Raw genomic sequence first — 122,013 nt, 5'->3', positions numbered from 1 at the left:
GGAGTATGTTTTACAATGTCCTGTTCGTTTTTGTTCTCACCTCGGGCAAGTAGACCACAATGTCACGCGACTTCTAGTGACTTACCCTGTCACGTGAGCTTTAATAACTTGTGCTGTTTTTTTTATTGTATTTTTGGGCTACTGTTTCAACAAAAAAAAAATCAAAACAAAAACAAAATGAACTTTCTGATTATGCTTTCTCCTTAAACCAATGCATTTATTTCTGGACGATTTTCATTACCTTCTACCATCTTCTTGGTATATCTATTCTAAAGTTTAATTGAAGCCTGAAATCTTAGACACGGTATACCTAGAAAGTCGTAGTAAACAAATGTCTGTGCTGCAGAGTTCGAAAGTTTGACTTTTGTTTTTTAATTGTTGAGTGCCCGACTTGAGTTCAGTGTGCACGCGCTGTGTCCACGTTCCAGTCACGACCATCGTGATGTCCTCATAGCATTGCCCACTATCTATGTGGGTCTGATGGCTGCCACACAGTCAAGCCCTTCTTGCTGTAAGGCCGTTGACTTGTTAATACCACTACTGTAGTCTTGTAGTGATTGTGTTTACATCCTTCTGGTTCATTCTTGCTTTCGTGTAGAAGAAGTACGAGAACGGTTTATCTTCCAGAGAAGTAATTCAAATAATTCAAAAACCTGTGCACAGATTTGGATCTTTGCCCATGATAGAAACTTTGCTTCTTTGCAATCAAATTAAATAATTCAAGTTTTGAGTTGGAGACTAAATGTACATTTACATTGACACGCATACATACATACAAACACGTATGAAATAAAAATTCATTTCACAGGTGCGCCAGTGGGCGCGGACACACGTTGATGTCCAAGATGGCAGTCGATTTTTCCATCGTTGTCTTCCATCAAGATTTTCATCTGCGGTCGTTCTTGACACTAGCTAGAGTCAGCGTTTACATTGCCATACCTGTCCTGTATCACGATGTCGGTCAGTGAGCTGTGTTCACAGGTGAAGGACGCCATTTATCGTCAAGACAAAGACGTAAGCAGGCAGGTGAGACTGAGATAAGCAGAAAGAGAACACTTCGAGATCGGGGTCAACAATGGACTCGGGGTTATGGGCTTCTGTCACATGTGAAATCTGCTATCACACTTTTTGGTCTTTCGCTTTTTACGAGCAGTCTAGACACTAAATAAAACAAAAATCTCTCTTTCAAAAGTTTTCGTATAGTTTGTATTTAAAATCCTTTGTTTAAAAAAGTCAGCTGTGATATTTCTTTGGGGGTAACTGAACTCAAAATATCAAAGACAGTTTGGTTCCTCTAAGGATCCACACAGCATGTGCCAGACTTTCTCGAAAACACTTGAATACCCTTTTTCTCTTGCCAGCAATTTCATTTCGGGATGGGGATGCTTGTAGAACCACTCAGCCAGAGACATGTGATGTACAAATACCTGGCTTACACTCAGATCCCACTCTGTTCATACCTTGCAGAGGAATCTTTCGAATATAACCAGGTTCGGGGCCATCTCCATCTAAACAGGTGTAATGGCTTGGGGCAAGATGTAGAAGGCGTATAGTGGTAAACGCATGGCGTACGCGCGCACACACACTTACATATCAACGCGCATGCATGCAATAGTTTGGTTTGTTTTGAGATCACAGAAGTCGTCTGCCATCGTGACACACAACTGAAATTCCCGCTCATGTATATAGCAACAAGTGTATGCGAACTGTTCGTTCTTCTGTACCTTCTCTCATTCAAATGCATCACTTTCATGCCCCACCATTGGGCCACGTGTGATGGATGAGATTAATTATCACACATTATAGTTTTGTAAGATGTGACAGGTGAGATTTACTGCTCTCGTTGATTCCAATTAGTCATTTAGCGAAATAAATAAATATATTTGTTAAAAACAACTCAACAAGCTGAACCCGCCCTCTAATTTTTCATCTGAGCACACACACACCTGTGCGCGTGAGAAGCAAGTTCGACATCCATCAAGCAAGAACCAAAAAGGACAGTACATCAAAATGGATTTATTTCATGGGTGAGTTCTGGAATAGATGACAGGGTTGAGGACCAGTCGACCTGTGGCGTATTTCAATCAACTGATGGTCGAGTCGACCGGCCCCCGTGGAGAGGTGTGATCAAGCCGCTGATGGTCATCACACTTGGCTGCGTGACAACCACGTTGACAGCAAACACAACCACCGAGGTTCCCTGTGGTAGTGGCCTATATTCCCAGAAATTCTCCACCATTGTTGTTTTGTGACTTGTTAGGAAACAGTGTTGTGTTTATTTACATCACTTACATGACCTGCAGACGCCGGTTGACTGCCGCTAGAAAGACTCCCACTGCCTTCCGCCAACTCGTTTACCCGGTAAATAGCATCCACCCGGTTAAACGGGTGGGAAGGGGGCGAGGCACAAGGCAGGGAAGGTTAGGGTTGGCACTATATGTATGGGGAGCATAACTGAGGCGATTCTAGAGCTAAACTTTCCAACTATTCTGACCCCGTGTCACAGCCGCTTTTATTAGTTCTGAACCAGTCGGGTCTCGGCCCCGTAACTTTTGGTGACTATGGATGATTTTGTGCCTCCTCCTGAATATGTAAAGAAACTTTATGCTCCGGAGGCTGCGATACACTCCGCGGTGTCAAAGCCGTGGCAATGGTAAAGCCACAGGACCAGGTCAATAGTCGCTCACGCCTGGTGCAGGGGGAGGGTCAGGTGCGCGGAGGGCCTGGTGCTTTGGGAGGGTCAGGTGCTTAGGGAGGATCAGGTTCCTAGGGAGGGTCAGGTGCCCGGAGGGCCTGGTGCAATGGGAGGCGTGGCACAAGGCAGGGATGGTCAAGGTCGGCGCTATATATATGGGGAGCAGGCGTCCCGAAAGGTGCTCGAAAGGAACCGTGTCAAGAATGAAGGTTTCCTAGATATGAAATGCTCACCCAGTTGTGTTTTTTTCATCGGCAAATGAGCGCTCAGGGTTGAAAACACACTTCCACTCATTAGTACCTCGTTTCCTTCAAGGATACAGAACAGGAGGGTCTGGTGCGGAGGGTCTGGTGCCAAACTTTGAAAATGTTTGTTCGAGGGGAGGGTGTGGTGCAACACTTTGAAAACACACTTCCACTCACTAGTAACTTCTATTTGATAGTCGAAGCTTAGGGGTACGTCGTTTTCTTCAAGTATACTGAAAGGGAGGGTCGGGTGCGGAGGGTCTGGTGCCAAACTTGGAAAATGGTTCGATCGGAGGGTCTGGTGCATAGAGGAGGGTCTGGTGCAACACTTTGAAAACACACTTCTAGCTATTAGTAACTTCAATTTAATGCTAGAAGCTTAGGGGAACCTCGTTTCGTTCAAGTATACCGAACAGGAGGGTCTGGTGCGGAGGGTCTGGTGCGGAGGGTCTGGTGCGGAGGGTCTAGATCGGAGGGTCTGGTGCGGAGGGCCTGGTGCTAGGGGAGGCGTGGCACAAGGCAGGGAAGGTAAAAGTCGGCGCTATATATATGGGGAGCAGGTGTGCCGAAAGGCGCGAGAAAGTGAACATGGCAATAGAGAAAGGTTACTATTAGCCATGTAGTGCTCACCCAGTTGGCAAATGAGCGCTCGCTCGGCGTGCGACGCTCTCGGTCGAAAATGATCGTTGTCTGCGTCCCGTCCTACCGCGAGCCGGTTTCGAAGCGGACCGAAGAAGGTGTGGTACGGGTTGGCTCGCTGGCGATTCGCGCGGCTCTCGTTGTCGCGTTTCCCACAGCTCAGGCGTGAGCTGGTTGAGCAGAGAGAGGGGTTGGTCCTCCTGCTCCTCTCGGCCAGCCGCGTCGGCGTATCGAATAACGCTTGACTGTGTCTCGAGTGAAAGAGCTCGCCCGTGTCGATCGGGTGAACGCTCAGCAAGTGGAAATGTTGAACCGATGATTCGGTTGCAAGAGCGAAAAGCAAGCGCCCTTCGGCGCTACCGAACGAAATGCACGCACGGACGCAGAACCCGCGGCCTCGCGGCGACTGCTTCGTGGGAATCGGTTCCGTGAAGCCATTGAGCATTGTTGTTGATCCTGCCAGTAGTCATATGCTTGTCTCAAAGATTAAGCCATGCATGTCTAAGTACACACCCTCGTACGGTGAACCCGCGAATGGCTCATTAAATCAGTCGAGGTTCCTTAGATGATCCATTTCTACTTGGCTAACTGTGGAATTCTAGAGCTAATACATGCAAACCAGCTCCGAAGCGGGGTCAAAGCCGGGAAAGAGCGCTTTTATTAGTTCAAAACCAGTCTGGGTTTCGGCCCAGTCCCTTTTGGTGACTCTGGATAACTTTGTGCCGATCGCATGGCCTCGAGCCGGCGACTCATCTTTCAAATGTCGATGGTACGTGATAGGCCTACCATGTTGACTACGGGTAACGGGGAATCAGGGTTCGATTCCGGAGAGGGAGCATGAGTCAGCAGGCGCGCAACTTTCCCAGCGTTGGGAGGTAGTGACGAAAAATAACAATACGGAACTCTTTTGAGGTTCCGCAATTGGAATGAGTACACTTTAAACCCTTTAACGAGGATCAGTTGGAGGGCAAGTCTGGTGCCAGCAGCCGCGGTAATTCCAGCTCCAATAGCATATATTAAAGTTATTGCGAATAAAAAGCTCGTAGTTGGATGTCAGGCATACTTTGAAGAAATTAGAGTGTTCAAAGCAGGCTCGTCAGCCTGAATAATGGTGCATGGAATAATGGAATAGCACCTCGCTTCTATTTTGCTGGTTTTGGGAACACGAGGCAATGATTAAGAGGGACAGACGGGGACATCCGTATTGCGGTGTTAGAGGTGAAATTCTTCGATCATCGCAAGACGAACAACTGCGAAAGCATTTGCCAGTAGTCAAGAATGAGAGTCAGAGGTTCGAAGACGATCAGCTACCGTCGTAGTTCTGACCATAAACGATGCCAACTAGCGCTCCGGAGGTGTTGTATCATCACCTCTGCGGGCAGCTTATATGGTTGCAATCTGAAATTACAGGATTTGACGGGGATAGCCTCAGGCAACCACCGGCAGAAACCGGATGGAAGTCGGAGGTTTATTCGGGAGATGAGGCATTAGTTAAGAAACATTCAATGCCCACGGGGGGGTCCCTTATGGCCCTACCCAATAACACTGGGGAAATATCAAACCGAAGGAAAGGATGTAATGGGAATGATATTCCTCTAGCCCTCGGATGCTCGAACTGCCAACGAATGGTACGCGGCGGTACCACGGCCGCGACTATGAGCAAAACCAAGCACAGTGTCGGCAGCCGTTAACAATACTTGCAGGCTGAGAGGGCAGCCGTGAACTTGAAACGAAGGTCCGGGTGGGATGCGTCTCTACCCATGTACCGCTGGCCTGTCGCTTGTGAAAAAGCTTATTACCTACAGACTTAGTCAGGCTAGGGGAGAAGACCCAGAATAACAAACCGGGAACAGCCCGCTAAACAATCATTCTTAATCTAGCTCAAGCTAATTCACTTTTACACCTAAACCTTACCTGATTTTCACCATGTCACGGAAAAGTCTGTTGCAAAACTTAAACATAATTTTCGCCAAACCAGTTGAACAAGAGGTTCTGGAGCAAAGAAGAGGCTCTAGTACAAAACACTTAAATTCTGCCCATGAACTTAAATCGATGTTTGGCATTGAAGTAGCTTGGGTACCTGATTTTCGCCAAGTCGCGGAAGAGGGAGGGTGTGGTGTAAAACTTAGAAATAATTTCCCCCAAACCAATCGAATGGGAGGGTCTGGTGGGTTAGGGTGGCAGGACCAGGCCATTAGCCGCTCAGGCCGTAGCACTTCCCCCCCTTTTTTTTTTAACGAAAGAGGGGAGGGTCTGGTGCAAAAATTCTTAATCTAGCTCAAGCTACTTCACTTTTGCATTTAAAGCTTAGGTTACCTGGTGTTCGCCAAGTCGCGGAAGAGGGAGAGTCTGGTGTAAAACTTTGAAATAATTTTCCCCAAACCATTTGAATGGGAGGGTCTGGTGCAATGAAGAGGGTCTGGTGCCCGGAGGGCCTGGTGCCTTGGGAGGGTCAGGTGCGTGGAGGGCCTGGTGTAATGGGAGGCGTGGCACAAGGCAGGGATGGTCAAGGTCGGCGCTATATATATTGGGAGCAGGCGTCCCGAAAGGTGCTCGAAAGCGACCGTGTCAAGAAAGAATGTTTCTAGATATGAAATGCTCACCCAGTTGTGTATCTTTTTTGGGCAGTCTAGTTTGTTGTTGTTTTTTTTTTTTTTTTTTTTTTTTTTTTCTTTCCTAATTAAAAAAATAATGGATAAGTTAACTATATGTCTACTGAATTTGTCGAGGTTGGGACCCGAATACAAAGAGATGATATTCTCCATTTCTTAAAGAAAAAATACAGACGTATACTGTATTCAAGAAACTCATTTTACTAAAAAATAGAAACTATGTCAAAGCAAAATGGGATATGATGTTTACTTTAATTCTCACAGTTCAAACGCTAAGGGTCTGCATTTAATCAATAATAACTTCGAATACAAATACAAAGATCTATACAATGATCCCAGCTGGAAACTTTATGATTTTAAAAGTGTGCATTGATGACTCTGATTATCTGCTAGTTAACCTTCATGGCCCATAATACTGATAGTCCAGCTTTATTACAGTAACTTAAAGAAAAGCTCGCATAATCGAGGAAAAAGTCTATTCATCATGACTGGTGATTGAACCTTTTGGTTTAAACCCAACTCTTGATTATTTGCAACTATAAAAGAATAAATAATCCCAATTCGAGAAAATAGTAAAAAAACATTATGAAGAGTTTAATCTAGTTTGATATTTGGAGAAGAGATGCATTCTGAGACTAAAGGTTTCACTTGGCGCAAGAGACACCCACTACAAACAGGCTAGGTTAGAACTTCTTTCTGATATCAGACAACATTTACCGGAAGTTACTTTCAGCAAAATAGAACCATCTTATAGATCTGACCATTCCCCTATAATGATATCACTTCAGCTAGGAAAAAATCATGGAAAATGCAGAGACATTCTGGAAGTTTAATAAACCCTTCTTAAAGATGAGGAGTCCATACAATTAGCCAAGAAGGTCATTGCGAGACTAGAGAACAATATGCAGCTTTACCATATTGTCGTGAATCACTGGACTCCATTTCTCCTTCTGATCTTCACCTCCAAATAAGTGATCAACTTTTTTTTTTGAAATGTTACTTTACAGATTAGGGGAGCCAGATAGCTTATGCATCTGCCAAAAAAGAAGAAGCAGATTACAAGAAGAAAGAGCTAAAACAACAAATAAGTAACATAGAAGAAAAACATGACTGAAGACTCCACCATTACAGCTTGTAGGCACTGCAAAATGAACTACAGAAATATTAGGCGAACATAGAGTTGAAGGATTGAGGATACGATCGAAAGCAAAATGGATTTTCGAAGGAGAAAAAATTCTAAAATACTTCGTAATTTAGAGAAAAAAAGACATTTTGTAAGTAATTAATGAAGACAATAGAGAAAGAAAATGGGGAAATCCTTTGCGATCAAAAACTGATTACAGAAGAATGTTGAAGCATATTATAGAGAATTGTATAGAAGTAAGGAGTCTGAATTAATGGAGTTAAGCCAAACTGTCTGGAGAAAAAATAACTTCCCAATACTAACTGAAGATGAAAAGAATGAATTAGAAGGTTTAATAACAGAAAAGAAGCATGCAGAGCTCTTAGAGAAATGAGAATGATAAAAGCCCTGGAAATGATGGTTTCCCAGTAGAGTTCTTCAAATTCTTTTGGAAAGATTTAGGAATATTCTCTAATAAGATCATTAAATGAGGGGTTCAAATGGGCAGTTTATCTGTTAAAACAGGAGACAGGGGGTTTATAACACTAATACAAAAAGGAGACAAACCCAAACATCTGTTAAAAAATTGGCGCCCAATCTCTTTATTAAATGTGTCATATAAAATGCCTCACCTGTATAGCTCAGAGATTATAAAGCGAGTTATGCCATTTATTATTCACGAGGATCAGAGAGGTTTTATGGCAAGGAAGATCGACTGCAGATAATATTAGACTAGTATATGATATATATTATACTATACTCAGTTACAGCGGAAGCCAGGTTTGCTACTGCTAGTGGACTTTGAGAAAGCTTTCGATTCCATTGCACACTCATTTATTCAGAAAGCCCTTAGACTGTTTAATTTTGGACCAGATCTTTTACGGTGGGTAAATGTATTTTATAAAGATGCAGAATCTTGCCTTATTGTAAATGGCTGTGTCTCTCGACGTTTTCGTATAGAACGAGGTTGCAGACAGGGCGATCCTCTTTCCGCCATATATCTTCCTTATATGTGCGGAAATTCTCTCCATTCTACTTAGAGATAATGCTGATATTAAAGGTATAGTTGTGGAAGCAAATCATTCCTAGTGTCACAATTTGCTGATGACATGTCATTGTTTCTTGATGGATCTAAAGAATCTTTTGAAGCAACTGTTTGGAATTGGAGAAGTTTTGCTGTTTTCAGGTCTCAATATTAACTTTGATAAAACTGCTGCAATTTGGATTGGTATTAATCGAGGCTGCTTGAACACGCTATATGACTCAATAAAAATTCAATGGAATCCCGAAACATTTACAGTTCTTGTATTACTTTTTCTCTAGACCTTGAAGCTGTGATAAATATTAACTACCAAAAGAATTTTACTAAAATGCACAGGATTATGATGGAATGGAAGGCGAGAGATCTCACACCAATAGGGAGAAACGCTGTATTCAAATCCCTTATACTGTCTTTATTTACTCATCTATTTATTACTCTTCCCTGTCCTGGTAAGAATATTCTTAAGAAAATTAGTCAGTCAGCCTTTGAGTTCATTTGGAAGAAGAAAATTCACAAAATTAAAAAACCACTGTTATCAGGAAATACTCAGAAGGGGACTAAAGGTAGTGGATATCAATGCTTTCATAATGCACTCAAGCTGACATGGATAAGGAAGATTTGTACATCAAATGCAGGCTGGAAGTACCTTTTGAATTCAATTCATCCACAGATTTTAAATTTTCAACAGTATGGAGGATACTTTCTGGAAAATATTGCTGAAACAAATGTGTTTTGGAAAGATGTATTCGCTATTTTTTCTGACTTTTGCACTAGATTTACCCCTTGTCACTTACAGAATTTCTGCATGAACCGTTATTTTTTAATACTTTTCTGTCCAAAAATGATACACAAAAAACAGTAGAAAAATGGTTAAACTGTAATATTATGAAAATTGGGATTTACTTGATAATAATGGAAATACCTATGAAATTTGAAATATTCCAACAAATACATGGCAAAATATAAACTTTCTCGAGTATTACAGTAGAATCATGGCCATTGTCAGATATAAAAGAAAGATTGGTCACTTATGGAAACAATCAGATAGAAATACTACATGCTATGCACCACTGTTAGCCATAAACAAGCATAAAAAGGCACAAAAGGTATATATAATAAACTGTTGTGTCCACAGACGCCTCCTACATGCATTAGAAAATGGGAAAAAGTTTTTCCAGACCTCAGTGGGGACAAATATTTGCTCACCCTTTATTGTTACAATGGATACAAAACTTCAGTGGTTTCAATATCGTATTCTGCATCGTGTTTTAGCTACAAACACACTATTATATCAAATAAAACTTAGAGATTCAGATCTTTGCACCTTCTGCAATCAGTCAAGGGAATCTATAGAACCACTTGTTTTTTGATTGTATTATTGTTAAAAAATTTTGGAATGATCTCTTTACTAAGTTAAAAGAAAAATGTGCTCATTGTGAGCAGATAGAAGTAAAGAAACAGTTAATACTATTTGGAGTCCAAAATGAGCTTATGACAGATAAGATATTCAGCCTTATTCTAATTATGGCAAGTTTTATATTTACCGGTGCAAATGTTTCAATATTCATCTAAATGTGAACTCATTTGTATTGGAAATAAAAAAAAGATATCATGTAGAAAAATATTATTACACAATAAATAGTAAGCCAGAATGTTTTGCACTAAAATGGATACCATATGAGCAGCTTTTCTTCACACATTGAATGTTTCTGTCTTTTTTTTTTTTTTTTTTTTTTTTTTTTTTAAGTGAGAATGCATTTACATTGTGGTCTAATGAAAAGCCTGCGAATCCTGTTTGTTTTCCACATTCCTCTTCCTCCCTCTTTTGTGTTTGTGTTTTGTGACATCCATAGTTTTGTTTGTTTTTTTTGTAAATTATGTGTTTTTTTTTTTTTTTTTTTTTTGTTTTGTTTGTTTTTGTTGTTTTTTTTTTTTTGTTTGTTTATTTATGTTTCTCAGGTGTAGAACAAATGTACAGTCTTGCTTACTGTTACTTCCATTGGCAACGTCATCAAACCATGTGTTTAACTGCTAAAACTGTGTTAAGCCTCAGGTGTCCTTTATCTGTTTTCATTTACATTTTTGGTGCAATTTTTATCCATTCTGTCTTAATTCGTGCTTTACTGCCAACATTTGGCAGTCTCCACAACACTTTCTTTAATAGTCTAGTTAGTCTTTCTTTTCACATTCTTATCTGTCTTGCTTCCCTGTTAAAATATGTAAATACTTGTTTCATTATCAGCCATTTGTATAAATGCGCTTAGGGCTTGGGAGAAATAAGTTTTTTGTGAGAACAATATGGCTGCAGTTTTTGTGTCATTCAAATTTTGATTTATGCTGGAACAAACTGCACATTTCTGGAAAGTGTTTTGCAGTCGGTGGTATGCAACCAATGAAGATGGAAGTTCTGTTAAAATATGTAAATACTTGTTTGATTATCAGCCATTTGTATAAATGCGCTTTTTTTTTTTTTTTTTTTTTTTTTTGGTTTGTTTGTTTGTTTGTGAGATTGCATGGGGAAGATTTGCATTTCACTCAGGTTGGAAAATTTTCCTCGTAGCATCTGTAGTCATAATGTCTGAAGGCAAGTGTAAAAGACTTCTGCTTTGAGAGAGACTGTACTTTGTGCTGAACCAAATTACTTTGGCCTGTACAGTTTCACAAGTTTTAGTATAACTGAACAATTTGCGTGATATTTCATGGTTTAAAAAAAAAAAAAAAATTTGCTGTTTTATATAGAAAATATTTTGATTCTTCATTGTTAGCTGATGTGAATAAAAATGGGTCTGCTATTATTGCTCTGAATAACAGTTTGTTGGCTGTTGCCTCGAGATTAAATAAATTTGTGAATTTCTATTATGCAAACATTCCTACATAGTGAGGGTGTAGGTACTGTCGTGCAATTTTTTTTTTTTTTTTTTTTGTACAAAGGAGAAATAAGTTTTTGTGAGAACAATATGGTTGCAGTTTTTTTGTGTCATTCAAATTTTGATTTATGCTAGAACAAACTGCACATTTCTGGAAAGTGTTTTTAATATGTGTGCTGTGTGGAGGTATTAGGTCACATGATTGTTGGATGTAATTTCTTGTTACTGTCGTGCTTTGCTTCAGGGCTTGAGAGAAGTGCTTAACTTACATTCATATGGGGTTGACATGGAAGTGTGCGCATATTTGTTGCATGATTTGTTTTTTGACTGTGCCTTGTGCGTTTGTGGTTGTTTTTCCTACGATGTTAAATATTGTATATTTATTGTATCTGTTTGGTGTATTTAAGTATTATGAAAAATAAAAAAAAAAAAAAAAAAAAAAAAAAAAAAAAAAAAAGAGGTTCTGGAGCAAAGGAAGAGGCTCTAGTACAAAACACTTAAATTCTGGCCATGAACTTAAACTCGATGTTTGGCATTGAAGTAAGCTTGGGTACCTGATTTTCGCCAAGTCGCGGAAGAGGGAGGGTGTGGTGTAAACTTAGAAATAATTTCCCCAAACCAATCGAATGGGAGGGTCTGGTGGGTTAGGGTGGCAGGACCAGGCCATTAGCCGCTCAGGCCGTAGCACTTTCCCCCCCCCCTTTTTTTTTTTAACGAAAGAGGGGAGGGTCTGGTGCAAAAATTCTTAATCTAGCTCAAGCTACTTCACTTTTGCATTTAAAGCTTAGGTTACCTGGTGTTCGCCAAGTCGCGGAAGAGGGAGAGTCTGGTGTAAAACTTTGAAATAATTTTCCCCAAACCATTTGAATGGGAGGGTCTGGTGCAATGAAGAGGGTCTGGTGCCCGGAGGGCCTGGTGCCTTGGGAGGGTCAGGTGCGTGGAGGGCCTGGTGCAATGGGAGGCGTGGCACAAGGCAGGGATGGTCAAGGTCGGCGCTATATATATTGGGAGCAGGCGTCCCGAAAGGTGCTCGAAAGCATCGTGTCAAGAAAGAATGTTTCTAGATATGAAATGCTCACCCAGTTGTGTATCTTTCACCGGCAAGTCGCGGAAAAGGGAGGGTCTGGAGTAAAACGGAGAAATACATTTCCCCAAACCATTTGAAAGGGAGGGTCTGGTGCAGAGAGGAGGGTCTGGTGCAAAAAAAAAGAAAAAACTTTTCGCCAAACCATTTGAATGGGAGGGTCATCTGCTTAGGGAGGGTCAGGTGCCCGGAGGTCCTGGTGCAGGGGGAGGGTCAGGTGCTTAGGGAGGGTCAGGTGCGCGGAGGGCCTGGTGCCTTGGAAGGGTCAGGTGCTTAGGGAGGGTCAGGTGCCCGGAGGGCCTGGTGCAATGGGAGGCGTGGCACAAGGCAGGGATGGTCAAGGTCGGCGCTATATATATGGGGAGCAGGCGTCCCGAAAGGTGCTCGAAAGGAACCGTGTCAAGAATGAAAGTTTCCTAGATATAAAATGCTCACCCAGTTGTGTTTTTTTCATCGGCAAATGAGCGCTCAGGGTTGAAAACACACTTCCACTCATTAGTACCTCGTTTCCTTCAAGGATACAAAACAGGAGGTCTGTGTGCGGGGGTCTGGTGCCAAACTTTGAAAATGTTTGTTCGAGGGGAGGGTGTGGTGCAACACTTTGAAAAACACACTTCCACTCACTAGTAATTCTATTTGATAGTCGAAAAAAACTTAGGGGTACGTCGTTTTCTTCAAGTATACTGAAAGGGAGGGTCGGGTGCGGAGGTCTGGTGCCAACTGAATGGTTCGATCGAGGTCTGGTGCATAGAGGAGGGTCTGGTGGCAACACTTTGAAAACACACTTCTAGCTATAGTAACTTCAATTTAATGCTAGAAACTTATGGGAACCTCGTTTCGTTCAAGTATAAACCGAACGGAGGGTCTGGTGCGGAGGTCTGTGCGGAGGGTCTGGTGCGGAGGGTCTAGATCGGAGGTCTGGCTCGGGGCGTTGCCTGGTGCTAGGGGAGGCGTGCACAAGGCAGGGGAAGGTAAAATCGCGCTATATATATGGGGAGCAGTGTGTGCGAAAGGCGCGAAGAAAGTGAACATGGCAATAGAGAAAGGTTACTATAGCCATGTAGTGCTCACCCAGTTGGCAAATGAGCGCTCGCTCGGCGGGTGCGACGCCCTCGGTCGAAAGTGATCGTTGTCTGCGTCCCGTCTACCCGCGAGCCGGTTTCGAAGCGGACCGAAGAAGCGTGTGGTACGGGTTGGCTCGCTGGCGATTCGCGCGGCTTTCGCTGTCGCGTTTCCCACGAGGCTCAGGCGCGAGCTGGTTTGAGCAAGAGAGGGTTGGTCCTCCTGCTCATCTCGGCCAGCCGCGTCGGCGTATCGAATAACGCTTGACTGTGTCTCGAGTGAAGAGCTCGCGCCGTGTCGATCGGGTGAACGCTCAGCAGGTGGAAATGTTGAACCGATGATAATCGGTTGCAAAGAGCGAAAAGCAAGCGCCCTTCGCGCTACCGAACGAAATGCACGCACGGACGCAGAACCGCGGCCTCGCGGCGACTGCCTTCGTGGAATCGGTTCCGTGAAGCCATTGAGCATTGTTGTTGATCCTGCCAGTTAGTCATATGCTTGTCTCAAAGATTAAGCCATGCTATGCATGTCTAAGTACACACCCTTGTACGGTGAAACCGCAAAGCTCATCTAAATCAGTCGAGGTCCTTAGATTGATCCATTTCTACTTGGCTAACTGTGGAATTCTAGAGCTAATACAATGCAAACCAGCTCCGAAGCGGTCAAAGCCGGGAAAAGAGCGCTTTTATTAGTTCAAAACCAGTCTGTTTCGGCCCAGTCCCTTTTGGTGACTCTGGAATAACTTTGTGCCGATCGCATGGCTCGAGCCGGCGACTCATCTTTCAAATGTCCGATGTACGTGATAGGCCTACCATGTTGACTACGGGTAACGGGAATCAGGTTCGATTCCGGAGAGGGGAGCATGAGTCAGCAGGCGCGCAACATTTCCCAAGCGTTTGGGAGGTAGTGACGAAAAAATAACAATACGGAACTCTTTTGAGGTTCGCAATGGAATGAGTGAACACTTTTAAACCCTTTAACGAGATCAGTTGGAGGGCAAGTCTGGTGCCAGCAGCCGCGGTAATTCCAGCTCAATAGCATATATTAAAGTTATTGCGAATAAAAAGCTCGTAGTTGGATGTCAGCATACTTGAAGAAATTAGAGTGTTCAAAGCAGCTCGTCAGCCTGAATAATGGTGCATGGAATAATGGAATAACACCTCGCTTCTATTTTGCTGGTTTTGGGAACACGAGGCAATGATTAAGAGGACAGACGGGGTGTTACGAAATTGAGTATTTTTAGTTTTGAGGGGCCTTGGCAGGAAAGTGGCGATGTCAAGGCCAGAGGCGTACTGCGTCTTAATTTTTAATATTTTTTTTTATTTTGCATTTTTAGCATTTTTGAAGGGATCTATTTAAAAGCTGGGTAGACCTAGGTGGTCGTTATTCGATTTTCTGAGTTGTTAGTAGTACTCTGTGTGAGTTGTTAGTAGCACTCTGTGTGAGTTGGAAATAAGAGATGCGAGTAGCCTGTGTGGCAGTCCGCTGATTATGTGATTATAACGTGAGTGTTGAAACATTGAAATAAACTGAGAAATACGTTACAGGTGAGCCGCGTATAGTCGCGTGTTCTATCTTCTGTTCAACGGATGACTGAAAGTGAAACTTGTACGGGAAAGTGTGACACAGCAGATTTCCAGATCTTTAACGAGCCAAGTTACCGCTACGGTCGTCTAACATTGGGGGCTCGTCCGGATCTGCACCGTCATCGTTTCCGTTGCAAAGAAGCTTCTGTAGAAAGGACAAGAGAACTGTTGAGTGAATCTTTTGATTTGAGTGACAGCATGGAAGTTACGAAGGAGCTCGTGAATTAGGCAAAGAATTAGGCCTGGAGAAAGAAGAGAAAAGAGTTTGTAGAACAGAAAGGAGAGGGAAAGAGAGCAGAAAGAAAGAGAACAAAGAAGAGAGGAGAAAAGAAGAAAGAGCTGCAGAGCGAGAACTACGGAAATTACAACTGGAAACATGAAAGAGAGAAAGACAACGCGTGCAATGGAATTAGAGATGGCGCGTCTGAGGCCAGCAGTCACCAATGTCGAGGTGTCCTGTGAAGTGTGAGAGCCAAAGTTGCCGAAAAAATTTTTGTTGACGGAAAAACCAGTATGGACAGTTATTTACAACGGTTCGAGCGCCATGCCTGAGCTGTCTAGTTGGCCACGATGTGAAGTGGGCGGTGTCGCTCAGTGCGTTACTGTCGGGGCATGCCACTGGACATTTATTCACGCATGCCGACAGAGCAGTTCAAGACTATTATCATTAAAGCAAGCGTGTGAGTGGATACTGACTTCACGGAGAACGGCTTTAGGCGACGTTTCCGTGCAAGTAAACCAGAGAAAGGGGAGAGCCCCGGAGCAGTTTACAGAAAGTTAAGAGCATACCTTTATAGATGGAGAGCAGCGGGGCAGAAGACGGACTTCGACGGTCTGTTGTATATATTACTCAAAGAGCAGTTCTCGAAGCCTGCCCCAAAGACTTGGCAGTCTTCTTACAGCAGCAAGAAGAACCAAGCCTAAAAGCATGTCAATGCTGCGACAGAGATACCTGCAGTCGCAAGGCAGAGAGTTCACAGCCAGGTTAAGAGGGTCCCTGTCTGCAGCCGACACGGCCAGAACATCACATCTGCCCAGCGCAGCCAAGGTTACGATCGGCATCAAGGCAACGAGCTGCGGTGTTATTCCTGCCGGTGGAAAGGGTCACAAAAGCCATGGCGTGCCCGACAAACTTCGATGACGACATTCAACCAGCCGCCAAAACATTGGAGGGAGAAACACACGACGGACTCCGCAACCTCGAATCGTCGTCCTGTTGATGTCAGTGCAAACGTAGCCCATTTGGTTAAGGGAGATCCAAAGGCCAAGCTATGAGGGCCGACGACAACACACGATCGCTACTGACAGCACGACCCAGAACGAGCGTCACACTCCAGTGGTAGACTGCGCGTTTACCATGAGAACGACCGGCGACATTGGTAAGTATGCCGGTGTCACGCGGACAGGTGGGAGGTAACAACGTCACCAGTGCTGAGGGACACTGGGTGTTCTGGAGTTGTCATCCGGAAAGACCTTGTGTTAGAAGGCCAGTTCACGGTTAATCAGCTCGAGGCTCAGATGCTGCCACGGGCATACTCAGGATGTGCCGACTGCTGATTTGAAATATCATCGCCGTATTTCAGTGCCAGTGAATGCGGTATGCCTCGATAACCCGCCATATATCTGATCATCGGCAACATTGAAGGCGCTAGAGCCGCTGATGACCCCGACCCCAGAGTGGGAAACACACATGTGCTGTAATGACTAGAGCAACAGGCGGCCCAAGAAAAAGTAAAAACCCAAGCTTTAGCTGTCATACCGAACGTGAGAATGCCTGACATTGATAAAGAAGAACTCATTCGGATGCAGCGAGATGACCCGACACTGGATCAATGTCGCAAGCAGGTCGCCAAGTACACAGAAGATGACGAAAGATCAGGTTTGAGAGAAAGGAGGGTGTTGTACCGCATATTCCGCCAGCGAAACTTCCATAAGGCAGCCGGTCCGCCAAGTGCTAGTCCCAGCTCCCTTACGGCGTCAGTGATGGACGTCGCACATTCATCCATCATGGGTGGTCATTTAGGTGTCAGGAAGACTTTGGACAACGTCACGCAGCTTTTTACTGGCTGGCATCTCCGGAGATGTAACCCGCTTTTGCCAGTCTTGCGATGCCTGTCAGAAACGTAGCATAAAAGGCAAGGTGGCTAAGGTAACCTTTACAGAAATGCCGCTGATCGATGGTGCCTTTTAAGCGGTAGCGGTAGACCTCATAGGTGAGATTAAGCCTGCCAGCGAGTCAGGACATAGTTATATCCTGACGCTAGTTGAACTACGCAACCAGGTACCCAGAAGCGGTCCTCTGAAGAAGATCGATACTGAGACCGTCGCTGAAGCCTTGATTGGAATATTCAGCCGCGCTTGGAGTGCCAGAAGAAATACTTACGATTTTGGACCGCAGTTGTGTCTGAATGCATGAAAGAGGTCTCCAGGCTCCTCACATTCGCCAGATTACCACACACCCCATACCACCGATGTGTAATGGACTTGTCGAGAGATTCAACCGTACCACTTAAGGCCATGCTAAGAAACTATGCCGCGACCAGCCTACGACAGTGGGACCGATACGTCAACGCATGCTGTTCGCTTATCGGGAGGTCACCCAAGAGGCTACGGGTTTTCACCTTTTGAACACTGTTATTTTGGGACGAACCATTGGTGGTACGAGGTCCCAATGCACATTTTAAGGAGCTATGGACCAAGAGGTCAACGAACCCGAAATTCGGAACAGCTATCAGTATGTATTCGAGCTGCGGAAAGGTTGGAAGAAACCTTACAGCGCTTGCAATGACTGAACTAGAGAAGGCTCAAGAAAGGCCCAAGCATTTCTATGATCGGAAGACGAAACAGCCCATTTTTAACGTTCAAGCCCGGCGACAGTTATTCTTCTTATTTAAGTCCTAGTGTTAAACAACACCTTCTCTTTTCCTGTACCTCTCAGAACAGAACCCAATAAACTGATTATGCAATGGAAAGTCCGTTTTACAGTACCCCGGCGCATAGCGAGACGTCAAGGGCCTGAAATGACTTATGTCGTGTTCTTGCTTTAAAAGAAAGAGAAGGTGTTACACGCCCAATTGCCATACATGCGTTGTTGGTGATCTCAAGTTTGCCGTATCATAGTAGAGATGTGATCCAGATAGAGCGGGCGTGAAAACGTATATACCCAGAGATACGCAATCGCTTCGATTGCTAATGGGCCGCCAAGCTTGAGCACACTCAGAATGGGCATCATGCTCAAGTGGCCACCATTTCACGAGCGATGAAGATGGTCGGTGTGTCGCTAGGACGTTGGGGTGATGGACCTCCTCGAACTGGAGACATACACCATGGTGAGTCGGTGGACAACCTGGTTTACGGGCTCAATCTGTCCAGCCAACAAGGGCGTGAGAGCTACAAAGGAACACTGTGAGACAAAATCAGCTGTATCTTTTACGGATCACGTACCGGGGCCGAAAAACTGGTAAGTTTTAACCTCTCATCCAGCAACGAGATACGATTTAACTTCATTGGACCGTCCCGGTCAGATGTAAGCCTTACCCGATACCATATTGCTACCAGGGAGTCTTTGAAGAAGGCATATCGAGGAAATGCTGCGTCTGCGGGGAATTAATCGGGAGTCCCAAGTCACTTCGTATTGCTATGCGCGTCGCAGATTGTAGGTAGTGAGAAAGAAAGATGGAGAAGCAACAGTGTGCGTCGACTTCAGGAAACTTAATAAACTTACCCACTTGGACCCCCAGTCCGCCCGGTTTTTTGACGGAGCCACTGCGGACGCCGGCTGATCTGTTCCGACAGCTAGATTTCTTACGCAGGTGAGCCAGATTCTTTACGAAGATCGAATTTAAGCAAGGGTTATTGTGCAAGTGGACATACCCGAAGAGGACATCCAGAAAAACAGCGTCGTTACACCCTCGATGAGTGTGAGAATACGAATTTTGAGGAATGCCGTTTGAATGAAAAATCAGGTGCAACATTCGAGGATAGGGTTTAAAACAAAAGAGATATATAGATTACATAACGACTTGGAGTTCCAGGTATCGTGCACTACTCACCGACACATATACTCGGGTTCACACTCAGACTTCTCTGGGAAATCATCTCGCGTGATTCCCGCGTTGCTGCTTGATCGCATCGTCGAGAACAACCTGACTGCCAGAATAGCCTAGTAAGGTATCTCGGCACTGATGACGTAGACTTCATAGGGCATCGTCTTAACCTTGGTCCGTCTGAGCGGAGTCATCCACTATTGAAAGGAGTGCACGAGGACAATGTCAAGAAGGTGAGAGATGCACCAAGGCCACAAAATAAGAAGCAGTGATATTACGTTCTATATGGTTTCCTTGGCCTGGCATGTCCTTGTTTACTATCGGGGAGTGGCATATGCTAATCTCACTTCGCAGCCGTGACGGCACCGCACTCTTCACGACCTTCTAAAGAAAGGACAGCCAAAATTCACTCGAGTGGGTGAATCGCGCAAGAGCGGGCATTTGTTACGTCAAAACATTCCTGACCAGCTTTTATTGACCCCGTGCTGCAGCTCCCAGATCCTTCTTAAAATCGTACGTTTTAAGCACAGATGCATACATCAAAGATACAGGGATTAGGGCGTTCTGATGGCAGGAAACACGAAGGAAAGTTATTCCCTGTTTGCTACGCAAGCAGAAAGCTGAATGGAGCTGAGAGATAACAAGATACTCCACTATCGAAATATTAGGAGATTGTTTAGCCATCGTATGGGCGGTGAGGATTGCGCGGTTATACCTAGAAGAGTTAGGTTTACCATACGGACAGACCACAACCCTCGCTATCACCTATTTGAAACACTGCACGATTTGAGAACATCCAATAGGCGTGATGAGGTGGACCCTGTTTTTGCAGAACTTTGACGTGCATTTTGACTCTGTAAAGGGATCCGGACAACGTTGGTGCTTTGATTTCTTGAGCCGGGTTGGCTCAAAGAACTGAACTGAGCTGAATATAACTACAATCCGATGAAAGTATACTGTGATTAACAATTACATGTTTGTGAAGTTTTGTTAAGTAGCTTTATTGTTAAGAGACTGGTTAGTTTTGATGTGAGGAGAGATCATGCTTTTACTTTGGTTTTTGGTTGGGAAGATGGATGATACCTTAAAATGTTTGTTTTATTTCGTATGTTTGTAGAAGAAAGTCCTGCGGAGTTTCTTCTTGAAGTGGGAGGGTATGTTACGAAATTGAGTATTTTTAGTTTGACGGGGCCTTGGCAGGAAGTGGCGATTGTCAAAGGCCAGGGCGTACTGCGTCTTAATTTTTTTAATATTTTTTTTTTTAGAACAATTTGCATTTTTAGCATTTTTGAAGGGATCTATAAAAAGCTGGGTAAGACCTAGGTGGTCCCGTTATTCGATTTTTCTGAGTTGTTAGTAGTACTCTGTGTGAGTTTGTTAGTAGCACTCTGTGTGAGTTGGAAATAAGAGGATGGAGTAGCCTGTGTGGCAGTCCGCTGAATTATGTGATTATAACGTTGAGTTGTTGAACATTTGAAATAATACTGAGAAATATTTACAGTGTGAGCCGCTGTATACGTGTTCTATCTTCTGTTCAACGGATGACTGAAGTGACTTTGTACGGGAAAGTGTGACACAGCAGATTTCCAGATCTTTAAACGAGCCAAGTTACCGCTACGGTCGTAACACGGGGACATCCGTATTGTGGTGTTAGAGGTGAAATTCTTCGATCATCGCAAGACGAACAACTGCGAAAGCATTTGCCAGTAGTCAAGAATGAGAGTCAGAGGTTCGAAGACGATCAGCTACCGTTCGTAGTTCTGACCATAAACGAATGCCAACTAGCGCTCCGGAGGTGTTGTATCATCACCTCTGCGGGCAGCTTATATGGTTGCAATCTGAAATTACAGGATTTGACGGGGATCAGCCTCAGGCAACCACCGGCAGAAACCGGATGGAAAGTCGGAGGTTTATTCGGGAGATGAGGCATTTAGTTAAGAAACATTCAATGCCCACGGGGTCCCTTATGGCCCTACCCAATACACTGGGGAAATATCAAACCGAACTGGGAAAGATGAATGATTGAGGCAAATGAATGATATTTCTCTAGCCTCGGATGCTCGAACTGCCAACGAATGGTACGCCGGTACACGGTCCGACTATGAGCACAAAAACCTAAAAAGCACAGTGTCGGCAGCCGTTAACAATATCTGTGCCGCCTGTGCTCTTGCAGGCTTGAGGTGAGGGCAGCCGTGAACTTTGAAAGCGGGCTCGCGCGAAGCGGTCGGTCAAATTGTATTGGCGATGAAGTAGTGTGATTTGGTATCTAGGTGGGGTGGATGCTATTCACCGCCACTTCTCCACCTACCATGTACCGCTGCCTGTCGCTATTGTGAGTCGCAAAACAGCTTATTATCGCCCCCTACAGATTTTTTTTTTCAATATTACCTACAGACTTTCACTAGTCAGGCTAGGGAGAAGACTCCCCAGAATACCGCGTGACAACCGGGAAACAGCCCGCTCTAAACAATCATTCTTAAATCTAGCTCAAGCTAATTCACTTTTACACCTACAACCTTACCTGATTTTCACCAGGGCATCTTCCTCACGGACAAAGTCTGTTGCAAAAACTTAAACATAATTTTCGCCAAAACCAGTTGAACAAGAGGTTCACACACAGTCAAAGAAGAGGCTCTAGTAACAAAACACTTAAATCGAGCCCTCTGCCATGAAACTTAAATCGATGTTTGGCATTGAAGTAGCTTGGGTACCTGATTTTCGCCAATCTTTCGGTCCGCGGAAGAGGGAGGGTGTGGTGTAAACTTAGTCTTTCTAGACAATAATTTAGAGCACCCAAGTCTTTTGCGCGAAATCCAATCGATTAATGGGAGGGGTCTGGTGGCTCTTTGTTAGGGTGGCAGGACCAGCCAGGCCCCTTAGCCGCTCAGGCCGTAGCACTTCCCCCCTGTTTTTTTTTTAAAACGAAAGAGGGGAGGTCTGGTGCCAAAAATTCTTAATCTAGCTCAGCTACTTCACTTTTGCATTTAAAGCTTAGGTTACCTGGTGTTCGCCAAGTCGCAAGAGGGAGAGTCTGGTGTCAAACTTTGAAATAATTTTCCCCAAACCATTTGAATGGGAGGGTCTGGTGCCCGGAGGGCCTTGTGCTCTTGGAGGAGGTCAGTGCGTGGAGGCCTGGTGCAATGGGACGGGCGTGGCACAAGGCAGGGATGGTCAAGGTCGCCGCTATATATATTGGGAGCAGGCGTCCCGAAAGGTGCTCGAAAGCAGTTGAACGGGAGGGTCTGGTGCAAAGAAGAGTGCAAAGCATTAAATTTTCTCCATGAAGTCAAATCGATGTTTGCCATTGAAGCTTAGGGTACTTGGGTTTCGTACAGTGACGCAAGGAGAGGGTCTAATTCAGAACTGAGAAAAAAGTTTATGTTCGAGTTGAAGGGGAGGGTCTGGTGCAAAGAGGAGCCAAGTCGCGGAAGAGGGAGGGTCTGGTGTAATTTTCCCCAAACTATTTGAAAGGGAGGGTCTGGTGCAAAACATTTAAATCCCCATGAACTCAAATCGATATTTGACATTGAAGCTTAGAGTACTTGGCTTTGTGTAAAAAGATGGTCCTATTCAGAACATTGAAAACACTTTCCGCTTCGAAGAGGGTCTGGTGAAAAGAGGAGCAACACTTGGTGTAGAACTACTGTCGTAATCTTTTCTCAAAGTGTCGGCAATAATCGGCGAGTGATGGACTCAGGCCGGCTTCACTACATTATCACTCAATCTTCCAATACCTTTTTCTTTTACTCTTTCACTCCTACTCTATTCATTTCTTCACCCAATCACTTCTCTTACTATGTATCTTTCTCCCGTTCAGAATACTCACTTTCACTTGCTACGAAAACAGATTGATACAGAAAGCGGGGAAATGGAGTTGAAGCTGGACTAGTAATTCTTTCATTACAAAATGCTGTTTGTCCACACTGAACCTTGACCCCAACACGAGAGGGTCACAAGCGACGCTCAGGGAGGCTCTCGGAGACTTGAGGAGGGCAGACGGGCCTGTGAATGAATCCTCCAGATAGCAAAGCATAGTTCTGTACTACACATTCATCACACATAATACAGCCAAGCACATTTAGCACGGAGTATAGCATGATTATAGCACGTTCTTCACAGATAACTTAGCACAGTACATTCATTATAGATACAGAGAACCAAAAGCTACAAGATAGTGGTGTAGGATAGCAATATAGGAGCAGCGCCTAGACAGACAGACGGACGGACGGACGGACGGACGGACGGACGGACGGACGGACGGACGGACGGACGATCAAAGACATAGAAGGAAAAAGAACTTTTGCTTTGCTATCATGTCTATTTTGAGGGACTAAGAGTTTAAGGGTTTTTCAAAGAGATAACGATTTGCCTGCAGTTGTTTCCCTTGACTGTCAAGTGTCACATCAAAGTGGTGAGCATCTGAAAACATTGGACATCCGTCATCTCGTGTGAGGGCGTTGAAGTGCGAACACAGAACTTAGCATTCAAACTAAAAATGTCTTTCGGAATGATTTACCGATTTACGGACTTTGACATCAGGTTACTCAGTGTGGGAAACCGTTCTGGTTGAATCCTGTCACTGAAACTGTAGAAGAAGGCTTAAACAAAGAGTGCCTATCAGTGTTTAGTCACTGTGGAAAAAGTTTAACTAAATTTTCTACCCCGAAACGTCAAATCTCGGTTTTCTAGAAGAAATAATTATAGACAGGCAATGATGTCTTCCATAAATATCAGCCATCGCCCAAGGTTTTCATCAGAATAATCATGGAAGAAACACCACTTGGTCTAAGCTCACCTTTAAAGTTGATGGCACATTGCAAACTCTCATCGCCTCCAACACCAAACTCAACGATGTCAGCCTCACGTGGACCCGGCGGCTCGTCTGACGTCCATGTTGACGTCGCTGACGTCGTCAAGAAAGGAAAGAAGACTCAAAGCCTCTCCTCCTGCCTCACTGCTCTCAGCTGTTTCCACAAAAAGACAACATCTTGGGAGGAGGAGGAGCACCACGACATGGAGCCAGAACTTCTGGTCGGTGGACACCTCCACCTGAGACCGCCCTACCACCTGACAGACAACCGTGAAGAAGCGAAGATAACTCGCGTCGGTGCTGAAAGTTGTGCCAGCGGGGCTGATGACGCGCCGGTTCCCGTTACAAACAGCCCACGACTGGTTTTACTCAGAAAATCAAAGCCGTTTGAGAAGGAATTTATGGCTGTCACTGTAACTGGCTTTCTCACGATGAAGTCCATCAGCAGTCTACACGACACAGGTAAACAGTGTCCTCCATACCTCCCACCTCACCTGTCCTATAGAAATACTGAACATCATGACAATGGTCCGCAAAGCATTCCTCACGGCAAACATGAGTTCGTGGAACAGAAAAGAGATGACGTTGATGACAGGGACATTAGTGACGACAATGACAAAAAGCTTTGTGTTGATGACTGAACTGACTCAACAATGAAGACAGATGAGAAAGACAACTTTTCACTCCGCAGACGATGCAGTATCTGAGTTGTGTTTCATTGTTATCAGATGATAGTCAGGAAGTTGTCTTTCACTGTTATCAGACACAGCCCAGAAAATCTCAATGAACAACAAAAAAAAAAACAACAAACAAACAAAACAAACAAAAAACAACAAACAAACATAAAAAAAACAAAAACAAAAACAAAAAAAAACCACACCAACCAACCAACAAACAAAAAATCAGTGCGTGCCAACTTCGGGTCCACGGCATCGTTGGTCATGCACTCACCTGTTAGTGTAGTCAGGTAGATGTGTTAGGTTGCTGTCTGTGTGTGTGAGTGTGTACATTCACCTGCCAAGGATGCACATTTCTGCTCTTGCAGCTGCGAGTTTCCTGAAGAGGGACTACATCCTGGAGGATGGTCAGTACGCGGCTACTTAGTGTGGTATTGTTAGAGTGGGGGTAATCACAGGATAAAAACGAGATTGCAGATTTTTTCATAACATTTGACTCGTGTGTGTGGACACTATTTATATATACAAACTTTGTTTATGACTTGATGACATCCTAAATATAAAAAAAAAAATTCTGATATAAAAAGAGGATCATTTCGTTTGTTTGACATAATGTTATCTCTATAATCATTTTCATCTTGTGTCATGTAATAAACAGAATCGCAACAGGACTGAATTGAGATCGTGAACAGACATTACGATGTTATTTCAGTGAACGCTCAAATAATATCATTTCATTCGGCATCACATTCGGTCGCTTGTCCTTCAGACTTACAAGAGATTACCTGTCATGAAAGCGCTTGCCATCATAAAACTGACAGTGGTTTCAAGTGTAAACGATGTGCTGGGAATTTGAACAGTGGAAAGCATTTCATGCTTGTAATGCGATATGTAGTCATTGCTGTGTGGTGCGAGTAAGTTGTGTTGTGTATATAGTTAGTGGTGTGACTGTTCACAGTGTCGTGTAATGCGATGTGCACAGTGTAAGGTAGTAAGTGTTGTGTTGTGTAGTATCACAAACTTGTATTACTTGACTGCTTGCAGACGATTTTTTTCCCGGTTAACTACTAAAAATAGCTGATGTATACAAAGTTTCCGGTTTAGTAACATTCATCAACACTTAACCTCTTGCGAAGTTCTCCGTTGTTAGTCTCGGTAAGCCTAAACAATGAATGTGAATAAACCGGAAGCTTTGTACACACCTGCCTCGTTTGAGCAGTTAACTGGAAAAAATCGCCTGCCAGCAATACAAGTTCGTGCATTCATGTGGAGAACTAGGCAAGAGGCTAAGCATTTGTCGCGGCAGACAGACAGCAGTCCACCTATACACGTTAGTACGTGGTAGTATGACGTAGTAATGTGTCATTTGTAATGTGTCATTTCACGTCGTGTTGTGTAGTGCCACGTACTCGCGGTCTAAACAAGCCTCCATGTTAAATTTCGCAGTGTAAACAACCATGCCGCAAGAAAAAACTCTTTCAATTAACATTTCTCTTCTTTTATTTTTAGTTGACCAACAGCTCGATCGTGACGAGTGTTCACCTCGCTGTACTGCTCCAGACATTACTGGTCAGCTTAGCCAATCAAACCGGCCAAAGAGCCTGGAACATCAACACAGCAGCACACACTTACACAACTAATGGATTATTAGTGTAATAATTGTATATAGCGTGTCGAGCGAATGGCGTGCGTGCGTGCGTGTGTGTGTGTGTGCCTGTGTGTGCGCCTGTGTGCTTGAGTGTGTGTGCTTGTGTGTGCGTGCTTGTGTGTGTGTGTGTGTGCGCGCGCCTGTGTGTATGTGCGTGAAAAACGCACCCAAGACGTTGGTCAAGCCCAGCTTGCTGGCAGCTTCAGTCAGGAGGGACAGTAAGTTGCCAGGGTTAGCCAAAGCTTGGATCTCTTGAAGCACCTGGCCAAAGACCTGCACACACAATTTCACTGTCAATTTTTTTCCACTGAATGCGGGGTGTGACTGGTGATGAGATGAAGACAAGGCCAACAAAGCATGTGCAGTCAGCGAAGATGTGTAGACCATAAAGTTCTGTACACCGTGACTAGTCAACACAGAAGAATTTGAACTAAATCACGTTATAGCTTACACACATTATTACACGCAAGAGCTGTAAAACAAACATACACACAGTAGAAATTTTAAGAGACATTTTAACAGAATATAAAGCCAGCTTTCGTATTCGATCACACAGGAGTCAGTATTGTTATTTCTGTACAGAATTCAAAATAATAATTTTAAAAAATGAAGATCTGCCGCAATGTTTACTCCATTAAACGGAGCTTCATCGAGGGCGAGGTAGAGAGACGATAGGGAGGGGGCCATGAAATAGGGTGGATGAAGGAACTCGTTGACTCACCGCCTGGCCCTGAGTCTCCAGACCTTGCAGCAGGTGGGTTAGAAGGCTGAGGTCCAGTAACTCCCTCTTGTTGCCTGCCAACTTGTGTACCTCCGTCAGCACTCCCTCTCTCAGCTTGGATAGCAGCTCGTTAGCTATCTCTGTGACAACAGTCGTACACTCAGCATCATCTACGTTCTTATTGTCTAAGATATTAAATCAGTAATCATTAGCGTGCAGGTAAAAGAGACAACGAAGGGGACATTTGATGGAGTGCAGCAGTGCCTGAGAAGATCCCCAGAGCACTGCCATCAGAGCTCTCCTACGACTGGTAACGCGAACACCTCGCCAGTTTCGAGATGAATGAATATGAAGACACAATTGTATTGCTCATATTCAAAAGAGCAGACTTATTCAGTACTTTAAAAGTTTAACATCGGAATAAAATGACTTTTGCCAGTAATAGTCGTGAACTGGTCGGTTAATTGACATTTTTCTACTTTCCTTCTTTATTTATTCAAACAAGTAATTTAATTATTTATTTGAAAATATTTTTATTGTTCTTTTTTATTTGTTTTTATGTCTGTTTGATTGTTTGTTCTCTGGCTTGTGGCTAAACTAGCAGAGCTGTACCAACAAACAACTGAGCACAAAAATTGTTGTGGAGAAGATCGCCACCTTGGAACTTGGGGACCAACTGCTGGAACTCGGTGAGCGACAGCTGGCCGGTCAGCACTTTGCCCACCAGACTCTGAAGAGCATGCTTGATGTCCTCCGCTTCAGCCTCCGCCTGGTGAAGCACCAGCTGCACACTTTGCTTCAGACTCTCCAGATCCCTGTTAATCATCATTATTATCATCATCATGTCATTTTGCTCATCATCATCATCATCACCTTCGTCATCATCGTCAAAACAGTTGTCTTTACCGTCGCATTGTTGCTTTGTTTTTAACAACAAACACGAAAAACCTTTTCATGGTGACTTCAAGCTACAATTATCATCTCTCAGTGTTTATAAATAACAGCTTATAATGTGTGCACGCATATATATATATAAGAGAGGTGCAAATGAATGTGTGTGCATGGACGCCAGACCTGTGGGTTAGTTGCGTGTTCTTGAGCTCGGGTCCCTCATGCATGTGCACGTGCATGCAGATGATGATGTGAGCAGTACGTTCTACTTACTCAGCAATGTTGCGCTTGCCAGTAGCGGGTGTCCCTCCCGGGTGTATGGCTGCATCTACCAAACTCCACAGGCCACCTGTCAACACATCGCCATGATCGTCAGTAGAGACTGGGGCTTCACACTGTTATCATCAACATCGTATTTAGTATGATAATAAGCTGAGCCTAGTCAGAGACCAAATGAAGAACCTCAAAGGAAGGATGAGGACTTTACTAATGATCTATTTTTTCCTTTAAATAAAAGTTTTCTCTTTTCACGGACGTACGCAAGCACGCACACATACACAGGGGAGGCAAATATCTCTACAGAAGCTTACTCTGAAGGAACTCTCCTGCCAGACTGGGAAGCAGATTATGCAGGAGATTTGTGCCCTGGCTTTTCAAGTAGTCTCCAAGAGCATCCTGAGAAAGATATATATCCATTATAGAGAACACCAATACTATATAAGTGTACACCTTCACATATAAACACGTGCGCGCGCGCACACACACATATTTCAAATATCTGTAAGAACAGAAACCGTCAGTTGACACAAGACAGGTGAGAACAGAGACCGTCAGTTGACACAAGACAGATGAGAACAGAGACCGTCAGTTGACACAAGACAGGTGAGAACAGAGACCGTCAGTTGGCACAAGACAGGTGAGAACAGAGATCGTCAGTTGACACAAGACAGGTGAGAACAGAGACCGTCAGTTGACACAAGACAGGTGAGAACAGAGACCGTCAGTTGACACAAGACAGGTGAGAACAGAGATCGTCAGTTGACACAAGACAGGTGAGAACAGAGACCGTCAGTTGACACAAGACAGGTGAGAACAGAGACCGTCAGTTGACACAAGACAGATGAGAACAGAGACCGTCAGTTGACACAAGACAGAGTGAGAACAGAGACCGTCAGTTGACACAAGACAGATGAGAACAGAGACCGTCAGTTGACACAAGACAGGTGAGAACAGAGACCGTCAGTTGACACAAGACAGATGAGAACAGAGACCGTCAGTTGACACAAGACAGGTGAGAACAGAGACCGTCAGTTGACACAAGACAGGTGAGAACAGAGACCGTCAGTTGACACAAGACAGGTGAGAACAGAGACCGTCAGTTGACACAAGACAGGTGAGAACAGAGACCGTCAGAGAATCGAAGGTGGTTGAGAAGACACTGCCCAGGCTCTGGAAGATGTTGGGCTTGTGGGTGGTCGTCTGCGTGAGGGCGGAGCCCACCAGCATCAGCAGCAGCAGAGTTCGCATCTTGTGGTCTGCACAGAAATCACGTGACCCTTTCTGAGACCTCGCAGACATCACCCTACATAGTGCTATTGCTACTATCTGCAGCTACGACACGAATGATAACCACGACAAGCACTATAACGGGCTATGACTACCATCTTTGCCGGTTTAACTTTTGCTGTCATCTCCAACTAAATTTTATTTACTGCTCTTGTTAACTTTTAACCGTAACAAATAGACCTATAACGGAACCTAAAAGAATCGTTATTCGGATCGTGGTCAAAAATAGTTAATAAATCTTCTGTTTAGGCAACACTAGATACAAAATATTGGGTTAGAAATGACCGGAAAAAATGAAATAAAAATCTTCGGCGACACGTGTCGCTTATCACAGAATGAGCATTATTTGCGTTTTTTCAATTTCCAGATTATTTTTGCCATTTCCTGTGAGCCAATCAATCAAACACCAATTTCCCGTCTTCGACCTTCTTTACTTCCTTTTCTTCATTCCGTCATTCAAGCCTTTCTTTTGTAGTTATCGATCAGCAGAAGAAGAAGAAGAATTAAAACATTAAATGAATTAATTAGAATAAATATATCAAGCAAAATACTGGGTAGAGAGGGACTTGGTTTCTGCCAGATCCTTCATTATCCAAACGTATCGAGACTTGCAAAAGTTTGTTCTCAGAACATCCTATCTATAGTGGTCACCCACCTGTTGCAGCCCAGTTGATTATCAGCAAGCGCTGGTCAGCCCACCTGTGGAATCTCTTTTATAGCCTGTCCCGGTCCTCGGGTGGCAGCCGACTGGCACTGACTAAAACTCTGGTGGCATCGGTTTTGAGAGCTCCTTCTGGGCTTTTGTCCCTCAAAGAAAGATGTGAATAAATGGTAGGCAGCAGATTCTTTTGATAATACGAAGTGACATGGTCCGGTGCGCAGCAGGACTGTGACGGTGGTTGGCTGTAGGGAGCGTGGTACAAAAATAATGACTGTTGGAAGCAAAGAGTGAAGAAACAAGTTGATAATTAAAGAAAAGTGTATCGAAGTCGATCCAGCACTAGCATTTCTTTTGATTTATGATGACATGAATAATGTTCTGCAATTTGATAACATGAACAAACCTCTTCCATAATATGATGACGTGAGCAATGATGATCTGTAATATATGATGAGATAACCAGTACTGTCTTGTTTGATGATGTGAACAATGCTGTTTTGTAATATAGGATGACATAACACTGTTATGTAATGTACGATGACATGAATATTGTTTTGAAATTTATGACATGAACAATGATGACGCGTAATTTCGTGACGACATGAACAAAGTTGTTCTGTAACGCATGATGACGTAAACAAGGCTGCCATGTGAAGGCGATGACATGAACAATGCCCTCCTGTAATTATGATGACGGTAAACCAATACTGTCGTGTATTACAGTGAACAACACTGTGTAATGTTAGTGAACAAACGGTGCAATGTGTGAGACGACAGTGAACAACAGTAATGTAATAGGAGATAGATATCAACATCTAAGTTTGTAGCGCACCTTCTGACAATGAATGCTTTTGAAAGAGGTTGGATGTGCTTGAGTGAGCGTACGTGCACACAAACACATTGTACGCATGTACGTAATCAGTTGATCTGACCGACATTGCCTGGACATTTTTTTTAAGGGAAGGAGGGAAATAAATACTAAATCAAGACGTCCGATAGCTGTTCGTGACTTGCAAGCGTTGTATTTTAATGGCGTCATCAACAGAGCTCGCCAGATGTTGTCCAGTAATCAGTGAGAAGGTTGGGTCCCTAGTTACTATCTCTTATTCGAACCCACCCTTCCATGTGCTTGCAATGCTCTTCAGTTTTCTTGGTACTGCTAAAAGTTTTCCACGTTCTTGTGTGTGTGCGAGAGACAGTCATACATATAGCTCGTGCTGGCATTAGAAGTTAATACTGTCATACAGACTGGTAGCCTCACCCCATCATCTCCCCACCCATCCTCGTATGTTACATTTTGTGATGACGCTTAGTAAAATGGTGGTATTTCCTCAAAGTTGTTAAATGGTTGCTCTTCAACATTTCCACCCAGATGACTGTAAACGAAATGTAATAGTCGGTTCATCGGTTCTGTGAGTGACCACGCCGCTATCCCCTACTGTCAGGCTCACAAACGCACACAAGTATCTTGTAAACCCTATGATGTAATCTGCCAATTCCTCCTGCGACATACCCTTTTCCTTTCATGGCAAATGAGGACAGTCGAGGTCATTTTGTCTACCTAAAGATAAACACTTGTAACAGATATTGCTCTTATGATTGTGTTTTGCGCAAGTATTTGAGGTCAGAAGACCTGTGGCCGTTTTGGGAACATTATTAATCTGATTTTTGGCAGTGATGTGCGAGCATAATTATAGTTCTTTTTCTCTTATAACTCTTCTGAACATTATTATTGTTGTTAATCTTTGTCTTATAACTGTTCTGTGAGCCTTATTATGGTTAATCTTGCTTCGTGCGGAGATACGGGGTGTCTGTAACGGTTCGGTGAGCATTGACCGTGTGCTAATTTACACGCACGTGTGACTTTGCCAGTTACATCCATAAAACAAATCCCAACGGTAAGACATCTCTGTAAAGATTCACATGACTGTTTCTAAAGTGAGGTCAAAGTGAAGTAGGGTATAGTTTTTGGTCATGGTCGCCCATTTGTAGTTTTTTGTTCGGGTCCAATGATGAGATATATTTTTAATTCTGATTGAAAATTTAGCTCAATTTCTTCTCCAGATTATTGGTACTGTGCTGAAGAAAAAGGTTAAATCTCACCAGGTTACCCTCATCTTGAGTAGGCTCAAAATAAATAATTTGTGCACGTGCAAGCACGTCTGTGTATGCAACATGTGTGAAGATTGTAAATGCCATGAACTCCTCCATCAGGAGGTATATATGCACTAGTCACACCCTGTGCAAATCAGCTGACACCATTGCCAAACAGGAACTTAGAATCCTCAGAGGTAGTGGAGAGTTGGAAGACCAAAGCAGACTTGGAAAAGAACAGTAGAAAGCGAGGCAAAGGACGTAGGGACTACATGGGCCTAACTAAAGGGCTGCCCAAAACTGGGTCCACTGGCGAGTTGTTGTTGCGGCCCTATGCTTCTCAAGAAGTAACAAGGAATAAACTAAGTAACATACCTATTATGGGTTTATTATGACAGTGAATACTTCTGCTAAATGGGTAGTAGTGGATTGTACCAATGTTGTTCTAAGTATATGCTGCAAAATGATATGATGTAGATTTAAAACAAGTATGTTCTTCCCATTTGAAGTTTCCATGATGGTTGATGAGAAAGATTTTTTGACAATTTCAGGATAAAATAAGTTACTAAAAGCAAGAAATGTCATTTACAATATGGTGTTACTAGACAAAGCAGATGTCAGGAAAACTCATGTCAATCTCAACTGTCAAGAACAGTAAAGTATGGCTACAACAATGCAAAGATTACTGAACAAAACTGAAAATTTCAAACAGCATTACACACACGAGTATTGGGGGTAGGGGAGGGGGCGGGAGAGAAAGGTGTGAAGGACCTACTGTTATAAAAGGTATTTATGCCTACTAGGACCAATGAACCATACGATCTTGTCAGTGGATGTTTTCTTAATCATACTTTCAAGATTAAAATCTAGTCAAAAGCTAATTTATATTTCATTATACTTTATTTGCATAAGGCCATGAGAAAAGCAGACAGAATACTGAAAGCTAACCTTAACTTGAACTTCTGCAAGAAAAAAAGCTTCTTGGAGATGGCAGCAAAAAAAGTACATCAAATAATACAGTCAATAAAATTTTGCCAGAATTCCTACAACAAAAAATACATTTTTTACAGCATTACTGCACATTTATAGACATGTATAAACACAATTCATCTCTATTAAATTTTGCTTCTATGTACATTTGATGCTCTACTTCAGTGACGAGACATAAAAATATATGCAAATTTAAGAATAAAAAATGCTCTCAACACACCAATATATTCTGACTGAAAGACTAGATAATTCAATGAAGTAAGATTTGTACCCTTCTAACTGGAAGTCACAGGTTAAACTTCAAAATGGTGCCTTCTTGTCACCAGATTAAAACAGAAAGATTGCACAAAAATTTATTTCAAAATAAACTTGTATGTATTTTTAACGTTGAAAAAAACAAATAAAGTGAACATACATGAATGTGTGGATGTGGAAATGCATACAGGTACACAAAATACTGAAGTACATGTCACAAAGATGAGAAGATGCTTTTTGACAATTTGAAGACAAAACAAGCTAGTTTATCAGGACAACATTAACTTTTCTGATGTTTGTGTGTTTGCAAGCGTTATAATTCAAGCAGAAAAATCTTGGAAACTAGCCACACATTAAAAAATATAGAAGGAAAAATGTAGTCTACAGTCTGAAGCTACTAGATGAAGCAGATGCCTGAAAACACCATGGTACCAACACAGTACCAACAACTAACATTATCACATTTTGTACTTGAAAAGTTCATTGGCCACATTTATAGTATTACACCTGGTGATTGCCTGATCAAGTCTTTGGGACTGGTGTTCATGTACCCAGATCACCACAACCACAGAGGCCACATAAGTGCTGAGCCAACCACTGCCCCTGTCAAGAGTCCTGCACCATAGTCATAGCCACGGTATGGGTAGTCATCAACATACACCACCTGCGTAGGAGGGCCAGAATTGATCACTGTTGTGCCATTTGGGGTTTGCACCACTGCAAAAATAGGTTCATCATCATCATCATCACAGTTGTGTTCATCATTGCCAACATTTTCTCAAAGATGATAATCATTTCAGTAAATGCTGTCTCAGCTACTACCTACAACTTCCAGCAATAAAGTGGTATTAATACATCATAAACATCATTTTGCCATAATTTGTAAGTTTAGTCCTTGCTGCTCCTCGAGGAGCATACGGCCACAACACCTCGCCAGTGGACCTGGTTTTGGGCAGCCCTCTTCAGTTAGGCCCATGTGGTTTCAACGTCCTTTGCCTCGCTTTCTACTGTTCTTTTCCAAGTCTGCTTTGGTCTCCCAACTCTCCTCTTCCCCTGAGGATTCCAGCCAAGTACCTGCTTGGCAATGGAGTCAGCTGCTTTGTACAGGGTGTGTCCTATTCATCCCCATTTGCGCTTTTTGATGTCTTGGCTAGTGACATTCTGGTGGTTCTTTTCCACTGGCTGATCTTGGAGATCTTTTCAGGCCATCTTATTCCCAGAATATGGTATAGGCATAGGTTGGTAAAGGTCTGTAGCTTATTGTAGATGGTGTTTGTCACTCTCCAAGTTTTAGAACCATTATTTGTAACCAGACTATAGAATCTTGATATATCAATTGTGCGTGAGCAATGTCATTTGCACATATTCTAAACAAACATTCATCAAAAGCCTCAATGTTGATTATATTCAAACAGGTCAACAAATCTTAATTTTTAAAAAGAGCAAGGATCTATTTGAAGATTTTCAATACTTTTTTTTTCAGGCATTTTCAAGCTTACCATGAGCTGTAGGTGGTCTTGCAATGACCTGTCCTGGATATCCAGAATATCCATATGGGTAACCATATTCATACCGGATGGGCACCGTTCGAGTATATGGTGGCATCATGTTCACTGGTGCCTGCATTGTTCGGGCTTCTTCTAGTGATATCTGCCACGCCCTGTAGACATAAACTCTTTACATTATAAATGATATCCCAAAACCCAACAAGACCTCAGTGTAGTCACCTGTGCACAACAAATAAATAAATGTTTTGAAACTTTACTATAGCAAAGAGCATAACAGCAGTAACTATAATTTTGACTCAACATTACATAAATATTAAGCATATGCCTATAATTGTGGAGTTACACATAATTCTTCCCCCCTCCTCTTTTGATACTTAAAATGCATTTATACAATAAGGGGCACTTTATTTGATTATTTCACAAAAATTAATTACTTAAGTGCTTTTCTGACTCACCCTCTGAAGTTAGGGGTGGGAGAGAGATTATGTGTATGTAGAAATGCATTTACATTAAAATTGCAACAAAAGAACTTCAAGCATTTTTAAAAATAGTCATCAAGCATATCATTTGTGAAAGTGAATGCACTGTTATACATTTTTTAATAAAAAGCTTTGTCTATCCACATACACAAGAATGCACATGTAGATGCAGTTATGCATGCACTCATAAATATATAGTGACTAACTTCATGTCATCGTAGCTCTCAGCACACAATAGAAGGTTGCTCCCATCATGCATCTTCAGCTCCAGCATGCATGCCTTTGCACTGCTGATGCCGTCAGGTGGTGTCACAGGTGATATCTTTACATAAAATATTAGTGGTGACTTTTCCTTGCCACTGTAGTAGTTGTGAAGACTAATTTACTGCTGTTATATACAAGCGCATGTAGCATATATACATATATATACAAGCAATATGCAAGCAAAATGTTTATAAATCAAACAAATGGGGCTCTGAGAACTGCATGAGCAAAACAAAAGGCACATATTTCACTTCTTTCAGTGCATGGACTCGGCTGTAGATAAAAGAAACCCTTACCCCTTTTTAAACAATTTTGCCCCGAATCCAGTAACTTTGATTATCAACCTAAGAGACAGCCATTCTATTTTGATGATAAGGACTAACCATTTAATGCGTATCCTGTATACAGAGAGTGAGCCAAACAAAGTATAACAGACATGCAAAAGGGAGACAAACCACCACATTAGCTTCATACTCCATGTTTATCTTCTTCCCTCTCTCTCTCTCTGACCTTTCCCTTAACCCTCACATTTTAAAGCGTTGGGTGCTTAGCAGAGATATATTTTTAACAGTTGAGGGTTCAAGGTGGTGGAGGAATGGGAAAATCGGACCTTTACACCAAACCAGCCACTAAGGCTGAAGGTGGTGACAGCTGCTAACTGTTGCACATAACAACATAGATTGGTTGGGAAATTAACATGAGAAAAAGGGATGGGTAAAAACAGGGTGGGCACGCATGCACGTCTGTGCATTGCATGTGTGTACCTTTCCATAATCACCTATATACATATATGTATTTTATATAAAGATATATATATACTATGAAAAAATAAAGATACCGCACATTTGCTTGCTTACCTCATCTCCTGTTTTGATGCATTTGCAAACAGAGCGTATCACAAAGACCTCCTCAGCACGGGGACTCTCTGGTGACTCGAAATAGCGGAGTACCCCATCTCGGTACAGCACAAACCAGTTTTTCTTCCATCTGCGCAGCACTGAACCTGAACATGATTATTATAACTACTATAGCAATTCATTACCTCAAAAATCATTACGCATTCTTTTATAGTAAATATTTACTATATTTTAATATTTCTTATCAAATGTTTAACAACAGACATTATAAATAATAGAAAATGTGATGCAGATATGAAGTTTCCGGTTGAAACACTTACTCTGACGATACAGCCAGCCTGCTTTAGCAATGTCCAGACTTGCACTCATGTTGAATGAATAACAGCGACTCTAGCTTGCTTCTGATCTGTTATTGACAAACAGTCAAATGTAATGAGCGAAACAAATGCACATAAATATGACCTTTTTCACCTTTAGCACATAAAGACAAGAAAAGCCTAAAAGTTGTGAATGTTCCTTAATCTAGTACATTGTTATAGGACAATTTATGATATTCATATGCAGGTAAGCAAATGTTAATCTCTACTTATGCCTTTGCTATAAAATGTAAATAAATACTTGCTTAAGTTCAACACACAAATGCAAGTAGAAGCACATTTCACATCTATATAGATATATATGAGGTCTGTCTGAAAAGTAACAGGACTGTGGTCACAAACAACTTACTTCAATTCCAAACAACAAACTACATTTTTTCCCATTCAAAGCAATCCCCCTCAAGTCTAATGCACTTCTCCATCATTCTCTGACATGCTTCTATGCACTACTAAAAGGATTCTTCTAGGATGCCCCTCATTATGGCCCTCTTGATGGCTTCCAAGCCTTCAAAACAGAAAAACATCACATTGAGAAAGACCATGGGAATAGTGAGACTGTTCCAGTATAGCAAAGTTCTTCTCAGCCAGGAACTGCTAGATGCTCAGGGCATTGTGAGTAGATGCACTGTCATGGTGAAGCAGTCACAATTTGTCCTACCACAACTCTTGTCCAGCAAAGCATAAAAGCATGGCAGAAAAAGATGGAAATGTGCACTAGACATGTAGCGGATTACTTGGAAGAGGTTGTTGTCTGGAATTGAAAAAAAATGTTTGTGACCCAGTGCCATTACTTTTCAGAGAGACCTTTATATATATATATACAAACACACATGCACATGTATGTATACACGGCACACAATATCTTGCTTTCTCTTTGTATGGCTCATATTTATAAGGCATACTGTTCTGCAGTGATGTAGCCATTGCCTCTGGCTGTTAGCATTGTCCTGTCACTCTTTGCATATATATTGGTATAACATTTATCTCATTAATAACATTACTGTATTTTTACTGCTTACTCCAAAAATTAGCAAAATCTAAATGTACTTCTTGACAATGTAACACATAGTATTGATAGTCACTACAATATTACACTGGAAGATTTTCTCTGGTGGAATTATTGTGCTTTTCGTATGTGTGAGTGTTATATGTTGTTTGTAGCTTGTTAAGCTAACCATTTACATAAAATGCATTTGTGCTCGGCCAAATGCTTTAAATCACATTTTATTCCTTTCCAGATAGGGATGATTTTTTTTCTTTACCTTAACTATTTGCCACCGCAGGGCTTTCAGGTCTGTCTGGTACTGTTTAGTTTAATGAGACAGATACATTATGCACATAGTTTTGGTCCAAATGTTTTGTTTCCGAAAGATTTTGGGAGTAATCTAATTCGATCTTGCTTGATATAAATTTTACTGTCAAGATCACAGGTGATTATATGTGTATCATACTATGTAAACGTTACTTAAATCACGCAGCACTACTAAATAGCACTCAATACTAGATGATACTCATATCACATTGTGCGACTTACTACAATATTGCGAGAATCGTCTGCGTCAAGGCCACTGGGGTAGGGTTGTAATCAAAGAAAAACAAGTTGAAGTGAGAAACAAATAAATCAATGGAATAAATGTGGCATCAAAAACTACAACTCTAATAATCGTAGTAAATGCTTAACAGCTTTGACAGAAAGCTGTGAAAGTTGTTACCTTAAGGAGTAGCGTTCGCTAGAAAATTCTCTTGCGTTGTTTACTTCCTCGTAGAGCTTGGCGGAACTCTGGTCATATGACCGTGATGTCTTGGCTAGCCTACCTTTGCGTTTGATCACGTGGTAGTGTCGGTGTTATGTAGGGACCTAACCCGAGCCGTGTGATTGGCCACTTGCTCACGTGACTTAATCTCCACCCCACATGGCTTTGTACACAAACATCGCCTTAATTGTTCCATGGACGTGTGTTTACCTTCGTGATTGTTCTAGATTAAAGGTCAAAGTCGGTTATTTTGATGAGCGTTTATTGCGCTTCAGTAAAGATGAAATTGCTCATTCGCTGGGGTGTAGCTTCGTATGAAACACTCAGGCTAATTCTCATGCTGTTTAGATTGTTGTAGTTAACGATAAACAGCGATGTTTTAATGTCAGTCGATTGTTTTCAAGCTGTTTCCATATCCACTATATTAATTCGCATACATACGGATACGCAAGCGATTTTGTTGGATCGCAGTCGTTCTTCGTAATTAAACATGAACATTTAAATTTTAGTCATTGAATGCAGAAATACAAAGATTGTACTTTTACAATGCAACATGAGCAACCAGTTATTGTTCTTCACCTGCTAATCCTTGTACTTCACAGTTTTTGATAACTCTGTGTTGTTAAATAACATCCCAATCTTCGCAGGAAATATTAATTAGCAATATGTACCTCAACATTTAAGAGTTTCTCTCCACCCAAACCTTCCTCCCGAAAAAAGTTTTCAAGTTCTAGGATGGTCAATTGTGACTTGTTCTGATGAACAATGCGACAGTTAATGGCTGCCATGAGCTATTTTGTTTTTGAATCTTTTCAAAAGAAACAGCTGTTCTGGTAGTTTATATTCAAGTATTCCTACTCTTCTTGCAGAACTTGCAACATTATGATAAACTCTTTAAACAGAGACTCACAAAATAAATAACTGCTGCCTTAAGTTTTATTTACATGTTTTGTGGTGACCACTGGCTCTGTCTACACAGAATATAGGGTACTCTATGTAAGTTATGAACATAATTTCTTAGCAATAAAAATGGAAATATTTTTTAAACTGATTAATTATTTTAAAGCATACACTAATCTCAGCCCAAATTTGCAAAGCCAACAGTTCATTTAGATAAGTCATACATAAATGGTTTCTGCATACAAAATCTACGTCTGGACATAACACTAATGAGATGTACATACTTTAAAATGGACAACTTAAAAAATAAACTAGCTTGTAAACTTAAAATGTCAGGATAGGAAAAAGACAATTCTAAAAATTCTTTGTATTTTTTTATCAAACATTAAGCATAGTCATGAACAAGTTCAGGCAACTTGCAGTTCCATGCAAACAACTACATAATCATTCCATATTTGGTGCATATCTTGTGGTGTAGTCTCTTAACAAACAAGTCCATTCATGCTTTTAGCATTCTTTATTTCAGTGTCATGTTGTGTTTTCTATTATTTTGGGCATTTTTTTTTTTTTTGCATGGTATTTGATAGTAACTAGTGTTTTTTTCTTTTAGCAATGTAAGCATTATGCTGAAAACCATCTGAATGGTAACATGCACAGAAGAAACAATGCAGTGGTACCTCGACATACGAGTTTAATTCGTTCCGTAACCTTGCTCGTATGTCAAATTGCTCGTATCTCAAAGCAATTTTCCCCATTGAAATTCATTGAAATGCCATTAATCCGTTCCAGCTCCCAAAATACCACCTCAGTTGTTTTTGTTAAGTGTTTTTGAATAAGAAAAAGTGTATTTACAAGAAGAAACATTTATTTATGAATAACAAATACATATTCTATAAAAACATTAAATTCTTCGTTTGTGGAAGTGTGTGGGTTCTGCTTCAGCAAATCACCGTAAATCGCTCGTGCCTTCTCACACATGGTGCTTAAGGTTCCTCCTTATAGCTGCTTCTCTGTCACCCACACAGTCAATAGTTTCTCCATCTTTTTCATGGAGAGAAGTCCGGAGCTTAGAAATTATTGTAACGCCCCTAGCTGGCGTTGTACCCTTTATCAACTCCTGTTTAAGCACAGTTCACATCATTGATGTGCTACACCCGTACATCCTCGCCAAGTCAATTACTCGCACACCTTGCTCATGCTTTTCTACGATTTCGCGCTTTAATTCAATAGACATCATCTTCTTCTTCGGACCCATGGTTACAAAAATAAATGTGATAATGTTTTGTAAATGTACAAAAAGCACAAAAAACGCGAACCCAACTTATCAAAAATGCTTCGAAAACGAGGGAAACAAGCACACAGACTGAGGTCTAGTCTGAGGTGGGAGAAACTGTTAGACGCTGCACACGACACCAATATCCGCCCCGCATGTTGGGGTCGTGTGCAGCGGTGTAGTGTGCGATTCCTCGTATCTCAAATCTTGCTCTTATCTCGAAGCAAAATATCGCTCGCTCGGCGGCTCGTATCTCAAAACACTCGTATGTCAGGGCACTCGTATGTCGAGGTACCACTGTATAAAGATTTATAAGAGTTCCATGCTATGTCCTGACCTGATATTATTTTCCACTTTCACTGGTTACTGCTTATTTTCGTGCCACAAACTGTTATATGCGGAGTCTTCACATCGAGCAGATGACAACCTAAAGCCATGTGGGCTGGAGATTAAGTCACGAGTGACTAATCACATGGCTCATTGGCCCATAATTTTTAGAAAATTTCCAGATTTTTTAAAGAATTTCTTTAAACACTGACTTTTCCGGGGACTGAAATGCTGTAACTTTCCACATTTTTCCTTACCTATACTAACTCTTATATGTTATATAATACAGTATGGCTGGGTAATTTATTTTACTGCTACTTCCCCTGTCTGTTTTGATTGCACAAGTCCAGCACATATCAGTTGACAAAGAGTTTATTCATTTTTTTCTTTTAAACTGGCACAGCAGTAGGCATGTGAAATGATACCCAAGGTGTGGCGATGCTGTGAAAACAACGCACAGCTTTCTTGTATCGTCCCTCTTTCATGGCGATGACTGATGATCAAACCTGGCTTCTTTCAGCAATGTTTGTACATCATGGGGAGGCAAGTCAAAATTACTGCCGTCATCAAATAGCTTCATCTTGGGTGCTGGACTTCTCTGGTTTCTAAACACAGGAAAACACTTTTTCTCACTTACTATTGTGAACACAAAGTTTATACAATCTTCAAATATCATACCACGTGCAGCAGCACACCAATACACTTTTATTTACTGTCAGTGTGCAACAGCACACCAGTGCACTTTTATTTACTGTCAGCTGTGCAACAGCACACCAGTGTACTTTTATTTACTGTCAGCTGAGAAGAAGAGTCAGTTATGATATTCAGGTACAAATTTGATGTTCATAACTACTATAAAAGTGTACACAATTATTTTGTACTATGTAGCAGGTAAGTCAACGGTCAGCATTCAAAGCAAACGAGACCGAGACATAACATAATCTGCCAGACTCTATGTACCAGGACATAATTACACATCACAACATGTACTGATGTGAGTGTACTCAACGCCTGGAAATAATGTGAAACAGCTGACAATTTACTCCCATTAAAGTAGAAACGCTGGTCATTTCATGTGCTATGTAAACAGTAACAGTATGTTGCCACTCACACACATCAAGTCGACTCAACATAGGAAATGGTTCCAATAGAAAGCTGCCCTGTTTTCCAGACCTGCAAGCTGGGTAGAAGAGCCACACAGTCCATGGTCTCTTTCTGTTAGGCTCTTCACCTGTTGGAAGCAGAAAACAGATTCTGCAGTAGCCTGACCATGTTAAAGCAGAGACACCAGCAGGTATGTGAACGTAAAATGTTATTTTTATTGTGTAGCAGGAATATCAAAGATCAGAGTTTAAAGTAAAGAAAGACCTTCACCAATGAAACATATGCTGGAGTAGATCGTCCAGGACATAATTACACATCAAATCACTGATGTGAGCATACTCAAAGCCTGAAAAGAACTTAATTAGGACTATTTATTGAAAAGGGCACCACTACATTCTGTAGGCCACAACTGTCTTGCCATTACTCTCTTCATGTCTCAACATTTCCTGAAGGCACTGTGTCTCACCATTTGACCCCTAGGCACTTTGTGCTATCGTTGCTCTTTTTAGGCACCATATGTATCTTATGTATCACTAACTTTTCTTGGGGACATAGAAATCACAGTCTCAAAAACTAATTTTCCAAGTCAGCTAATGTCATGTAAATAAGTTTTAGCATACATTTAGAGATTTAGAGATCTAGGCATAAAAATAAGTCAAATGTTTGTACAAGGTCAGCATTTTAGGAGTTAAGGTGGTGTAGCACAAGAGATATAACACATCAGTTGAGTGTTTTAAGGACATCCAACTTTAAAACTGGAAGAAAATCATCCCTGATTTACTGACTCAAAGTAGATTCAAACTCACAAAGTTTTTCTCTCTCCACATTTCATGTATAAATTACTGAGACTTTAAACATCCCTCTCCAAGAACAATGTTGTTACCCCTAAGCATGTTTGCTAGCAGTAACAATCTGAAACTACTTTTTTAAACATTAAAGACAATCATAATATAAGCAGCATTTTATCTTCTAAATATGGCTTCTTGTTTATTACATCAGAATGCTCTTTCAAGAACAAGTACATTCTACACTTCCTTTTAATGTAATTTAACAAACAAAACTGCTTTCCCTTCTGTTTTCACGGTTCCACCAGATTCACAAATATCAAGTTCATTATCACTAATGTCAATAGAAAATTATAGACTCTGTTAAATATATTCAATACATACAGTGCTCTGTATATGCCTATTTCAATAAATTTTAGAAGACATTCTATGCTAGAAGTGAATCCATAATAATATGCACCAGAAATGTAGCCTTCAATCATTAGAAGCATGATGTATTTTTTTTAAAAAGTCTTCTAACCTTTTGTACGCTTCTACAGCACTCTCTTTGTTGCCAAGTACGTGCTTCTTCAATTTGCCCAAGGAGTTGGTAGACCTGACGTGGCACCGAGCCCCATAATAATGACACTGATCATGGTCTTAAAGCATACACCAGTAATGTAAGCTTGTTTGAGCCTCAAATACTAATGATAGTGATAATAATCTTAAAGCACACGGCAGTAATATAAGGGAACAACTTGTATGAGCCTCAGATTTTTTCATGGCTCATCAAACATAACCTACATTTATTTTTTTTATTGTAATATGCAAGCCAGAAGCATTTCATTCAATAATCAAAGTTCTAAAAAATTATCTTAGAAACCTATCCAAAAGATTCATATGGCTGCTAGTGTTTTGTGAAAATTGAATATTAGTAGGAAAGGAGTTTCTTATGTTTGTAAGGCAATGTCTAGTAGCAAAAATCTTACCCTCAATACTTTGGTATGTCTTATTTATATTTTTGACAAGTTATTATTGATTTACCAAAACATTTGTGGTTATAAACACCACAAAAGCCATTAATGATTTCGTACCTGAATTAAAACACTTCATATTCTGACAAATGTAAAAACTCTGAATCTGTGTTTCTAAGGCCCAATTAAACTTTCACCCATATACTCCCGAAAAAACCCCATTAACAACATTTACTATAGATTCGAAGTGAAAAAAAATCGAACGTTTTTTTTTTTTTTTCTTATATCCAAGTACTTTCGAAACCAGTGACGATGAAACGATCGAGTTACATAAAACTTATAATTCCAAGTTTTATTACAAAGTGGTCTCATGCTAACAGCATAAAAATCTGTGCTGGTAATAATGTTTCACCTCTCTTTCATCCTTGATTTTTACCAAGGATACTTGACACGTGTCTGTCAGCATCTTGTTTTACTTCTAAACATTTTGAATAGTGTTGCGAACAAAGCTAACTATTCCATCGGAAGTTTGAACTGAGACGTTTAGTCCTGCTGGGAAGTTTGAGTACGTTACACCAGTAATGCTCTCATGTACTGCAAGTCAGTCTGGTGTCGTTATCATCACACGTTTCTTATTGTTAAATTTAATAACGAAATCTAGACAAAGAACTTGCGAAAAAAGCCATTTCACATATTAATATTACTTATTTTCATGCTATAATATGTCGCAACAGTAGTTCAAGCTATCAACTGTTATGACTAACGTGCACTGCAGTATGAGAGTTTATAATACTTCATATCTATAGTTCAGCTCGCGATGTTTTCTGCATCTCCTCTGATTTTCTTTTTAACTGAACATAGCTATGTTTTATAGCGTTTCATTGGGACAAACCTGCGTGGTCATCGATCAGCACGAAATTTGTTTAATTGTTTTAAAGATATACATTTCTTTCACGCACATTTCTTTCTGTGTGTCTGTGGATGCTATAGTCTGTGTGAGGGTGACGGATTAGTTCACAGACAGTATAACAGAAACTAATACTCAGTTATCACTGATGTACTATGACCGGAAACTGAATTAGTCATCAAAGTCTCGTGATAGCCAGATAGACCTCTTTGTATAGACCCTTGACACATACGTCTGTGACGTCCCCTCTGTCACCACAGCGTGGGGGTATCGGACACGTGACTTTGCGCAACACCACAGCCGAACGTTCAAAAGACCGGCCCTTACCAGCAAATAACAGTTCTGAAGGAATCAGTGGACCCAACAAGTCGTGATTTCTTGCTCTGAAAAATACTAAGACGCCATGGCTCAATATCCAGGTGCGTATGAGTTGCTGTTAATTTAAGCTATAGTCATATAGAAGTAGAATGACAATTAATGGGGAAAACAAAAAATATACTAGGCAAGATATGCTGTAGCGAGAAATCCTGACAAAACTTCGCAAGCCTACAAGCCAGCAAATGTTATCATATAAAAATACTTTTTAAAGTCAGTTTGATTATTCTGGTAATGTCTTGAGCGAATTACATTCTAACACAAGAAAATGCCGACATGTACCGCGCTCGGTATAGACTACCAAGAGATAGATTATTATTTCAAGTCCTTTAAAAAAAAAAAAGTTTTAATTGTCTGACTATACATATTTAAATATAAAGCGTTGTGAGAACATTCCAGAACAGCATAGTCAAGGTAGTTCGGGTTTCTTCCAACTGTTTATCATGCGACAGACAGAGATGATGATGATGCACGAGTCTTGAGCTGAAAAAAATGTATAGTTTTAAAAATAGCAGTATTTAATCGAATCAGAATTACACAGGGCCTCTGTCTGAGAAATATACTCGACATACGGCCATACGGGATGGGGAAGAGGGAGGATTTATGCCGCAGAGTATACTTGTGTAAACAACTGCGCGCATTATGGTTGTACATGCCTTTTATTATAATATGTCTGCTTCTCTATTAATCGATGCCCACGTTGTCACCCAATCTCATCAGATGGCAAAAGTAGCACTTGAATATTTCTTTTCATGTGCCCACCGTTTGTGAAATTGTATTGTACGTGCATGAGCATGAAACACTTAAAAGATCTTTCGGGCAAATGTCGAAGTTTGAAAAATAGGTGTAAAGATCATAGGAAACTGCAATGGCTTTGCAGAAAACTTTGGAACTTTGATTAACATGCAAAATTAAAACGTTTGCCAACACATTTGCCAATCCAGTGTATTGGACTTTAAGGGATTTTAGAGGCTGACCTTCGACACTTTACTCGTCTAACAACGACCTTTAGTGTCGACAGGCTGATCTGATGATTTTTATTGCCGACAGTCTGATCTCATGTTGCGGAATAAGAAAACAGTTTGTCGACCTTGCTCCGCGTGACAATACTGACTATCGTAGTTATGTCCGCCTTCGACTGGTGCGAAGTTCACAACAATATCTTTTTAGTCATCACGTAGGCTGCATGTGATGACTCTATAGGGAAGCTTATCAGGCTGGACACATTGACAACAATATTTTAATTCATTTCTTTTGATAAGTACACCGTGATATAGCCTTAGTTGTTGGCACGGCGTAAAACTAAAAAACAACCATGAATTTTGCTTGCAACGTGATGCTGTCATTCCTTATCTACAAACATACCCAACAGCATTTTTCTTCAAGCATCCGCTGCCTATTAAAAAAAATATATATATATTTTTTCAACAGATTTTACAACGAAGCCCGGTATAAGCTGTCAGCCTTCCTCCTACAGTTCAGTAGATCGCAAAAGTCAATATTTAAATATCGGTGCTCGTATTCTATTGCTTAATAAATTTCATAGATATAAGTATATGCGTGGAATCAATTTACAGTCTCAGCTTTTATGTGTGTGTGTAAGAGAGACTTTAAACACGGGTGACTTACTCGTGCTAGGAGCATGCTAATTCGCGGACAAACAGGAATAGAATAATGGAGACAATGAAGACAACCGTGACAAGGGGTCTCATTTTCCCTCTCACATAAATACTCTTTCTCTCTCAGAGAGTGGTAGAGGTAGAAGAAAATGTAAGAGAAAGAAAGCTGTTTAATGTTCTCGAAAATAATATTTATATTATACTCTTTGCCGGAAAAATAATTGTCGCGAATATAATTTGAAGATATGGCGGTCACCAACTGTTAATGCTACATAACTGAAGCTGCAAAACTGTGATGCTCTGTTATGTACATACTTGTATTCGAGGGACTTTTTCTCACATTTTTCTTGACATCCTGCAGGTGGAGGATACCCATCTTACCCGGGCTATCCCAGCTATCCACCACAACCACCCGCGGGAGCAGCAGCCTACCCACCCTACCCATCCTACCCATCCGCACCCCCACCCCATATGGTGTACCCCCCGCCACCTCCACAGCCCAGCACAACGTATGTTGTGACACCTCCTCACCATCACCATCACCATCCACACGGAAAGGTGAGTGACACCAGAGTTAGGTCAATGGCCGCCATGATGTTCTAGTCAGAGATATCAGTAGTATATTGTCCGTAAAAATACACAAAAATGTTGCAACAGAAAATATTGTTTCTCAGCAGACAAGCAGGCACTTGCACGTCCTTTATATCATGAATGTACATCAGAGCACCTCGTGAGATCTAGTTTAACACTGTGTCTTTGTGTTTGTGTTATTGTTTCTATTATATATATATACACGTGTCTGTCTGTCTATAGGTTGTTCTGAACGCGGGCCCTGAGACAATCGTCATCAAGGAAGGACACCACCCACACCACCACCCTCATGTCAGCAAGACAGTCATTCGCGACGGCAAAGACAAGATCGTCATCAAAGAGAAAGGTGACAAGGTCATCGTCAAAGAGGTAAGTTCAGAGGTCGTCCGGCTTTGAAAACGAGGTCTATGGTGCAACATTACTCAAAAGACTCTTAACGCTTATTCAATAATTGTGAAGTATTCTATGGGCCACCATTACACTGTCTTTCAGCAGCCGTGCTCAGAACAGCACCCATTGTACTCAGCTGAGCCAAAAAGCAGAAGTGAAGCTGTATCGTGACACGTGACATGTCCTGTAGTTCAGGATCTCTGACATCTCTGTTAATCCCAATCACGAGCCTCTCGTGTATAAAATTCTCAAACGCGTGTAGATATGTATCGATCAGTTGCGGAGGATCGAAATTTGGTGCACACATACATTTGACAGGGTATTATCGATTAGTTGTTGGGCGACAATCCTCCAGCTGGTTCCAATTATTTGTTTATGCCTTATTCCTCGGACCTACATTCACGAATGTGTTATTCATTATTTTTGTTATTTGGTCGCAGCTTTATAGTTGGGCAACCACTCCGATAATGTGTTGTAAGGCTGTGCTGTTGAGCAAAATGACTTTGTAAACTCACAAACTGTAATTTACTCTGTTTGCCTTCATTTAGTGTGATATACATCCTTCGCGATTGATTGATTAATTTATCGATTGATTGATTTATCGATCTTCTAGAAACACAAGCATGGCGGATGGTGGTGAAGTGGATCTGTCAAAGCCATGTCCACGTAGCGCCCACACAGACGTGAAGGCCTTCTTCGATGTTCAGCTGCGAAATCTTAATTCTGGCATTTGTCATGATTATTGTAGATACTATGTGAGAAAATTCTCTATGCTAGATATGTTGAACGCATGAATTATGTAAGCAGGTATGCCTGCGCACATCCTGTGCTTTCTCATATTAAAACAGAGTGTGTGTTTGTGTGGAGGGTGCGTGTGTGCGTGCGCAAGCGTACAAAACAAAGAGATGATTGGCCTCTTTTCTTCAAATTGTATGTCTGCTTTAATTAGCCGATGAGGAAAATTTATTGGGATATTTGTCTATATATTTGTGGGATATCTGTTTAAGTTTTTGGGATATGTTTTATATATTTTATAACAGGTTGAGCAACGAGTAAAATATTTATCTCTTGACACAGTCACATACATTTTCAATCATTCCATATATAAACCAACGTTTTTTGTATACCTTAACTAACTCTAGTGGACGTTTTGATGACTTGTTGAAAGAACTCGAATAAAAAGTCACGAAATTAAGAGTTGGCTTGCCTTTGTGTCAATGATTCAGGCCGAGTCAATGGGGAGAGAGAGAAGAGTAATTGAGGACGCTGAGTGGGTGGGGGTAGATAACGAGGATCATGGAAAGCAGGAGAAGGTTAGAGTACGGACAATTGAGCAGAAGTTGATAGTTTGACAGAAAAATACACACAGGTGTGGAATAGCCTCAAACTATGACGATGAAGAAATACGGAAGTTCTGTATAGAAACAGAAAACCTTACCAAGAAGACATCTATGTTTGACATCTTAATAGCCTTAATTACAACCATTCTGAATATCTGCACTACAGTAGTTCTCATCTCCTTCTGCGGCAGTGAGGCACGACCTATCTTCACCTGACACGCCAAGCAGCTTAATTATCTCCACAGGAGCTGCATCCTCGATCACTGACTGGAGGCATGCCAGTCCTCCCAGTCCACATACTATAGCTCCTGCTAACGGCCCAAGCACTATATATGGGCAGAGCACGTCGTCTGCATGCACGGCACTCTCCTACCAATAAATAAAAAACAAACATGTACGGAGATCCATGTCATACAGCAAGAGCGCAGCTGGATAATAGAGCGCTATAGATAGCACACAGGGCTGACCAAGGCCGGGTCCTCTTCACAGTCGTGGGCCCGGGTACACCAGACTCCCCCTGTCCTCCTCTCTCGTCAGGCTTGTGTCGATTCTGACAAATGGATTTTCCCTCACGATGAAATGTGACAAGTGATATATCACAAACTTGTATTACTGGACTGCTGGCAGACGATTTTTTCCCCAGTTAACTACTAAAACGAGGCAGGAGTGTACAAAGCTTCCGGTTTATTCACATTTCAGATTAACTACTAAAACTTCGCAAGAGGCTAAGCGTTGGTCTTGGCAGGCAGACAGCAATCCACCCATACACGTCTGTCTGGCAACGTGTCAGCTGGTTTGCGCAGGGTGTGTACTATCCAGCCCCATTTGCGCTTTATGATATCTTGGCTAGTGACATTCTTGTTGACCTTTACACAGTACCAAAACTACTCTAATTAAAGTGACCACCAACATATCATCTGCCATTAACAGTGGTGATATTTCTGCATTAACTCTACTGGACCTGTCTGCTTCATTCGACACCATCGACCACTCTCTGCTCCTTCATAGACTACACACCCGCACTAGCGTGGTTCAACTTCTATCTCCCTGACGCAGACTGTGTTTGTTGATGGTCAAATATCTCGCTCTGTTCCCCTTGTGGCATCCCTCACTCGTTATTTGTCCACCAAGTCACATCAAGGTGGGCGAAACCTCCATCAGGAATCAGGGATTTATTGTCACTGCAGACATGACTCTTGTAAAACAAGTAACAGCTGTAGGATATTAGTTCGTGATGACATGAACGAAGGATATAAGTTCGTGGTGATACATGTAGTAGTCTGTGGGAGCCTCTTTCTCTGACAGCAACCACTAGATATCCTCGCTGAACACGGTTCACATCTTTACTTGGACGGAGTTGTAGATGGTTTGAATTTGTTAGGATGTATCCCCACTTTGAAGTTTCCGCCTCAAATCCAGCGTGCTTCATATGGCATATCCTGGGTGGCAATGGAATTTACATTTAAAACCCATTTATAAGTGAAGCTGTCGAAATTACAATTTAAAAGAGGTAAGTAAACTACAGAATTGCAAGCGATTATCTCTGACGCCAAAAAGCAAAACAAAGCTTCCTTCCCTCTCCCTGGAGGCCAGTTCACGTTTTTAGTTTTTAATCAGTTGAATGACTTATTACAGCTTCTTCTTCATTCAATCATTGAAAAGAGACATTTAAGGACAAGTGAAAAAATAAAAAAAGAGAAAAGGATCTGACTTCCTACATCTGCTGCCTGTCTTATTACAGTCTCCTGTATAGTCCTTTATCACCATATAAGTCAGAGGTGGGGAACGTCCCGCGAAATCATATGGTCTGGCCCTGCCAAGGCAACCCCAGGCGAGACTCGAAATTAAATAAATCTAAACTTTTTTTCCTTGCAAAAGAAATTTATATGAAATGACACATAATAGTAACGTAAATTTTCAAATAATAAGCCAGCTGTGGTGGTGAAACAGTATAAGCCATCATATTAAAGGCGAGTTATTTAAATGTTCGACCAAATTACGATTTAAAAGAGAAATGACAAGCGATTATCTCTGGCTGACTTTTGAGTGATAATTTTGTATCGCTCGTAAAGGATTTTCTAAATATAAAAAATGGCCCTTGACAGAAAAAAGGTTCCCCACCCCTGATATAAAGAAGCATATAAATGTTGCCTCTTTTTACTGTCCTTTAGACCAAAAGTAAGGGTATTTTCTCATTTTCTCTGCAGAAAGATCAACATATTCTCCACTTTACCTTCTTTTTATAACTGAGAATGAGGAGCGGGATTTTTAAGTTATGAAACAATTTTGTTGTTTATGTGACTACACATGATACCTTTGGCCACATTTCTCCCAATTATGAAAACTTAGCTCTTTGGTTCAAATCTTTTCTTTTATAGATCATATAAGTCTGTGGTATAAATTTGTGTGTATATGTATAAATAAAATAATAATAAAGCATGATTTGTATAGCACATATTCACACTTCTCGGAACCATGCTTAGAATGAGACATGAACAACATATGCAAGTATATATATATAGAGAGAATGGTCACAGCACCGCTTTTGTAGGTAGGTAGGGGTTGGGGGGAGAGAAGGAAAGTTTAACAGAGGTAGTAGGTATGATCTGTTGGACAGAGGGGAGATGAGCTTATTGAACTTGGTTCCAAGCAGGTAAAGCTTATGGCATCACATGCCTTTGAGTTATACATATGTTTCAAATGTATTTTGAGTTTTATCAGTATTAACATGGGTGATATTTGAAGTCTAATAACTGGTGTTGTACTATGAAATATGTTGTGCTGTAACTCATGGTTTCTTCATGATTTCCTGTATAATTAATATTCTGTTGGCTTGAAAATAACATTATTAGTCTCAATATTTCAAATTTGCCAAGCATATTGTAGTCCTAAACTGACACAGTTCTAGACATATTCTGGTATGGTCGCATATTCTTCTTATGGTTCTATTCTCACTTTTTGTATTCTGAAACAAAATACTCAACATCATCTTACTTTTCTTTGGCTAGGCTGATTCATCTTAGATGCAGTGACCACTCTTGCTGCATACTAAATTCTTTTATGATTCCATTTACAATCTCATTTACTAGTCAGTTCTACTATCATTTTAGTTTGCGCTCATTGCTTATATCATGTAGATAAAGTTTATGCACCTGGTTTATTAAAGACAGTTCATTAATGGTACACACCTTCACATCCATCATTATTATAAACTGGTGTTTAAAAAAAAAACTCCAGCTTACTAAAATATCCCTATCACCCAGTTCATTACAGGCAGTTTATTAGCAGTACATAACTCCATGCCCAACTCCCCTGTGAACAATGGATCATACCCAAGCCTTGCTCCCATCTGTTCAATAGGATCAACTGACCTTCCATTACTGTGTGAGAAAGTTCTGCCTCTTAAAAAAAAATCATGCTTTTTATGTATAACACGTATGCTTTTTTGTCCAGTAGGAAATTAGTTACAGTATATCTCCAGCAACTACTAATGCTTATGAAGGAATTTGTGTCTACCTATGCAGTCCTGAGAGTTTTTGTATTTTGTGTATTTTTTTGATTCATTTAACTGTACTATGCATTTTTACTGCATTTCAACTTAAAATTTGTATATCTATATAAATTGCATATACATCTATGTGATTTTATGTTTTTAACTATGTATTACACTTGGATACTAAATTTTAAGCTATTATTTGCTAGGTACAAAAGCAACTTAATTGTGGAAATTGAAATGAGGGATAACAAGGAAAAAGTAAAAAGTAAAAGGTGATGGCCAGAAAATCAAATGTTATGACACTTGTAAGTTAAAGTGTGTACATCCAAAAATACATCAGAAGACATTTGTATTGCAAAGCATCTGAAATCTTCTGATTTGGAAATATAGCAATGTGATACTGTGTACACAAAACATAGAAGATTACAGGAGTCATTTTGAAATGGACTCATGATTTTGTGTATGTGTGTTTGGGGGAAGGGGAAGCATCCATTTGGATGCTGAGACAGAAGAGTTGGCATCATTCCACCCGCTTTCCCCTCACCCACATAAAAAAGGGTGGATAAATGAGTAATGGCAGCAGCAATTTCTTTTATCTTTCACTCCCCTTTAACACAATTTTCTTTACAGGAGAAAACTGTCCTCTGTTGCAAAGAAAGCCTTTTGTTTTCTGAATCCTTTGAACAAAGATATTGGGTATGACTGTGAGAACAGAAAATGCTGGGACTTCAGCAACAGAATAGTAACTAGCCTAAGATCACAAAAAAATTCCATGCTATATGCGATGGCTATAGAGCTGAATAGATGAGAGCAACTCTAGATGTAATATATTTCTCTCTGAATAGATGTATGCTGTAGACAGCATTTTATATATCGCATTATGCATTTCTAGCAATAATTTATCTATATATATGCATGTTTGTAGTTTGACTAAAAAGTAGATAGCTCCCATTTCTATCACATCTTTGGGCTGCTTTAGCTGTAGTGTGAAGTGTGCTTTTGAAGTGCTCATCTGTGTATGGTTTTCTAGTAGTGAATATGAACTTACCTGCAAATGTTGCTCAGTATCTGTGTCTGTGCCCGCACTTATACGCTAATTGATGAATTATGGCTTAGGATTTCCTCAGGTGTATGTGAATGTCAGTGATATTCATCTTCTGTTAACACAGCTGGATGAAAAAGCAGTTCTTCCATGACATCTGAACCTTTCAACCTTGAGTTTTGCTGAGCCACTGTGGCTGCTAATCAGCTGAAGTGATGTCAGTGATAGAAAGGTGTTTTGGCTTATTAAGGAGATATGCCAAATACCTGACCAAGAAGAATGGGTAATGCAGCACTTTACCTAACAGTTTGAACCGCATTTTGCTGCTTGAGATGTTTGCTGCAACGGAATCCCTTGGATACCCATTTTTTTTTCATAAAAAGAACTTCCCTTTAATGCTTTTAATGAATCCTTTCTTTTGAATGTAATTTTATATGCCCAAAAATGGTTCTGACATTGGAAAGTTTGAACTGACATTATTGATGCATCTTTTGAAAAGCATAGTCAAAAAATACTGTGCTTATTTGTAGGAATCACAAATTGAGGATGATAAGAATAATGACATAGATGATGTGATTTTGACAATACCTTTCCAGTCGTCAAGGCATTGGTCACTTTATATAATAATCCATAACTGCTAGAGGCCGAAAGCCATCAAATATGGAACCAATGAAGAATAAGTTATCATGAAGTAGTTGAGAAAATTCATACAGCGAGAGGCAGAACAAACACAATTCTCATTGTGAGTGCATTTGGCATTCTGTACGAAATCTAAACATCTATCAGAAGAACATGAAGCTTCTTTGGGCAGTAAACAAAGATGCATACAATCATAGCTGTGCTGTAACTAACAACACTGCCCATGCATTATTTTGTAACCTATACTGCCAAGTCATTCTTGGTTATCATTTGCGATGCATTTGCCAGATGGGCCTGTCACCAGTGCAGTGAAGGTTGGCTGTCCTGGTTTCAGCTCTCATCTCGGGCACACTTTTTTTATCTCTGTGTGTGGCATTTGTTTACGGGGCTGCCATGATATAGCCTTAGTTGCTGGCTCAGAGTAAACCAACAAATTTCCTCCCATCCCCGATCGTGGCCAGATCTAAAAGCATCTTTCCACAGATGCTACCACTAAAATTGTTATAGTCCTTGTCTTGACTTGCACTGACTACAGTCACTGTCTTCTTGCTGGCCTTCCTAACTCCACCATTCAATTCTCCAGTGTATTCATAACAAAACTGATCACAGGGCTTCATCTACTCCCAGTTTATAAACATATTCATTGTATGAAGTCAACATTCATTGTTATAAGTGTCTTAATGTCTGCTCACCAGTTACCTGCCCTATTTATTTCATGTCTACACTCTGCCTTGTTCTTCCCACTACTCTTCTGATACCCTCAGACTTTGTATTCCTGAGACCAGACGTCTTATATCAGGTCTACAATTCTTTTCTCTAGTCCTCACCCAGAATGAAGTACCACTTGCTGGAAACCTACTCTCACTTTCTTTGGAAAGTCTTACCTTTTTCTGCTCCCATAGTGCGTCTGTGTGCTTATGTATGTGTTCGTGAATTATGAAAATGCTATAAAAGTGTATACTTGTTTTGAACAAGAAAAATTTTGCAGAAAAAATAAGATTTCTCGTAATTTAGTTATCATTTTCACTTGGATAACTGTAGCCATGTAGTAGGCCTATTGTGGCATGTACAGCCTTGTTATTTTGTCAGCTGTCACTTCTGGTTATATTTGCTGTGTTTAGTTTGTCTTTTTTTAAAGGTTTGTTTTATTTGCTTTTGCATGAATGGATTGGTATCACTGTCTGCATAAATGCAGGAAACAATACTTATCTGTAATGTTAGCAGGTTAGATTTTTGAAGGATAGCAAAGTCATTTGTTTCAGTTTTAGAAGTTGTGGTTGATTTCACAATTTCTTTTCAGATAGCATTGAGTAGAGGTGTAAGGAAAATGTAAGCAGTGATGTACAAAATGCTATTGAAGTTATGGTTTCATCTTAACAAATGTACATTTTTTTTATATACATGCTGATTTCCATGTTGTCAGGAAATGATAACGTTTGCCAGTCCTTGTCAGACAGTTGTACCTGTATTTGTTCCTATGGGTATCTTTCTGTCTCTCCTTATGTCGGTGTCTGACTGTCTTTTAGATGCATTTTTATGCTGTTGATTGATGACTGTATTGTAATCAGAGCATTGCAGCACTCATATGTGTACTAAAACATATCACTTGCTTATGTGACAGGCGGGAAAAAAGGCGGGCACTGCCAGAAATGCAGGAGTATGTAGAAGATCGTCTTACAGAGCTTCATGAGGTTGCCGTTAAGAACAAGTTCCTTGACAAGTTCTTCGCCTTTGTCCTTGCATCTTTCCTCATTGTCATCTTGCCATACCTTCATATTGGTCTGTTTTTTTATGGCTTTTTAAGGGAAGGGGAGGAAGTGGGGTATAAAGTGGGTGAGAGTTATTTTCTTGACTGTCAAAATCTAATAATTTTATGTGTATGTTTGTGTGTGTGTGTGCCCATGTACTCATCCACACAAGTAATACAAATCATCATTATCTTCATGTATAAACAGGCGTGTTCTACATGAAAATATGGGTGCCTGACAAACCCAAGATTGATCGCTATGGATGCACCTGTTCCTGCTTTGACACAGTATTCAGAGGTGGTTTGTTATTCAAAGATAACAGCTTTAACTATAAAATTTATTTCTTAATTTTTTTTTGTGTTCTTTTATAATAACACATGTTCATTTTGAGTCTTATTTGTGTCTTTAATTCCTTGGGGAAGCAATATTATTTCACTTGAAAGCAAAGGGTAAAATGTGCTTGAAAACTGACTAATTTTTATTTAATTTTTTTAAATCCTGTGATGTGTTTATTGTAATGAGCTTTTATCTATTGGCATGTTAAAGTGAAATAATCAAATTAATTGAGCAGTTTATTCATGACTGTAAGTGTTTCCTTTTCCTGTTTATATGCAGGTCGTTATGAGAACCCAGGAATGGTGACGTACAAGCATGTGTATTTCAATGCGACCAGCTCCACATTCCAAATTTGGGTGTTCACAACTGTCTTCATTTTACTCTTCTATGAAAGTCTGCGTTACTTGGTTGGGCTTTTTCGCTCAGGAGTGCCAATCCGCCGAAGCATGCTTTTGCTCTATGTTGTAAACTTGTATCCACATTATTATTCATGGTGGTAAGTTTGTGTGTCTCTGTATATGTGCTTGTGCAAGCATAGAAATTGAAGTACCTCGTCCTTGAAATATAATTTAAAAAATGTTATTTTAAGCTCGCATCCTGCCACAAAAAGAATTTCTTGTTAAGATCAAAGACGTCATAATATTTTTTAAGAAATACCTGCTTATTTTACACAAGGTTTCTTTGTTTTGAAATAATCTTTCTAGTATAAGTATACTGTTGGGTTGGTACCAGTACTTTCAGAGATCTAGCCTAATTGATCATGATTTACTGTTTTATCATTTCAGGTCATTTTTTAGTTATTACAATGAGGAACTATACACCTATTTCACTCATCACTTTTTATTTACCATCACCGAAATGATCACCACAGCCATCGTCCTCAACCTTTGTAACCGTGATAACAGTTTGTCTTCATGGAAGGTGGCTACCATCATCAGTATCAACTTGGTGCACATCATTGTCAGTGGCTCTGACCAGTTCATTGCTCACGTGTTGCAAGGTGAAGGCCACTCCTTTCAGAACGTTCGTAACTTGGGGCTGATGATACCAGATCTGTTTCATGTTGTGGTGCCCTGCTACCTCTTATACAAACATGCCAGAGAGCACCGTCTGAATTGTCTTCAACTTTGTTACAAAGAAGAAGTTATTCTTATGATTTTCTTCATATCAGTTGGGACCATCCTGGGACGTCTTACGTAGACTTATTATAAATAGCACTGTCCGGTCTGTGTCAATGCAGTTTGTGTTCAAGCTCTGGCACAGTCCTGGCATGATATTATTGTATTGTGGATGGTGTTAACCAAGATACTAGTTACCATACTCTTTTTTTTTTTTTTTAACCTGTAGATATGGTGGTTGTAAAATAGTTTTATTCCAATTTCTTTAAGACAGAGTTTACAGTGCAGATTAAAGTGAAAGTGAAGACAATTCTATTAAGGAGAATGGTGAACTGTGAACTCCGTTTTCTTAGTCACACCATTATTGGATGTAGTTAAGCTGGTTGCCTGGTCTCCAGTTCTTTAGTACTCATCATGAAGTATGTACATCTTTCAGAAACTGATCTTCTGTTCCATTCCATACTTTGTTTTTTAGACAGATGTTTAATTCATTTTTATTATAATAGTAATAATAATAAATGCATAATTTGTATAGTTCATACACACATAAGGTGCATGTTCTTAGCAATTGAGACAAGAACAAGTCATAGACAACATATAAATGAACTGAAGGATGAACAACAGTACAGATATCTAATAAAATATAATAGCAAACACAAAAGGTAATCAGGTAACAAGAACTAAGAGTGTTGTGATTCAGCAGAGAAAGATGAGTAGAGAAGTAGCAATAAACAAAGAAGGGGTGGGGTGTGTGAGAAAAGGACTAGCATTATGTGGACTGTAATTATGAGTAATGCTCAAGGAAGTCAGTGGTGGATAGGTGATGGATATGTAAGGGGAGAGAGTTTCATTATTTCGCTACACAAACTCCTGTAAGCGTATGCTGTTCTGGTCACAGTAATAGTTAGGACATGGTCATCAGATGAAGAGCTGAGTTGTCTGGCTGGGATGTAGGGAAAAAGAAGTTCAGAGAAATAGGGCCGTAACCTGCAAAGAAATGAATGCACAGCAGTTTGTACTGGATGCGAGAATGGATGGGATTGTTGTTAATAAGCCAGTGACTCAGAGACTACAGTGTTGTTGCAATTTATTAGTAATGTCAAAGCCTTTGTAAGGTAAAATTGTTATTTTTTACCCTATTAAACTATACTATGGTTGTTTTCTAAAATATATTATTCCCTCTATTTTTTTGGTAAGGCCATGGCATATTTAAATATGATGATTTTGTAAGGATTTTATATGCATGACATGAGTGCAGAGATGTAATTGCCAAACTACAAGTACATTCCAGGCTGTAAGTTTAAGCATATTTTTGTTCATTTGTTGGACCAATAATTAAATTGCCTTTATGGAAAACTTTAAAGTTTGCAATATAAAAAAAAAATGTTCCACAAGTTTTGTAAAACTAAAATTCAAACATATCATTGTATATTATTTTGTACATCCTTTTGCATTTAATATAGCATTAAAATTGTGTCAACATGGTTTTGCTTTTGCAGAAGAACCACTCTTTGAAGAACGACTCATCATTGCTGATAATGTTTAAATTCACTTGGATGATTAGTGTGATTTTTTGATCAAATAACTTCTGACATTCCTGTGTAGTCTTTTGTATATAGCCAGATTTTTTTTCCCCAAACTATGATATGAAATTGGGAAGTATAAAACCATTTAAATTACTGAGATATAACTTTTAAAGGGATCACTGTTCCAATAAAATGATATGAGAATTTAGTTACGAGTTAAATCTCAGTCTTTTAAAGGTGTCTGTAGTGAATTTTTTCAAGTTGTGTTTAAAGTATGTGTGTGTATTTTCAACATTCTAATTAAGGTAAGCAAATCTGTTGCTGCTCCAGTTGCACCCTGGCACCGACATAGTAGCCGTATTTTTCCTAACAAGCATGAAATTGAAGCTTAAACACCTCTGTACATAACCAACTGAAAAGTATTCATTTGGAATGGATGGGGACATCAGCTGTGCCATAAATTATTTGAGTGGCATATTTCTTGAAAAGTTGTCTGCTGCATAAACTACAGCTTACGGTACACAGAGGCAGAAATTTTCATTTGTTAGGAGTTTCCATATAAACATGAATAATTCAAACAGTCACAACTACACATAAGCGTTCACTCAATCTTCCAGCGACGCTTCTCAGTCGCATCACAAAGTTCATTAGTGCTATTGCAGCAGGTAAGGACTTGGCTAGAGTACTCTTCTTGCAGTCTATGATAATGCCGACAGCCTCTAACTCCACAGCCCTACCAAGGACGTGTATAAGTGGATTGCTGTCTGTCTGTCAAGACCAACTCTTAGCCTCTTGCGAAGTTCTCCGCTGTTAGTCTCGGCGAGCCTAAACAAAGAATGTGACTAAACCGGAAGCTTTGTCGTCTAATACCTCGTTTTAGTAGTTAACTGGAAAAAAAAAAAATCGTCTGCCAGCAGTCCAGTACATGTATATAGTCCATGTTGCCGCGGACTTCTGACTTGGTCTTATCATTTGATATAAAAATGTGAAAGGTTTGAAAAAAAAAACCCCCACGAGCTCTTGGCGTGAGGGGTTGTCTAGAATTAAGTTATTGAAGCAAACTATGCGCACTTAAAACACGGACGTGAGCGAAAATGATTCATTACACAAAATAGCCGGGTAACAGATCACATGCAAGTCATAGGACCGGAAGTGTGTACTTTCGGACAGCAAAATTGTAGGGAGCAGCAATTAGTTACAAATCCATAGTTCGTAAAATAATTAAGATAGCATACATCTTTAACTTAGAAAGCAAAACAAACAAAAACATAATGGGAATAAATTTACACTGCAGTATTTGCTTATACGCTTTAACTCTTTCTCTGAGTTAAACATTATCACTAAAAACGAAATAATAATAACATCATGTGACATCTGCACATGACTCGTTCTGTTTAGTTTCAGACGATGCACAGAAGCGGAACTTTAAACGGTGTTTGGCGTTGTATAACAGCTCCATCGACGGAATTTTGAAGTTAGATTATATTTTAGGCTTTGTAAACTGTGCATTTTCGACATGAAGCTTTTTGTTATATGGATGATTTGTTTCTTTGGCTTGTCGGCTGCTTGGACGCCCCGTTTCTTCCGAGGGCGACTTAGAAAAGGAATGGTACCACCTCCATCCCGACCCTCCCAGCTAGCAGACAGCCCCTCGTCTGCTTTGTGGTTTAACCAGACGCTTGATCACTTCAACGACGCCGATACGCGAACTTTTATGCAGGTGATAACACTCGTAAACTTATAATGTTAGCATACGTGTGTCAAATGTACAGATTTTTTTTCCTTACTTGACCCGTCTTTCTACCTTTTCTCAGTGATGCTTTGTTTATAAAGTAAACTTTTGTTTTCCGGAAAAAGGATTGCATCTAATAATTTGATTGTTGTACATATATTTCTTTCAACTATAATTGAACAATACCGATTCGCAGAGGCAGACTCAGAAAGAAGGAAACAATTTATAATGACCATAAATTTGTTCACGACGGATAAATTTATAGCACTTTTGAAAAAAAATTAATTCTTATCAGAACATGCACCAGTTCTGTCATAAGTACTTTGACACACTCTGTCTATATATATAATATAATGCTGATTAGCCTTATCAGACCAAATCACTCCCAAGTTAATTTATTGTTCATCTGCTACTTTCACATATTATGAAACTTTAAAACAAGATTTTAAAAGTGCATGTTTAATTGTCATTTTGTCTTGTTTGGTCATATAAAATAACCACTTTTTCTCCCTGTACATTGTACATAGACTACAAGACAGATCTTTAGTGAACGATTTGGAGTTAAACAAAGACGATTTTGTAAACATTTTACATTTATATTTGTGTTAAGTAGAACACCATCTGTATTTCTGAAGCTGACAAGACAACACTTATTTAGTTGATGATGTTCATAATCATGATCCATAAGCATATACAGCATGGGATCCTTGACAAAGTCAGGCTCACCACATTTTACAAAAGCAACAACGAAAAAACAAACAAAAAACAGAAATGTTTATGTTTACATGAAGCAACCAACAAGAAGCAAACTTAAGACTTGGATATAATGTCAGTAAACACATAGACACACAAATAGACAGGCACTCATAGACACATCAACATTTATACAAACATAAATATATTTCGCTGCATCATCCCATCTGGTATTTCAATATATTCAGGTGTGTGTGAATAATTTTGCAGCAATATTTCATAAATGACAAGTACTACAAACCTGGAGGTCCCGTGTTTCTCAGCATTGGAGGTGAGGGTCCGGCAGATCCCGTGTGGATGGAAAATGGAGCATGGATCCAGTATGCACAAGACCACAATGCTTTCTTGTTTATGGTGGAGCACCGGTTCTATGGCAAGACTCACCCCACAGGGTCAGCACTTCATGCAGTTTGCTTTTTTAAAGTATTTGGAAGGAAATTTCAATGTGAAAATGTTTGAACTTTGTGTTAGCTCATAAGTAGATGCTTTTTATTATATAAGAAATGTGTACATCTGATTAGTTTATTTCATTATAAAATCTCTGAACCATCTTAGGATTAACCATTGCTGCACTTGAACTGGGACCCACCTTATTGTAGATCTTGTGTCTTGTTTTGACATATTTTATCTACAGCATACATGCATTGTACCCACATTTTTTTCCTCCTACCATTTGTTCTACCAGCATGTATGTACTTTTGTTCCAGCAATCTCAGTGTAGAGAACCTGGGTTACCTCACCAGTGAACAGGCATTAGCTGATCTCGCCAACTTCATTACATTTGCCCAAGTGAAGTATAACCTGCCTGACAACAAATGGATTGCTATTGGAGGATCCTACTCAGGTAAGACACACTATCACGGATTATTCTAAATCTGTTTTTTGTATGGAGCCTTTGTGAAAGTCATTTTTCTTTTGGATGTGTAGTATTTTGCAAATCATAAAACATGCACCTTTCAGTCACATGTTTGTGTTTGAGGTAACAATCATCCTTCATTGTGAAAACGATTCATTTAAGAAATATTGAAAAAGTGCACAACAAAATAACATTGATTGTACACACAGAATAAGTATAATATGCTGATAAGTGCTTCAATTATTATTTTGTAAAATAAGCTTTTGCAGGAATATTTATAGGGCAATATAGTGAGAATTATATTTCATGTAACAGGTGCTCTGGCTGCCTGGTTCCGTTTGAAGTACCCTCACTTGGTGCAGGGAGCAGTCGCAACAAGTGCTCCAGTGTTTGCTCAGTTGAATTTTCTCGGTGAGTTTTTGGGTTAGTTTTATTCAGCCTGCAAACATCACCAGGCACAGAGAGGTAGCCAGAACACATCCTTTAGGACTGTACATATATATATATTAAGACTACAGTCAATTAAAGCTAGGGCCACGTGTTAATTAGACATATCCATGGACAAATATGATGTCCTGAGTTTGATCTTTTTCTCTTTTTGTATCTGGAGAACAGGAGAGTATTTTTCATATCCAGATTTTGGAAAAAAAATGTTCACATTAGAAAAAAATTGCAGCCCATCAGACTTTTAAATATATGTAAAGTCAGTGGATGATATTCTAATGAGAGGGCTTCACTTTTTCAGAATACATGAGCGTGGTTCAGGACTCGCTGGCCATGAGCAGCAGCTCTTGTGTCAGCAACATCCAGCAGGCTACCCAGCAACTTGAAAAGCTACTGAGCGATGAAACCGGTCGTCAGCAGCTTCGCAAAATGTTCAAGTAAGTTTGCAGTTTGCAATAAATGTATTAACCCTTGATAATCACTTGTGTGGTCAGTAACACTGAGTTTATAATGTCCACACACATGATTTTAAAATACATGTAGTTCATGACATTTATTTATTTCTTTTGTATACAGCCTCTGTGATGACATTAACATCGCCAACTCTGATGACATAGCTAATCTGTACTCTGTGCTTGCTGGTAACTTTGAGGATGTTGTACAGTACAATAAAGACAACCGTGCCTTTGAGGTAAGAGAGAGTTTGTGTGAGAGAGAGAGATAGGGAGAGAGAGTGAATTAAAGAGGAAAAAGAATAGTGTGTGAGATAGTGAGTTTGGGGGAGAGATCGTATGTGTATGTGGGAGTAAGAGGGAGAAATAGTCTATGTGTGAGAGAAGCAGAATGTGCATGAGACTGTTAGAGTGGTGTGTGAGTGAAAGAGTGTGTGTATGAGACAGTGTGGGAGTGTGTGTGAGTGAAAGAGTGTGTGTATGAGACAGTGTGGGAGTGTGTGTGAGAGACAGTGTGGGAGTGTGTGTCTTAGAGTATGTGTATGTGTGTGAGAGAGTGTGCTTGAGTGAGAGAAAGTGTATGTGTGAGGGAGAGACTGTATGTGTAGAGAGTGAGATTGTGTATATGTGTAGAAGGAGAGGCAGGGATGAGGGATATATGTCCAGGCAATGGAGTGTAGGTGCATGTGGATGCTTGTATATGTGTAGGGGAAGGGGAAGTGGGGAGACTGTGCAGGTGCCTGTGCAATCAATTTTACAGTGGTGTAAATTTATTGGTATGTAGTTGGCTACTTGTTTAATATACAGTTGAAGAATTCAATTTTTTCAGATGGTGGGGGGAAAGGGTACAAAAATAGGACTTTCATTTAGTAGCATTGCATATACCAATCTGAATATGTTAAAATAGTGTACATCTCACTCTAAATATGTTAAACATTGTGCTAATAGCAACTGGAAAAAACTTCTGAAAACTGTTTATCTCTATTGTAAGTGACTTTGTAATAAAAATAACTAAATCATTTTCATTTTGAACATTATTCAGTGTGTTTTGTTTAAGAATATAGGCCTGATCTTACAGTATGGTTACCTTAAAAAGTTTGAGAAATATTAAAATTATTAAACTATGTATAATTGTGATTTTAAAAATTTATTTTGATCTATTGATGTCTGCAGGGTGCAAAAGGGACTAACATTACTATAGACACACTTTGCGGCATTATGGACACTGATACCAATAAGTCAGCCCTACAGCGCTATGCCGATGTGAACACACTTATGCTGACAACATATGCAGAAAAATGCCAGGACTTTACATATGCCAGCATGATTTCAGACTTAACCAAGATAGACTGGGATAGCAACACAGCAGCAGGAGGTAGACAAATAATGTCACAACCACAGTCATGCATAGCTGCCTTTGTGCAGTTGTTTCTCCTTATTTGGGGGGAGAGTGCAAAAGATTGGAGTGGGTCAGATGCATTTATAGCAGATGCAGGATTATTGGGGTCATTGCACTACTAATTGGGTTCCCCTGAATTGATCATCCTGTAGTTCAAGAGTTAATGTTTTTAAGATACGAATAAGAAATGCAAGTTTTGCGTGAAATTCTGTGACTTCCTGTAACCATTATGCCTGTTCTTCTGCTAGCCCCTTTCCTTAGCAGCAGTAAGGATATGCATGATATGATTCTGATTCACTTTCAGCAAAACTTTGCTTGGGTATTTGATTAAGTTGATGGTTCTGTAGTTTTGGCACTATTCAATGGTCGCTCTGAAAACATCTCTGTTCATAAAGTACCATCCCTGAATTACTGTTCTTAACTTCCTGGCAATAATGTCTGTCATGTTAACCGCCATGTAACGACTCCATCTTACACTGTTTATAGTATCTACATCCCTTCATACCTTCACCCATTGCTTTATGTTCAATTCTTATACCTCATTTTTATGTTGTTCAGTGTACCTATATGTACCTCACTGTCCGCTGGCTGTTCTCTTTCATTTATCATTATTGGTCTGCGCAGAGAGTGCAATATATCTTGGTCATGATGCTGTGCGTTGTAAGTTCCCATTATTATTCACTGTTTCTTTGAAAGATTAATGATTACATCAATTTCTTGACCCATTCTTTGCACTCCCAGATTTTTTGACACAGGGCTATAAGGGCCTTTGTGGTTTCTTCTCAATCTTGCTCAAGCAGCTCAGCTGAGACATTGTCAGTGCCAGATGACTTCCTTCTCCTTAGACTGCTTAGTGTTCTCTCAACCTCTTGCCATGACATTCTAGTCTGGTTATTTTTGAGGATATTAGTATCTGTCCTCAGCTGCAAGTTATACAGGTCAGTCTTTTGGTTTAGTACAGCATGAGAAGGTGGGCATCACCGCCTTTGATGTTTATATCTTGCAGTTTCTCTAAATCAAGGTGAATTTTGGGTTGGTCGAGTGGCTCTTCAGTTTTTACTTCGGGCTTGTTAGGACACTGCCTGCCTTTGTGAGCTTCTGGGTATGAGTGTATTTTGGCCTTGCTAAAAGATGATAATGATATAATGATATTTAGCTTTTTTTTAGGAACTGAAATTCAAATCATATACAAGAACTTATGAATTTGCTTTTCTTTTTCCCTTTAGGTCGACAGTGGACATATCAAACATGTACAGAGTTTGGTTACTTTCAGACTTCTGATTCAAAAAACCAGCCTTTTGGAAGTTATTTTCCTTTGGAATTCTTCATTAAACAATGTCAGGATATTTTTGGACCAAAGTTCAATGCTGACTTAATCCAGCAAGGAATCAACTTCACAAACACAAATTATGGTGGTTATAATTTGAAGGTCACCAATGTTGTTTTTCCTAATGGCTCAGTGGATCCCTGGCATGCACTAGGAATAGTTAAAGACCTGAGCCCAAATGCCACGGCCATCTTCATTGATGGTAAGTAATGGAGAATGTAAAAAGCACAGATTAAATTTTCTTATGCATTGTTGTCTGCCTTTTCATCTTGGCTGCATTGTCTAAAGTGCTCATATAGTATTTTCCATTTGGGTGCAGTTGGGAAAAAAACTGACCGCAGCACATTTCAAAAGTTAAATTTGTATACTTGCAGGTACTGCACACTGTGCCAACATGTACCCAGCAACCCCAGATGATCCACCACAGCTTGTACAGGCACGACTGACAATCAGCAAATTGATTGGCCAGTGGGTGGCATAGTGATTGAGAAACACTTCAGTGAAGGTCTTGCATGTGGCTTTGGTAACTGTAAGTGAAGAGTGTCTGGGAGTAGTGCAGAGAACATCTGCATCTGCTGCAACAATCTCTGCTGAACATGATAGCTGAAACTGGCATGATACATGGATAGGTGGTGGTGATGTTAGAGACTGTGTTCTTGTTGTCTGGTTCAGACTGAAAGAGGAAAGAGTGTGCTCAAGATTTGTTCCAAAAATTGTTTGATTTGTACATAAAACGAGAAGCTGATGCTCTTGTTTGGATCTTGAGCTTTAAATGTCTTCAGCATGGTGGTCAGTCTCAAAACATTCCAATTTCTTTTTTCTTTCCATTTAAGATCACTTTCAAACTCAGTCGTTTGTGTTCTTAAGCTGGATGTATAGCTAAAAACTTGAAGAAATGGTCACATGTAACTTCTGTGTGGTCACTTGGCTGTTGGTCCCAGCGGTTCCACTTGTGTGGCTTATTTCACCTCTCACTGTGTGAAGTACTGTCATACCTCAGCAGATGGGTGATGTGCTCTGTTTGAAATTTATCATATGGTTTTCATGAGGAGAGCTTTATAACATTTAAATACCATGTACTGAATTTCAAATATATAATTTTGAGTGTCAAAGTATTACCTCAGCTCAGCTGCCATATTTTTGCAATATTTTTTGTGAATGTTTGACAAAATCCTTTGTCAATGAATTCAACAAGTATGACAGGTAACATTTCATTGTTGCCAGAAGACTGATTTCATATGCATGTTTGTAGAACCTATGTCCATCACTTTGTACAAAATGTAACTTTTTTGCTTGTTATTTAAAAAAAAACAAGTAAGAATGTATGAACATAAATTTATTTTAAGTAAATAAAAATTTCTAAGTATTTTTATATTTTGAAAAAAAGGATGTCATATTTGCCAGAAAGTGATATATTCGGCTTGTGAGACAAAATAAGCAATTAATATAAACAGTATCCACAGAAAATTAACAACCTTTTGACATATCTATGTAACTCTTGCTGTTTCCATATGTTCATGGACAAATGATGTTTTACGTAACTGGTATTAACACAAATATCCAACAATAAATATTAATGCAAAATATGAGTCAGAAAATATATACAGTAAAACCTCATTAACATGTCCCAAAATCAAGTTGTGAGGGAGATCTTAGTAGGGAAATTTACAAGTCTGCTTTCCTGCCATGAAATCTCTCGGTATGTGGCATCTGTTTCCAGGCTGCCTTACTGTGATAATAATAATAATGCTGCAGTTTATACAGCACATTCCTCTATTGCACTGTAGACTCAATGCACTTTACAAACACTTTCTGAATACAAAACACTAAAAGCACACATTCAACTGATACAAAATGTAGATAACACACATGCTGATTACACAAAACAAGAAACTGGACAGAGACACAACAACAGACATGAAAGACAGAAAATCTGTGCATGAAGAATACCCGAGGTTAGGCATAGGAAAAGACTGGTAGACTGATATAGCCTTAGTTGCTGGCTCCACATAAAGTATCAATTTACCCCCTTCCCCTTCATTCCACTAACCATGACCTCAGATATAAATTCGAATTCATATTTCTTTGTTGAAAATAAAACTCTAAAAGCCACATATAGTGCTTTTGCTTGGTCATGCTTGCGTATTTTGCCATTGTTGTGCCTGAATTCAGATTTATAGATGAGCCATTGATCAATACAGGGGTACCCTGGTAGACAAAAAATACTCTCTTAAAATGCACTGCATGTATTTTTTGAAGTGTGATTTCTGCAAAAATTTAAAACAGAGCAGATGACATGCACAAGATCATTAGAGAAGCACAATTGACTGATGTGTGAACTGGTAAACAAAGAAAACAATGAACAGGATGGTCATTTCGACCCCAAACCATATTGTCCTGCCTATCAAATGTACCCCACCATGACGATATCGTCCTAACAGTGAAAGTTGAAGTCACCCATGCCAGAGAATACCACCTGTTTGATGTTAACCAATGTTTGCATAGACATTTCATACAAACCGAAAAAACCCAACACACAAATAGCCTCTTTCAAAATATACTTAACGTTATTTTGCATTATTTCTGCAAAAAGTTGTGATAAAGGGTGAAAGGTCAGCCAGAAGCAGTGCATTTTAAAATACACTTAATTTTTTTTTTTTTTCAACATGCAATTTCTGCAAGCAAGACACAAAAGAGCAAAAACTGATGGTTGTAAGTCACGTTGGGGAGGTAGTCACGATAGGCAAGATGTACAGTGAAATGTGTTTAGGAAATGTTTTTGTTTTATCCTTAGAGGGGATTGCAATACAGAAGGTCTTAATGAGGTGATTTTACTGTACTTTAAAGCATGTTTTAGCCTTTGACCCCCAAGTCCCTCATGGTCACTGATACAGCTTTTTACCTCCATGCTACACTCTTAAAAATGTCAGTCTTGCTGCTGATCCATGTCATCTGTAACTTTCACTTTTATTATTTGTTTTACAGTCTCTACCATTTATAATGTTCATGTACTTGATTGCTGCTCAGAGAATGGTGTTAATGTTGCAGAGTATATTTTCTTCTTATTATTAAGACTGCTGTTTAAAAATAGCACATCCTGATATTTTTAAGCACTTCCCTGTTTTTTTCGCTCCATTTTGTGCACGTGTTTATAGCACACGGCTAACAAGAAATCACGAACACTTTGAACATGGAATTGTGTTGTTTGGTGTTATAAACATACATGAGCAAAGCTGACTTCATGCCATACATGATGATACATTTAAGATAGGCTGCAAAATTTAGAATATGTCCACCCATTAGAACAAGCTTTGGTTTGGAAGTAACATGACATGACTGATCACCGTGAGAAGATATGCCTTGGCCAGAAACTGAACTCAGCTTTTGGACTTCACAGACGAAGAGTAGGGGTAAGCCAAGATTGTTTCTATCAGTTTGTCATCAGGAAACAGATTTGAAACAACTGGAGGTATCCCATGCATGTTTTTTCTAGTTGCAGAAAATGGCAGCGGGCAAAAAATTTCAAAAAAAAAAAAAAACCCAAAAAAAACCTCCAAAACCCCCACGGTAACATAGCATGTTCATCTCTTCAAATGACCCACACTTAAATAACTGCTGCTGCACTCCTGAAATCAGGACTGCTGGAGATGCTACAGAAGTCAGAAGGTGCAAAAGCCAGATGATGGCAGCGGGATGCTGAATTGTGAATGGAGAAAAAGAATCTGCTCTCCCATGACTGGTCCCCTCTTGTCCCACTGTTGTAGCCATTACAAGGCTTGAAGAGACTGGCGAGCAGCTGATGCTAAGAGAAGGCTGATCTGCTCAGCAGTGGGGCAGGCAACAATCAAGCGGTCCTCCTCAGTGTAGTGCTCCAACAACAGCTGTGACAGCTTTCCAAAACACTGCTGAACATTCACCTACAACACAACATAAGAGCACTGTCAGATGTTCACCTGTAACATGACATAGGATTAGCACTGAAAATTCATCCGCAGCACATGGCATAAGATCATTGTTGTCACAAAAAGAGCTAGGACTGCTGTTTCATTATCATTTTATTTTTAAACCCCTTCTCATTTGCTCATTGACCCATACAATTTTGCCTTACCTTAATTGGGCGAAAGAGGATGGATTCGGTGTCACGGTTCGCTAGGTACAATGCCATGCTTCGCTGCACACCTGGAAGTTTTGTCTTGAGATTGCGGTAGGTTTCCATTGCAACATCATGCGCTTTTTCAGGTGTGGCAAATGGTTGAGTCCGCAGCAAAACTCTAGGTGTGCCATCTTCTTTCTTCATGCTCACCACTACAGTTGCCTGAAATTCAACAAAAATATTCAAAGTACAATGAACATAGAGTGCTAGCAAGAAATGACTTTACAGCCGTCATAAACGTCTTGTTGCAAAATAGATGATAGATAAGTGCTTTGAAGTCTGAATACTTGATTGATTGTAACTAGCCTGCTCCATTTGCTTTAAGTTGCAAGGATGGTGAGCCACTCTTCATCTTGTTAGATATCAACAATTACATTGAGAGAAATGTTTAAAATGTTGTACATCATACATGATTGAACCTGAGGATGACAGAAGGATAACTGGTCAACAAAATATAGCATTTCATTCTGAGCCACATTTCCTTTTCTGTAGTGGAGAATATCACATTTTATCAGAGAATGCAGCCAGTGTGAAAGATAATCACTAAAAGGCAGAGTGCCAACAACAGAAAGCAGCCTGCATACATCACTGTGGACTCTTCACACATTTGCCTCTTGCCAGAAAAGCCCAACATGAAGATGTAAGGGTCACATTCAACTTTCACGACAAGGAGGTCTCAATGAAATGGACAGCTGCTTAACTTCTGTGTATCACTAAACCACATTTTACTTCAACAAGATTTTTTAACTTACTCTTGACAGAAATGTAGTAAGAGGAACAGTAAACATATCGGTGACCAGACGGATGAAATCTTCACATGTTGACTTCAGTTGCTGGTCAACATCACGTTTTGAGTCCACAAACATTTCTGTTACTTGTGGGGTGCCCTAACAAACACAAGCATTTTTTTGGCCTGTAGTGTACATTTCCTTCATTCATGCTCCCCCTCTCCCAAACCATATGTATATATTTCTGTGATCCTGTTCTTTTATTATAAGATTAAATTCCACACATACCAAAATAAAATCTAATCAAAGGAACTCAAAAGTTCTTAATACTTGAATAACTGAATTTGTAAGACATATCTGATGTCTACTGACAAGTGTATGCTCATACAGTTTTATGCATGTAAGCATCTTGACCATGCCTTTTTGGTGGGGAATGGCACTCTATAAATAGACATTACCATTTTAATTCTACTTGAGCCAGTCAACATAGCATTATCATTTCTTTAGCCAAGGAAGCTACTAGTCCCAGAATACAGCTTACAAAAGTGGTGCCCAACCCTTTCTCGCCCGAGGGCTGCACTGGACATGATGTAAAATCTTGTGGGCCAGAACACGGTGGTTTTGCCAGAATCATGACATTAAAAAAATGAAATTATGTTGTGTCTGGTTACAATGAGTGGGCTGTAGGTTGGGCATGCCTGGCTTACAACAGAAGAGAGCTATGTAATGGTGTCATAATAAGGGAGCCATACTGAGTGACAGGGTCAACGTTATTCTTTCTAGAGCTAATAGCATTCTTGGATATGGTCATGCTATATTGCCTGGTCTGAGCAGGATAAAGATACATTTCTCACCAAAATAAAACTAATCTGCCATCCCCTTAACCCCAAAAAGGCTATCAACTGTTAAAAATTAAAAAGTACAACTGTTGAATATATGAAATTACTCACCTCCAAAATAAACTGTAACAGTGCATTGTTTGTGTTAAAAGAGAACAGCTGTGATTTCTTCTGTAAAAGACCATACGCTGCATCTGCATACAAACAAACCACATCCATGTGCCAACAGATATGCCTGCCATACAGATGGATATGCTTGCAAGCACATGCACATGAATTCATACTGCATGTACAGTGTTGTCTTCCTGACATTTTTCTATAGTCCGTCCGAAAAATAAAAAAATAAATAAATAAAAAGAAAACTTGAAAACAAGCCCAACAAAACTGCTCACATCCCACATTACTGTGATTACTTCCCATGCAGATGCGCACATGGACACACATACAGAAAATTCACTTTGTAATACTTCATTTCCCTACATTACTCTATATGCAGAAACCTTTTCATTTTCTGTAAAGGCTAAAACAACCAGCAAACATCATTAGACACCTACTAGGTCATACAATTTTACTGGCAGAAATATCAACAAATTGCTAGACTGTCAAGATATCAGACTACCAAGTTTTTCATGCCTATCATCACTGTATTTAAATTGCAGTTTGTGGTTTCTGTATCTAGACTACCATGTCTTGAGACTACTAGACTGCCAACAACAGTGGCATGTCACCAGTCAACATGTTACTAAATCCCTCTTAATTCAGTACCTATTACCATATGCTTAGTTTAGAAGGAAAGGAACAATTGAAAACTAAGCAGGTGCTAGTTGTTGATAAACAAATTAAAAAAAAAAGAAATAAGTAATTAACACACCCCAAAACAATCATAGGCAAGAAAACTTAAAAAAAAAAATAAAATCTTGTCTTTTTTTTTTTTTAAACACTATGATGTTAATAGATGCAAAGAGAAACTGAGTGCATGTTTTCAATTGGCATGTGGTAGCAGTTTGCGGCAAATCAAAGGATTCTGTTGATAGTTGTCAGTCAATGCATGATACAAAGTGAGCGAGTCACAGCTGTCACATACATACAATGACAGAGAAACCAGAGGCTTACATTTGGATCATGACTTTCTAACCACAGTAACAGCAGAAGGGGATCAACAAAAATGGCAATGGCATGGTGTAGCTGCTTGCTGGTAAATTATTGAGACAGGGTACACAGGATGAATGATGCAGCTTTAACTTCTGATGCATTCCATTACAACCAATAAGGTGTACTATGACAACAAATGATGTACAGAACTAAATTTCTCATAAACAGTACAGTACTATTGTATTGTCCCCCACATACACATATTATATTACTATATTCAAAAGCACAACACTGCTGATTCCTGTAAGTTCATATGCAACAGTAAATGACCACACTTTCACTTCACCATGTGAATTTGATTACTAGCTACTCACAGCTTTTCTTCTGGTTATCACAAATGACATTATTAGTTTCTCTATGGTTATTTGGCCACTCTTCTATACAGCCATTAACACCCTGCATTAGGATTAACACAATGGTGGCCAATAATCTTTTGGACAGCCCTTTATTGTTAGCACAGGGTCTGCATATTTGGAACAGTTCTACATCTGCACTTTGTCTCTTCAGCATGTCCTTAAGTCAATGTCTACATGTCCTAGCTTGCCTGGCTAAATTAATTTCCAGACTTGTTAAAACAAAAAAGCATTCTATGTTGCAAAGACTTGCCATCACCAGGACACCTAAACTACTAGTTAGCATATCTAGAGTCTGTACTTCAACACTAATTTATAATTAATCCATAACCTAAACACTTTGACACCTAAAGGTGAAAAACATTTATCCCTTGCTAGGAGCACACCATCAAAACTGTCATTCAAAACACAATGTCTCAATCCTCTCCTGCCCTCAGCTTTGGAAACTGTGATGTGTTTTAAATAAAAGAATACAACACAATCCATAGATGCCTGTATTCTAGAGAAATGTCTGTGATGTGGTTTAAATAAAAGAATGTATCACAACACAATCCATAGAAGCTTGCATTCTAGAGAACTCTGAAGAGCTAACATGCTGAGCATCTATCAATCTAGCACGTCTAATCACCACATTCAAAGAACAATTGGAAAGTTGACTTGCTGCTCAAAGTGTTTTCGTGTACACATTCCTTATCTTCTGGCTATGGGTGTCCAGCACTAAGTCTCATTGCATTTATTGCACAGAAGTGTAAATCAACAGGATGAAAGGAGCTACCCTTTGTCTATTAAGCAGTTATGTAAGACACCAAAGAATCTCTATGTCTCTACATCTCTATCCCCCAGGAAGTCTTCTCATCAGACCTCGCTTCCCTGTTTGAACAAGAGAATCAAAGGATCTTACCAACGTGTCAGCTTACCCCAAAGTGCGTTGAAGCCCAACCCAGAGCGTGACTTGGCCATTTCTGCAGAGACAGTGTGCAAATGAAACAAAAGTCAGGGGTGGGATGGGGGACTGGTTAAGGGGATTGCATGAGGCTCTGATTTCCCAACTGAGTGCAGCAAGCTGTAGCATGCATATCAAACTACTATGAGATAGATATATACACACACTCATAGCAGCAACAATGATTCACTTATTACCATTTACTGATAGTAAAAAAAAAAAGAAACCTTTATAGACAAAAAAGTTCTGAACTATACCTAATTAACCGATGCAGTGTGTGAAATAGGAAATGCCATTCTTATGAATCATGAAGCAAACTGCAAAAAACAGGCGAAGGAGTTAAGACGTGGATTTCTGGTGTTAGCTTACTGCTACACATGACAATATTTTAGAAAGATTATCCAGTGAACAGGAAAAAATATTACCATGGTCAGTGAAAATGATAATGAAATGAGAGGGTTGTGATTTTAATGGAACATCTGCCTGGAATCTGCAGATTAGCAAAACGGGAATCGTGTAATGAGAATTTTATAAGTATTTCAATATTCCAGCTGCACTAAGTAAGAAAATTCAGGGCTGAGCAAAAGAAATGTGCTACTCATACCAACATCAAAAAGCACATACACGCCTCATATGATAAAAGCTGCCTTTTCACAAAAAGATTTGCTGATCATATGTTTGCTTAGCTATAAGTTTGCAGTAAACATATTTTTAAATATATTTTCAGAGAGATAAAAGTATTTATCTTTATTCAGCAGCAGTGAAAAAAACTTACTTCAAAAGGTCCATCATGGTACTTAATTCTTTCATAATTAATAAAGTTCATTGAATTTATCAGATTTTCAAAAATATGGGTGCATTATCATAAATGCTCATTTTCTGAGGCACTCCATTCTTTCCAGCTTATTTTAACATACAACACATTCTATTTATACTCAGTTATTCAGATCCACATAACTGTGCAGGGAACTGAATGTGCAAGGAGATCTACTGGTGATGAATAGAACTTATACTAATTATAAGCATGCTTATTATAATAATAATAACTCTTAACGTTATATACATTCCAATTTTCTTATAGTTATTATTGGCACTGTGTAGTGTAATTTATGTTTTCACTAAAGTAGGATGAAAGAATGCAATGAATGAAGGTTGCATACACTTAAGACATAAGCTATTTGAAAATCTGAAGATCTGTAAAAATAGAACCTGAATAAAGGATAAAATAACTTGATAAAAAGTAGTAAGCAGCAAGGGCAGTTACATTTCAGCATGAATAAATCTTACAACAGGTATCCAATCTCTTCCCCAAAGCCTGTGAAAGGTTGGAATCACTAAAAGCATTGTGGATTTTATCAAGCTTAAGAAAAAAAATAGTGCATTATCTAAAATTAGTGCAAGATCTATTATTTTGTATAACAGATGACTATTTTTCACAATACCGAAATACATATTTAAAAACCTGAAAACACCAAACAAGATGTTGTTCAAAATCATTTTAAAATAGAGAAAGGAATAAAAAAATAAATGATTTTATTATTGGAAGAAGGCTGGAAACTAAAAGTTCACAAGAGAAACTGTACTGTGACTATTCTGGTCCAGGGGCAATAATTGAAGATGAATTCTACTCAGTCGACAGAAATGTGAGGATCTAGGAGGAAATAACAATTAAGAAATGAAACTAAAGTGTCACAAAATGAGCTGAGCTAATCAGAGACACCATTTCATGATTTAGTCCCTCTTTTCTATTTAATAAGACATGAAGTGCAAATAAGGACACATGTCACCTGAAGTCATGCACATCAAAACACACACAATGAGAACATGTGCACACACATACAGAGAGAGAAATGGTGTCAAAACTTAGTTTTAAATCTGTCAACAACAAAAACATCAAAATTCTATATTAATGTTTTCCTGCCATTAGTGATTTTTAAGTATCACTTAAAAAAAAGGCTTCTTTGTAACATTATCTGACCCTTCATACAGCTATCCCTGCTACCATGTTAATACAAGTTTTTACAGACACAGATACCAAGGGTGCTACCAAACATGCTGGAATTGTGATCAGTTCTACTAGTTATCGGCCTGGTTAGGTAATTTTAGCTGTGAAACAATGAGGTCAGATATTTGCCAAAGTATTTGAATATAAGAAAGATTTACACATAAAAGAAAAAAGCATGCAAGAGAGAGAGAAAATAAAAACAAAAAATAACTCAAAGCAGACAAAAAGAGGGTCAAAATAATTAAATAAAGCATTGTCCATGATTGAACTACAATGTTCAAGTTTTCAACATACATAGATACAAATTAATTTGTATAATATGCCAGGAATGATATTGAAAATATGTATTAAAGAGCATGAGATAAAGCATCTAACCTGTGGACATCAACATGCATGAATACATCACGACATGGTTAGCAAACTAGCTGGCCTTATGCTAGGCATGCTGGCTTCAATCACTAGGTATTAGAACACAAGCCCAGTATTTGACTCTTGCTTTTAAGATTTATTACTTTTGAAGCATATAAAAAGATATCTCCTCAACTAGGAGAAAGACATACAAGATTAGCAGGTGGAGCATGAAAAGATAAGGCAAACAGAAAGTTACAAATCGAGCCTAACCGTGTTCATATCTTCAGACTTATATCTGACCTTTGATTTTGCTGAAATCTAGGTGTGTTTCACGAATGCAGAAGTCTGCTTGGAATGGTGCTATTTGCTCTCGCAGGATCAGAAGATGCTTTACTAGAAAAAGCTGTCCATCAAGTGCTGTCTGCAAAAAATATTTAGCACTATTGATATGCATTCAGAAAAGCTCCCAACAGTTTTGATGGTCGTAATTCATTAATATGCTTGTCACAAGGTCTAAGAACAGCCTGACGGCAAATAACTTGGGAAATGACATTACTATACATTTGATGATTCTCTCCCTTGGAGCTGCTTTCTCACCTTACGTTTGATGATCCCATCTCTGGCATTCTTTAGTGACTCCACACATGCTTGAAGTGCCTCTTGTGACAGCCCTTGGAAAGTTGTTTTCTGTGGTAAATGTTACATCTGTGAACATCTTCACATGAAAGTGTGCATGCACACATACACACAGACTATACAATAGTTCCCACACTTGCATATGCATATCATGCACAAATATAAAAGCACAGAAGCACGGGTACAGGGATGTTAAAAGTGACTTACATCAATGCACCGATAAAGTTTGGAGAGAGTGACAAGGGTTCGTCGAACCGTGGGATACCACATTCCGTGCAGGTCAGCAGGTGACATAGGCATGTTGCTGACCATATCTTCAGTACCTGTTCCATCAGTGTGGCAAAGAAGTCAGCACAGAGTTCTATGCAATAACAGACACCACAGCACGAACTGATACAGCACACAGTCACATGTGATCACACACAGACACCATAGTCTAAACTGACATAGCACAACTGACACTCACACTGGTATCTTTTAACAGTGGACCACGATGGCCGGACAGGTCAAGGGCAGGGGAAATCCAGAGGCTGGGCAACTGTGTCTCATGCACAAAACATGTTCCACACCCCAGTGGAATGTTCCAGACAAGGAAGACCGGGGATTTTGTTCATTCGTTGGTTCATTTTTTTTCACTGTTCTCTGTGTAAGCTCTCGGCATTTTCTATACTTAATAAGTACTTTGTTTTCACTAAATTGCATTGTGCTGTTTATTGGGGAGTGCGCTGGGGGCTTGAGTCGTTAATAAGTGTTAATTAGCAATTTAGTGGAAGTGCATAGCGCACAAGATTATGTTGGCGTACATGGCAGAGTAGGCGAGAATGTAGTTAAGGCTTAACTACAAGTCTCCGTCTATCACATGTACCTAGACCCCATAGGATTGTGACCCTTGTATAAGATGTGGGAAAAATTTCTTTAAGCTGTTGTCACACATAACACTAGCTTTACCTCCCATCCTCCGTGAATCTCTGTGCACGAACATACAAATGTGCTTGAGGTATGAACACAAAAAACATATACATGAACACATATAAAAAGGCAATGTTCAAGAAAGACATAAGAAGGCATATCCACTGGCAGATCTGCAATAAGCAGGCCAACCTACTGCGATCAAGAGGCACATCAATCAACTGGCTGTCCTCACTGCCTGCAGCTCCTGATCCTTCTGTAGCCCCCAGCATCTCAGAACTGATGACAGTGGCATCAGGGTGGGATGTAAGCTGTGCCACTTCAGCACTAGTACTGGAGGCGTTAGATGGTGTGCGTGAGTGAGAGCCATGTGTTGGCTTGCTAGTCTTCTTTAGACTCTCTGCAATGCTCTGCAATACACAGGCATATGTGTATGCATGCAAGTGTACACACAGAACAAATATTCTAGTAACAACAGTAAACATGACTTCCGATGGTGCGTTTGTAACTGATTGGCTTAAATTAGTTATCAAGAGTTAATGACTTCCAATGATGCGTTTGTGACTGACTGGCTTAGATTAGTTAACAAGTGCTAATGACAGACAAAGACACACCTCCATCATCTCCAACTTCTCTGGGTAAGCCAGGTCACCTGGTGCAGCATTGTACTGCAGAATATCGGACCGGATAAAGATATATGTCCTGTACACCAGCCGTTCCTGAACATCCATCAACATCTGCTGGCAGATGGTTGCAAATGCCTTTAGCTCCTGGGCTGTAGTCACACAATGTGCCAGAAAATTGAGATTTTAACACTGATTATTAATTTCTAGCTTATTCTTATTGCCATTTCATATATGGTAAGTTACATTCACTAACCTAAACAATTATTATGACACGATTTATACACTCTGTAAATATGAGAGCTTGAATGAAGGCACCAATCGCTATCTTAAAGCATCTATTGTTTGCTAATATGAAATTGGTGCATGTTTACTAACGATTTTGTCGGACATGCTCCTCCATCATCTCCACCTTCAGGATGCTGCACAGTTCTGCTAGAGTCTCCAGATGCTGGATGTGAATGATGAATGGTCGGAAAACATCGTACAGATGATTGCATAAGCGCTCCAACATCCCACTAGTGGCATCCCAAAAGAACAGGGGCATCCAGAGAAAGAAAACAAGTATTCACAGACTGATAACTCATAGGTCAGCACAAGCATACTGAACTTATGAAGATCTTTTTATATTTGTTATGTGTCCTTGGTCTCTATCTAAATAATGCAGTATATATTGCATACAAGTTTCAATCTGGATGTCTGTTAATGTGTTATCGGTCTCAAGTTTTATCTAAATAATGCTGCATACAAGTTTCAGTGTGGATATTTCTAATGTGTGCTTGGTCTCTAAAAAGAGGTATTCAATTTATTTATTACCATTTGTGCTGTTTGAATTCAACATTGTTGCAGTCCCCTTTCCTGGCTGTGACCATCTACCATTTGAGTGATAACCATTGTTTCAGTAGGCTTGATAACTCAGATTGTTTAGAGATTGGTAAGGGTTTGTTAATGTTGCATCCTGTGAAAGTCTTTGACCTGGTCAACTAGTACACAATATCCAGGCAACCCAGTACAATAGCTTATTTTATTGTTGAAAGAATGTGCAATTGTTTAGAGCAAGTGGGTCAATGGATTTGTCGGTTCTTGAAAATCTGGTTTACATAATTTTATAAAACTTAAACATGATCATCATGGACCTGTCAGTTCACCTGATTTTGGGGTGTGTACAGTGCAGGTGTTATTTTTTACTTATTTTTTTTTACAGTTTGGATGTGTAGTAACTTCTATCCCACCATGCTGTGTATTCAAGATTTGTCTGAGACTCACTCAAGGCCAGGAGTAGGTCTGGAGAAGAAGTTCAGGAATAGCTGATATTCATCTTCACATACATGAACCATGAATGCACATCCACTTCGAACCTATAAACACACACGATGTAAGTAATCATTTAACCCGGGTCTTATACAAGCTATAACACCCAATGTTAAGAAGAATGCTATGAACTACCATTTTACTGCAGGGGTGTGTTATGAACATTTTTTTAAACTGGATATAATTTAAAACAAAAATTTAACGTAAAACAAGTTATTTTGTGTTAAAATTATTCTCAGGAAGGATATTTTTAGTTTACTCTTTCATTTTTTTAAGATACAAAACTCTTGAATAGGATAAAAGAGAACAATAATCTCAAGCAGCTTGTGAGTGAATAATATAGGTGTCTTACCAGTGCACAGTGGTCACGGGAATGTTTGCTGGCAAGATCATTAATTGTTGTGGAGATGCTGGGGGTTAACAGGATTTCACGCTGTGCAAAGTAACAGTTATGCAGGTCTTCTAGAACCTGGTGATACCTGTACATCAGGAAGAGTTCACCTGAAGAATTCACTATCATAGACACATGCCCCTTTTAATATTACACAAGATTACTTTTCTCAACTATTGGACATGCCTGTCACTATCTTTAAAGTATCAATTAAATGTCCTCAAAGGTAAGTTAAACTGACTGAATGAGTGAAACAAGCAAATCAAATTGCAATCTAACCACACTAATGGAAAGAGGTTTAGTTTAGTCCTTGTTACTCCTCAAAGAGCATAGAGCTGCAGCAACACCTTGCCAGCGGACCTGGTTTTGGGCACCCCCCACACCCCTTAGTTTGCGCCCATGTGATTCCCACGTCCTTTGCCTCGCTCTCTACTGTTCTTTTTCAAGTCTGCTTTGGTCTCCTCTCCTCTTCCCCTGAGGATTCCAGTCAAGTGCCTGCCTGGCAATAGTGTCAGCTGGTTTGCGTGTGCCCTATCCAGTCCCATTTGCACTTTTGATGTCTTGGCTAGTGGCATTCTGGTTGGTTCTTTAATGGAAAGAGGCCAACATTTTGAATAAGAAGAAAGACATGCAAGAACATGCAATCTTCCGCCAGGTGGTTGTCATGGCAATATGAATGGTTTAAATCTGGGAGTTATTAAAGATTGGATTATATTTTAAAAAATAAAAAGAGAGTGAATTAGATGTAAAAACAAGATTAGACTACACGCACTCTGGTCCTTTGTCCAAGCGACTTTCAACTTGCTCTGTGAGTGGTTTGACTCTTGGTGCATTAGCACGGAATTTGCCGTAGAACAGCGTAAATGCATTGTCGGCCATGTTGGGTGCATCCTGTACAAACAAAAGTAACAGCCTGTTTGAATATAGAGCCACACTTTTAGAAATGAACATTTGTATCAAGCAAGACTTTACCACTGCTATTGCCTACCTGCATATACAACTGTCACATAACCAAATTATCTTAACCCTTTCTCTGATCAGGACAGCTCAGAGCAAATCTACAGACCATACATATGCATAAACATAATGCTGCTGAGGAAATGTGTAGCAAAGAACAAGCATAAGACATCGTAAAAATATAGTCAGAAAGTGTATTTCTTTTATTTTAACACAAAACTGTCAAAAACAGTTTACATTTCAAAATTCTTTACTCCTGTAATAATTACATCGCATAAATAAGTTCAGAGTGATGCTTACCTTCTGTGGAGTAACTGCCTGTGTGGCTGCTGTGAGAATATTAGTGACATAGGTTCGTATGTGACCTAGTGCACGAGACAAACACTGACGAAACTGCAAGAGGTAGGTTTCGGACTCCTTAAAATGTGGCTGAAAACAGGAACAAATCAATGATGTCCACATTCATGAATCTACACACACATGTGCATGCTTTTGAACAATCTATCAATTTATGATACGTGTTTACTTACATTAGACTGCATATAATGAATGCACTCATCAATCCGTGAAAGCATGGGTACAAATGACTCATCTGTCACTGAAAGAGTCTGGCGTGATAATTTCTGAAAATGAAGAGAAAATAAGAAACACTTGCTTAAGCACAGGAACCTGCAGCAAGGGATTAGGGGAAGTGACTTGTATCTGCACCCCTACTCACATATACTCTTCCTGAAAGAGATTGCTCCAGTCATTCAACTGCACAGACAGGAATGCAAGCATTTCATCCTGGATGGTCACATATGTATTATATGTGCATGCACTCTGCCCAGAAATGAGGACACAGTCGAGCGTGCATATACACCCATATTCTGCATTCTCATATACACCTATACTCTCCATTCTCAAATACACTTACTGTGGTAATGGTGTCCAACTCATTGAAGTAAGACAACTTGTTGCTGATGCTCTCTGCAGTGTTCATTAACTGTGTCTGAATATACACAAAATGCAGTTACAACAGCTTTTTCCCTATTTCCACAGGCCTGATTAAATAAAAAACATCATATGCTAACCTATGATAAAACCCACACCCACAAAGAGAAGTTACCAAGGACAGCAACAATGGTTTTGGTTAAAACCTTCCCAAATGATAAACTGCAATATGAAAAGGAAGAGAAATCAACCTGTTCAGCCAGAAGGTGTTCGCATTCATCATGTAATGCGTTGGTTTTTGTGGAGACATTGATGTACTGCTGATGCAGCTGTCGTAGAAAGTCAACACACTGTGTCACTTCTTGTAATACTGTGTCACACTGTGTCTGGTACATGCAAAGTGACTCCAGGTAAGGCCTGTCAAGGCAACATCATGTGTAAAACTTCATACTGATTTAGTTTACAGACAAATAAAAAAAAACAATTCTATGTGCACAAATTTAAAAAAAGCAAAATTTAAAAAAAACTTAATGAAGTAAACTTCCTTTACTTGAAATTTGAACAAATCTGTACAATCTATCTCCGGATGATGAAAAAAAGGGTGAAAGAGAAGAATCAACAAACAAACATGTTTGGTGACTGATTAAAAATGCAGGAATATAAACTCACCTATACAGCTCTTCCTCTTCATGCTCTAAAGCATCATCCAGGTGTGAAAACCATGAAAAAAACTGCAGCACAAAAGCAGCTAAGTAAAGAACTGCAGAGCAGTGTAATGCAAATTATGTATCATTCAAACGACAGACTCTTAACAAATAGCTTTGTCACTATGAGTATTATATCTTTGTTTTTTATCTAAAAGGTTTCAAAGCAAGAATATGTTGCAGCCATGTCAGTATGAGGCATTATCTTGGAAATCAGTGCAACTGTCTTATCCTTTGCTTTCCCCACCTATCCCTGGCCTCATCAATGTCTTGTCTTGAGCTTCTATCACTTGTTGCTGTCTTATTTCTCTTTTTTTTATTACCATGTTACTGTTAGCTTTCTAATATCCATGGATTTCTCTTATACTAAAAATTACTTATCCATGTTCTGTCACATTTACCACTGTAAGACTAGCTTGCTCTTGTTTAAATGTTTAATTATAAATGTCAGTTCTTTTGTTGTCATCGGAACACAAAAGAATGTTCGTCATCAATACAATTTTTATTACTATAAAATATTAGTTGCAGTAAGATATTAACTGATGGTCTATTGGTAGGCATTAAATGTCATGATCTGTGTGGTCTATATACCTGTTGAGCATTTTCTATCTTTTGTCCTCCTGGTAAAGATTGCTGGATGAAATCACCCAGAAAATCTCCTTGTTCTGAAGCATTGGAACTTGATGTTTCTCGCAGTGGCAGGAGAGGAATATCATCCTCAGGCAACTATTTGGGACAATTTAAAAGTGATAGCTAAAAAAGGAGAAATGAGACAAAACAACTACAAGCGATACTGAAACTTGGATTCATGAATACATTAATAGCAACAGAGGCGTCAGAAACAGTCAGGGAAAACTAACTAAATTAGACAAATTATCACTGCTTTACTAGTGTTTTAGAAGCCCGAGATGAAAAATCGATATAAATATTGTATTAAATGTATTCTTTCGTACACGAAAAAGATGTTATCGAAACATAAATTTAATCGAATTGATGACATCAATACTCATAAATTCTTTAAAGATTTACGAAACGTACAAATATATGGTAATACAGTATTATTTTCAGAAGAACCACAACTGGAAAAAATACTTTCTCTAACGAGGGTTACACTTCTTTGGAATCGTCTTCTTCCTGAACGCGTCAACATCTCTCCTAAACTTAACAATTTCAAATACCTCAACTCTAAACTGCAAAGAATTAAAGAACTTTCGGTATGCGTTTGACGATTAAATGTTTTCAGTCTGTCAGACCAGAATAAATACTGTCATCTCAAGTAATCTTTAGCTTACTGAGAACGTCTCTTTCTCATCTCAGGCTTTAAGGACAGTAGGGGAGGGGGTTCGGGAGAGACATTACCCATCCTACCTCAGGAGGTAATGGCCTTTCTGCTGCGATGGCAGTAAGTTCCATCAACGCATCTTTCTGTTTGGATGTGAGAGGTGCTGTCGGGTTTGTTTTCGCTTCCCATAGTGACAACCTATCGCGGATTATCCGCTGATTCACTGGTCGGCTGTGCAACGTATCAGCCATACTAGTTGAGGCATTCAAAAAAGTAGAATTTAGTAAACAAACTAACAAACAATAAATTAAATATACACTTACACATAGTAAAATTAACAGTTATCATAATAACATATATTACTCGTAAAAATTATCTTCTAGTTCATTTTATTACTTTATATTGCTAAAGTGTGAAACGTTAATATTGCATTTTGTAATTTTCATTAACACATCCACTATGGCAGCCTACGTCTGCATACGTTCATGCTGCAAGCATATTTATAAAACCATTTCAAGGTTAGCTTACACATTTTCATACTTCTAGTATCAATCTCAATTTAATTTTCTCTCTTTATCAAGGTATTGAAAGTGTTGTGATCTTACTGACAGAAAGATTTCAATCCTTGGTACAGTCTAGTTTTCAGTTAACAACATTGTAGTATTTCTGTAGTATCGTATATAGCAGAAATTGTGCAGAGGTGACAAAACGCGTTGTCTTTTAATGAAAACTTTATTGTAAATTACAAAAAGTATTTAGTAGTTAGGACGAATATAATTTGCCCACGGCGTTAACTGTGTAATGACAACAGTAGTGTCGCATTATTTTCATAGACCGAAGTAGGACCATAGACGGTCTGCCGCTATTGTCAACAGTGTACTTGCCATCAGTTTGCTGCTTAGTTACTTTTTAATCGTGTCCCGTATAACGATGTTTTGGTTAACGACAAACCCCGTAGACAAGGATAGCTTCATAAGATTACAGTCAAGCAGTGTTTAATAATGTTTTGGTTAACCACGGATTTTTACACATTATTTGATGTTCATGCAAAAAACAAAATCACTTGAAGGTTAAACTTTTACAGTTGGGCAAGAAAGAATATTTAAGCCTGCAGGAAGGAGGTGAGGAGCACATGCGATGCCAGTTTTTCTAGCGGTCGTGATTTACTAATTACTTCTCTCTGGCCACCTTCCTCCCTCCTGGAAGAACTATTCTTTCTGACCAGATTGTGAAAGTTTGGCCTTTAACAATTCATATCTCAGAAATTATATTTGTCATTAAGAGCTGCTAGAATGTTTTTAATTAAGTTTTGGCTTAAGTCATCAAAGTCCACTTACACCTGATAAACCAAAAATTATGACAGACTTTAAAGCTTGATCTTTTGTACCTCTGTCAGTACCAGAACTTGCATTGTCTGCTCTTCCTGGTACATGTTGATGGTGAAACTAGAAGCCTTATTCAGAAGTTAACAGGGAAAATTCATCTGCCATCAGTCCATTCAATATAGGGTCATTGCACAGACAAAAGTATGGAAAATGTAGATGTATCACATAGCTAAAGGCGTGTTGTCTTGGTTTAAATTTCTATGCCTTCGACTCCTTCTGTGGGAGCAGAGACAACCTCAGAAGGCTGTTCACTAATTTCTAGCTATACAGTAGATACTGTCCTTCTAAAGTGTATTGATAGTGATAAGTTTTACTTGGAGTCATGTTATTGAATCATTATGCTTTGATTGTGCAGCTCAGCATTCAGGCACACAACAGGTTTCCATTCACCAGTCACAGTACCACTATTCAGCAAGCTTCAGCCTGCAGTCAGACTGTACTGTGGCATCACTGTAAACTGCCCTCACAGAACTGTCACAAAACTAGCATTCACAGCTTTTTCACCAAGAGCTCTGCTTAGTCGAATACCTGGTGTAGGAAGATGGCTTACTCGTGGGTTTCGATCTCAACGAAAGGAAGATAGATTTGAAGTTATTCAAGGGTTTGCAAAAGACAGAGAGCACAGCTTACTAAGGCCTCTACTCTTCACAGTAATAGTAAGTTGTTAATTGCATTTTGTCATTTAACAATTTGTATTGTTATGAAGTATAAGTAAAACCTCAGAGTTTTTGTGTTGCTAATATTAACCCATAATTATAGTCCATGGTACTAAATAGTAATAATACAGAATAATTTATAATGAGAATGTAAAAGAGTGTTTAAACTCTTTCTAAGATAAGCAACCGTTCATTAGGTGAGTCTAGCTTTGTTATCAATGTCTGAAAAAAGTAAGAACTTTTGGATAAAGTGGGTTTGAAAAAGTTAAAAATTGTAGTGTAAAATGCTAAGAAGTGATTTGAAACAAATACTAAAATAATGGCAAAGCCTGTTATGACTTCATAGTACTTAATATGATGACTTCTGTTGCATTTTTGTTCCAGACATTTGGGACAAGTTTTGGAGGAGCCATGATTTGGCAGTATGAGTCCCTGCGTGCTCGGGCACAGACTGTAATTAAAGGATTAGAGCGGCAGATTTCACAGATATTTGAGCCACATTTCCAAAAAGAAATGGATTTTCGTGCACATGTATGTATTAGAAGTTTTGAAAAATCAGTGTACTTCTGTATGTATATATATAAAGAATAAACTGAGGCATGAGTGTGTGAGAGAAGAAAACAAAATTTTTATTCTTATTAAACCTTGTTCACACGCAGCTCTTCCGGCTTTCCAAAATTATGCTCCCAAGGCCTCATGATTATGAGGAGGAATGGCTGTGTACTGTTCTGTTCGTGCTCTGCCAGATATGAAGCGGGCAGCCAAATGGTAGTCTCTTTTATTTAAAAGTGATAAAACTTTCAAAGCTTTGAGGGAAAATTTTTGGTCTCAGGATGGTGCTTGTTTGAATAAGGTCCATGAAACTGCTTGGCTGAGTGATATCACTATGTTCTTTTGTCAACAGTTAAATGCAATGTGGAACAAGTTGTCTGATGGCCAGAAGATGGTGGCAGGCATCATTGCGTGCAACTTTTTAGTGTTTTTGGCATGGAAGAGTCCACAGATACAGCCTTTTCTCCTGCGATATTTTGTTAGCGTACCTGGTGAGGGTCATGTAGTCTCGGTGTGACAGTCTAAAGAGTGTGTATGCAACTGGGATGAACGTAGCTGTTGAGTGTAATCTGGCATCGAGGTAAAGACTGGGATACTCTGTACTTTACAGTTTTCCTTTTCTGCATGTCACACTTCCATTTATTTGACAGAATAGTCTTACTATCATCTTCATTCTTTCCAAATCTCACATGAAATTATTGTATTTACAAAAATTAAAATGAATATCAACAAAGGAGAGTTGTGAGATATTGCTTTGACTAATCGCTTGTTGATCTCATGACAAGCTGGACAAGCTGTAGACAACACTATTCAGATCTAACAACAATCATATCAAGCGATTGTGTGAGGAGAAGGTGTCTGAATGGAATTCTTATATATCAGTTTTGTTTTTTTAATGTAACTTTTGCTTTTTTTTCTTTAAAACATTAATCTCTCCATACTTTTAAAAGAACTGAGAACAGTTTTCATTTTTACTGGAAGTGTCTTTTCAGTAAGTTATAGGCAGTCAGCTTTCAACAAAGATTATTGATACAGAAATTATTCTAGACTGCAGCCTTGTGGAATTCCTGAAATATTTCACTGAGGGGTGCATAGTTTAAGAGTCAGCATGATCATGCACCTGCAAAAATACTGTAGCTGACATATGGTGCGACATTTCAAAGTAATTGGTATTCTTTGCACTGGTTTGAAACTGGTCATCTAGAACTGATGCTAAAGATAGGGTAGTTTTTAAACTGGCAAATTGTTGTCCATATAACCGGCTCAAAATTTCACACAATTATAAAATTATAAAGTACACACAGGGGAAATAATGATCCTTTTTCCCATTGAGAGGGCTCCTTTTTTTATAGTTTTTTTGACATCCTAGAACCTCTGTTGATGTTTTGAAGGTGCATTTTTGTGGTTTTGTTTTTGTACATTTCAGGGAATCCATCCGTCTCTATGGTGCTGTCTGCATTCAGCCACTACAACTTCTGGCACATTGCAGCAAACATGTATGTCCTCTGGTCATTTGCATCCATCTCCCTCAGTCTCTTTGGCCGTGAGCAGTGGCTGGCTGTGTACGTCAGCTCAGGTGTGTGTGTGTGTGAAATTCTTTACTTCAACTATGTATGTGTAGCTTTCAACAAAGGTTATTGATACAGAAATTATTCTAGACTGTGAAACAGTTCCTCATCAGTGGCGCAGATTTCTTGTCAGCAAAAAATGATTTGCATTCATATGCACATAAGCCATTTGAATGTCATGCTTGAGTACCACAGTCAGTTCATTGATGTAAAAACAATGCGTTTAGATTGAAACCAAATCCCTGTACAGACTGCAATACTGTGCTTCATACAACTAAATTCAACTTTGTATTTCACTTGACTGAAGATGTAACTTTCTAAGTTTCATATTACTGAATGTCTAAGTTTTATATAACTGAATGAATAATTTGTTGATTTTCTTTTAAAATCTGCAGCTGCAATATCTTCTTTTGCTAGTCTGGCCAACAAAGTCCTTCGCCATGGCTCCATAGCACCATCTTTAGGGGCAGTAAGTTTTGGATTTGTTTACTCTTTTTTTTGTTTTTAACAAATCAGCTTCATTGTATCTTTTACAGATAAGAGCATTAAGTTTGATTGTCCTTTTTGCTTTCTGTTACACTTTGTTGCAGACTTAATGCACCTTTGCATGCACCAGTATATGTGTATAACAATCAGTCTATGATATATCAAACAATAGGTCATCACCTATATTTGGATTCTAGGGATTTAGTTTGCATTTTGTTAGAAAACAGAAGTAGAGGATTTGAATCCATGCAGACCAAGTTAACAAACATCTGAGTTATGGAAATCTAGATGTTAAAAAAAAAAAAACAGCCACAAGGCCTATTAGAAGTCTGAGACAAATAGTTCTTAATAATGGATCTTTATTATGCTATTAGTATTGTGTTTTAGGTGTATTTTTCCAGCCAAATTAGTTTTGATATTTTGCCCTATTAGATTTTGTTAGATTAAAAGACACAGTTACCTCAGTAAATATTGTCACACTGAACAGCCAGATGATTGAAATGTGCATCTGCTGCTGTCGTCATGACAATTGTTTGACTTGCAGTCAGGTGCCATCATGTGCCTTCTGGGGGCAGTCTGTATCACTCATCCTGAGGCTCGCCTTAGCATCGCTTTCATTGGGGATATTATCCCTCATTCCTTCTCAGCCAGCACCGTAAGTATTTTAGTCTTATTTATACACAGGGATGTTAAGCATTAATAGATGTACAACGTTGTCTAAAAATTCCACTTTTTAATGTGATTGGTTATAGACAGTTGAATTGCATATTTTTGTGAAGTTTAAGTGTATAAATAGGCACTTTTTAGAGATATTTGCATTGGGCAGTTTTTCATGGTAAGAACACATTACAAAATGAGGCGCATTTGCTTGTGTGGCAGGCTTTGAAGGCCATAATCCTGTTGGATGCAGTAGGTCTAGTGCTTGGCTGGCGAGTCTTTGACCATGCAGCCCATCTAGGAGGAGTTTTGTTTGGCATGTGAGTAATTTTTGCCCTCAGGTATGACACAGGTCTTTTAGATTTTATTCCACACATATAACACGGACTTAAAATGTAAAATACCCTTTATATAGGCATTTAGATTTGTTTTCAACAGTCTCTCCCAAGGTATATCCTGTATTTGCCATTTTCATAAGAGCTTGGTTTATTCATTAGAAATAGTTGCATGGTTTTATGGTTTTAATGTTTCACTTCCATTTTCTCTCAGGTTGTATTCTTAATTCCATTCTCAGCTGTTGGTCTAGATTTGTGTTGAGTGACCTAGCCATTGCCAATAAAGACTTCATAACCTGCCTGTTAAGTTCACATTGAGGGTTGAGACTGCTGCATGTTGCAATCGTGGGTTAGACCCTTACTTAGTTGCTACAATGTAAACTGTTTTTGTCTTGATACACAGATGGTATGCAACATATGGACACAGAATGGTGTGGGGTCAGCGTGAAAACCTACTACGATGGTGGCACGATCTACGAGGCAAACCTTAGGGACGTTGTCTGACATCCCTTGGCCACTGTCGGCAGTGAATGTTGTGATGAATTTGTGGATTGTGCAGAATGTTGGAACAGTTTGTTTCTCTTTCTGGTCTACCATCAACAGAGACTCTCGACACCTGTTACTAGCTTTGTTTTTTTTTAAGACACCATGGTTGTACATCATCTTTGTGTACCACTGAGTATGGTGTTCAGACTTGTGAGAAAAGTTGCTTGCAAATATACCTTCTCAGAGAACAAAGGAGAATTAAAAAATATTCTATTTTTGCTTAGTGGATTCCATTAATGATTGTAATGCACCAGTCATAGCAGGCACAATCAAATCTGTTGATGAGTGTGCAGATACTGTAATTGTTACAGGTCCAATCTATGCTATCCAATCAAGCTAGATGCTTGAGAAAAAGATATTTGTACAAAATATAATTTACTGGTATTGTTCTTAGTATGTAAAGAGTTGGGGCTTCGTGCATATTTTGCAGATAGAATGAATATGTGTGTGTGCTTTGCATGGATGTATGTGAATGTTTCACTGTTCAGATTGCCAAGTGTTTGTCCTAGTTCTGTTGGAAAGAGTGCAGAGAAAATTCATAACTTAAGTGTTTCCCTAGTAACTGTGTAGTAACCTTGAAGCCTGGCCCGTCTTTCAGGAGCAACATTTGTTCAATATCTTGCTCTGAGTGCCCATTTAGCAAAGAATGTCTTGAAATGCCTGGACTGGCTTCTCAAGACTGTGTAGTAGAAGTTGGGAGGCATTAAGAAATTATTGTAAACTTTTCAACATCTTACCTTTGAAATGGTAACCATGCAATGCCTCAGCAAACCGAATAAAGTACAAATATTTTAACAAATAACTTTATTGGTGATGTTGTTGTGCATAATGATTGCTTAATGCTGGGTGCATGTGTTGAAATAGTTTTCTAGAATAATGTAGCAATAGTCCAGAACAAATGAAACTTCTTTCTCTTTAGACCAGGGGTCTCAAACACGCGGCCCGCGGGCCGAATGCGGCCCGCGAAACATTTTTGTGCGGCCCTCGGCCACGTCCGCGGTGTATATGTATGTTGTGCTTGGTGATTAACTCCCGCAGTGAAAATTACCCCCGTTATTAGTGACAGAGACAACGTCAACTTATTTTAATAAACTAAACTGCCTGTGCATGTAATAAACTACACTAAATGTAATTAATAATTATAAAAACTTTATTTTCGCATTTAACTGCAGTGACAGTAGTGTTCGTAAAATTTAATGAAAAAACATTTTCTTTTCGTGGTGCGGCCCGCTGACTGGCTGTTACTTTCCACTGCGGCCCACATGCTAATATGAGTTTGAGACCCCTGCTTTAGACCATTATTTAAGAAACAACCATTTCTTTATACCAGAATGTAATCACACCATGTTTAAGATTCACAACTCAATACACTTTCCCACACCAGTATCTGTTCAGCCAGTCCCCTTAAATGACACCCACCCATTTTTGGCAGTGAAACTTTACTGTTCATCACTCAACATTTATATTTGATCAACAATTTAGAGAGTTGCCGAGCGAAGGTAGTTAACAAGACACAAGGAGGTGTTGATGCTCAACTGAATACGTTCCCAGGTTTTGTTTAGAGAGTCTTTCAATGCTGCCATCTTCTGAGAAAGTGTTGGGCTTGTAAGGTCTTCGCCATGTATCTGCAACAATCACAGTCACTGTTTGCTCAGCTCCACAAAAAATAAACGAATCTGAAAATGTATTCCTTTGATGATAAAAAGTGATATTATTACCATCTACAGCCTTGCAGAGACATTTTAAAGCAATATTTTTAACAGCCATAATATTCTCACTTTTAAGAACAGCCCGAGGTAAGACTGCACAGCCTCAAAGTCACGGTTGGTGCTGGCAACATGCAGCATAAAGTCGAGGAATCCACCCAGTTCTTTCTCTCCATCCAAGCTACGAATGTCTGCATCAATGGCTACAGCCCCTAAGCTCTTTAATCGCTCCAGGATAGATTCATCTGGTCCAAAGGAACAAAAAAAAAGAGGTAAATCGATGACAGTTCTAGCTTCTGGCTCAGCTTCAATAAAAAAAGTTCTTCAAAGGTATCACAACAGACTTACATTCTTGTAGGCAACTGGCCGTCTCCAGCTTCTTGCCCAGCTCTGATGGTGCACGAAGATCTGGTTTACTCAACATATGTGATGCTTCCTGTTTAAAGATGAAAGCAAAGAAAAGTTTGATTATAACATACATAGTCTGTAAACAGTAAGTTCGATTAGTTCTGATAATGGAAAATTTTTGAGAAAATATGCTTGACTTTTTTTGGCCATCTTTTCCTTCCTTGTAGTTAGCAAATGTTACTTTTGTAGGAATTAACATCTGCCCAACCCTTTTCTTATTGCTTGTGTTTACAGATTGGATGCTGATTATCACTTGCAGCATACATGTAGCTCTGACACTGCCTTACCTGCTCCTCTTTGTTTTCAGGGATGGCAAATGTGGGCTGCAGTCCACTGACTGTGGGCAAAAAAAATGGTGCAGATTTCGGTACTTTCGGTGGAACTTTTGGCTTGTTGCGCATCTGTTACAAGAAAATGAATTTCAACATTCTTTAGATTTATATAAAATGCACATTACACATGCAAATATAAATGGTTAGCCAATTCTTCAGACTGAACTTAAATGAAAAATTAAACAGGTGCAGAACATTACATCCTGGATGCAACTTTGGCTGTATGCCATCACATAGGTTTAGACAAAGATTTACAGTTATTTATTCCAGTTGTTTCAAGACATTTTAGAGCAAGAAGTAAGGGACCAACCAGTATGACATCAAGATTTAACAAATTTCGCCAGCGGGATGCTGGCAGCAGCGACAAGGTAACCAGCTCATCACTGATCTGATCAGGTGATTTGAACTCGGATTTTTCATACTTCACAACTCCCTCAATACTATCAGTGTCTGCATCTGCCAAAGGGAACAAAAGCCATCACATTTAAACTCCTTTTCAGCATGAACAAAGGAAAGAGCATCAGTTTGACAGAAGCAATAACAATGGAAAAGAAAAAAGAAAAATAATGGTGGCAAAATGCTGGAACGGGGCTTTTTGTTTACTTTTAGAAAAACAGTGATCTTTACTATTTTATTATTGTATTTTATTTTACAAAATTATATTAACTGTTTGTAACCAGTGATGTGCTATGGACTCCTGACCTGAAGGAACAAAGGCTGTAGCTGGCATCTGAATGGTATTATGTTCAAATCCTTCAGGAAGAGGCGGCAAGGGAACAAAGGAATACAGCGTGTTGTTGGACCAGATGTATACACCAAGGTCATCCACGTGACTAGTTGCCAAAAAGTCTCCCGTTGCAGACATACTCAGTGAAGTCACAGCAGCCTCCACTCCAAAACAGTCAATCAGCCTGCAGACAGTCTTGACATTAACTAAGTCGGCTAAGACTGTACTTGTAACAGGAGTGAACTCAGCAATAAAGTCATAGCATCATCTTTTACTCTTACATTTCATCAATTTCAAGCTTCATGCAACATATCTGAAGTGTGCCATTGGCTTCATGCTACTTTCTGCATTAACATACATACCTGCAGGTGAATATCTGACTGTTCACCAAAATAAAAAATATGAATGCATCTTTCAGTCCAGTAAAGTACTGATTTATTTGATAAAGATAAGAATTTGACTGGAACAGAGATCAATGCGCAGACTTCTGTGCATGTAGTGAACTGCAAAGCCTACAGTTCTCCCTTCCCCACCTCCAGTGCAAATCAATAGCATTTTTAAAGAAAAAAATTATAAATTTATGAATAAGAACTTGGATTACTTTGGACAAGAAACATGCACTGAATCCTTAAAAATACCAACAGAAGACTCAGCAGCCTCAAAGAAAAACTGAACTTTTATTATCCTATCAAAAGTGAAAGCAAGTCATGCAAACTTCCCAAGAACTTGATGAAATGATATCTTATAAACATACAGCACACAATCTTATTCTCTATCGCATATGCTCTCTTTCTTTGAAAGCAAAATCTCTTACCTGCCAGTCACCAGATTCCACGTACAGACCGTAGAGTCCATGGAAGCAGTTATTAGCCAGCGAGCATCTGGACTAAATGTCTACCACAAAAATTAAAAAACGTTTAGTATTCCTTCTTTATATGCTGTCAGCACATTCAGCCCAGGTTGTGACCTATGATTCTCGTACCCAGGTATGTATGAATTTGCAGTATTTTTATAATTAAATTTAAAATTAGGAGAAAGAAACCATCTCTCCCTCATTCCATCGTGAAATAGCACTTTTTTTGTAAATCCAAAGAAAATAAGATGAATCTCCAAAAAGAAAATTTTGACACAGGCTTATGCACAATTGATGATGCAATGTTTAGTTCTGCATGAGTGGATTTGAATAGTCACCATAGAGAAAGGAATACTATAGCTTATTATGATGATGAACAAATTTAATGTATGCTTGAAAATGATTTAAAAAAAAAACCAAAAAAAACCAAATTGCTGTCTTTGTGTGTGCACTCATGTTGCCAACATCTCTTTTTCTTAAAAAAAGAGATACTTCTGGAAAAATTTAAATCTTCAATCTAATGTTCTAATCTTCTTGTTAAGTGCTGTAACTCTACTGAAATGTGATCTACCTATCTAAATGTCTTGATTTCATATTTTTAAAAACGTCTTTGAGTAAGTTTTTGAATATGATAAACACAGGTGAGTGGCTTGAAATTTATAGGCCAGACTTATTTACATTGCATGTAAAGAGTTAAAGAGGGAGGATTGGTTGCATGAAGTGATATCATTAAATTAAGTGTTCTACTACACAGCACAAGCCTCTGAAGGTGAAATGTTTTCAATGACAGTCTTGTGAGCCAAACAGGCAGCACCAGAGTAGAGGATCAGGTGGAAAAAGTGAACTTTGACACTGTGGAAGGTGGTGGGATACAGCAGAAGTAATGAGAAGCCATAACAGAAAAGATTTGTCCAACATATATGATAACATAAGCATTGTGTAAGGTGAGTATTGCATCCCAGCCAAATATTACCATATTGTCTCTATAATAATAATTAGAGATATACTACAGGTAACAAGGTCTTTTACATAAGTGCACAACCTCAGCAACAAGCAACTCACCATGTCTGTTATGCTGTTTGTGTGCCCCTTGAAGGAACGGACAACCCTCCTGGTGTCTGTGTCTACGATGCAGACGGAGAAATCGTCAAGTGCAACTGCCAGCATTGAACTGCCATACACAGACATACCATTATGTAGGACACAGAATGCAAACATGCCGGCTTCTGTTCTCTCGTGCATTATCATGTACCACCACGCAACAGCCATGTCATAATTGTGGCTCATAAAAAGTTAATAAATACAATAAACATAACAGTAGGTTATAATGAAAATTCCAATTCTTAAAATCTTTTAACAAGCCATCAGTCTTAGCCCTTTGTGCTTAAAAGATTGTGTTATATATTGTGCCTGCCAAAAGACACTTTAAAAAAAGTTTTATGCGTTCTTTTCTTAATTTATTAACGCAAACCTTTCTCTGTGCATAAGAATCTTGGTAATTCTGGCTGCCATTTTAGTCTTATGAAGAAAGGATCTAGTACGAAATCTCCACCACTTAAGTGTACCATCTGCCCCAGCTGACACCAGGAGCTGATTTAGTGCATCACAAGCCAGGCCTTGCACTCTGCACTTGTGAGCTACAACAATCAACATATACATCACATCTTCCTCTTCAAAATGTAGTTAGACTCGAAAGATTCATAAAATAATAATCAACTCAAGTCTTTTAAAAATAAAACAAACAAATATAACCATACTAATATAAATAATAATATTGTTGCTAAATATAAATTAAATTAGGGTAAGAAAATATGAATATCTGGTGTACTAATCATCATCTTTGCTTGTACAAGCACAATGCATACCTCGCCCATTTTCGGGGTCTTTTCCAAAAGAACCTCGATGCTTGCCTGACTGGAGGTTGAAGACATCAATGTGGCCTGTACTATAGCCAGCTATAGCAAAGTTTCCACAAGATGTCACCTCCACTGCCTGCATGACAAAGAATTGAGAATTAGGGGTGTCCTAACTGTAACCATATAAACTGTGATCCAAGTCCAGCATTCAAAACCTACCAAACTCTAGTTGTCCAGTAAAGTGTTCTGCCTGCCTTTTCACCTCTTCCTGCTGTGTCAACATTATTTTAATGACAGAAAATTTACTCAATTGTTGCCAGTCCTTAAGAGTAACTCAGTGGTACTCACAATGACATAAAGTGGATGCATAAGCATTTATCCTCAAAACAGAGAGGAGGATAAACAGTTAAAGCATCGACACCTGAACACTAGCAAGTACAGTGGAACCTCGGTTAACGAACTTAATCCGTTCTTGAGAGCTGTTCGTTATCCGAAATGTTCGTTATCCGAAACAATTTTTTCCATAAGAAATAAAGGAAATAGATTTAATTGGTTCCCAGCCCCTGTTGACTCGCTAATATATGAAAGTTACAGGCTATATATAGGTACATGTATTTGAGTTAATGAGAACAGTTATAATGCAATATAAATGGAGTTAAATAAACATAAAAACATTAACGAAAGCATTTAAACATCAGAAAACTCGCCGTTTTAACGGCGTGGGTGGAAGCAGGTGTGGGGAGGAAGGGGTGGAATTACTGATCGATTCCCCCTCCATGAGCACACGTGACATTGTAAAATCGGGGGTGACTTCCTTTTTCTGTAGCTTTGAGGTTAAAGGAAAAAAACTAGTCCAGTGTCAGCTCCTTCTGCCTTTTGTGTAAAACTCTTCAGTAATACGACATCACATATCCGACAGACGCATGCCACCTTTATACTTTGAAATCTTTTCCTTTTTCAATTCATTTGTTGGCCGCTTCCTTGTCATTACCTCACTACTATTAATTGCTCTTAATCTTCTTTGGAGCCATTATTGAGGATTATCTTATTAAAATAAAGCACAACAATCACTAAATAAGAAGGATGCGCACAGATAAGGAACGACTGATCGTAACTGTGTCTAGAGCGCGAATGATGACAGCTGGTCGGTCACGTGTGGTTCACGTGGCTGTTCGTTATCCGAAATTTTGTTCGCTATCCGAGACAAACTTTTAGCGAAATTTTTGTTCGTTAACCGAAATATTCGCTATCCGAGGCGTTCGCTAACCGAGGTTCCACTGTATGACATCAACACCTGTCTTCAAGTGCTGAATGGGCCCCTAAGCCACAAGAGGGTTGGGAAAGATAAGGCAGCAAGGGAGAGAAACTGGGCATGGAATTCATATATAAAGTGGTTCGAAGACTAGTATGATCTTCAATGCCAAACTCTCAAATGATTACAAAGTTATGCAGACTACACCAACTTTTTCTTATCCCCCCCTCCCAGGATGGCAAGAAAAGGAACTCACAAAATTTCATTTGTTTCTGGATTTCAAAAAACATACCGTGGCTGTTGTCTCGTGGTTGGTAGTATGATGAAACTGCTTGCAGTCTAGTTTGTATTTTCCCATTGTGGACCGCTGCGTGCTCCAAGTAGTAAGTATACGCAACCCACGATGACAGGCTACCACATTATCCCAGTCACTCTCTCGAGTTACTTCTGCAGACAAACATCAACAGGAGGGTAAAACAAAGATAGTGGGCAGTGTGTTGTGGGGAAGATGTTCCCTACTGTGAAGTAAAACATATAGGAAAAGTTTTAAGAGTCTTTCCTCTTTTTCTCTTGTCAAGCAGAGGAATCTGGGGTTTTTTGTGATTAACAAATTGACAGAAAAACTTCCAGCATTTTGTCCTTGCCATTACATGACCTAGCAGGAGAATTTGTTTTACTGAAATCAGGCAAATGTTATTCAATAGCTGTATAGAGAATAGGCATTTGAATTTGTTTGTACCCTTATCTGCTCAACAGTCGATGAAACGTCTGTTGTGTTGTGTGTGTACGTGTGTCTTCAGCTTGCAAAGTCAGAAAATGGTCTTTGGTTCCGGGGGATTTCACTACACACAGAAAGTCACTGTCATGAGCAGTAAATTAAGTGTCTGGTCACACAGATACACCACGCAAGGCTTTGCTAACACCTTAGATATATGCAAATTACCAGCAGCAAATGCAGTCACAGGTGGCATTGCGTGTTGATCCAGCTTTAAACCGCTTCGTTTAGTCTCAGATTTATTGAAAGATGCACGTCCCAAGCTCTTATTGTACTTGTCATGGACTGTAGAGAACATGCGCATCGTGCTGTCTTGACCTATAATGAAGTCATGCAACATCACAAAAGTTATCTTCATTAAGACCAGCAAATCTACTGCAAAAAAACCATAATAAACATGCACTCATTTATTAAGACCTGTCTTTGTTAATGCAATTTCATGCAAGTTTAATTTCAACAATAAAATCTTCGATAACAGACGATATCAAAACATCTGCAGGGCCTGAAAATAGACAAACCTGCACTGAGAATTGCCTGCCCATTGTTCCCATAATGTCGCAAAAAGATGGGAGGAGCACTGTGTCCTTCTCTCATTCGCAAGAGGCGTGCGCCTCCATCTGGCAGGTCAAAGATCCACACCTGTAACAATGAACACACATGCTGAACAAACGAAACAAATTCTTGGGCAAACTTCTATGGTGAAATGTAAAGCCATCTAGAGGTCAGCATTTCACACATAATAATATGCACATGAAAGGCAAAACAAAAGAGCAGAAAAACATGAATTAGGATCTCAATATTCAACTATTAAAGTTTTGACAAATAGGAAAACTAAAAGCAACCTTCAGTGCATTGTCTGCTGCTGAAGTGACCATGATGGGTTCATTGGGCAGACAGATCAAGCCACTAATACCCGAGTGATGGGCCTCCAGCGTTTGGCTGAGCAGAGATCGTGATTCCAGGTTCCAGAAGGCCAGGTGGCCACTAGCACTACCTGTAACCAAGGTTGGGTGGCCATCTGCCAAACCAGAAATAAGAATACATTATGAAAAACTCTCCAGTACACTGCTATCAGGCAAAAAGCATGGGTCTAGAAGTATAGAAATTAAAAGCATCCATGCCATAATAATAGTAATGTGAACTTATAACATGCAGCATTATGACCAAGATAGTACTCTCTGCGCATTCATGCGTGTCAATGAAGTGCCCATGCTCTCATTGTATATTTAAAGTTTACCTGTGCGAAATGACACGGCAGTAACAGGACCCCAATCATGGGTGAAGGTGACAATTGTTTCATCAAACTTGATGTTGTGCAATATCACTCGACCATCAGCAAGACCCACTGCAACAACATCTACTGCTGGAGCCTGCCAAAGATGTTGCATAAAAAATATATTATCATGCTGAAAAAATAAAATTCAAAGAAATTTATTCTGATGAAACAGTGATAAAGGCCATCGCAGATTGATGTATCTGATTTGTAAAACATTTTATGAATCATAAAACTGACTCTGACTAACCTGCACAAGAACAGTAACTGCTTGTCCCCAGCCTTTAAATGTGTAAATCAGTTTGCTGTGCATGACATTCCATAGCTGCAACTCCCCTTGCCGGCTGCCCAGGAGAACCTTGTTAAGGTATGTGCTAGGGTGAACTGCTGCTGTGATGTAGAACATCTTCACATCAAACTCCATCTGAAGGTATATACCTGTTGCACAGAAAGCAACAACAATTTTGGAATTTGTAACTGCTGGATTTTCCCACGATCTGTTTATGATATCCCTCACACACTCATTCTGCATAGAAGTATCAAGCACACACCCTAAACTTCACAACAGAGTTAAATGAGTTTAGGTTATTAAATACACAATATCACTGATGACTAGTTCTTCCCAAAATGTATCCAGAATGGCTCTTAAGATTATTTCATTTGTTTTGTAAGGAAACATGATGTCAAACTTTCTCCTTGCAGTTTATCTAATCTGACATCAATATGGTCTAAAGAATAATCCAGATAACAACAAACATGATCAATGTTACCACAAAACACTGCACTCAAACTTCAATGCATTTCTACTTTATCCTTTCACAAAAGCTCATTGTGTCCACGAAAAAGAAAATTCGTTTAGATTGCTCAGAATTCATCCTACCTTCTGAATGCACATCCCAAACAATAAGAGTGCCATGTTTGTCAGTTGACAAAAGATGGCGACCAAAGGGCAGCAGGACAGTGACCTCACTCTCATGACCTTCATACAGGTGTGCCACCTGGAAAAGGTTGTCAAAGCCACTTCAGAATAATTCTATAGACTTGATTACATCATTTACATTGTGTAATAACATTGCAGATTATATTTATCATCATTACATTAATGTCATAGGCAGGATATGTAAAAGTGGACCACACATCATTGGACAGTGAGTGAATCACCGAGGCAGCTGCAAATTCATCTATTATCACCTATTAAACATTGTGTACAGGTTGTCAGAGAGAAACAAGATTCCCAATTTCTTTGGCTATTTGAACAAGAGTGATAATACGCAAACTCTGCCTGCATGTTTACTATATAAACAGCAAAAACTTCACTTGTCTTTTTACTTCTGTTTTAACTCTAAAGGGAAAACCTCTTTGATATTTTTCAGGTGACTGTTTCGTATTGTGGTTTCAATATTAGACACAGATCAAAATGAATTCCTCAATTATCTGCTGCTGGTAAAGGAAAACTTTCGCCAGCCACATCATGACAACTTCAGCTTTTTCCCTCTCTATACTTCAAGGTAAAATTTTATCAACTAAATCAAAATTCTGGCAGGGGTTAAGCACAGATGAACATACCTTTCTGCCGCGTTCAAATGATCGTATTGTATTGCCACATGCAGTGAATATGTGAATGCTGCTCACTGCTATAAGATCAATCTCCTGTGGATGAATGTCACCTAAACAGAAAAAAACAGGTCTTGGCAGCAAAAGTGTCATGTAAATGGATGTGCATAACTTTGACCCAAGTTCAAGTAATCAGAGAATCTACCTTTTATATTTGTCACTTAAAAGACAAATTCCTAATTTCCTTCAGCCCCTAAACTTTAGATAACTTACAGCACTCTTATAAACTGACGGTTCCAAAGTGAAACAATAAGTTACATATAAAATACATATATGCTTTATAATCAATGACATATCAAAATTCATGTTCTATTTCCCTCTTCTCTAAAGAAAGACTGATCAGATTTTTTCAATATTTTTATTTTATTTTAGAACTGTATCAAACAGATAAGAAAAAAATATATATACTTACTGACACTTACAATGCCAAGTTTGGAACACTTTTAAAAGAAAAAAATGCAATATTGTCAGTAATTCAATTAGTGTATACTGTTATGCAAAACACACTAAAACTAGCCACCTATTAAGCATGGTAAATCCTGTACAACTAAGACATTTAAATTTGTTTTTACATTTTCTTGTTTCCAAAAATGCAACAAAAAAAGTTATACGACTCCCTCAACTACCTTTGTCACAGAACAACTGCCCAAGGGATATTTATCTCCATTACCTGATCTGTTCAGCTCTGCGACCATAATAACCTCTCTCTTTCTCTGACACACACGGAGACTACACAAAATAACACTATTATAAAGTCTTACTTGTTTCCTAAAATAACGGTATTAACATAACTGAACTTACATTATACACCTGAAATGCTCGTCCAGCTGACGTAACGACATAGTTTTCTTTGTGCTTATTATGGTAACGAACTGCCAGGGGCACATGTGTGCTGACGAAGCCTAGTGCCCGGTATCCTGTGAATATCTTGCTGGCCATCATACATTAGTTGTTCTGTTTGCAAAAACCAAAATCAACACATTCACAGCAGAATTAAAATACATTTCATCAGCGGTGACGTTAGAGTACTTTCTCCAGAAGTTTAAAAAAACTTCCACAATCAGACTGTGACTGTTTTGTGAGATAGGAAGCTTCCCTTAATAACTCATACACAAACCCACATGGTTGCTAAACCGGAAATAGCTGCTTGCGTACCGGAAGAGGCTAAAGCCACCCATTTAGAAAGAGTGAAAGCTACCCAGACTCTGGCATATATCTGACTTATTATGTCGTTACACTGTTTCCTACTGTCAGTGTGCAGCTTTTTAAAAAACACTTTTCGTGTTTCTTTTGTGTGAGACAATCTGGAAGAGTCTAATTGCCGAGAAAAGGCTGTTTTAGTTTGACTTCATGTTAACAGAAATGTGAAAGTAGGGATGTCTTAACATTCGTTGTTATCATCATCATATCATCGTCGTTGTTGTCATTCCTTGACGGGACTGGCTGGTACCGAGTGGTCGTTGCAGGGGCGATCTGACTAGGAAACAATTACAGCTGACAAAGGGGGCCATTTGGGACGGTCTTGTGCGGTGTTGAGCCTATATGGAACGACTAGTCCACTCTTTCATGTTTGCCAATTAGCCTCCCATCTTATTGTTGACAGAGCTTTTGTATGCGGCTTCGATGGTTTTAACGAGGCACTATTGATATATTTCCGCTTGACATGCCACAGCCTCTCATGCCAGACTCTGTCAAATGTCTTTCTAAAGTCGATGACAGAATAAAGTTCTCTCTGGTTCTGTAGATATATTTTTTTTATAAGGATATACGACTCATTTGGTAACAGAGATCTAGAACATCGTTTGTAACCGAAGGTTTTTTCTGCTGTTTTTTAGGCTGTTGACAGCGATGTTTCCGTTTAGCAGATCATGCTGAGGGGAACCCATTTGCCCCCAACTTGAGCTTGGAAGATATCCTCAACATGTGGGTCTCGCAGCTTCTCCAAGTCTTTAGCTAACAGAAGTGGTTTGTCTTCAAAATAGACTATATGCCGATCAGTTTGTGGTCTGTCAACGCATTTACCATGCACTGGAAATCGGCCTTTGCCGGAATGCCTAGTCAAAGTTAAAAAAAGTAGCCTTTGATATTTTGTTAACTTTGCGGGAATTGTTTCCAACTTGATGTTACTGTTCATTTTGCTCATCCGTCCGCAACGTTCAATTGTCTCTGCTTCAGATGGATACCCGAGAACTGAGGTTACCCACCTCTGGTTTTGGTTACAGATGTGCGAATTTATTTTTCCTAAGTGTTTTTATCTCATTAGCCGGTTTTGTTACTATATATAGGATTATGCATGTATTATCACAAGAGTAAGTTCTTTTCTAGAATAAATGGCAGCTCCTTATTATGCCGTTCCTTACTGTGATTCTTTGCGTTCGTGTGCGTGCCTGAATGCTAGTCAGTAAGGTAATAGCTCACCACTGCACATACCACACACACACACACACACACACACACACACACACACACAGAGGCTAACACACACACACACACGTACGCAACCAAGCACGAACGCTACTGTTGACCAACGTTTCCATGTTCCGAACAAATATTGTTTCCTGCGACCTTTAATAAATAAATGCTCGATGACAGTTGGCCAGCTAAGCAAGGCCTTTAGACATTTTATTTTATTTGCTATAAGCCCAGGGGACATTTTTAGCCATCGCAGATGCTTCTCTTGAGAGATACTGTCTCGATTCCATCATCAGAGCGATAGTAGTCGTGGTTATGTTCGCAGTAAATATTCATTTCATGCTCTGTGCATTATTATCGAGTTGGTGTGAAGGTGTAATATTGCCACATCCGAATTTACACCGGTGTATTCTTCAACTATCACCAGCACCCCAATGCCCCCCCCCCCATCATCATCATCATCGTGATGGTGGTGGTGGTGGTGAACAATAAAACTATGTACTGTGTGCGGCGAACAGTCCGTGGTAGTGCTTTCATACCAAAATGGCGCCATCCTGCATGTTTCTGACACAAGGAACACGCGAACAGCCTGCAAGACTGAGTTTAATGTCTGTACTTTCAATGACAAGCATTTTGCACGCGGCTGAACTTAGCCAAAGCCTAGACAAAATGTCTACTGGGCAACGAGGTCTCGTCCAGACACAAAGCACTACAGTTCTATGACAAGTTGATGCAGGTACACTACTGTGACAGTTGATATAAATGTCCACAGCTCTAGTTGTGGTGGAGGGGCGTGAACAGACTGTAGATCGTGTACAGTCACATGATCGTACTAAATATACATACAGCTGCAGCTCTGTCACACAATCGCATGTCTACATACAGATGTAGCTGTTACACGATTGTAATCTACACACACAGTTATGCTACCCGATTGTACATGCACATATGTAATTGAAGCTCCTATACCATCGTAATGACATACACAACTGTAGCTATTGTACTATCCTCATGGACACACACAGCTGTAGCCAAGACACGATTACACTACATTAGTGCAGCTGTAGCTGTTACACTATCCTCATGGACACACACAGCTGTCGCTCTGCTACACCATCGTATTAAAGATATACCCAGCTGCTATTCTGTCACACAGTTGTATGACAGCTGTATGGACATGTACATACACAGCTGTAGCTGTTACATTATTGTAAATGTACATAAGCTCACCTCTAGCTGTAGCTCGACCGTTATTGTTATTACAAACAACCTTAGCACCGTGCTCACCGGAATCTTGTACACAACAGAGCTAGAATAGATGGTTCATTGTATTTCATATCTACAGAATGAATCACGTGTTTGCTTCAGATACATCTATGTGTACAAAGTAAACCGGTGGTGCAGGTACACATTTCCAGAACACAACAAGATCTGGATAACAATTCCCAATTCTGGATAGTTCAAACTTAAAAATCAGATGTTTACTTATACGGTCACGGTTGTTGTCCAAGTCAAGATTTTACCTCAACTTTCGCAAAAGAGCTTTTATTTTTTTTATTTTCTCGGCAAATCTGTCCTATTACTAAGACAAGGTAAACAAAAGGCAGAAACAGTATTGGTCTGTTGGTGAACAAATAAAGTGCGACTGTGCATGTTACAAGCACTAATTTAAAACAAGCAGTTAAAGCCACCGAGCGAAACGCAGGGTGGAGGGGTGAGAAGGTCGCAGGTCAAACTGATGACGTGGCGATGGTCAGTTCTTGCGATGATCACTGAGGCAGTTCTTCATGGACTTCCGCGCACGCAGCTGATCATCGATGAAGAGGTAGTTGGTCATCTCACTGCCCTCCACGTCGCTGTACACATGCACACGGTGATCATCGAAGTCGAAAATAAGGTCGAGGTCGAATCCTTGGTCCGAGATGTAGGCCTGGAAACCGAATGTGTCGATTATGACTTATATCTCTCTCTATAGATAACAGATAACTAAAAAATAAACTTTGTGAACTAACCTTTATTGGCAAGTAGCCTTCAGTTTTCTAAGATCTGAAATTTTCTCACTTGTGTTACTGATAGAAAAATTCGCGAATAAAAAAAAGGAGCATAAAACATCGGAAAGAGTAATTTGAGATGCACAGTTACAGCGTTAACGGGTCTTAACGAGCGGAAATGACGTCACTCACAGTGCACTCCATCTGCTCGCCGTCTACGACCACAAAGCAGTTGTCTCGCGCTGTAATGACAAAAACAGATCAGCGCAGCCAGTAGTTAGAAGAATCTAAGAAGGATGGCATGTGTAACTCCCCCAAAATGTAAAATAAATAAATAAAATAATAATGATACATCTTTTTTTTGGACGTTTTGGCGAGTGTTTAGGAGGTACGGATTGTCATTAATTTTGTGATTATGCAAGTTCTTGTCGAATGGACGGATGAATTTAAAAAAAATTGAATTAATTCGCTTAGGATTTTTTCCCTGGAAGAACAGGACACACACAGAGAAGGGAGGAGGATAACAATGGAAAAATGACTGATAAGACTTATTTATCCCAGAGGGCAATTAGTTGCTTGTTCATAGCAAAGCAAGGGTTACAACCGCACAGTACAACAAGAATCAACAAGACCATGACACATTTATATCTCCTTCATTCATTAAGACTCCATATGATTTACATTCATTCACACACGGTAGCGCCCAGAAGTCCCATGGCTGAAACAACGGACAGCTTCATTGGGTTGGTCCTGTGTGCAGGTACACAGTTGATGGAATTCTCCCGACAGGTCACCCCTATCATCAGTTAGAATTACAGACATTTTCGAAAATATCTCTCTCTGCACAGTCTGAAGATTACTCTGGGTTGTCTCAAGCCTTGTGGCAGGTGGATACAACACGATTCAAGCTGCTCTTGTCCTTCGCTGGTAAATTGTAAAAACAGAGGAACGGAAAGGACAGCGCGCACCCTGTATCACAAGAGAAGTGAGACAGAAATGAAGAGAAAGTCTGTGGCAAACAAGCACTACCAACAGAGACAACGACAACGACAACGACGATGAAGATGATGGTGACGACGACAATGGCGAGAATGATTGCTTTATTTAATCCTGAGTCAGCACACAGGTATAAGGAGGGCTGTGTACCAAGACAAAGAGGTCAGCACGAGCCTCGCTTGGCGCCAGTCCAGGTGAGTTCAAGGTGTGGTTACGACTTGCAGAGCAGAAAGCGATTTCTGAAACGACAGCTTGAGGTAAAGTGCCATCGGGTGTTCGTCACGCACCAGGAGCACCAACACCAGCTATTGATTGGCCGCTTGGGGAAGCAGGAGCCTACGTGTGTCTCTGTTCCTCTGTGTGTGCGCCTGCGTGCGTGCGTGCACACACACACACAAACAAAAAAAACAAAAAAACAAAAACAAAACAAAACAAAAAACACACAGAGGAACATTTTATAAGCTAGACATTAAGAAGAAATAAAAATGCCAGAAGTGACTGCGCTTATCATTTTAATGCACATTCTGGATCCTAAGAACACCGTGTCTGACCATCAGGCAGCTCGAATCCCTTTCGACTTCCACATCAATCATAAAAATATATTTAAACAAAAATCTAAGACAGATATCAGTAAAATACCTCACATAAAGTGATCCGACGGAAAAAATAACTTTATTCTCACGACGTTGATGAAGTTCTCGATGGTTACGATGACGAAGATGATTTTTCAACAAACAAACAAACAAACAAACAAACAAACAAACAAACAAACAAACAAACAAACAAACAAACAAACAAACAAACAAACAAACAAACAAACAAACAAACAAACAAACAAAAAGTAAAGGAGGACAACTCACAGAATGATATCGTTACATCTTTCCCATCCAACGGTACAGTCCACGACGCAGTTGTCTCTCCCTGACCTCCCAGGTTAACACCACATTTCCTGAAAATATTTAAAGACAAGAAAAGATTAGTCTGGTGTGCTGAGTCCTGGTATTGATAAGTACTTCAAACACCTCTCAACTGAAACATATACTGTACCTGTGGCGCCTGCTACATACTCTGTCATTTGTTCTTCTCTCATGCTAAGCTGCATAACTTAGTCTCTGGAGTAGTTTGAGTACATACTAAGCATATACAAGGACACATCGTATAAATTTTATTAATACTGTATGAAGAAGGCAGGTTGTTATGTTATATTTAGTGAGCACGTGCAATGCACTTCACGTTGTTTCCACGGAACAAATCGAACCGTGACAAAACTTCTACATAAAGAAGAAATTGTATTGCAGACAGAAAGAAACTAAAGAAAAAAAAATCCCAGCGGTTTGTTATGTGCAACGGGCGAAACCAAGGAGGACACACGGTCGTCACGCGCTAATGAAGTGGAGGAGGAATTCCACAGCTTCAATGTCGTCAAAGACAAGGCAAGGCTGGCCAGCCATCCACCAGGCAAATAAAATTATTGGTACAACAGCTACCACTTTCTGACTTGAACCTTCATGCAGTCAGAAAGATGGGAAATAATATTATTTCAGACCAATCACACCCTCTCTATCACAACTTTCAGCTGTTGCCCTCGGGCAGGCGCTACAAAGTGTCACGTGCGTGAAAAACATTCTACCAGAGGTCCTTCATTCCAGGAGCCATCACCATCCTGAATAAAAGGCACAAAACAAGGATTCGCAGGGTTGCCATACTACCTGGCATCCTTCTTAGGAGGTTTACATGTATCAGAAGGTGTATGTGTGTGTGTGCGCGTGCGTGTGCATTCGTGCTTGATTGTTGGAGCCAGCCGTATATACCTTGTGGCCACTCAATCAACATGCATTACTAACCAACTGTGCCTACAACATCCTCTATGTTTTCACAACAAACATCGATTTGTCTTTTCAGTAGTTAAGAGGACTCCCCTGCCCCTCCAGGCCCGACTACCTGGCGAGGATATTGTATGGTGGGCAGACCAGGTCAATATTTAAAAAGTCACCGTTAGAAGCAAGACGCCATGGCGGGGCGCCCAACCTGCCAACTGCATTATGAGGAATCCATTCCTGAGGTTCCAGTAGCAGGACAGTCCCCACCTTCACTTACAGACAAATCGTTGTGTCCTTTTTGGCTTGGAGATGGGGACAGGGTTCAGTGCAGAAAAAAAGAGCTTCACTAGTGGTTTACTAAAGGTCTAAAATGGGGTGCATAGACCACAAACTTTGTGATGGTGAAGAGTCAGCTTGACACACGGCATCCATCCCACGTCACACGCTTTCTTAATGACCACTGAAAGAAAATGGAGAAAAAAAAATGAAAGGATTTGTTGGTTCTCCGAAGGAAGCTCGATCGTCAGTGTTAAGTACATGACTTTGACGGTTATACTCCTTGAACTAGGCAAAGGGTGAAAGGGCAATTTCGAGATAACCGAAATTTGACACAGACCGCGTTGCTTAGCAACGAGAATCTTTGTTGCACATGCGTCGCAGGTCACAATAGCAATTCTGTGGGGATAGAAAAGTTGCCTCCAGGACCCTGCCCCCATCCTTGTGCAACGGCCTTTTCCAGGAGCCACAGTGATCTCCTCCTCCTCTTGGCAGCAGTTTCCAAGTGCACGAGTACAAATAAAAAGTTAGCTTTTCTTTCATCGACTTGAAAAAATAAACTCTAGCCATTTTTCAAAAGCTGTAAAAAATAAAACTTCGTCATGGCTTGAAAGCGTTGTTGGGATACGATTTCTGCTCAAGTTCCCACAGCCCAACCTTCGGAAATTGCAAAATATAAATTCGAACTTCCGGAAATGAATATTGGCAGCGGCCGTAAAGCATTACAAAAAAAGAGAGTTCTTTCTTTGTATTTTTTCAGTTTTTTTCCCGATCGCAAATTTTGAGAAAAATTGGAATGCATTGGAATGAAATCACAGACTGTGGTAGTTAAAGATCAATGCTGTTCCTTTGTCGGGTTTGCTGAACTCTTGTGAGTGATGAAAACGATTGCAGAGCAGATACTGTATCAAAGGACAAATAAATCAGAGAGGAAAAAAAAAATAGAGAACAACTTCCAGGAACGTGTCGCAGCAAAACAGAAGATGAAAGAAGGAGAAATCAGTCATACAGATCACTCTCGGATACTGACATCAGTCTTGCCTCCATTTTCTTTCTGATTGAAGCCCAGCCAATGGGAGAGCCGAGACTGTATGTTAATTAGTGTATCTGTGTACAAACATGACGTCATTATTGACCTTTTTTTGGGGAAAAACTAAGAAGCGATTGTAACATAAGATAACAATTAGTATTAACGATTAATAAACAGTACATTCATATTCAGTTAAACTGTACTCATGAAGGTAATTAAATTTTTTAATATATACATTATTTGCAAAAAAACCAAAACCATTGCCTTGAGGTGAATGTCGTGATGTATAAGTTTCCTGGAAAAAGGAATTTGGACAGGACAGCATGAAATACACTCTTCTAACAGTATTCACTCCTGTCTGCATTCCAAAGACTTTAAAGTATACACCAAACACATAGTGTGGGAATCACAAGCACACAGATACAGGTCACACAGGGGTATGCTTGTTGCAGTCCTGCCCAGGAGATGAACCTGTAGCCGGGGTTTATGATTGAGTGCACAGTGCCGAGGTGTTTAAATTGTACTTGTCCCTCACCTGTTCACCCGAAAAAAAAGACCTTTAACCACTTAACCTGCCTGATATTTTAGAGATTCATTAATGTTTAATTTAAATGTGTGTGACTATTTGACATTGTTGATATACCTCATCGGCAACCAGCTGATAGTCCCACATTTTTAATTATTAACTAACAATAAACATTTTTTTTCAAGACGCGAATGAGTGATTTTACACTTATTTATTTGTTATTTTTTAAATACAATTGTCCGTGTAGTTTAATAATCAGTCCTGCTGTCACTTTTTTCACTTTTTGAAAAGTACCAGTGTTCGCTCAAGTACTGCTACTGTTTACTGTTTGTTTGCTGTATTGAGCTCAAAAATACCTTCTTAGCCTCAACAAGAGATCGAGACTTTTTATCGTGTGGCCTATCGATTGTAAGGATCGATTCGCAGACCTTCAGTTTCTGTATCATGTTGCTGGATTCTTTCCCCCATTCAACCGAGGACCTGTTCTTCCTGCTGGACGAAAACGGAATTGCTGATGTGTGTGAACCAGGTTCAGACCGAGAAAGGTGTGCTTTATGGTGGTGTGGACAGGTGTCATCAGGTAGCTACACACTTACACCAAGGAGGCCGGAATTGTTCACCGGAAAAACCCTTAACCACCTACCTGATATTTTAGAGATTCATTAGTGTTTAATTTTAATGTGTGTGACCATATTATGTCATAGTACTGGCTTTAAAGAAAAGAAAAGAAAAGAAAAAAGAAAAGAAAAGAAAAGAAAAAAGAAAAGAAAAGAAAAGAAAAGAAAAGAAAAGAAAAGAAAAGAAAAGAAAAGAAAAGAAAAGAAAAGAAAAGAAAAGAATACAAAAGGAAAGAATACAAAAGAAGAAGGTTAAAAAAGAATACTTCAAAAAAGAACAAAAGAAGAAGAGGTACTAAGCCATCATGAATCGTGGACAACTTTCAATATAATACCCGGAGATGTGTTTTGCATGTTGAATGATGATGAGCCCGTGTTTCAACGGTTTTTCAGGTAAATTGAAAGTGACCAAAATTTCACCTGCGGCAGGACGACTGCTGTGTCGTGTTCGGGTGGCCTGGGGTGGCCTGGGGTGGCCTGGGGTGTCCTGGGGTGGCCTAACGACGCAGGCACGCCGGGTAAACACGCGGCCATTCGATCAGCGCACCCGGCGACTGCAGGCGGCTCGTGTTTGCTCGGCTTGAGTTTCACTTCTCAAATATCCTCCAAGCTTTCTCTTCCTGTGTTTCCCTCTCTGTCTGTCCTTTTCTCTCGAAGTCGTAGTGGCCAGTCGCTGTGAGGTCTTCTCTTATTTCTCTATTCGCTAGAGCGTGTTTATGGTGCATGTGTTGATGTTTTGCATCGTATTATTTCTACATATTCATATTTTCATGTTCCCTTTGTAGTTTCCCCCCCTCAAGCAGCAGTTTTTGTTCGTCTGCTTCGTGCTTGTGTCGACTCTCCCATCCTTTCCCCGTATTTTTGTCCCTCCACGAACACACAACAGAACTAATTCCAGAATCTTTATTTGCTGTCTGTGACACAATATTTAGTGGGGTAAGGGTGTGGGTGGTGGGTGTGGGTGGGATTAAGAAAACTTCATGCTGACAGTCAGCGATTTTCATATTCTTGCCTCATTAATATCCTTTTGAAGGGACGGCTGTATCAACAATAGTCCTTGAATAAATTTTCAAGAATTTCACCTGTTACTTTCCCGGACACTTTGGGTACCCATTTCTAACTGGTTGGCAAGAAAAAGTTTTCAGTTTAAGTTTCTACACAGGACTGGAACTAACAATGAGTGCTGAGAGCACTATAGCCACTAGACTACAGTAGGTTCCACATCAACACTGTGGCAGCAACACCACCACAACACAGCACAACCCAACACAACACAACACAACACAACACAACACAACACAACAACAACACACACAACACACACAACACAACACAACAACACAACACAACACAACACAACACAACACAACACAACACAACACAACACAAACAACACACAACACAACAACACACAACACAAACACAACACAACACACACAACACAACACACACACAACACAACACAACAACACAACACAACAAACAACAACACAACACAACAACACAACACAACACAACAACACAACACAACAACACAACAACACAACACAAAACACACAACACAACAACACAACACAACACAACAACACAACACAACACACAACACAACACACAACACACAACACAACACAACACAACACAACACAACACAACACAACACAAACAACACAACACAACACAACAACACACAACACAACAACACACACAACAACACAACAACACAACAACAACAACACAACACAACACCTCAACACAACACAACAACACAACACAACAACACAACACAACACAACACAACAACACAACACAACACAACACAACACAACACAACACAACACAACACAACACAACACAACACAACACAACACAACACAACACAACACAACAACAACACAACACAACCTACCCTCACAAACAATTTGCTAAGTGTGAGGTGAGGCCAGGAGGAAACACTTTCCATCACGAGGTGGAGTTTGAATATTTCCTCCAGTCTCACGGTCTGTCGATGTATTTTAACCTCTGTGTTAACTTTGTTTGCGTGCACCCTGAACACTCGGCTATACAAGAGCAGTGCTAATCTGATCAAACACCTCGTGCAACCTCTTGAAGCAGTCAGTTTAACTGATATCATCCTCTCTCATGCACTTATGGTGATGACAGTTTAAAGGCTTACCTGCGTCAACAACAAAATGTATTCTCAGACTTGGTGTGAGCCATTAGTTTGTTACAAAACACTGTGTTGTTAATTTTGTTCTTAAAACCCCGCACATTGATTTACTAAAAATTCTTTTTTTAATAAACTTTTATTTTACAAAACAATTCAAAATATCGATTCTGCTCAGTTGAAAATATAAGTAGCAATTAACACAAACGCACTTGATAACCAATGTGCTTCAGAAAAAATTTAAAATAATTTTTCGTCCGGATTTACCTAAATTCTATCTAATGATTTCAGTGAGGGCGGCAGCTTCAAACTTTTGAGAAGTTGTGGTAAATGAGTTGTTGATATCTTTACAAAATTCAGGCGAGAATTGTGTTGTTTAGACTTTCAGATGAGAGTTTGGTAATTAATGTCTTACAATCACCTGAAACACATTCAATTGTAACCAATTGTTCTCTCGGGTTAACTTTTACCAAATCCTGCCTGGGGGAATGGTGGGCTCATGATTGGGCACACAAAGTTTAACCTGTTAGTTGGTGGGCAAAGGATTAATTCGTTTTCTTTGGACTTCCCATAACTAACAGGTTGTACAGGCGAGCCATGTAAACTTATCGTGGTCTCCAAGGACTTGTTGGTCATTTTGAGATAATCACTATCTTTTCCAAGACAGTCACATGGCCTACCGTCTAATGTGCAACCGTGTGTATCTGTCTACTGCACTCATGTTATATGTCACGTGTCATGATTTCGTCTAGGTCTGCATGTCTCTCAGCGCGCGGGGACGCTTCTGTATTGGAGAGGTAGCTGACAGCAGACGACAGTCAACGTGTGTTTTCAGGCTATTTTTGTCCGGTTGGCGGGAAGAGGTCAAGGCCTTCGCCCGTTGTCTGTATCAGCACCTGACGTCACAGTCTTGCTACGTCACGTGAGGTCTGCTCGAGGGCTGTGTGAGTGGCCTTGAGCGTGCTCCGTTGACGCTGGGGGGTGATACGCGACACTATAGATATCATTATTTCCTACTTCACTAAATTAGCAGATTTAGTATACTGAAAAAAATGTCTATCTGCTTGTTATCTACACTCCCGTATTCATTAAAAGGTCAGTTTATGGTCATTAAAAATATTAATTGAACTTACAGTCTTACAGATCATTCATTTGCCAAAAATAGCAGATTTTTTCTGATAAAACAGCGCAAAGTAGTAAAGGAGGGCTGGGGATAAAAGACACTGTAAACACAATTTTATCCCATATTTTGAACATCCATCATGCTATGAAGCATCGTCTGTCAAAACCATAATTTCTATGGCAACTCATTGTATGCCTTTTAAATAAGCTTTCAGCCTTCTGTTGTCCACGACTACGACTGGAGAAGCTGATGTCGGCGCTGATGTCCTGCCCCAGCAAAGCGACAGAAACAGGGTCTGGAGATACGATTGATTACACAAACAAGTGCAGCTGCATCAAAGGACCCCCGCCATCTACCCACCCACACACACAATCATAAATTAACTTAAAAATAAAGGCCTGAACATGAAAGGAAGTGGGTGACATTGAATGAAGCCTGTGTGTCAGAAAAACATGGCCCCCGACAGCATGAGAACTGGGTCAGCAGAACAAGAATGCCAAAGAGCCAGGATTTATTTGTATTGGGTAAGTATTGACATCATTGACTACTGGAGAAATTGGAACCGTGGCACTGTCCTTGCTCCTCCAACCTTATCAGAACACACATCTCAGCAAATTTCAGGCAGAAAGATGTCGATGGCTAAAATTAGTAATTTCTAGGAAACATAAGGACCTCAAAGGAATGACATTTTATGTTGTTACCTAGTTCATGATGATGATTATGCCGATGCTGCTGCTGCTGCTGCGACACCACATTGATCGCACGCAGGCAGACACAATGCAATATTTCCGGCTGCAGAGATACACATCACAACAATATTCCTGACGGATTCGCCATCGACCAGATTTTGCAGGAAAAAAAAAACTGAGAAAGTTTGGAGAAACATTAAAACTTTTGAGACATTAGGATCGAATTATTATCTCTTCATGAAACAAGAAATCTGAGTAAAGTATTGGCGACCGTTAGAAACAAAACACTCGAGAAACACTAGATTCTTCTACCGTGTCAGTCATTGTTGAATTTTCAGTTAACCTCTACCTGTCCTCCTTGAATATTATCAAATACTACAAATAATGAAACTTTTGATTGAAATACGAATATGTTGACTGAATCCGTTTGAAAAAGGTATATCAAGCACTAAAAGAGAATCCAGGCTCACACAATACAACCTGGATAGCTGAGAAGAACTCAGAAACGCCGAAAATAAGTTTATGGTCGAGATGTCTGGTGCCCTCCCCACCCTCAACTGTACCCTCCTACACAGACACCTGACTTGGGAGGAGGAGGATGTTAGTACACCTGTCCTGCAGCCATTGATTTCCCTTGTTGTAGGACAAAGTGCGGAGCTGGCGTGAAAAGTTAAACATCCTCGTGAAAACCACGGTTGGAGTGCGGCCTGTCACTAATGGCAAACTTGGATAACAAGCGGGGACCTCCGTGTTTGCGGGGAGGATGGACACAGTCCACAGCACACGATCTTGTTGCTGCCGGTGATGTTTACGGTCGGGTGAACACGAGGAACCGGCAACCCAGTCCAGAAACTTCTGCAAAATTCGATGCTGATGTATTGTGATGGTCAACAGCAGAAGCATTTCTCGGACTCGGATTACAACTATTGCCAGAAGTTAATCTTTCCTTCATTATTGTTGCTTAAAACAAAAGAAATAAACAAATAAAAATAATGCTGATTGACCTCTCAGAAAAGCTGTCTGCTGGTCATTTAACACCACTAGCAAGTGTTACAGTCACTTATGACACTTACTGTGTTAATCGCAGGCGACCTTTTATGTTTTTGTTCTTTTTTATGGATTGGTCAAATTCTAGTACTTTAAAAGATTACCTGGTGAGGGTCGATTTTTCTTTTTTTTATATCTTTGGTAATCACACTGACTTTTTTCCCTTTTTTATGGAGAGCTTGTTGTGAGCATGCGCAGGTTACGCCATGAATATAAGACTTGAACTCATACCTGGCAAAAACAGAATTATTCAGCATAGGTGGGTCAGTAGGATTAATTATCATATTTCACAATCTCGAGTTCTGATGGGCCGCGAACTGTCGGTGCTTGAAAAGGTGAGGTAAGCGATACATACAACAGCAACAATATCTCATCCGTCTACAGAGCTCTCCAAGCCACCGCAGTTCAGAAATAAATAGTTTGGATCTCAACCCACTGTGGAATACCTGGTAATGAGAGAATGGACAAGCTGACACAGGGCGGCAAAGGGAAGAATCAGTCAAACAGCTATATATAGATGTTCTCCGAATCAGCGGGTCACTTCCGGTGCCATCAGCACAGATGGCCAAGTGCTGCCTAGTGACCAGAGGAGAACAATGTCCTGGAGACACCGTGGTCTGGACTCAGCCGACTGAACAGCCACATGTGTCTGAAGACGAAGGTCTGACATCTCCTGCCTGCATTGTTGGCTGTCAAGAGGAGGCGGAGACAACTTCCGGTCTCAGGCATCGATTTTGTTGGTTAGGCTTATGTCCGGACTGAAATGAGAGCGCAGCTTCATCCGGGCATGAATGGGAGGCTTTGTGATGTTATGCAGGCTTAATCTGTCACGTGACTACACCCGCTTTTTTCGGTTGGCTGTGTCTTTGTTTTCGCTCGATTTGTATCTCCGGATTCCCGAATGACCGGAATCTTTTACACATACATACCCGCACCTCCACCTCCACACCTACATGCGAGGGAGAGAGAGAGAGTAGGGAAGTGTGTATGTGTCCTGGGATTTAAATATAAGAGGTAGACTTATAAATGACAATGGGTAACAGAAACAAAAAGTAGCAGAGGTATAGAAAATCACGAGGTCTGTCCTTCATTTCCCTCTTTTACCCCGTAGGAAACGACTCACCCTCTCCTCATGAAAAATACCCCGGGTGTTAGCACAAAAACCGATTGTCTCCAACTTTTCCCCCCTCTCCTCTTTCCGCCCACCACAAGATGGAGAGGAAGTGAAGAACGGACAAAACCGACACGTGGACTGGCCAGGTATTTGTGTTGCTGTTGGCAACTGTTCACTCTTTCAGAGAGCTTTCCATTATCGTGCCGCAGACTGCCGTGAACTGGCCGGGTATTTGTGTTGCTGTTAGAGATTGTTGGCTCCTTCATATTAACTCTCATCGTGCGACAACAAAACAAACAAATCGATACTCGTGTATGTACGAGCGCTTGAGAGAGAGAAGAGAGAAGAGAAGAGGAGAGAAGAGAAGAGAAGAGAAGAGAAGAGAAGAGAAGAGAAGAGAAGAGAAGAGAAGAGAAGAGAAGAGAAGAGAAGAGAAAGGAAGGGAAGGGAAGGGAAGGAGAGGAGAGGAGTTTCTTTGTAATATATTTTTAAAGCCTTACAGCCTCGTTCTGATATGCAAAGTAAACAAACTTTGTTTCTACGTGATGTGTTGAAGAATTTTCGAGCGGATGTAATTTTTGTAGGACGGAAGGGCAAGTGTGGTGGGAACTGGAACACGTGCTCCCCACAACGAGACCGATGCCAGAAATTCTTTGCTTTTCTGAATCAAACATCGCGTGCGTGTGAGCGACATGCACGAGGCTGTTCCACCCCGGGTGGCGACAAGAAGTTGGACCACCAGAAAGGAGACAACACCGATGAAAAATTGCTGCAGGACACACACGAGGTTGGCGCTTGGCGAAGTCACAACCGTTCAAGCCAATAAATAATAAATCAGTATCAATAAAACGGCCCTAAAGGGACGGTTAACCTCTCCAGTTGCTACCTTAAAGGCTTTCAGACCAGCTTTCTCTTCCCCTTTATGGCTTCCGTGAATTATTAACAAGACTGCTGCCAACTTCCACACACAAAGGAAGCTGCCATTACACTTTCTTTTGCTGGTGGAATAGTAATGAGTTTCGATACGCAAGTCCAATGACTTCTGCATCATCGATCTTGACGAGAAAAGAAAGGAGAAGGTAGGGCAATGGGGGTAGATGATGTCCTTCGGGCAGAAGGAAAGAGGCAATATCGCTCAGGGAACACGTGACACATTCACCTTTATGGACTGTAAATAATGATGATGATGATGATGATGATGATGATGATGATGATGATGATGATGATGATGATGATGATGATGATTCGATGTTAATAAGTGAAAGAAGCAAAATATTAGACTAAGGACACAGTCTAAACAATGCCAGTGGGACAGCAACATCGAAGGCAAAATTAAACTTTTAAATATAAAAGTCTGCAGAAGAGAGAGTTATCAGTTACGAGTTCGACATATATTGTAACAATGTAATCAGCGGCTAACACTGGACTGTACACCATCTCCCCACCCCACCCCGGGGGAGGCGGAATAAAACAAAAACAAACAAAAACAAAGGGCTGTCAGATGTTTGAACAAAGGGGTGTAGGTGGAATGATGGCCACTGAAATATTACATTTAGGAAAGGAGATTAATGGTCGAGAAGAAAAAGGTAACAAAAGAAAATTGAACGACAACTTCTCAGAGCTGTTTGCATGTGTGTGCGCGGGGGTCGGTTAAACAGATTGAAGAATGAGGGGATAGATAGAAAAATAAAGTTTAAGAAGATAAAAGGAAATAATACACAAAGGGGAAATAAAAAGGTACGAAGAAAACTTACTACAGGCAAAATGGAAATAAAGAGCCAGAAATGACTGTGTGGAATCCTAGAGAAACCTTACATCCGGGGCTCTTCATTGAGTCATGAGGGTGTGCGAGGGTTTTGGAGGGCGAGAGAGAAAAAAGTTTGCAAGTGTTTCGTACATGTATATACAATGTGTGTGTGTGTGTGAGAGAGAGAGAATCTCACCTGATAGCTTTTTTCTTTTTAGTGGCGATGGCTTTCTTGCGGCCGGCCAGCAGAACCACGGACATGTCGAGGCCTCTGGTTGCTGAGAGGAAGGTTCAACGTCCGATGGGGAGGCAGGAGGAGGGGCGCCTGGTCTATGGGAAGAGAGCCTGTGAACAGTTGTCCGTGAACAGTTGCGGGCTCCACACAAACCACGGTCACAAGCTGTCGCTGTTGTTGCTGTCGGAGGATGGAGACGTGTCACGTGTGGTTGCTGATGTCGGCGTAGTTGGTGGGAGGGACAACACCCGTCTTCTACAGACGGACAGATGACACGGGGGCAGATAGACTGTGTCCGTGTTAATGGCAGCTTCCAGAAGGAGCTGCTTTTCTTCAGCAACCTCCGATCGCTTATGCTTATAAATCAAACGTCCACCCGTATCACCCTGCGCCCACCCGCTTGCCTGGACCAGCCGCTCGACCCACTCGCTGTTATCGACCCACACTCGTTCTGGCCCTCGGCGTACCCCGGGTACCGCAGCCTTGAAAGCAGGATCTTTTCCCACATCATCTCGGGCATGTGTTCAATGAAATTACATGCAAAGAGGAACACAAGCTTTTTAGGAAATGCTTTAGAAACCCGCATTGACAACATTACATACAGAGTCGTGAATATTTCTTCCCTGTACAGTCATGGCTACCCGACTACGCTTTACCTTCCCTAACACATTACCCTGAAATTTCAACCCAGGTTTATATGACGACGGAGTTCTGTTACTGTCTACTACATGAGACAATATAAAAAAGAAAGAAAAATATATTTGTGAATAATATGATTATTGCTCTGTGTTGACATTGTTGATGCTTCATTCTGTTTGTTGACACCAAAGACTGAACACATTTCACTCACACTTTTCGGAGGCATATCCCTGCTACCCACACCCCAACACTAGTCTTTGATTGATTTATTGATTGATAGAAAGGGAGGGAGAGAGAGAGAGAGAGAGAGAAGGAAGAAATAAACAATTAAATAAAGAAAGAGCGATAATAGAAAAACACCGTGGTCAAGCAGTTTTGGGGAAAGACAGAAAATCTGTACTGAATGCCGGAAGGAATCCTATGGCGACCGATAGAACCCCTCCCTGCTGTGTAAATTGTTGTAACAGCAAGAATTGTAATGTTAAACAAATCAGCTTCCAGTTCTGAAAGAGGAGAAAACACTTGGGTTACATGTGAGGAAGGGGGGCGGGACTCCCAAGTGCCAGCACTTCTTTTTTACCCTCGGGATAACTAGATAATCTAGAAGCAATAAATACCGGAACAGTTCCAGCTATGGCGCAAAAAAGTCTCAAAGAAGGAATTAAATGAAGCATGATCAAAAGAGTTATTTACACCCTGCTGCATCTCAGTTGACAAGTGTCACCAAGTTTTTTTAAATTTTTGTATTCTTTGAGAAAGAGTCTTTTTCACCACATTGTATGGAGCCTGGCAGACGAATTTTCTGCCGTTTGCTGCCAGAAAGAGGCTAATTGAAATGAACTTTAGTTTTCGGGATATAAAAATATCTGCTGCATTTAAATCCTTGGACAGTAAGGATGTCATATGAAAAGAAGTTATTAGATATTAAGGAACTGATTGGTACTCATTAGAAGTGTTATATTTTACATTTAGAAGAACAAAGTGATAAACAAAGAAACTTTAAACTGTAGTTTGACAAGAAAAGAATTGGTCAGATACAAGCTGACAAGTAAGTTTGGAAGCAGACGGCGCTGGGGAACTTTGACGAGCAAAACGCGTTTAGCTTACGCGGGAAAAATTCTGTTCGTATTCAGGTTTACAGAACGGATTGACAACAGAGAGACTGCGATGCCCCCAATCGACCAGCAAATGGCTGGAGAGCTTGTGTATTATTCATTGCTGGTAACAAAAGCTGCATCATTGAAGTTCCACTACTCGGTGGAACTGAGTCAGGAATGGAGTAATTCTGATACAATCGCCTCTGGCCAAGATACAATTCAATTTGTTTAACCTAGATCTGTCTTTGTGTGTGTGTGTGTGCATGCGTGCGTGCGTGTGAGCGTGATAGAGAGAGAGAGAGAGATCTTATGGATTACCTCCCGCTGCCAAGGCTTTTCAAGTTTAAAGCATGGACGAGGCCAGAACAATGTCTTATCCAGGCGACCATGACTTACCTGAACGAACCTGAAACCAAAAGTGAAAAGATGAAACTTTTTGAATTTGCTTCGACGTGGAGAAGCCAAAGGACTTGTGCAATGGAGAAAGCTTTAGGGTCCAATTTACCACGGAGGTAAATTTGCCGCATAAATACAGTAGACTGAGATATACAAACATTCTATGTAAAATATCAGAGGTTCTACTTTTAGCATTTGAATAGGTTGTTAAACGTGAAGAGAGAGAGAGAAGAAGAAGCAGCAATGCAGTGTCGTGAATGATCTCTCTAACCAAAGGAAGACCTAAAAAAACATAACCTTGAAACAGAAACAACAGTACAAAACAGCAAACGATGTGACCAGGCAATCAAACGAGAGGTGGATCGAGGGTCATAGTTGAGTGACAATAAACATGTCTACTCTCTACTACAGTGCCGCCTTCTAAGGATGAAAGTCAGAGAAGCCTGCAGGAAGATGTCAAGAAGGTTTTGGCAGTCTGAAGAGAAGAAAGTCACGTGGTACAATGTCCCAGCGGAGCTGCTCAAACAGCATGTGGAGGTAAAAAGCCGTATGATGCCATGAGGTTAGCTACCATATGTAGATTGTACAAGTCCCTCGTGGTTCCCATCCACATAGAGTTTGGTCAATACCGAGGAGGAAAGAGAAAAACTCTCTTGATTAACACCAAAGAATGGACTGGCGAGGACTTACCCCAGCTCAAGACACCCCTAAGTGGGAAATGTTGTAAGCTGCTGCGTCCCTCCAGTTCCCCTGGACGACCAACACCGGGGACCGGGCGAGCGGATACGGAGGGGTTAGACGGGTTAGTCGGAGGAGAATCTGGTCGATACCCTCGTGGAACTTACTCCCCCTCCCTGT

The 122,013-nt window shown here is 40.0% G+C and overlaps 9 protein-coding genes and 1 long non-coding RNA gene across 14 annotated transcripts; 4 read left to right on the top strand and 6 right to left on the bottom strand.

The window, feature by feature from the left end:
* Window positions 1–25,970: 25,970 nt before the first annotated feature.
* Window positions 25,971–30,124, bottom strand: LOC112555800. The gene is made up of 8 exons (XM_025224319.1): window positions 29,970–30,124; window positions 29,156–29,283; window positions 28,339–28,423; window positions 28,022–28,097; window positions 27,515–27,672; window positions 26,858–26,997; window positions 26,304–26,409; window positions 25,971–26,089 (listed from the first exon to the last, which is right to left on the bottom strand). The coding sequence occupies exons 2-8, from the start codon at window positions 29,273–29,275 to the stop codon at window positions 26,064–26,066; spliced, it is 711 nt and encodes a 236-aa protein (XP_025080104.1). The 5' UTR covers window positions 29,276–29,283; window positions 29,970–30,124; the 3' UTR covers window positions 25,971–26,063.
* Window positions 30,125–33,136: 3,012 nt separating this feature from the next.
* On the bottom strand, window positions 33,137–38,658 carry LOC112555803 (pleckstrin homology domain-containing family B member 2-like). 2 transcript variants are annotated; one of them, XM_025224324.1, is made up of 6 exons: window positions 38,512–38,658; window positions 36,743–36,828; window positions 36,423–36,568; window positions 35,508–35,623; window positions 34,814–34,974; window positions 33,137–34,031 (listed from the first exon to the last, which is right to left on the bottom strand). In XM_025224324.1, exons 2-6 carry the CDS (start codon window positions 36,789–36,791, stop codon window positions 33,871–33,873), a joined length of 633 nt encoding a protein of 210 aa, XP_025080109.1. In that variant the 5' UTR covers window positions 36,792–36,828; window positions 38,512–38,658; the 3' UTR covers window positions 33,137–33,870. The 2 variants fall into 2 exon arrangements, with proteins under 2 accessions (XP_025080109.1, XP_025080110.1); XM_025224325.1 differs by lacking the exon at window positions 38,512–38,658 and adding an exon at window positions 38,334–38,394.
* Window positions 38,659–41,032: 2,374 nt separating this feature from the next.
* Window positions 41,033–44,679, bottom strand: LOC112555812. 2 transcript variants are annotated; one of them, XR_003097535.1, is made up of 3 exons: window positions 44,308–44,679; window positions 42,165–42,284; window positions 41,033–41,658 (listed from the first exon to the last, which is right to left on the bottom strand). It is a non-coding gene; the product is annotated as an uncharacterized LOC112555812 (long non-coding RNA). The 2 variants fall into 2 exon arrangements; XR_003097534.1 differs by lacking the exon at window positions 44,308–44,679 and adding an exon at window positions 43,463–44,144.
* A 349-nt stretch (window positions 44,680–45,028) lies between these two features.
* LOC112555808 (protein kreg-1-like) lies at window positions 45,029–48,972 on the top strand. The gene is made up of 4 exons (XM_025224337.1): window positions 45,029–45,221; window positions 47,158–47,354; window positions 47,610–47,756; window positions 48,391–48,972. The coding sequence occupies exons 1-4, from the start codon at window positions 45,206–45,208 to the stop codon at window positions 48,415–48,417; spliced, it is 387 nt and encodes a 128-aa protein (XP_025080122.1). The 5' UTR covers window positions 45,029–45,205; the 3' UTR covers window positions 48,418–48,972.
* A 1,502-nt stretch (window positions 48,973–50,474) lies between these two features.
* LOC112555793 lies at window positions 50,475–59,230 on the top strand. Of its 2 annotated transcripts, XM_025224309.1 has the most exons (6): window positions 50,475–50,627; window positions 53,783–53,938; window positions 55,916–56,073; window positions 56,250–56,339; window positions 56,658–56,874; window positions 57,164–59,230. In XM_025224309.1, exons 2-6 carry the CDS (start codon window positions 53,871–53,873, stop codon window positions 57,576–57,578), a joined length of 948 nt encoding a protein of 315 aa, XP_025080094.1. In that variant the 5' UTR covers window positions 50,475–50,627; window positions 53,783–53,870; the 3' UTR covers window positions 57,579–59,230. The 2 variants fall into 2 exon arrangements, with proteins under 2 accessions (XP_025080094.1, XP_025080095.1); XM_025224310.1 differs by lacking the exon at window positions 53,783–53,938 and having other exon boundaries at window positions 50,476–50,627.
* A 1,172-nt stretch (window positions 59,231–60,402) lies between these two features.
* On the top strand, window positions 60,403–67,353 carry LOC112555784 (putative serine protease K12H4.7). Its single transcript, XM_025224299.1, has 9 exons — window positions 60,403–60,742; window positions 61,718–61,899; window positions 62,215–62,351; window positions 62,679–62,774; window positions 63,109–63,244; window positions 63,384–63,498; window positions 64,433–64,634; window positions 65,885–66,187; window positions 66,360–67,353. The coding sequence occupies exons 1-9, from the start codon at window positions 60,539–60,541 to the stop codon at window positions 66,464–66,466; spliced, it is 1,482 nt and encodes a 493-aa protein (XP_025080084.1). The 5' UTR covers window positions 60,403–60,538; the 3' UTR covers window positions 66,467–67,353.
* On the bottom strand, window positions 67,309–84,516 carry LOC112555769 (conserved oligomeric Golgi complex subunit 3-like). 2 transcript variants are annotated; one of them, XM_025224272.1, is made up of 21 exons: window positions 84,342–84,516; window positions 83,565–83,699; window positions 82,939–83,000; window positions 82,521–82,686; window positions 82,253–82,327; window positions 81,867–81,959; window positions 81,637–81,765; window positions 81,152–81,270; window positions 80,341–80,467; window positions 79,944–80,035; window positions 79,056–79,195; window positions 78,669–78,829; window positions 78,251–78,464; window positions 77,353–77,468; window positions 77,107–77,196; window positions 76,810–76,930; window positions 74,128–74,172; window positions 71,817–71,899; window positions 70,891–71,025; window positions 70,094–70,300; window positions 67,309–69,902 (listed from the first exon to the last, which is right to left on the bottom strand). In XM_025224272.1, the coding sequence occupies exons 1-21, from the start codon at window positions 84,504–84,506 to the stop codon at window positions 69,753–69,755; spliced, it is 2,625 nt and encodes an 874-aa protein (XP_025080057.1). In that variant the 5' UTR covers window positions 84,507–84,516; the 3' UTR covers window positions 67,309–69,752. The 2 variants fall into 2 exon arrangements, with proteins under 2 accessions (XP_025080057.1, XP_025080058.1); XM_025224273.1 differs by lacking the exon at window positions 74,128–74,172.
* A 164-nt stretch (window positions 84,517–84,680) lies between these two features.
* On the top strand, window positions 84,681–91,242 carry LOC112555788 (presenilins-associated rhomboid-like protein, mitochondrial). The gene is made up of 9 exons (XM_025224304.1): window positions 84,681–84,773; window positions 85,996–86,296; window positions 86,681–86,827; window positions 87,201–87,339; window positions 88,275–88,424; window positions 88,812–88,885; window positions 89,447–89,557; window positions 89,782–89,879; window positions 90,298–91,242. The coding sequence occupies exons 1-9, from the start codon at window positions 84,715–84,717 to the stop codon at window positions 90,383–90,385; spliced, it is 1,167 nt and encodes a 388-aa protein (XP_025080089.1). The 5' UTR covers window positions 84,681–84,714; the 3' UTR covers window positions 90,386–91,242.
* Window positions 91,243–91,648: 406 nt separating this feature from the next.
* Window positions 91,649–102,382, bottom strand: LOC112555768 (WD repeat-containing protein 36-like). Its single transcript, XM_025224270.1, has 20 exons — window positions 102,038–102,382; window positions 101,649–101,676; window positions 101,189–101,289; window positions 100,503–100,620; window positions 99,873–100,060; window positions 99,587–99,719; window positions 99,192–99,367; window positions 98,868–98,988; window positions 98,518–98,667; window positions 97,867–98,021; window positions 96,332–96,458; window positions 95,938–96,103; window positions 95,529–95,637; window positions 94,428–94,507; window positions 93,589–93,797; window positions 93,197–93,342; window positions 92,842–92,955; window positions 92,495–92,582; window positions 92,219–92,391; window positions 91,649–92,065 (listed from the first exon to the last, which is right to left on the bottom strand). Exons 1-20 carry the CDS (start codon window positions 102,176–102,178, stop codon window positions 91,919–91,921), a joined length of 2,670 nt encoding a protein of 889 aa, XP_025080055.1. The 5' UTR covers window positions 102,179–102,382; the 3' UTR covers window positions 91,649–91,918.
* Window positions 102,383–105,066: 2,684 nt separating this feature from the next.
* On the bottom strand, window positions 105,067–119,484 carry LOC112555809. Its single transcript, XM_025224338.1, has 4 exons — window positions 118,985–119,484; window positions 107,496–107,584; window positions 105,832–105,881; window positions 105,067–105,578 (listed from the first exon to the last, which is right to left on the bottom strand). The coding sequence occupies exons 1-4, from the start codon at window positions 119,047–119,049 to the stop codon at window positions 105,402–105,404; spliced, it is 381 nt and encodes a 126-aa protein (XP_025080123.1). The 5' UTR covers window positions 119,050–119,484; the 3' UTR covers window positions 105,067–105,401.
* Between the last annotated feature and the right edge of the window lie 2,529 nt (window positions 119,485–122,013).

The sequence above is a fragment of the Pomacea canaliculata genome, linkage group LG14, assembly GCF_003073045.1.
Source record: "Pomacea canaliculata isolate SZHN2017 linkage group LG14, ASM307304v1, whole genome shotgun sequence".
Classification (NCBI taxonomy): domain Eukaryota; kingdom Metazoa; phylum Mollusca; class Gastropoda; order Architaenioglossa; family Ampullariidae; genus Pomacea; species Pomacea canaliculata.
The sequence above is the reverse complement of the archived record's forward strand: the minus strand, read 5'-3'. Positions and strand labels throughout refer to the sequence as shown.

Bases quoted from the DNA above. Each gene is read 5' to 3' on its own strand.
- LOC112555800 (XM_025224319.1), bottom strand. From the start codon at position 29,275: ATGCGAACTCTGCTGCTGCTGATGCTGGTGGGCTCCGCCCTCACGCAG. The intron at 27,673-28,021 runs GTAAGTAGAACG...GATGATTAACAG, and splicing joins GGCAAGCGCAACATTGCTGA to GGATCTGGAGAGTCTGAAGC. The intron at 26,998-27,514 runs GTGGCGATCTTC...CTGTTGTCACAG, and splicing joins GTTGGTCCCCAAGTTCCAAG to AGATAGCTAACGAGCTGCTA.
- LOC112555803 (XM_025224324.1), bottom strand. From the start codon at position 36,791: ATGAGTGCAAGTCTGGACATTGCTAAAGCAGGCTGGCTGTATCGTCAG. The intron at 36,569-36,742 runs GTAAGTGTTTCA...AATCATGTTCAG, and splicing joins AGGCTGGCTGTATCGTCAGA to GTTCAGTGCTGCGCAGATGG. The intron at 34,032-34,813 runs GTAAGCTTGAAA...CTATTTTTGCAG, and splicing joins AAGACCACCTACAGCTCATG to TGGTGCAAACCCCAAATGGC.
- LOC112555808 (XM_025224337.1), top strand. The intron at 47,355-47,609 runs GTGAGTGACACC...GTCTGTCTATAG, and splicing joins ATCACCATCCACACGGAAAG to GTTGTTCTGAACGCGGGCCC. The intron at 47,757-48,390 runs GTAAGTTCAGAG...TCGATCTTCTAG, and splicing joins ACAAGGTCATCGTCAAAGAG to AAACACAAGCATGGCGGATG.
- LOC112555793 (XM_025224309.1), top strand. From the start codon at position 53,871: ATGTCAGTGATAGAAAGGTGTTTTGGCTTATTAAGGAGATATGCCAAA. The intron at 56,074-56,249 runs GTCTGTTTTTTT...ATGTATAAACAG, and splicing joins CTTGCCATACCTTCATATTG to GCGTGTTCTACATGAAAATA. The intron at 56,340-56,657 runs GTGGTTTGTTAT...GTTTATATGCAG, and splicing joins CTTTGACACAGTATTCAGAG to GTCGTTATGAGAACCCAGGA.
- LOC112555784 (XM_025224299.1), top strand. From the start codon at position 60,539: ATGAAGCTTTTTGTTATATGGATGATTTGTTTCTTTGGCTTGTCGGCT. The intron at 62,775-63,108 runs GTGAGTTTTTGG...TCACTTTTTCAG, and splicing joins TGCTCAGTTGAATTTTCTCG to AATACATGAGCGTGGTTCAG. The intron at 63,499-64,432 runs GTAAGAGAGAGT...TGATGTCTGCAG, and splicing joins AAGACAACCGTGCCTTTGAG to GGTGCAAAAGGGACTAACAT.
- LOC112555769 (XM_025224272.1), bottom strand. From the start codon at position 84,506: ATGGCTGATACGTTGCACAGCCGACCAGTGAATCAGCGGATAATCCGC. The intron at 79,196-79,943 runs GTGAGTCTCAGA...GGATGCCACTAG, and splicing joins AGACCTACTCCTGGCCTTGA to TGGGATGTTGGAGCGCTTAT. The intron at 74,173-76,809 runs GTCAGATATAAG...CTGTCTCTGCAG, and splicing joins AGATTTCAGCAAAATCAAAG to AAATGGCCAAGTCACGCTCT.
- LOC112555788 (XM_025224304.1), top strand. From the start codon at position 84,715: ATGGCAGCCTACGTCTGCATACGTTCATGCTGCAAGCATATTTATAAA. The intron at 86,297-86,680 runs GTAAGTTGTTAA...TTTTTGTTCCAG, and splicing joins CTCTACTCTTCACAGTAATA to ACATTTGGGACAAGTTTTGG. The intron at 89,880-90,297 runs GTGAGTAATTTT...CTTGATACACAG, and splicing joins GGAGGAGTTTTGTTTGGCAT to ATGGTATGCAACATATGGAC.
- LOC112555768 (XM_025224270.1), bottom strand. From the start codon at position 102,178: ATGATGGCCAGCAAGATATTCACAGGATACCGGGCACTAGGCTTCGTC. The intron at 95,638-95,937 runs GTTTGCGTTAAT...TGTGTATGGCAG, and splicing joins ATTCTTATGCACAGAGAAAG to TTCAATGCTGGCAGTTGCAC. The intron at 92,066-92,218 runs GTGAGAATATTA...TGATTGTTGCAG, and splicing joins ACCTCGGGCTGTTCTTAAAA to ATACATGGCGAAGACCTTAC.
- LOC112555809 (XM_025224338.1), bottom strand. From the start codon at position 119,049: ATGTCCGTGGTTCTGCTGGCCGGCCGCAAGAAAGCCATCGCCACTAAA. The intron at 107,585-118,984 runs GTGAGATTCTCT...AAATATTTTCAG, and splicing joins AAAAAGAAAAAAGCTATCAG to GAAATGTGGTGTTAACCTGG. The intron at 105,579-105,831 runs GTGAGTGACGTC...TTCGGTTTCCAG, and splicing joins GCGAGCAGATGGAGTGCACT to GCCTACATCTCGGACCAAGG.